At 39.8% G+C, this 138,607-nt stretch overlaps 17 protein-coding genes and 3 long non-coding RNA genes across 24 annotated transcripts; 8 read left to right on the top strand and 12 right to left on the bottom strand.

Annotated features, from left to right (window-relative positions):
* Nucleotides 1–15,350: 15,350 nt before the first annotated feature.
* LOC124316360 (E3 ubiquitin-protein ligase TRIP12-like) lies at nt 15,351–16,927 on the bottom strand. Its single transcript, XM_046782263.1, has 4 exons — nt 16,614–16,927; nt 16,409–16,552; nt 16,171–16,333; nt 15,351–16,090 (listed from the first exon to the last, which is right to left on the bottom strand). The coding sequence occupies exons 1-4, from the start codon at nt 16,896–16,898 to the stop codon at nt 15,897–15,899; spliced, it is 786 nt and encodes a 261-aa protein (XP_046638219.1). The 5' UTR covers nt 16,899–16,927; the 3' UTR covers nt 15,351–15,896.
* A 39-nt stretch (nt 16,928–16,966) lies between these two features.
* On the bottom strand, nt 16,967–18,024 carry LOC124315528 (E3 ubiquitin-protein ligase TRIP12-like). The gene is made up of 3 exons (XM_046781308.1): nt 18,006–18,024; nt 17,702–17,934; nt 16,967–17,638 (listed from the first exon to the last, which is right to left on the bottom strand). Exons 1-3 carry the CDS (start codon nt 18,022–18,024, stop codon nt 16,967–16,969), a joined length of 924 nt encoding a protein of 307 aa, XP_046637264.1.
* Nucleotides 18,025–30,388: 12,364 nt separating this feature from the next.
* Nucleotides 30,389–32,588, bottom strand: LOC124320171. 2 transcript variants are annotated; one of them, XR_006913805.1, is made up of 4 exons: nt 32,359–32,588; nt 32,172–32,258; nt 31,779–32,093; nt 30,389–31,715 (listed from the first exon to the last, which is right to left on the bottom strand). It is a non-coding gene; the product is annotated as an uncharacterized LOC124320171 (long non-coding RNA). The 2 variants fall into 2 exon arrangements; XR_006913804.1 differs by having other exon boundaries at nt 30,389–32,093.
* A 29,048-nt stretch (nt 32,589–61,636) lies between these two features.
* LOC124315457 lies at nt 61,637–61,939 on the top strand. Its single transcript, XM_046781180.1, has one exon. The coding sequence runs from the start codon at nt 61,637–61,639 to the stop codon at nt 61,937–61,939; it is 303 nt and encodes a 100-aa protein (XP_046637136.1).
* A 7,477-nt stretch (nt 61,940–69,416) lies between these two features.
* LOC124320051 lies at nt 69,417–70,527 on the bottom strand. The gene is made up of 4 exons (XR_006913747.1): nt 70,296–70,527; nt 70,106–70,237; nt 69,730–70,039; nt 69,417–69,670 (listed from the first exon to the last, which is right to left on the bottom strand). It is a non-coding gene; the product is annotated as an uncharacterized LOC124320051 (long non-coding RNA).
* A 1,224-nt stretch (nt 70,528–71,751) lies between these two features.
* Nucleotides 71,752–73,302, bottom strand: LOC124315374. The gene has a single exon (XM_046781058.1). It carries the CDS (start codon nt 73,300–73,302, stop codon nt 71,752–71,754), a length of 1,551 nt encoding a protein of 516 aa, XP_046637014.1.
* Nucleotides 73,303–74,225: 923 nt separating this feature from the next.
* Nucleotides 74,226–75,056, bottom strand: LOC124315229 (serine/arginine-rich splicing factor 4-like). The gene has a single exon (XM_046780799.1). The coding sequence runs from the start codon at nt 75,054–75,056 to the stop codon at nt 74,226–74,228; it is 831 nt and encodes a 276-aa protein (XP_046636755.1).
* A 1,434-nt stretch (nt 75,057–76,490) lies between these two features.
* LOC124316350 (trypsin beta-like) lies at nt 76,491–77,785 on the top strand. Its single transcript, XM_046782250.1, has 5 exons — nt 76,491–76,684; nt 76,754–76,916; nt 76,979–77,129; nt 77,194–77,301; nt 77,395–77,785. The coding sequence occupies exons 1-5, from the start codon at nt 76,624–76,626 to the stop codon at nt 77,698–77,700; spliced, it is 789 nt and encodes a 262-aa protein (XP_046638206.1). The 5' UTR covers nt 76,491–76,623; the 3' UTR covers nt 77,701–77,785.
* Nucleotides 77,568–78,877, bottom strand: LOC124319712. Its single transcript, XR_006913417.1, has 3 exons — nt 78,749–78,877; nt 78,565–78,669; nt 77,568–77,696 (listed from the first exon to the last, which is right to left on the bottom strand). It is a non-coding gene; the product is annotated as an uncharacterized LOC124319712 (long non-coding RNA).
* LOC124316382 (trypsin-like) lies at nt 77,879–79,445 on the top strand. 2 transcript variants are annotated; one of them, XM_046782308.1, is made up of 5 exons: nt 77,879–78,092; nt 78,212–78,347; nt 78,580–78,832; nt 78,901–79,018; nt 79,093–79,445. In XM_046782308.1, exons 1-5 carry the CDS (start codon nt 78,044–78,046, stop codon nt 79,299–79,301), a joined length of 765 nt encoding a protein of 254 aa, XP_046638264.1. In that variant the 5' UTR covers nt 77,879–78,043; the 3' UTR covers nt 79,302–79,445. The 2 variants fall into 2 exon arrangements, with proteins under 2 accessions (XP_046638264.1, XP_046638256.1); XM_046782300.1 differs by having other exon boundaries at nt 79,087–79,445.
* A 159-nt stretch (nt 79,446–79,604) lies between these two features.
* LOC124316342 (trypsin-1-like) lies at nt 79,605–80,987 on the top strand. The gene is made up of 6 exons (XM_046782238.1): nt 79,605–79,795; nt 79,874–80,027; nt 80,095–80,242; nt 80,326–80,433; nt 80,495–80,609; nt 80,675–80,987. Exons 1-6 carry the CDS (start codon nt 79,744–79,746, stop codon nt 80,884–80,886), a joined length of 789 nt encoding a protein of 262 aa, XP_046638194.1. The 5' UTR covers nt 79,605–79,743; the 3' UTR covers nt 80,887–80,987.
* A 505-nt stretch (nt 80,988–81,492) lies between these two features.
* On the top strand, nt 81,493–82,835 carry LOC124316365 (trypsin-1-like). Its single transcript, XM_046782276.1, has 6 exons — nt 81,493–81,646; nt 81,715–81,865; nt 81,937–82,084; nt 82,152–82,259; nt 82,323–82,437; nt 82,522–82,835. Exons 1-6 carry the CDS (start codon nt 81,595–81,597, stop codon nt 82,719–82,721), a joined length of 774 nt encoding a protein of 257 aa, XP_046638232.1. The 5' UTR covers nt 81,493–81,594; the 3' UTR covers nt 82,722–82,835.
* A 633-nt stretch (nt 82,836–83,468) lies between these two features.
* Nucleotides 83,469–84,724, top strand: LOC124316374 (trypsin-1-like). The gene is made up of 6 exons (XM_046782287.1): nt 83,469–83,590; nt 83,666–83,816; nt 83,894–84,041; nt 84,105–84,212; nt 84,277–84,397; nt 84,474–84,724. The coding sequence occupies exons 1-6, from the start codon at nt 83,539–83,541 to the stop codon at nt 84,662–84,664; spliced, it is 771 nt and encodes a 256-aa protein (XP_046638243.1). The 5' UTR covers nt 83,469–83,538; the 3' UTR covers nt 84,665–84,724.
* Nucleotides 84,725–85,543: 819 nt separating this feature from the next.
* Nucleotides 85,544–87,675, bottom strand: LOC124315470 (xylose isomerase-like). Its single transcript, XM_046781172.1, has 10 exons — nt 87,572–87,675; nt 87,355–87,504; nt 87,168–87,281; nt 86,943–87,108; nt 86,743–86,880; nt 86,606–86,673; nt 86,332–86,542; nt 86,137–86,257; nt 85,892–86,059; nt 85,544–85,787 (listed from the first exon to the last, which is right to left on the bottom strand). The coding sequence occupies exons 1-10, from the start codon at nt 87,585–87,587 to the stop codon at nt 85,629–85,631; spliced, it is 1,311 nt and encodes a 436-aa protein (XP_046637128.1). The 5' UTR covers nt 87,588–87,675; the 3' UTR covers nt 85,544–85,628.
* A 300-nt stretch (nt 87,676–87,975) lies between these two features.
* On the bottom strand, nt 87,976–89,100 carry LOC124316573. 2 transcript variants are annotated; one of them, XR_006911841.1, is made up of 4 exons: nt 88,701–89,100; nt 88,533–88,632; nt 88,326–88,417; nt 87,976–88,262 (listed from the first exon to the last, which is right to left on the bottom strand). XR_006911841.1 is itself a non-coding variant. In XM_046782593.1 (4 exons), exons 1-4 carry the CDS (start codon nt 89,007–89,009, stop codon nt 88,129–88,131), a joined length of 690 nt encoding a protein of 229 aa, XP_046638549.1. In that variant the 5' UTR covers nt 89,010–89,100; the 3' UTR covers nt 87,976–88,128. The 2 variants fall into 2 exon arrangements, 1 of the variants encoding a protein (XP_046638549.1); XM_046782593.1 differs by having other exon boundaries at nt 88,326–88,472.
* Nucleotides 89,101–89,387: 287 nt separating this feature from the next.
* LOC124316533 lies at nt 89,388–90,549 on the bottom strand. Its single transcript, XM_046782538.1, has 4 exons — nt 90,199–90,549; nt 90,022–90,121; nt 89,801–89,947; nt 89,388–89,732 (listed from the first exon to the last, which is right to left on the bottom strand). The coding sequence occupies exons 1-4, from the start codon at nt 90,484–90,486 to the stop codon at nt 89,572–89,574; spliced, it is 696 nt and encodes a 231-aa protein (XP_046638494.1). The 5' UTR covers nt 90,487–90,549; the 3' UTR covers nt 89,388–89,571.
* A 279-nt stretch (nt 90,550–90,828) lies between these two features.
* LOC124321292 lies at nt 90,829–92,027 on the top strand. The gene is made up of 3 exons (XM_046784212.1): nt 90,829–91,256; nt 91,314–91,459; nt 91,523–92,027. The coding sequence occupies exons 1-3, from the start codon at nt 91,116–91,118 to the stop codon at nt 91,791–91,793; spliced, it is 558 nt and encodes a 185-aa protein (XP_046640168.1). The 5' UTR covers nt 90,829–91,115; the 3' UTR covers nt 91,794–92,027.
* Nucleotides 92,028–92,664: 637 nt separating this feature from the next.
* On the top strand, nt 92,665–93,653 carry LOC124328941. The gene is made up of 3 exons (XM_046787788.1): nt 92,665–92,882; nt 92,964–93,088; nt 93,156–93,653. The coding sequence occupies exons 1-3, from the start codon at nt 92,730–92,732 to the stop codon at nt 93,499–93,501; spliced, it is 624 nt and encodes a 207-aa protein (XP_046643744.1). The 5' UTR covers nt 92,665–92,729; the 3' UTR covers nt 93,502–93,653.
* A 2,340-nt stretch (nt 93,654–95,993) lies between these two features.
* Nucleotides 95,994–99,593, bottom strand: LOC124315160. Its single transcript, XM_046780670.1, has 4 exons — nt 99,527–99,593; nt 98,550–98,749; nt 97,903–98,448; nt 95,994–97,814 (listed from the first exon to the last, which is right to left on the bottom strand). Exons 1-4 carry the CDS (start codon nt 99,591–99,593, stop codon nt 95,994–95,996), a joined length of 2,634 nt encoding a protein of 877 aa, XP_046636626.1.
* Nucleotides 99,594–99,666: 73 nt separating this feature from the next.
* LOC124326639 (Down syndrome cell adhesion molecule-like protein Dscam2) lies at nt 99,667–116,534 on the bottom strand. Of its 2 annotated transcripts, none has more exons than XM_046785562.1 (22): nt 116,380–116,534; nt 114,673–114,760; nt 111,282–111,663; nt 111,077–111,138; nt 110,916–110,996; nt 110,635–110,817; nt 109,952–110,276; nt 106,894–107,113; nt 105,891–106,357; nt 105,505–105,826; nt 105,279–105,435; nt 104,934–105,215; nt 104,756–104,875; nt 104,528–104,692; nt 104,157–104,456; nt 103,714–104,075; nt 103,037–103,634; nt 102,831–102,970; nt 102,612–102,765; nt 101,612–102,541; nt 101,175–101,546; nt 99,667–101,090 (listed from the first exon to the last, which is right to left on the bottom strand). In XM_046785562.1, exons 2-22 carry the CDS (start codon nt 114,695–114,697, stop codon nt 100,600–100,602), a joined length of 6,138 nt encoding a protein of 2,045 aa, XP_046641518.1. In that variant the 5' UTR covers nt 114,698–114,760; nt 116,380–116,534; the 3' UTR covers nt 99,667–100,599. The 2 variants fall into 2 exon arrangements, with proteins under 2 accessions (XP_046641518.1, XP_046641527.1); XM_046785571.1 differs by having other exon boundaries at nt 105,505–105,823.
* Nucleotides 116,535–138,607: the final 22,073 nt, after the last annotated feature.

Here is a 138,607-nt window from a genome sequence, read left to right as displayed (position 1 = left end):
CGTCTCACAGCGGCCCTCAAATCTCTCGTCTACAAAGTGTAGAGAAAAAAGAGAGCGCATCACATATGAATTTTGACAGTCGGCCAACGGTTTGTTTATACAAACTATGGAGAGCTGGGCAGCTAGCTGATGGTCATCACATGTATACCCGTCCTCCGTGTGTATAAATAACGATTGCCTGATGTTCGTTTTGTATTATATGTAGAATTGTAGATGTATATGTATAACCAAGAGCGGGGCAGCAGCGCAGCAATCACAGCAGCACAGCTGGAACTCTTCACAAACGTTTGATCTATATTTGTCTAAGTAAACGAGCTCGGGTCCGTCAGTTCAATTAGAATAGCGCCGGGCAGGCGGCGGGCAGCGGGCATCAGGCTATGGGGCGAAAACACGCTTTTGGCTGCAACTCGCGCGTATATAACAGCAGTGACGACTTTTTGACTAACAATCGAATTAACTTCCATCATTTCTCTGACCACAAAGGAGGAGGAACTCGAAGAAATCGGAGAAAGAGAGAGGAGAGAAAAAGGGGACGATCTCTCCAAACACATTTCTCCAAATGGTTATTCGTTGATTAATCTTTGTCTTCTTCTTTCATCCCCCCTCCCCCCCGACAGGTTCAATCTGCTGATGCTGTGTCTGTGTTCCGTTTTTCTTTTTTTTTCTCGGGGATCGTAACGAGCTGCAATGACAATCAACGCGGGTGCCTATTTAACATTGATGAAAAGGAACATTTCCAAACGAAACGAATCAGAGAATAAAAGATTTCAAGTCGTAAAATCAAATCGCCGTGCAGTTCCCGAAAAAAAAACTTAAAACACTGTTTTCTTTTCTTTTCTTTTAGATGATGATGATGAAGGGGAAATAAGGGAGGGAGCCACACCGAAGAGCATCGGCCATATTTTCCCTATGTGATTATGATGAAGGATGTTATATGTGTTGTTATACAGGGGAGGGGGGGATATATATAGAAATCTATCCAACTCTTCCATTCTATAAGTCGGGTATTATAATAAAAGCGCGTCTGAGGGCTTATACGTTTATACTATAGGGGGCGAACTGCTGGGTTGCAGTCCCTTTTCCCCATAATATTTCTCTTATATTTTTTTTTTGGATTTTCTTAAAAGAAATCGAACATTTTCACTATCGACTATTTTTGCCGTTAGAAACAACACGTTGGTATGTCAGTATGTGTGTCCGAGTTGTTGGAACGTCGGGCGACCCTTACGGAAAAATCTCATTAAAACTCATAAAGAAATACATGAGAATAACCTTAATTCTCATTCATTTTGTCGTGATATTTTGGTGAGATTAACAGCAAAATATCATTTATTTGATGACTTTTGATGAGAATTTGGGACATTTTCAAGTTTAAAATCAGCCGTTAATCATTAATTTCATGTGAACAAAGTGAGAATTATGTTATTTCTCATCTAAATATAAATGATTAGTCGCGTAAATATAATGATTTCTGACTGAGGGTTTACTGTAATCTCGCTTAATTTCTCTTTTTCCACAAAAATGTTAATGATTTTCTCACTAAAATTTGAATGAGAATTTGAGCGCTTTTTAATGAGATTTTAATTATATAAATTGAACAAAGAATTGCCCTGACCAGGAATCGAACCTCGACTTCCAGGGTGGCTTGCCAATCTGCTAACCACTACACCACCAATTGTTATTAAATTTGAAGTTTTTTACGTATACATTAATAAATTGGTTAGTTTAGTGATATAACAACAGGGTTATGGGACTTAGAATAATTTACACAAAAAACACATACCAGAGTCAAACAGAAATTGCACTAAAATTTACTTAGCGCGTGAAAAAACTTAGTAAAAATTTCTATGATGCGTTTTGACATACCATATAATCAATTGGTTAGTTTAGTTGGATGCAATAGCTGCCGTGTTCGGTTATGATTATTACACACAAGGATGAGGGATAGATTGGTAGACGGACGGGGGGAAGAATCAGAAACAACTCGTCACGAGTCCCCATCAGGAGAAACAAAACAAGAAACGGAGAAATCTCAAATTTCAATTTGATTTTTGAAGCTACTGAAATTGCCGCAGCCAACAGAACGAAGGAGAAGAAAAACCAGAAGGAAAAAACAACAAAACGTCCATCACTTCACACTCGTTCGGCTGGATATATTCTCCATCTCGGACGAGACGGGTCGGCCGTGTTTCAATCAAACCCTCGGTTTCTCTGATCACGTCATGAATGATTGTAAAAATATAATCACACGGCGGCGGCGGGTTTGAATATTACAACAAATTAAAGTGGCCGGGAATTCGAAAATATAAAAAAATTTATTTATTTTTTTATGAAAAAAGAATAATCAACTCGATTAACTATAAATTAGCAATTATACATCGGGGTGTTCTCCCATCAGCCTTGAGTAGAAAAATAAAAAATAATAAAAAATTTGATTGAAAACAGAATTTCGGTGTTGTTGCTCGGTTTTCTTATCTTTTCTCTTTTTTATGTTTTGCTCCTGATTGGTGTACCGGTTCTTCTCTGCTCGTCTGTGGCCCAATTAATTTACGAAAAAAAACTTATAATGTTACGTTATTAACGTTAACTGATGACGGATCTAAAGCCATCAGTCTTGTTGATATATCAAACGCCATCGTCGAATATCCCAAAACCACCCATGGTGGAAGTGTGCGGCACAGCAGCTAGCGCCACCACTAACAGATTCGAGCCCTGCGTATATGTGTAATCAATTAACTAAAGCACACGGATGGATCGCAGCGCCAGTGCGCTACAAGCTTGTAGCATTTAGACTGCGTTGTGGGCAAGGCGCACGGGACCTTGATGTAATTGGATATGCAAATGCGCGTAGCGCTATAAGTTGCAGACAGCGAGCAGTGGTATAGAGGCGGCCATCTCGGGAACCCCGGGTCCTCCGTGAAAGAAAAAGAAAAAAAAGTTCCACAAAAAGATCAGCAGCCTTTAAAAAAAAATAAAAAAAATAGAGAACGTTCACTGTGTGTGCTCACAGTGTGAAGCGCGCTCTTAATAACCGTCATCAATATAGCCGCACGCAACAAAAAAACGCAAAGCTCCGGCTCCGGTCCTTGTTTTTTGTTTTTTTCTTCCTGCTGCGTTAAATTTTTCTTTTTGTTTCCAATTTTTTTCTTTTTCAATATTTTAGATGAGAGAAGAATTTCTTTAAAAATGTTTCTAATATCGTCGCTAATCGAAACGTCGTCGAACGCGCGAGTGAATAAATATATATCTGGGCAACGCCAAAATAATCAGACTTTTAATCCGATATTAATCCAAAGTGATTTTCCATGGAATTTTTTCGTAGAGAGAATTTGATTTTTGTTTCTTTTGGTTTTGTGGCGCGTAGAGAGAAAGTGAAAGAAAGAGAGATTTGAAGAAGGGAATTCTATATAAGGTAATCTTCAATTGGTGTCGTAATTTCAGACGGTAGCCTCTCTGCTGACTGTGCTCATGCTGGACCAGCTCTAACGGGGCCGGGCAAAAATCTAAATAGTTGGCCACATCAGCCACAAAAAGAACTCCCATCCGCAACACACTACAAAGAGCAATTTGAATAAATACTGTTCTAAACTCTCGTCATCATCATCGAGTCATTTTTCTTTTCTTCTTCTTCTTCTTTCGAACCCAACAAACCGCGGCCCAGCAGTCAAACCAGTTAACCTATCGGTTGGGTGCTGCTGAAGAGAGAGAATCTGCGTATGGGTCCATATTATTATGACTATTTTCTTTTCTTGTTTTTTCTTTTTGGCCCGTCATCTATAATTGGTATATACGTGTGACATCATCCTCTCTCTCGCCAGTCTGCTTCACAGCACCAGGTGCTAAAAGCCTCGAGGGGAGGAACCGGTCCCGTCATCATTGATTCACGCCGGTGATTATTACGTGCGCATATTGGCGCGCGAGCGCGTCCGATATAATTTTTCAAAAGAAAAAAGAAAAACACGCACAAAAATTATTTCGGGAAAAGTGGAAACAAGTTTGGCCGAGAGAGAGAACGTAGTTAGAAAGGGACACATATCACATCAAACGACCTTAATAAGAGAGATATGCCATGCGATCGACTCGTTATTTATCATTCATTTTGTCTTTCTCTCTCTCTCTTTTCGATATATTTTAATGAAAATTTGAAATTGAATCGAACATTTTTTTTTCGAGGGGGGAGGGGAGCTGGAGGGGAGAATGATTTAGATTTACGTCGACCTCTGACGTAATTGCGTTGATGCGCTGTTAGTTTCTTGATCGAATTATTATTTAGACCAGGTTGAAAGAAGAAAAAAAGTAAAAAAGAAAAGTCAAATTTTCGTGAGTTTAACTGCCGGACGGCACGCAAGTTATCACGCCGAGTGTAGCCGAGTATAGAACATAATAAGTTGCTGTGTGCTTTGGACAGAAGCGAAGGAAATCTAAGACTGGTAAGTTAAACAAAAGTTGATAATGATGATGACTCAGTTCATGTTAGCAGAAGGAAAAAGAAAAAAAAAAAGGACCCAGCGCAGTAGCCGTATAGTTAAATATCGGTCAGCGTGAAACTAATCATTATTACGCGCTGTAAATTATTTCAAAAAAAGGATTCTACTTTAACAAATCTTTTTTGGGTTTTTTTTTTCTCTCTCTCCTGTGTTTGTTGAATTGCGCCATACGAAAAATGTATAACGCGTCCTGTCCGTGAGCAGCTTGGCCAAAACGGTCACGACGAACATAACAAGAACATGCGAAGATTCTTCTTCTTCAACTGTCATTTCATTTTCTTTTTTAAAGGTAAAAAAAATGGAAAACAAAAAACCAAAAGAAAATCATCATCATATAATCAGCCGATTAGGGATGGAATTGGGGGAACGAGCAAAAGAGCGATGGAGATAGAGAGAGAGAGAGAGAGAGAAAAGTTAAAAAGGCAGCAGCAGCATCAGCAGAGTCGCGGCGTGCTGTAGCAGTTAGACGCAGGCGCTGAGCAATCAAAGCCTCGCGTCCTTAATTACTGCAGAGACAAGTGTACTCTCCATTATCGACACCTGGTTCCATGGTCGAGATCCTTAACGTTCCATTAGTATAGGGCTTATGTACTTGGCGTCCGTATCTCTGATCAGCTGGCGGATTAAAATAATTCCGGTGAATTTAAATATTAAAAAAAAATATAATTAAATTAAAAACTCACCTGACCGCCTCTTAGCCACGAAATGGACTGGACAGGATAGCCGGCAAACGGGCAATCAAAATAATAATAATCCTGTCCGGCCACCGCCGTCTTGTTACCAGCCCACCGGATGGCCGGAACACCGTAAACGTTCAATCGGGCGCAGTGCTGCTCTTGAGAAGCCACTAGATTCGTGTCCAAATGATCCGTCTGTCCGGCTCCAAGGGTCGGATAAATAATGGAACAGCAATAAAGTCCGCCGTCCTCCACTCCGCCGGACGAACTAATGTTGAGATAACTCCGGATAATTCCGTTGTTGTCCAGCAGATGCGACGATATCGAAACTCTACGGAAGTCGGAAATTTGATTAAAAGACTAAACGAAAAAGTCGGAATTCCGTTTTATTTATTTTTTTAACCGTCCGGATTTGTAAGGAATCGTCAAGGAATCGACAGTCCAGGCGATAGATGGCGGTGAAGGGCAGAAATTGCTGGCCAGAGAGCACTGCAGATAAGCCGGCCGGCCCGGATAGACCATCTGTTCGTTGAAGACATCCGTCAGTCGAGACGGGGCCGTGTCTCGAACAATCAGCACGGCGCTGGCCTGTACTTGCTGGTAACTGCCGGCCAGGGCTTGGGCGTCGACGGATTGCTGCTGGACCTGCCCACTCGTGTCCACCCGCACGAAGCGCTGGTACATTTCGGAATCGGTCACAGCTGCCCGGTTCACTCGCAAGACGTTGGCCTGGGGCAGATGAAACCGCCCGCCATCTACTGCGATGTCCAATCCATTTCGCGTCCAGTAAACTGGGAATCTAATCTGGGAATCTTAACACGCAGAAAGGCGCAGAAAGGTTACATACAACGAAAGAGTCTGGTTTTTCTCCTTTTTTAACTGATCATTATTTATTCACGATGATTAATGAGTCTATAGATCTGCATGCGAACAATGTTTTTCGAGCTGTTGGCTGGGCACAAAAGATTTCTCGGTACTTTTGAAATTTCAACCCAATTCCGAGCTCTATGGGAAAAACATTAAAACGACTTCTCCCATATGTTCAAATGAGAAGACGAATATTTAAACAACGGAGGTTTTGAGTTCGATACTATCCCCCCCTACCCCAACATGAAAAAACGAAATGTGAAATGTCCTTATAAAGAAAAAGATGCGTCTGTGGTAATTTACAATGCGACATGGACACAGTTGGACACGAAATCATATTGGATTATGTAACACAAAAGAGCTAAACAAAATTTTGACAAGTTGGTATACAGGCCAATCAGCCACAGTTGGCTGATGCAAATGAGAAGAAAAACCAAAAGGCAGCAGCCAGCAAACTTTGAAGAAGAATATAACTATTAAGCTACTATTATAGGCGAGGCGATTTTCAACTGCAGAAACTTAAATAACACAACCAACTGGATATATGGGCGAAATTAAATCCTTACCCAGTGTGTTGTTGTTGTAAATTTCCCCTATACAAATGTGCATCAACGTCCAACAGTTTTACTACTACAGCTTTTACTTGACGCCTGGCGCGTTGCGCAATCTTCAATTGAACACAAAAATAAAAAAGGCCTAGATAATGTTACATCTCGTCCTTGTATAAGAATCCGAGCTGGATGAAGAATCGAACGTAACTCACGCGGGATTATCTCTATCTACACGGTCTATAATCGGTACATTTATTTAAACAAAACATCTTAAAATTTAAATTAAAAAATTTCACAAAGTAAAAAAAAAGATGAGAGAAATAAAAATAAATTCTATTCCATCATAATTTTTTATGATTATTTCCTTGTCTGAATTACACATTTCGGGTTTTCAAGTGTCTGACGGACCGGACGTCTCACTTGAAGATGAGCCGGACAAGATAGATTTATAGATATCGTGACGACTTTGATTTACTTCAGCCTGCGAGAGATGAGATGGACTCCGGCTATTATTTCGGCTGTTGCAGAAAAACGAATAGCTCTCTTATATTTAGACTTATATTGTATCCCTCAGCAGAAAAACTTTTAATCTATTCATCTCCATTTATTACGTGCGCGCTTCTACGGCAAGACAAGGGTCCAGCTTCATCCTTGTGTACGTAGGCAATCAAGTCCTATTTTTGAAACCGAGTGCTTCTTCGTGACGTCAGTCCCTTCATATACAGTAGCTACCCGAAGTCTTTGGAAGCCCGAGAGGACCTTATGAAAAAACGCTGTTTTTGCAGTCCTCTAATTAGTACAGTTTTTAACCAAATTATTTCAAATTTGGTATGTACATAGGTAAAGGTAGTTAAAACACCTCTGATTTTTTTCAGATTTTTATTTTCATTTCCTGAAGTACTTTTGACCGGATGTAAAAGTCTTTGGAAAGCCGAGAGGACCTTATGCAAATGAGGCCACTTTGGCCTTTTTTTCAGTTGAACGGCTAGGGCTAGGGAAACGCGACTTTTTTCAAAAAATCGACCTGCGTTAGCTTTATTTCAGGTATGATTTTCAATTTTTTTGATTGATATTTCTCAGTTTCATAGGAAGTAAAAAACGAAAAAGTAAAATTCCCCTTTTTTCCGCACCCACCCCTTTGTTTTTTCGTTGGCGCGAGAGAAAACTTGAAAACTTGTATAATACTGAATCAAAACTATCGTAGTTCTGACACTGAAAATTCAACAGTTGTTTTTTAATGAGTATTGTTATTTGACTTCTTATCCTAAAATGAGTAAATGACGAAAATAATTGTAAAAAATCTTCCTCCATCGGTGAGTTATTATTATATCACATTTATTTTATTCCCATTATTCGAGGGGTTGATTAGTATAGAATTTAGTCTTTTGAACTTTTTTCACTCAAATGTCAACACAAAAAATAAAAGAAACTTTCAGTCAAAAAGGACAAGTTACAGACATTCAACTGAAATATGACAAAGGGTAGAATCTATTGCAACGAAATCTTTCGTTGCACTGACTAGCCATTTTAGCTATTGCAAGGAAAGATTTTGTTTTTTAAATAGAAGAAGGAAACCATCATATTGAATCGAAAAAAATTTTTTTTAACGAAATTTGACATCTGTCATGCTGTGGGATTGTTTGACTTCGACCCATTCCTCCTTCATGCTTCGACTGTGGCGCTGATTTTTTTAAATATTTTTTTTTACATATTTTTTTATATTATGTTTTAATTTTTATGCTGTGATAGATTTATCGAGTAACCATCAAGTAACCTTCATTTCTAACTTACCCCAATGACAAACTTCCAACCAGTGCCTCCAAAACAGGACGCTGTAATTCCTCTTCGGATACAAATTGATCTACTCTTTTTCACTAGGTTCTTTGTTCCTCAAATCCAGTGATCTAATCTTTACTAAGCTCATCGTGCACTTAATGATTGCTGATTATGTGATTACTGTAATAAATGAAAAAAATCATCAATATACTGTGTACCACAGCAAAGAACTAATGGTGCACTAACTGATTGCTGGTTTTGTGATAATGGTAAACGATTAAAATCAATTCCTATTAAAGACTTAGTATACACCAAGTAATTTTAAGACATCTTTTGCCAACTCTTTGTAACTGGGATGTTCTTGAAGTTCCTGGCAGTTCCAAAAATAATAAGAATCGACTGTAACTAGTCGTGGTCATCGAAGAATAACAAGCCACTCGCATTGATACCTTTACATGATGGTTCAACATGCATATTTACCTTTAAAATAGAAAAAGATACAGTTCCCAAGTTGTGTTAAATATAATTGCAAAAAGTGAGGGGGAAAATACTCGTGCTATTTTAAAGAGTTCTGCTGAAGAAGTGGTTCCCTTTTTGGTAGAAAACATAACATTAATGGCCAATAACAATCCAATAGTTCCCTTTACTCCTGCACTATGAAACTGTAGAAGCTGCACTCTGACTATTATGTTCTGCAAGGTACAAGAGCTTTAAGTTAAGTCATCACCTCATCAAAAGTAACTGTAAAAAGACATTCGTTAATGTCAGTCATTTTCAGGAAATTTTGAAAACCTATATAGAAATGAAAAGCATCAATGGAAAAAGCAATGCCTCAAATGGAAGATAAAATTATTGTCTTAGCACGAGCAAAATTTCAGCTTCCCACATCAGCTGAGAATCAGATGTTGCTGCTGTAGGTTCTTCAAAGTTACATATTGTAGGTTCTGTTCCTGCGTCCAACTATGATTCTAAACCAGCATATACAACTGTAGAAAGGATGTCTTGAGATGTAGAGGGTTCTTCGATAGCAACCATTTCATGAACTATTTATAAAAAGAGAAATTATTTCTTACAAAAATGAATTTTTAACGGAGAAACCATCACTTCAGTTTAAATTAGAAAGTCCACTTTTAAAATTCTTCTCACAACAACTTTTTTCTCTTGTTTTGTACACTACTGAACACTGCACTGGCAGTTGTAAGGCTACGCAAACAAAAGGGAATTCACTGCAAAGGATTTGGCAACCAGCTAGGTAACAAGTACGCAAATCAAGTTTTAAAAATAGTAATAAAAACAAATGAAAACCGGGTTTTCAAAACCCCACTATACGCTGTATCAAATTTTGACAGAATTAAGTACACAATTTGGTTATGATTTACCTACTTACAAATGGCCGAAACCGAAGAAACCTGTGGAAATAAAGCGAATATTAGTTAAATCTCGTAGGAAACAAACAAAATGAAAACTTACAATTTGATGTTTTCCGGAGTTAAGTGAGATCTCCGGCTTGTAGTATTTCAGAGATCCGAATTTTCTCCAATTTACAATAATATCTTCTAAATCTCCCATTTTTATTTGGGGGGTAAGACAATTTATTTAAAACCCGATTTTGGACTTACCGCTACATAGCAGTACAAGCAACAAAATACCTGACAGATAATGTTTAGGTTGGAAAAATTGTTTAAATGAGAGAGGAAGTTGACACGTCTATGTTCAAGAAAATAGCGTTTCTGAATAACCATTCTCATCTGCTTCTGAAAATATGAGAGGTAATTCTTTGATTGCTTTAAATTAGGACTTTTATATCTCCCTAACCAACTACAAGACCTACGTCTCAATTTTGCCAAGAAACAACGGTCGATTGCAGAATGGTAGAAAATCATTGAACGCCTCAAATCGTTACGCCCAGTTTGCGCCATTACAGCTAAGTGAATGATCGTCTTTTTTTAACAAAAAGCTGTTCATTGACGATCTTATCTACGTCTCTGCGTGACAGCACAGTATCATGAATTCGTTTTTCTCGTCATGTCTTGACGATTCCAGATCTGGAATCGGTTGAAATGCTGGTAATTCTGTGAATTCAGCGAACGCGTACCAAAATAATTGAAAATTTTTTTGGAACATCATTTCCTCATATGTCATTTATTATGTTCGTTTTTGAAAAAAATGTCAAACCATAAAACGTACTTGTTCCCTCCCTTCCAGTGCGCTACAATGCATTACTGTCGAACAACCTCTTAGGCTCTTTTCCTACCTCATCTCACCACATCTTCCTACAGTATATGTTGACAATCAATAAAGTAAATTACTAAAATCATAATCAATTACCAACTTGGGACAATAAGACAGCAATAAAACTGTCCCATGAAATTAAAACCTCATCCAACGACAAAAAATTGATATTAAATTTAAAAGTTTAAAGGCAATAAATGGTGTTTTCTGCATGCGTGTAGAGAACACAAGGCAGTTTTGGCGGGAAAATTGTTCTTTTTTTTTAGATGTAATTTTCGCCCATATTTTCAAATGGTTTTTTGGTTCGTTATACGAAGAAATAGTTTGCGTTAAATTGGGAAGATTGCGCTGATGATGTTAGTTTGAGGTAATTTCTGGGCCAGGACAGAATGCAAGTCTCATTCTTATATTTTATGGCCAACAACTAAAAGGAAAGTAAAATCCACCATTGAAAGTATTGACACAGATTCTTCAAAGTATTTAATAAGCAGATTTTCTTCTGAGTCCTCATCCGCAGAATTTCTTTGTGTACTGATTCATCGTCGTCTTACGCGGGTTTTGTTTCCTTAGCGTACAAGGAAATTGCATTATTCATCATAATGTACTTCATTGAAGACCATGATATGCAAACTGAAATTCCAATGTTCAATTCTTTTAGCTATAATCGTAGAAGTGCGAATCTAATCCCGTCATCCGTCGCATTCATTTCACAACAAAACCAATTTTAAAGGATCTTTGATCAACACATCTGGACCAATATGATTTCATGTCATTTATCGTAGGAGTGAAACTTAAAATGTTCAGCTTATCCTCAGGAGCTCCTTACATATGAAACAATTAATTGAGATGCAATTATAGAGGAATCTAATGTCTTTTGACTTCATGATGTCAAACATCTTGCTTGAGTCATGATTCAGATATAAAGGACAGTCCAATGACGATAATTGAGACATTACACTGTAGTTAAGAAGCTTGCCAAAGAGATTCTCTTTAGTCTTGTCTGCTAAAGTTAGAGGAGGTGAATTGTGATTGAAGATCTGCATTTCATGACTCTATTGTTTCAAGAAAGAGACTATTTGGTTCAATTCAGTCTTTGAGCTAAGGGTGATGCTGCTGACATTTGACTATAAAGGACCCTCTTTTTGCTTAGTGTCAATCTTGATGACTGCAGCAAATTTGATCAGAATTTTTGGTATAGCTTTTTGGTATAGCTAAGTTAACCTACGAAAAAAATAAGTATTATTTTATTTTTTAAATATATTATTTAAATATAAAATATCTCAAGTACGTACACTAATCATCAGAAGGAGGACGGAAATTTTTACGGACGATCGGCCTTATTTACTGTAGCCTAAGCAGTTGATATGGAAGGAAAAAGTAAGCTTTAATAAAGAAGCAGTCCCTAAATGGCAATAGTCACCTCCTGAAGTGATCGTAAAGATTCCAGTCAGAGATTTGAAATCTATCCTCTCCCAAATTGTTGAATCTCTTACACTTTCTTAGACACTAATTACGGTGTTTAACGTAATACCAAACGTTTGATTGTATGGAAACACCACCTAGAGAAAATGGCAGGCGATTGGATTTGCGATTGGCACGAGTTGGATTTTTTTCACAAAATGGAGCAGATATACATGTTCTACTCGTGAACAGGAATTTTTCAAATTCAACTCAGAGAGCACAAAAACATCGGTGAAAAAAACGAATGGAAAACACCATTATCACTTCTTTTCGTAGTTTCTCCGATCACAGCCCTGCTGTAGAGACTCGACATCCCGTTTTTGTTCAGTTGTTGCAAATTGCCTTCTGCCTTGGCCCGTCTGTGCACACTTTTTTTCTCGTCAGTCATTTAAAATATCCTGGTAATATATTTTCAGATAACTTGTGTTATGTAGTATAGATGTACTAATTCGGTTTTCATGTCTTTCTATTCCAATCAATCCTTAGTTAATGTCGAGCTTAAATTGTGGATTGAACTGATTGAATAACGTTTGTTATCAATGCCCTTGTTCAGTTTCTTCTGGATTCCGTCTGTATGAATTCCTAGAGTCAAAATAAAATTCAAGGCAACTTATATGTGTTTATTCAACTGACTTAACCAATTGAATTTAAAAATTCCTAAAGGCAGAATTTAAGTAAAAAGATGATTTCTGGTGCCTAATGTGAAGTTCCATTTTGGATCGTTAGCCCTTTATCTGCCGTTGGGACAAATCGGATGAATCAGCCAAAAATTTCTAAAGACTGTCGGAAAAAATCCTGACAGGCTTATGTACTATAGGGAATCCTTCCTGGAACAATGTTTACGTGGCGTCTAGCGTCGGAAAATTTTTTTGGTTCCAGGCTGAAAAGGGTTCTTTATAGAGCCGTTTTTTAAATGTCCTAATTACGTCTGTAACCCTGTAATAAAGCTTCCTTCACTCATGCTGCAAAAATTTCTCTACGGGGAAATGGTTGCAATGGTCCTCAAACATCGGGATGTGAAAAGTGGTAAAGTGCCTTGTCGTGTTTGCATTTCCATAAAGTGTCATTAAATTCACTTCCAGATTCAGCTATGAATAAATATTTATAATTTTGTGTGATTTATAATTTCATTCCGTTTTATTTTTTATTTAGTTGCCATCTATTAGGTTGGAACTACTAAGACCAAGGAGGTATAAAAAACAACCATTTGCCACAGTCGGGAAGATTTTCCAGAATTTTCAGTCTACAAAGGCTGCTAGGTTCCAAAATCGCTGCCTTTAGTTGTTAAACATGTCATTCAGGCTGTAAATTGGGAGAAATAATATCTCTTTCCCAAGATTGACATGAAAAAACCAAACTACAAAATCAACTTTAGTGCAGTTAAAGGTAAGTATCATAAACCTATATTTCATTTAATTGAAGTACATAACTGCAAATATATATTTATTCATTTTTCTTTGTGAATTTAGACGGAGATTTTTTTACCCACGTCCTTGTACTTGCTGGGCCTCCAAAAACGTGTCCGCCACGACCTCTTTTTGACGAATAAACAACGGTAAATTCTAGACAGTTGTCGTCAGTGTTTCATGGATGGCACATTCAGAGTGGTACCAATTGAATTCGCTCAAGTGTGAAAGTGTTTTCGATCAAAGGCTTTCCTGAAAGACAAAAGCGGGGAGATTATTCAAGTCTCTCTTGCCTTTTTTAAGTAAAGAGACGAATAAAAGAGCCTTACTTTATATGTAAAGGTTTTGAGGCGAAAAAAAAATTGTTCCTCAGTATTTGTCTTGAAGACATTTTTTCTGATTTTGAGAAAGTGGTATTTAAGGAGGTAAAGAAGTGTATTCCTGAAGTACATCATTTTGGACGTTCCTTTAATTGGAAACAGGCTTGATTACGTAAGGCAAGATCAATTTTGGTTTCGGCTCAGAGTATCTGAATATATATGTATATAATATAACTTACTAAGTTATATTACACCACATTTTACCATTTCTTCGCAAACGGGCTCAACTCTCAACAGTAGAGCGTAAAGAAGAAATTCCATAGATTAACCAAAATCCGCAATTTACGCTTATGAACAAACCCGATACTTATTACTTGTCTATTCCCCATTAAATTTTCACATTTTTATAGAGCTCAATGTAAAACATGTCATCATTTATTTAAATTTTCATCGAAAAGTTAAATGAATAGCAGGCATCTGTTGTCCAGGTAAAAGGTAAGTTATATTTAATAGTTTTATGCGACTTTTGATCCCCAATTCAAAATGACAATTCTTGAAAATCTATTTTTTAAATCAAATTGAAATGTTGAGAAAAGGAAACTAATCCTTTGGCTGATCCCTGTCTTTTGACAATTGTAAAGGAAAAGGAAATGCCACTACGAAAGTTGAGTTAAGCTACCCATTATTTATTATTCTTTCTTTTGGGTTATAGTAGTATAAACAAAGAAATTTTATACAGAAAAGCATGTTGAAGTAATCAGAGTTATACAATATAAATAACTGAAATAAAAACAAACGAAATATTCACAGGTGTCCTTAGAAATAAATTTTTTATTGAAAAATTGGGGCTTCAGCCTATTCCGCTAGTGTATAAACAAACGTAAACAACCAGAAAAAATGGCAGCCCCCAAAACAATTGAACGACACGCAAAACCGCGAAGTGAATTGCCCCTACAGCGACGAACACAAGGGAAGAGAACGACGGAGAAAACGACGGAAGTTGTACTTTTGTATAAAAGGCAACGTCGTATAAACAAAGCTCAAGGCAAATTTAAACGCACTTCAATTTGATTTAAGCATTGTTATAACTTGGCAACTTCGCCGCTTTCCTCTTAGAGAATGAGTAGTGTAGTGTAGTTGGTCTTGAATCTTTGGTCCAGCAAGTACGCATTTTATGTCGTTCCTAATAGAGTCCAATCTAACTTCATTCCAAGCAGTTTCCAAGCGATGAAATTTGTACAGAATTGACCAGTATTTTATGGGGTTCAGAACAACTTGATGGAAAGGTTAAAAAAATAATTAGATTGAGTTTGGGTTTATCCCAAATGAAAATGTCATGAATTAGGGAATTCTTCAATCTGTGAATTTCTATAAAGTAATTGCTCGCAATTATCCGGTATTCATAAGTTCTCTTCCTGCGATAAACAAATATTTTAGTTTATTAAATCTTTGCTTGAAAAAGTTTACTTTTTCTATAATAAGATAAAAATAGACAAATCCAGGGCTTTTATTTGGAACATCATAGATTAATAATCTAGATTAATAGGATACGAATGAGTACGCAGTAGTCAGGATTTGACTCAATGCTGTCCGTAGGTAATGAGCGATATCACTACTACTGGCACAGCACTACCAGTAGATTTATTAAACGAAAAACTTGAGAAAAACTACTCAGAACAAATTGAAACCACTTAGAGCATCCCTGGTTCAGGGACAAGTAATGTACTAATGTATGTAATGTACCCCCACCAGCACCAATCGATCCGCTCCAAACACCAGTTGCCCCGTTAAAGCACTTAACAACTTTTGACTTTCGTTGGCTTCTTGAATCCGAATATATAAATCCAAAATAATTTAACATGACACTGCAAAATTCTCACTCACGAAAAAAAACAAACAATGACGCAATGACGGACAGTTGACAGAACACTTAGAGAGCACACAGAACACACTAGAGAGCAGGATAAAGCAATATTTCAAACAACTACCGAATCAAACACTTATCCTCCCGAAACTTTCATTCATTGAGTGCGACTCAATGTTGACAAACAACGACAAACCGAAAAGGGGCAATCAAAATCTCTAAGGCGCCACGAAAGGCTCTATCCAAAGAAATAATTTATGCATTGTAAAAACGCAATTCTTGGTTAATGGAGTATGCCATTTTCTCTCTCAAAATAAGTGGGCTGGTGTAGCGAGGTACCATCAACAGATTAGTACATGTCTGTGCAGATGGATAAATCTCGTCAGCACGATCATATGGCAGAAGTTGGTGTTCCTGGACCATAAGCCTTGGTTTAAGGGCCTTGAGGCCTAATTTGCACATTGTTTGAATGGCAACATTATATATAAACACCATAAAAACAATTTAGATAAGTTATATAACAACTTACCGCCCACTGGAAGGCGAGAGAATCCAGTCGAGAATTGCAGAAATCTCTTTCTCTCGTTCCTGTCATAAGTTGACACCAACTCTGCCATGACTTGAGCTGGTCGTGGAGAGGGACTCGAGTCCCAGCTATCGACTAGGTTTTTCACGCTCCATTCCTCGTCAATCTTTGGAAAGAAATTAAATCCATAAAGTAACTCAAAAATTGCTTAGTTATTGAGATCTCTTCTACAAATATTTACCTCTGCCGTCCCACAGAAAAGGAGCTCAAGCTCGTCAGAGAAAAACAAATTTAAGTTTCGCAATGAGAAGACGCTTTCAAAACCTGCTTTCAAAGCTTGCATTGCGCCATTCACTCCTCCGACCAATGTCCAGTAGGCAAACAACTAGGTTAAGTAAAGAAATGTGGAATTTAAATTATATTAGTGAACACAAAAGACATGTTACCTCTAAGTAATTATCTAAATTACGGAGAGACACGGGTTCTGCGGTTCCGTTGTTTTTTAGTTCAATGACTAGCGGGCCAGGCAGCTTAAAATCCAGGCATAGCTCCTCAACTTCTGCACTTAAGTCACGTAGCATTTCCTCTCGGGATACTGATGTCAGAGTAGAATCCTTGGTAATGCGGTCTCTTTCGTTCAAGATGTGCATCAAGTAATTGAAGGATTTTGCCATGACAGGGTCCAACAGCTTTATGTCTCTATAAGACAGATATTTTTCTTCTCCGAGCATCCAACGGAAAAACAACGGGTTGAAACATACATCCAACTAAATAAAAAAAGAAAAAGTTAGCGTTGACTTTACTTGGAATCGTACCAACTATTATTACATACCTGTCTTGAATCCATGGCCGATTTGGCAAGCACTTTGCCTAAAAGATGGAAGTATTCGAACTGTGACGGAATGATCTTGTCGACCTGAACTTTGTATGGAATTGCCAACGGAAAAAGGCCATTGGCACTGTGAACGTAGGCAACTTCGGTATCTTCCAAACCGAGTTCTTTTCTCCTCGCCATAGTTGCAGATCGAACCTTTGAATTTCTTTCGATAAAATCGAAAAAAACTCTCTTGTAGGACCAACCCCATGTCCTTCCTGAAAAATAAAATACATCAATTAAATAATAATGGCAATCCAGTAAAAAATAACTACTCACTTCGTCTGTAAATTTGACTTCTGAAATTGCAGAATTGTCATATTTCAACATCCTGTCAAATGCAACTTTAGTTTCGTCCAAAATAAAATCGCGATTTACGGTAATCTGCTTAGTTGGAAGCAGGCCAGTAATATCAGCGATCCTAGCTCCCACCGAATCAGGACTGAAGACCTTGAGTTGCTGCAAAGCACGCTCACGGTCAAATGTTGCCATGTGGAAAATAAGTGCTCGTGTCTCCAACGGGAACAGAAACTTGCACGAATCAGCCAATTGAAAGATCCACGACGGTAATTTCCCGGTGGTAACCATTCGAAAATCCTGAATTAACAAGAAAAAAATTTACTTAAAATTTCAAATAGTGATAAAATATGAAGAATATACCTTGAGGTGTTGATTAACCTTGTGGGTTAGATGGTGGTGAAGAAACTTATCTTTAGTTGAGATAGGGTCGTAACTATCGAGATCGTACAACGATCCCCAATAACGACTGAGTCCATTTAATACTCGTAGAAGATTTAGAACCTCCACAGAATAATCTTGGATTGTCACGGACTCATGAAGTCGCATTGAGAGAAAGGGTTCCCAGTTTGAACACACTTTGGGAGCGGTTCCCGCTGTGAGGAGTAGAGTTAAGATAAGATGTTAATCACCGTTGGTGGTAACCTAAAAACTCAGTAAAACTTACAAGTCCACGTTTCAGCCATTTGGTTTTTCAACTTTTCGTTGTTCTCGTTTGCGCTTGTCCCTGGGCGTGGTCTTACGCTTTCCTCACCATTGATAACTGGACTGTATGGATGTTATTCCAAACGTCATCCGCCTGTGATCCACCAACACCTGAAGAAGAAATAATCATATTACCATATGAAATCAAGTAAGTCTTTTAAATGTTAACACTTTCTTACTGGTTTTTGTTACTGCTTCGAAAATGGTCTCGTTGTAGTCAGCAACTTTATTGTTGACAACAATTTTCAGTAGATGATTGACTGCTCCTTGTCCTCGCTCAAGATTCATTTCAACCTGAGAATGAAGTATGGAATGAAAGTTTAGTAACTTGACCAATTGAGAATGATTGGTTATAACTTTACCATGTTTTGAGCTTCAAGTAAGTTTCCTTCTAAATCGTCAAAGTCGTCTCTTCTTAAACGTCCATAGTCACGAACAATAAGATATTTTTCAACTGACAGAACCAGCGCATGAGGTTCAATTTCGATTTGTCCACCAAAATATTGTTTAAGATTGCTGGTAGAGGGATCTCTCTTTAGTTGTACTTTAATGACCGCTGGCGATCCAGATGCACTTTGTGCTCCACACGTAGGGAATTTTTCCATTATTTCAATGGCCGTTCCCAACTTAGAGATCAAACTCTCCATGTTTTGAGCAGCCAACAACAGTGTTTCTTCATTCCCCGGTGTATAACCAAGATATTCCTGCAAGGCAAAATATTTAAAATACATTATTATGAATTATTGCACTTTTTATAAAATATGTTTACCGTAAGAAAAATACGAAGTCGATCATTGCGATACTCTCCCTCTTCCGTGAGGTACCTCAAAAACCCTTGTACTATTCCTCTGCTCAAGATCTCGAGAGCAGAGACATTACTGGCATTGACGATATCACGAATTCGTGCCAACGCACCATCAGGTTTCAAAGGATTCGTGATGAGCCTTTGCAGATGAATTGCGTAATCCAATCGAGGATCGCTTTTGGAATTCAAATCGATGTTAATATCTCGCATTGTTGTCACATTGTGACTCAGTTTGCAAAAGTCTGCTGTTTCACTTCGAAACTCCAAATGCTGTTTTTTTGCGTTTTTTGATGATTGACTCTTCCTTTTCTTGGAAGGCGATGGGGTATGCGACGATTTATCCATTGTAAATAAACTGCAAAATTTAAAAATTGCAAGTTAATTAGAATTTAAGAATTCACAAAAAAAGTTGTTTAAGGCACACAAAAAAGAAAAATGGGCATTTCTGGAATTCACCCAGTCAATGGAACGATGAGAGGGTGACATGTTCTTTCCATTGGGAAAAAAGAAAAAGTTTCCATATTGTTGCAGGCTGACACCGAGTCCAGCTGAGGACACCCAAAATAGAAGCCCTCGCCTCTTTGGGTTTGGATGGGTGAGGGGATATAGAAATAAGATATCTGGCAATGACTTTTATGGCAATCTTCCCTGTGACTTATCCAGGGGCACGCGTATATATATACATATACACTCCCCCCTTCAAACTGGTGTAGTAGTGCAGCCACGGCCCATTTCCAACTCGAAAAAAAGAAAAAAAGCAACTTCCACTGGAGCGCATCCGGCTCTTTTCTATGTCTAGTTCCTGCTCGCCACCATTTCCCAGTGTATGTGTCTATAACAATAATGTACAGCAGCAGCAGCCCAGGCACACAGGCCGGGCTAGAGAAAAAGAAATAAAACACGACGACTGTGCCAAACCAACGGGGCTGGTTAAAAAGAAAAACAATCATGAAACATCACATCATCCATCCATCCATAAATTATTATATCCCAAAGGTTGTTGGGTTGTTTCTTTCTTTCTTTTGTTGTTGTGTTTTCCAGGGTGGGCTCTCCCCCAGTGTTTTTTTTTTCTTCTTTCGTGATTACTTGATTTGCTTCATGATTCGCATTTGATTGGACCATGGGGGCCTCCCAGCTATAAACTAGGCAATACATGTAAGAGCATTGTTATTACAAGTCTCAAAACTTGAGCCCCTCCAGGCCAACAAACTCAAACATCTACTTCAACCCCCCCGTCAAAAAAAAAAACAAAAAAAAAAGCTCTTCCTCAAACCTAAATGGCATTATACATCTTCCAAAGTTGGGAAACGCCATTATTATTACGTAAGTACAAACCCCTCCAACCTGAATCGACGAATGAATGGTGTTTTTTTTATCGGTCGGCGTTATATAACATGTTATATAATACATAGACTGTCATCTGAAAATTATTGATCCGTTACTGGCGTTTCTAATGACTCTCTCTTTAGTACACTAGTAATAAGCTGTGAACACAGTCAAAACCTCAAGGACTTGACTGTTTTTTTACTTCTGGCTTGTGCTGCTGCTGCTGGTAGTAGTTATACAACAGTTGAGCCAAAGTAGAGGCTGTGTGTGTGTCTGTCAAGAGATAAGTGGAGCGGGAGATGATGAGAGCTCTGCTCCGACTCCTTTCCCCCCCGCACCGAAGTACGAACAAGAGCTGGGAGCTTTTAAAGGAATGGTATCCATTAGATCAAAGGCAAACGACGACGGCCAAAAACGAATGGAATGTTTGTTAAAACATGGCAGGCACACACAGATTGGCTTTTCTTATATAGGAACAGGCAGACGAAGTAAAAACGTTCCATCTCCCAAATTCCAACCCCCTGAAAGTCTTTTGATGACAGTTGATACACATCGGCAGAAAAACGAAAAAGAAGAAGGCCCCCCTCTCTTTTATATTTTTCCACCTTTTCGCCATCGCAGAGAGAAATAGAAAAGATAAGACATTTCAACAGATTTCCCTCCGTGATGGAAAAGGCGAGTCAGTTTTTGATTTTCTCATTTGACAGGAGCTCTGATTTAAATCCCCCCCCCCACACACTCGGGTCGATAATCAGCCAACCACCGACCCAAAAATATGATGATGTGCCTGCCCACCATCACCTACTACTACTGTCTGTGTAATGGCTATTAGCCGGCCTCCCCAAAGAAAAAGCTCATTAGCCAGCCCTAAAACATCTAACTCAAAAACCAAAAAATAAAAAGGTTTCTTGTGCTAAATTTTTTTGATATTTTTCGCTTAACTGTCCAACAACAGGCGAATCTTCCATAGGGAAACAATCAAGAAGACCCGCAGACATGGGGCCAAGTCAGTTGGGAGCTTACAAGTGGCCAGAGAGAGTCGAGTCAAGTCACCGTTAAATCGCGTCCGTCTCCAACCACCGACGGTTATCGCAGACATCAAGCCCAGGAGAGAAAAAGAAAGAAGAGAGATAAGCCTGTCCGTCTATAGACTGCTGTGGTGAGAGTTGTGTGTCAAGCCCCCCCAAAAGAAGAAGAAGAAGAAGAAGTTTTGTTTGCCAATTCAAAGCCCCAAAAGGTACAACAACATGTACATGTATCTCTTAACCAAAGAGACAAAAAAGCTAGACGACGACAAACATTTGGGTGGAGTTGAAAAGTCTCGCCCAAAAAATCAAACTCAAAAGGGTCTCCTTATCTCTGTGGCTCCTTGACTGGGGGGATAAAATATCCACGTACAAAACACACAAAAATCTGTGCGAGCCTAAATCCAGTCGGAATTGTGCAGATCGATTGTGTGTGCATATTCCCAGTCAGCTGTTGGAGGCCACGACCCAGATGGATTCCGTCCACCTGTCAGACAGTTGCCAGTCCCGGAAGGAGGGCGAGAAATTAATGGAAAAAAAGACAATAGAGACGAGAGAAATAGTCGAATTATCAGCGTGAGGAATCAGTGAGAAGCAAAAGAAAAACGAAATATAAAATGCTGCTGCTACTGCGGTCGGGGTGGTATTTGATGGCGACCCAACACGCACAGCTCACTGACCGTTTTTTTTCTACTTTTTCTTCCACCTCGGTCGTAATTAACGAACGTTCGGGCTGACTGGGGGATAGAGAGTAGTATGTGTGTGTGTTGTGCATCGTCACGCTGGAATTTTCTCTTCCATCGAAATAAAAAACGTAATTTCAATGCTTCTTTTCTTTTTTTTTTTTTTTATATTTTTATTATTAACAAGCAATCCACCACTCAAGCGCACCAAATCCATGGACCCCCCTTTTTTTCCAAATCCGCTATGGGACCTAGAAATCTGAAATAATTCAGGCATATCCAGTTTTTTACTCCGGATTCACCTGTTTTTGCAGAACTCAAATATTCCCTGTCGTTCGGGAGATATTTAATGTTAAAGGTTGAGTTTTTTCAAATTTTAACAATTTGGGTGGGTCTTTGGCATCGCTTTTTGGGTAAATGCTGACCGTTAGAAAAAAACTAATTCTTCTAAAAGTTTCCTCGTCCATCCCTCAATACGAATCGAAAAGGAATTTACATTCTGGATTAGATTGGCCGAGTTATACCCAATCTAGTAAAGTGTAATTTTGACAAGTTTCCCACCCAGCCTAGTCGCCATTTTTTATCACTCTCCCTCGCGTTCCTAGCGGATGACAGACGAAGCTACGCTTTCCTGGCCTTCGCTTTAGACCGGGAGACATACTGTAGGCCCTTTCATATAGTCTAGTGGCCGGCAACATGAAGCCCGAGGTGCAGAGAACTCGTATGCTTCGGCTGTCATCCGCCAGGAACGCGAGGGAGATAGATAAAAAATGGCGACTAGGCTGGGTGGGAAACTTGTCAAAATTACACTTTACTAGATTGGGTATAACTCGGCCAATCTAATCCAGAATGTAAATTCCTTTTGGATTCGTATTGAGGGATGGACAAGGAAACTTTTAGAAGAATTAGTTTTTTTCTAACGGTCAGTATTTACCCAAAAAGCGATGCCAAAGACCCACCCAAATTGTTAAAATTTGAAAAAACTCAACCTTTAACATTAAATATCTCCCGAACGGCAGGGAATATTTAAGTTCTGCAAAAACAGGTGAATCCGGAGTAAAAAACTGGATATGCCTGAATTATTTCAGATTTCTAGGTCCCATAGCGGATTTGGAAAAAAAGGGGGTCCATGGATTTGGTGCGCTTGAGTGGTGGATTGCTTGTTAAACAGAAAACAAAAGAGGAGAGAGATAAGATTAAAAAAAAAAGAAAATGCGAGGTCCTTGTTGCCCAAGCGCGGGAATATATAAAAATAAAAATCAACTGTCGGATTAGATAATATATAACCAAGGCCAGCCCAGCGCTGCCACCCTATTGCATGTGTGTTTTTCTACACTCAAAAATAAACAAATAAAAAAAGGACATTTTCTACCCCCAAAAAAAAGTTGTTATCTCGACTGTTACTACTACTACCCCGGTGTGTGTTTACTAAACAATAATTTCACACTCCATCCCAGAGAAAAAAAAGGAGAGATATGAAGTGGCTGGACATGTCCAGTGACATGATGAAAACCGCGAAAAATAAGTTCAAACTAGCGGCTGGAATGGATTAGGCACGGGAAAACCCCTCCACTTTGGTAGAGTGAATAAAAAATCATCAAAAAATCAAATCGATGAAATGATAGAATTGGCCGTGTCATTATCCGCATCGAGTCGAATTTCACGGGGCACGAGTGCGTGTCCGCCTTGTACAAGAAAAATACAAAAACGCGCAGACTTTAAAAAATTCTAAAATGGAATAAATACACACACAAACACATGACAAAGAATTGGTAGAGAAGAAGAAAAAGATCAACGGAATTTCTTTCCCCCAATCGACATTCTGCTCGTTTTTCTCTCTTTGTGTGTGCCTTATTCTTCTACACACAGCCCAACGACTGGCTCAACTGTGAATGGCTATTCAATGGTTCTCTCTCGCCTGTCGCTTTGCATCCATCTCACTTCTCTTTCTCTCCCTGTGTGTGTGTGTGAAAAAGGTGTCCAGGTGTTAGTTTCCCCCCTCTTATATGTACCATAGGCAACCTTTTTGTTAGCACTTTGGAGTTAAGGAGCAGACGGTGCAAAGACAGTAGAGAAATGAAGGGCCCCGGCCCATGTTATACACGGGAATATTTCTCTATTCCCTTTTTTTCTTTTCTATACTTCGAGGTATTATTATAACGCCGGTGCGGCTTTTTATATTCCATTTCACACCGTGATGTCTTCTTCTTCTTTTTGCAATACGTCCAACACAGAGGAGGGAAATGGCCGCTGCTGTGCGACTCAATTTTCCGTTCATGTTCTTCTCTCTTCTCTTCTCTCTGCACAGCCGCCGCCGCTTTTATTAGCCCCCATGTCTCTCCCTTCTTCTTTCTCCTGTGAACATGAAAAATAAAAAAAATAAAAAGATAGAAAAATCTACAGACATTATAACCTATTCCCCCCCTTTGGAAATGGTGTGTGTGTGTATCTTTTATCGGAGTTGTAAAAAAGAAAATCTTAACTGTCTCTCTCTCACACCGTCGACAACTTCACTCCTGTACCAACACACACTCGATCGCGCCAAAGAACCCTGGGCAGATGGGGTCGGTCCAGGTACATCTCCCATTTTATTTATTTTGACGCTGCCGAGTTTAGTATAGACGTAACAATGTCTCACGACGGACCCCCAGACCCCACCCCGGGTCCTTTCGTCTTTTTTAAAAAGGACTGATAATTAATAATTAATAAAAGATTATGTTATTTTCGGGTGTCAAGCTCAACTAGTGGAGAAAAAGGCATAAATGTCACTATGCTAGCATTTGTTAACTCAGCTGGTGATGCTTTTCCAGGAGTTTTCATATACCCAAGAAAGAAAGTAAACCTTGACAAAATGGTTGACCTCCCCCAAGGATTCCTGCCATTGGCACACCAAAGTGGCTGGATGAATGATGATCTTTTTTTAATTTATCTGCAACATTTCAAGAAACAAGTCAACTGTTCACCGGATGATCCAATTCTATTAATATTGGATAATCGCATAAGCCATATATCGTATCCTGTTGTAGATTACTGCAGGAGGAAAGGAATAATTATCTTCACTTTGCCGCCACACACATCACACGTATTGCAACCACTCGACAAGGGATAATTTGGTCCGATGGAATAAGACCTTAAATAGGAACATCTTGAGTGGATGAGACTGCATCCTGAACAGAGAATTGGAAATTATGATGTCCCAAAATTAACAAAAAGACCGTATACTAGGAGATTCAATCAACAAAACATGAAATCATCATTTTCTGCTTGTGGTATATATTCTTTTAAATAGACACGCAATTCCAGAAAATATGTTCGTCCCTTCATCAGTTAAAGATCTACCTGCAGCAGGTTACTAAAATAAACTACTTTGTTCCTCAAATGTCAATAATTAACGACCTTTAACTTTTAGGAGTGCCAACCGTAGCCGAAACAGCACCATTAACAGAAAGTCAGCCAACAGATGTTAATCCCGAGTCATTTTACGATCATAATCTTCATCATTTGAGTAAAACTTGTTCTTTAATAACATTTTATGCTAAACCTTAACTTTAAATCATACATTTTTTTTCTAGGTAATTTACCCATTGAATTTAACGCATTTCATGTGGCAGTGTGACAAGCACCATTGAATATTGTGTCCAAATATGTTTTGGACGTTAATTGTTCTACTGGCAAAGTTACATTGACTTCATCTCAAACACCTCCTATGACTCTTTCGCCATAAATTGAAGGCCTTGTCCAATCTCTGCATCAAGATGACGTAAGATGCCCAACAGAACGAAATCCTTCGACTTCAAATGATGTTCAGCGTCCATGTTTTACCAAAGAGCAAAGTTCATGTCAGCAATTAGCTTCTCCGTTGACTTCCAATGGAGTACCTGGTACACCAGAGGAAGTTGTACCTCATCCAAGAGTGGCTCAAACTGGACCGAGAATTTCAAAAAATATGAATAGAGGGACTTCCCATGTCTTGAATAATTCCCCAGAGATTGCAAAACTTAAAGACACCTATGATTTGAAAGTGTTGAAATAAACAAACCGGCTATTGAAGGAATCAATTTTGCGTCCAAAGAAAATGCAGAAAAAAGTAAGACATTATTTATGTAATTTTTCATTTTTATGTTTAACTTAAGCGTTTTTAGTATTTACTTTATTAGCAGGATTCAGGTGGAAAGACAGCAGCGAAATTAAGACTTTCTGAAACTAAATCACAATTAGCTGCCAAGAAAACTAGGAAAACAGTAAAGAAAACAAATGTGACATCTTCGAAAACTAATGAAGAAAATATTTCTCCCGTGAACGATGACTACATCTCTCATAATCGAGTTCCCACTAATTCTACAAACCAAACAACAATGAAACTTCGTTAAGTCAACCGCCAGCTCTTTTAAAATTTTGCTTTTTAATTAACTTTTTTAGTCTTAATGGCTCTGCAAAGTTTTAAATCACTGTTACCAATAGTTTTTGCTTGTATGGTACTCATTTTTTCCCTAGTGATCAAGACAAAAAAACCCAGTTCATTGTAAACATTAAACTTCATTACAATAAAAATGTATCCAGAACATCTTTGTTTGTATTTACTGTTTTTATTACAACCAGAAACGAAAAAGAATGACCAAAACAAAGGCTATTTGACATACGAACCAGATGTCTGAATAACTTTATCAAGTTCAGGAGGAATTGTTTTAATGAGTTCATTGACGAATTCATCAGTGCACACATTATTCCAAGTTAATTAAATCTGTTCTTAAAGATTGTCTTGATTGAAATCCTTCACGTTTCCCATACTACAATTGTTTATCATCTTAGACCAAACATCCTCAACGGGCATGACATCCCCAAAGTATATGGCCAAACAAGAAAAGCCATTCTTTCTTTATTGTCTTTGCAAACTCCATAACTGCTTTACTGTGATGAACTGGAAATCAAGTTACAAGATAATTGAAATAAATTTAACATCACATAAATATATTGCACTATTGCTGTTACCAATCATGAATAAGTACAATTGGTTGTGATTGATCTTTATCGCTCAAAGGTAAAATATTTTTTGTAGGATCTCCTTATATGATGCTGAATTGAACTTTTCACTGACTTGCAACAAAAAAGCCTTTGGATGTAATGATGAAACACAGCCCCAAACTAATACAGTGTTATGCACTTCATCTCTTTCTGAGCCAAAATACAATGATATCTTGCCTTGATCATTGTAGATTCAAGTAGGTAACATATTAATGAAATGACAGCAAAAAAAAAGATATTTGGCACTTCAAACAAAATATATCACCTAAAACGTTGGGTATCTCCGTAGGCAACATCACTAACGTAATTGTTTATATTTCTTTTAAACAATATGGATAACCCCATTTTCCCTAGTATTTTTCATTTCTTCGGTAATTTGTGGCCGAAACATTTTGTGTTTTACGGATTCACAATTTAGATTTTCAAACAGAATTAGATTTTTACCGTAGTTTTTACTTTATTGCATAGAAATCGATACATCTATACTGTCACTTTAAATTGATTTAAAAATTAACTCCTCTCCTATATGCGGAGAATGGAAATTGACTTCGTCCAAAACGACCCCAGTATTGATGTCGCATATTGCCGCACAAAAACCACTCGACTCATTTTACTTACTACACCTAAACGGTAACAACTACACCAAAAAAATCTTAACACAAAAAAAGGAGAATAAATTTCCTTCTCAATGTTTTTTTTTTTTCTAACGGATTTAGAAAGTACCCTTTTTTGTGTTTTTTTTTTTTAAATGGGAGGGATACCACTCAAAATGGGAAAAACCAGAATTTTTCCTCCATCTCCTAAACAAATTGTAAGATTTTAATAATTTTTTTTGTCAATGTGTGTTAAAACATTTCACATTTTTGTCTAAAAAATAAATTTTCTTAAACAATGGGAACGCCAAAAACGGCGATGTCCCACCTAACCCCTGTCCCAAATAGCCTGGTCTCCCCTACCTTCAGTGATGACACCGTTTATGCTTTGTCTTGTATCAGCTAATTTTTGTCTTAATCTTACCTCCAACACTTCACATTTATAAACCTTAAAAAAATTTAAAGTTTCCATAGTTAACTTTAAAAACTGCTGTTTTGATTGTTATGTAAACAAACGCACACACAGTTAATTGGTGATATCCCACTTGAAATGTTATTATTTAGATATATTACTATATCGAATATGAAAAATTGAAAAATTTACCTGGAGGGACAGACAAATACTCTTTAGACGCTTGTTGAGCCGGGGAAGGACCAATGATTTTATCGTAACTTTTTCGTTTTCTTTCAAAGTAACTAACACCAGCCACGATTACTATTAATTCAAATCCAAAAGAATAAATGTAGCAAAAAAGAAGGATAAGACGCACGCTAAGACACGTTACAAGGCTACTTGAGATGGAAAGACTAAAATATCTATATTCGTGTCTCAGTCGTATGAAGAAGAAGAGTGAGGCCTACCCTGTTTCTGTGATGACTTTAAAAAGAAAAAAATCAGAGGAAGAGTTCACGACGTAAGGTCGTAGAGTTCCGCTTTCACCATTCCAAATTCATCGATGAACATTACTCCAATTTCTTACCAAGCCACTACCATAGCTGGAGTTAGTCTACCCAACTTTAAAGCTAAATATCCCCTAAACTTGCGGAAATTTCGTCTTTCTGCAAACGCAGGCAAATCCGGAGTCCAGAGACGAACAAGAATATATTTGTTTCATAATGTTAAGGCCTTTTCCGGATTGATATTTGGAAAGCCGTGCCGTGATTTCCGTCTACTTGAGCCATGGATTGCTCGTTAAAAAAAGCAATCCACCAGTTTTTATAATCTTCTTATTAATCAGCAATCTTACGAAAAGGGTAAAAAATAATTAATACGCCTGTTGTCCATAGAGTTCCTGTTTTCCTTCCGATCTTCATCAGACAACTCGCTTCCATCTCTTAAATCAACTACATCCCGAGTATTTTGGCAAATGTGTCCGGGCTGAGGAGTTTCGCATTTCATATTCGTCAATTTAATAAATTTCGCAGTAATGAGAACATTGGATGGCTCTTGCGACATTACAATTGTTTTTTTTGCTGAAAAAGGAGCTTACGGTGCCCCAACAGTTTCCCCGTTTGTTGCGGCTCTTGCACAAGAAAGTAATTATCCGAGACCAATGGAATAATCTGAACGTAATGGGGATGATTGAAGTTTTTCCATTGATTCGGGCTCGATTATGTTTTGCTAAGCAGCTCGGGCATGTGATTGTTTGGCGTCTATTTAGCTTCATACGCTTCATTAGTTCATTTGAGCGCTCTCATTAGTTCTGCCAGTGGTTTTTCATTTTCGTCTGTGTGTTTTGATGTAAAACATCTATATTATATAAACTGAGGAGCTGGTTGAGCACGTGTGTGATATTTTAGCCTTTTTCTCTCTCCATCCCCCTTCGAGAAGGGAAAAAAGGTTACCCATTCCCCCTATTTTAGAAATATCGAGACGAGCGAGCCGCACGATTCCCCACATAAATGGCCGCTTAAAGGTGGATGGAGAGAGAAAAAGGCAAAAATATAACACTTCTTCTTTTAATTACCACCGGGTAATGAAGAAGAATACAATTTTGAAATTAAGAAAGGTTTTAGATTAGCATGTCCTCTTCAATATCGCACTAATCCCGTTCGAAAAATTGAAAGAGATTTGTGCTACACAGTTTTGAATTAGAGGACTACAAAAACAGCGTTTTTGCATAAGGTCCTCTCGGGCTTCCAAAGACTTTCAGTAGGTACTTTATACCTCAGGGATTAATTATTTTTTTAAATATAGGTATGTGTGGAATTTCAATCCCCATTTTGAAACGTAATTTTACTTTTGTACGTTTTATATTTTTTAAAAGTAATCTTCAATAATTAAAAATGTGGCTTTCTTTCGAAGATTTTTTTTACATTATTTTGGTATTCTTCAAAGAAAAAGTCGAGAATTAAACAAATTAATATTTAATTATAGAACGTCCATTTTTTTATTCATTCCAATCATTATTTCATGATATATGTTCAGAATTTTAAAATATTTCAATTTAGCATGAAGACTGTCGTCGGGGGTTATTTTAGACAGGCAACCTGGAGTAAAATTGCACTGCAAGGTGAATACGAGGAAAACGCCAACCTTTTTTACGGTGTCGCCCCAAATTGTTCAGTTCAACCCCCTTTATTTTGATTTCAAAATTTAAGCAACTAATTTCTTGAATTAAAAAAATTTATTAGATAAAAGAACAAAACAAACATTACAAATAAATGTATGTTATTTGTTTTCACTAAAACTGATGAATAATAGATTGTTTTGGTTTTTTTTTCCAATACTGAGATAAGGAGATGGGACACTGCCGTTTTAAAACGGCCATGACATTTTCCGCGCGCCATCTAGCGGCTAAGCCCTCCCTTCATCATTCGCAGGCGAATTCCCAGCAATTCTGCATTTCAGCATCCACTACAGTTGATGTCGAGGGCTCAAAACAATCAGATAGTCGAACAGCACAGCCGACGATAAAGACAACCGCAAGAGTATCCAGCTGTTGTCGTCTAGTCACATCTTGCAATGTTGATATAGACTCATCTAACAGGAAACATTTTAGCTTACATTTAAAATCTTAAATGTTTAACGTTCACTAACACGACAACTGATAACCTACCGTTCGGCTGGAGTAAAAGCAGTCTAATCAACTGTCTATCCAAGGTACCGTAATCATTATCGGTCTTACTTTCCCGGCTTAAACGCTCGATGGCTTCCGTGCACAGTCACACAAAGGATAACCTAACAGTTGATTCACATTGAGACCCATGAAAAGCAATACACCGGGAAAATAAATGTGACATTTGTGTCCACTTACAGTCAACAGCTTGACAGCGAAGTAGATGGTAAATGCCCCGCAGTCCTGCGATCCCTGGAATTGCATAGGTACCGTTACCTTTAATGGTACTCACATCCTCGTACAGTTTCCCAATTTCCTTGTTAAAATAGTTACGTATCTCCCAAACTATGAAGCTATGCATTTAACGTGTCAGGGCGTTTGTTTTTCTACTTGTTTACTCATCGGAATCATAAATGTACAGCAGCACTCTGACATAAACAATATACAAAAAGTTGAAACACATACAGTTAAAAAATTTGATAGCCCTACCAAAACACTCACTCACCTATTATACTTTCTGTCGTATAAAACGTGAAAAAATAGCCAGTGGTCATTTTCTCATGTGGGAATGAGAATGTTGTCGTATTCCAGCAGTCTCTTTCCCTTGTCCGCATTTTTGCCACCATCAATGTTAACGCAGGTATTTTTCCATTTATTCCGAAAGGATGGGTAATTGGGTATATGTTCTTAGGGGATGGGGGAGTAGAACAAACAAAGGGATTTTTCATAATAATCAGAAATACACGCATCACGTAAGCCAAACAGCCGTCAACGATGAAACAGTAGAACACACACAAAACAAAATAAAAAAGGACGAGGAAATTAAAGTAAATGTTATAAATGGAGAAAATAACTATAGGAGTTGGCGGAAATTGTACCTGTCGTTCAACTTCTGCCCCGCGTCCAACAGGTGAATGTCCGCCGGAAAAAGGATAATCATTCCAAGCCCGTCTTCAATAGTGGTGTATACCACAGGTAACCTCTCTGCTTCTAGTTCGCCCTCTTCTAGGTCGACAGCAAAGTCGACCCCCAAAGAAGCTCGAGTACTGGCCGTAAAGAAGATGTCAAAGCAGCTCTTCCGTGTGATATATCAGTTAAAACATCCTGCTGCGACCGTGTACATCAATAACGTCGTTTGCAGAACCGTCACTGTCGAAATCTAAAAAAAAAAAAATATATGATTTTTGAATTTTAAAAATGCAACGTAAAACGACATACGTACCAATGTGGTCCACTGGTGCGACGCCAGGTTCAACTTGTGTGAACGGGAGGTGTAATAGCTGCTGCCGGCAAATTGAATTGCTCTCCAACAGCTCTCATTCCTTTCTGACATGTGCACTCGGAGTTGTTTTCGTAACTCTCCTACTCAGCCATACAGAAATTTATAGCTTCTGCGAAATTGGTCACATTAACAGCCGTGGTATGCACCAGGGAAGGTCACAACGTATTGCCCCACTTCCTGCTTGATGCAATGAAAATAAATGGGTGGATCGACCGTCTTTATAGAACCTGTGGCATCACCAAACAGCTCTTGTGACTAGCCAGAAAAAGTTGTAAAAAAAATCAACTGAAATCACTAAGAAAGAGTAGTAATATACAAACTCAGGTTACTTACCATCCGAAGTGTGAGCAATCTGCAAGATCATCCAGGTATAGCTTTTCAAGCAGTCGTAAAAGCGTTTCGCCGTACTGTGCACGAACACTTGAAATACAAACATAGAAAAGAATAACAAAAATACATATTTTACTTTGGTACAACTGAAAATAGAAAAAAATTGTTTTGAAAACCAAAAACGACGTACATAATCCAATACGCATGACCACTGTCCCAAAAGTTTACGCTCGCCAAGTTCATATTTTCAACGTGAATCCCGGTGAAGCTCTGCGCCGGCCCTACCAAAAATTGAGAGAAATTGGCTCCCGACATCTTTGATGTAGGGTTTTTGAGGTACGGTGGAAAACACACGCCCAAATTTGGAAGATACCGAGTAAAGTGATTGGGGAGGGAGTCAGTCATAAAACCCAAAAACAAATTAAAACAATCAGTAATGATATTCATTAAAAATGTAAGTAAATAAAATTTTAAACATGGATGTTATGTACGTCACACCAAAAAAAAATAATGTTATTTGAAACGCACCAAGAATTCTTGCCATTGGGAAACAGCGTCGTGTTCTTATCAACGACATATTTGGGAAATGGTTTAGTCGGATCCGTGCCTTTCCTTTGCGCAACCTCGTCGAAAAATCAAAATAATCCTTTCCAACCGGAATCCTTGAGACCCAGAAAGCCGAATCTTGTTTTATGCAGTGATGGCTTCACTCCTCTCGCGATAAATTGTCCCATCGCCACACCAAAAAAGATGCAAAAAGGAGGCAAGCAGAGGCTTATCAGATGATGCTCGTATTCCCTTTGTCGTCTGAATACTCATGTACATATCAAGTGTGTTCTCTTTCTCTCTCGCTTCCATTGTTAAAATAAAGGTAACTACGCAGAACTCAATTTTCCTGCTATACCAAAGTATCCCGCCAACAATGGCAAACAGATAAACAAGGAGGAAACACAAAAAAAATGGAGAAAGGAAGGCGATAAGTCAAAGTAGTGGACTACCAAGGTAAACCCTCCAATAATGGCATAAAAAAAACAAGGAAGACACACACAAAAATTTCAAAATGAGAGGATGTCTCGGAAGGAAAATGGAAGAAAAATGTGGCGTTTTAGTATTCCGCGTGAACGTGTTTTTGCCTAAACTAGCTATTTATACGAAGAGTATAGATACATGGCGTCACCCCCCCCCCTCCCCAACGCAGATAAAAGTCTTATCGTAAAAAAATATTTGGGAACTTACCGGGATTGAAGGTGGGCTTTTTAGCAGTTTCATCGTTGGTGCCGGATAATTGCTGCAAATCCATCGATCTCCTGAGAACGTGACTAATGAGGAGCAGCTTGTTACTTTGTTACTGGGCCGTCCACATGGCCACGCTGGGCGTCACTGGAGCCGTCCATCCGCTGCAAGAGCCACTGGACGTTGACTGCACCACCAACTGCTGGTGCTGCAGCTCCTGGTGCTGGTGTCCGGTTCGAAATTCCTTTGCCTTCGTTCTCTCTCCGTGGATAAGCAAAAAAATTTTGCGCAAATCAAGCGCAAACGAATCGAGTCACAGGACGAGGTAAATTTATTTTTATTTTGTTTTTGTTTTCCTTGATTTACTTAGTGGAAGGCGAAGTGAAAGTCGGTTCGGGCGAAGAGATGAGGGAGCAGAGGGACATGGTATCGGCTCCGTTGACGGAAAGTACTACTCACCAACGGCCGCCAATCAGATTATGAAATCAAAAAGAAAACATGGATGAAATGACATTAGCGGCAAACCAACGTTGGTGGTTGTAATGATGCAATCCGAATGGATTTTTGAGTAGGTAAAAGAAAGTTCATCTTTTGCCAGCAAGTCTCTTCTACAGATTGCCCTAGAAGTTTCTGTGAACAGAGAGAGAGAATAATAATAATAATAATAATAAAATAATAATAAATAATAAATAAAAAAAAGGTTTTTTCCTCTCTGCATCCTTAATGGCCGTCGTGTATACAGCACCACACACTAAGATAATTTCAGCAAAAACATTAATCAGTCATTGATCCGACTACAGGCGCGCGTGGGTGGCCGCCATGATGAGACTAACCTTTTGAACAAAAAGTTTTCACTTTCTACTCTCGTCTTCCTTCCATAAATATAGTATAGACATAAATTTTAAAATAGGGAGAAAGAGAAGAAAACGGTCGTCCATTTGACTTTGAGATTTGACCCCGTCTATACAAATTGATCAATTGACAAAGGAGGCACCGATTTCGACAGCAGAAGGAGGAAGACACACAACTTATCCTACAGCCTCATCAACATATCTTTCCATCGGACGACCAAGGAAGGCACAACACGGTGGTGCTTTGCGTAAAATTTTGGTCGAAAAGCTCAGTGATCCGCTCATGGGTCCAGTTCAATGCTTGGGCAACTACGTCTATACAACAGATGTAAAAAGGAACGAGTTAAACAGCCATTTTCTCCTTTTGGGGGTCATTGCTCTCTTCAAAGACATCTCTTCCTGCTCCAAAAGTCGCTGGATCGAGCCATTATCAAAAAAGGAAACAAAAAATAAAACTTCTGAAGCCGGAATAGATTTTTCATTTACAGCCCACTCAACTAGGAGTGCGGCCGCGTCTCAAGCAGTTGCGCAAGGCGTTACAATTGGCCCGATTTTAGCGGCAGGTGACTGGGCGGCCGAATCCACCCTCTAATTCACACCCGCATACAAATATACTAATTTATCGATCTCGCGGGCTGTTTTGAGCAAAAATTTCCAATCCTCGGATCTTTGAAATCACTAAAAATGAATGGATTTTTTAAAAATAATTTGTAAATTGCTCGAGAGATCGTTTTAACGATCCTGCGTTCGTGAACGTAACTCACAAGATAATATTTCGCTCCGGGCGCGAACGAACCGGATGCCAATAATCACTACGACTATCGATATATCGGGCTTAGGGCTCGCTCACGCATAAATTCTTAAGAAAACTGCGGCAAACTGAAAGAAGAAAATGGCTGCCAGTTTTTGAACTTGTGAAATTGTCCAGGCTTCGATGTCGAGATGAGAGTAAATAAAGACCAAACGCAATTGAAGTTTCATCAAGTGAATCTACATTCTCTTAATAATAGTGCACTTAAAACAAATCAGTGCAAATCCTGAATGAATTTGATAAAAATTAAAAAAACAGGGAAAAATCCATAATCAATACAGTGAAAATGTTATCTTCTATCAAAGCAGGCTAAAGTTTGGAAAATGAGATGGGGAAAGATTGAGAAACAAATCAGCTATTTGTCACTTAGAGCATTCAAAGTTTAAAGTAAGTTTTACTGAAATATGCAAACTAGAAAAGTAAACAACAGGCGATGTTCGTTTTGTCTGGATATCACGCGAAATACAACTCTGATGGGCAATTAAGTGGATAACCATTTGTTGTGACTCCTCTATTCAGGCCAACAAAAATAGTTCATTTTTTGTAGTATTGAAACTTTTTATTGTGATTGTCAATTGTTGCAAGTATATTGTGCTCATAATTCATAATTCAAATAGTTTAGCTAATTAAATAAGATATTAAGTATCATTACATCGCCCTAGATTGCTCGAATATCTGCCGCAATGTAGGCTACTATGCCCTAGGCTACTATACTATTCCTGAAAATTCATTTTGTTGGTGAGTTGAAAACGTATTTTAAATCAAAGGGGTGCATCATTTTTATTTGAGAGTCATTCAAATCAGCAGCAAGCAGCTACGGAATGAAATTTCAGGGAAAAAAAAACTAAAACTTGTATTTTACATCACAGCATTTGACCATGTGAGTGTGCTTTGCAGTAACTTACGGTCTTCCGTGCTGATTCCGTTGAAAAAAGAATCGCTTTTATTATTGGTGGTCTCCCAACAAAATAGATGAATGTAGCCTAAATCACGAGTTGTTTTTGGAAGTAGTAAAAGTTACCATTCTTTGTAAAGTTCTATGGAGATTTTTTTAAAGTTTGATATCTCCTTCAATCGTCTGTTTTTACATTGGATGCTTGGATAAGAACGATCTTTATTAAATCGGGAGAGTTCCCACTTGGTTCTCAAGTGTATATTATTAAAAAAAAAATTAAATTCCTGATGAAATTGTTGTTGGCTTGATACGTGTGTTATTAAAGACTGTTGTATTCAGGAGGAAAATTTCAAGTTCTATGTGTTTAAAAGAAGTTTACTAGTGTCTGAGTAAAAAAACATCTTTATTTCTTCTCATGGAAATTGAAATTTAGCATCGTAATCCCCAGTCTACGACTAAGCTGACTCGCTTACTCTATCCTTGAATGCATAACTAAAACTCGAATCAGATGGCAAATTAATGCACAGTACCCACCAGAAATAATCTACACCTGCCCTTTTTTAGCCGTGTTAACATGGCCTCTTATTTGACTACGCCCCCCTTTTAAGTTTACGGATCAAGCGTAACACTTATCGAAATAAAAAAAATCGGTAAACTCATCGATTATTTTGCTTTTGAACCACGTGTTATGACTCGCGGAATAAACCTTCATAAAATTAACTAGATTTGTGTTGTTTAAAAAAGAATCTTGACAAGGTGGGTGATTATTTACTTTAAATTGACGACCAATTATTAACTTCACATGCGGGGGATTATAAAATTTGGAATATTGGGATCATCTTTGCATCAAACTCAAACAGTTCGGAATAACGGAACAATGGCTATTCTGATTTAAGATAGGCTAATACATTTTTCAATAATGGCAAAACAATTCCCTAATCTTACGATATGATAATGTCGTTTGAAGTCCGCACAGTACAAAGTAGTTAAAAACCATTTTCCATTTACAAGTATTCTAATGTACGAATACGCAAAGAGGCAGTTTAAGCTGTCGGCGTTAAACCGATTTTAAATAGGAATTATCTCGCCACAGACAACTTTTCAAATTTAAATTTCCCGATTGGTTTCAAATTTTTCATTCGAGGTTCAAAGGAAAATTTTGTCTTCAATCGAGAAACGAAGAAATTAGAAATTATTTCCTCTGTCATACAATTGATTTTTATAGCAGAAAATTATCGAAGTACTTGCCTTGCTTTAAAATGTTCAAACATTTGACTGGCCACACACTTGGAGCCATTAAATTGAGTATCCATACTGCCACCCGCATCTTCATACAAAAACGCAGAGTATGCTCAAGGTGCACCCAAATTTTCCGTGTCCTCTACGATATGGCTAAGTAGGTGAACATTATAGGAAACATCTTCAACGCCGTATAAAACTGGGATTTTCCGATAAAAGACAAAGAAAGTATATTAGCAAGCTGTAGGTCTTCTTGCGTTATTGTCTTCTTTTGCAAAAATCTACAGCAGTTCACAAGGTAAAGCCAATGCCGGTAGTATTCATTAGGAAGTAAGGATTTGAGAACTACTGTGGAGAAAAAAAGAAGAACATTTCTTAATTCACTTGCTTTCCAGGATTTTCCGTATTTTTCATATGATTGATACATCTTAAGGATTTCGTCTGGTAGTTTTAAGTAAACGAAAGGCATTGTCAAAATGTTTTGCAATAAAGGTGTACGATTTTCCCGTTGATGCTGCTGGAGTTTCTGAAGATGCTATAACGAGGAACAAAATCCTCAATTGGCCTGCCCATCAGCTGCTACTAGGAAATCAAATCGTGCGGTTTCCCTTACCGAAAAACTGAAATTGTAACATCAAGAAAAAAAGGAAAAGGTAGCGAGTGATGTTGCAGACAAAGAAATGTTGGCGTTAAAGGCTGAAAAGAAGAAGAAGAAGAAAGCTAACTGGCCCATTGACAAAAACATTTGGATTCCTTTCAGCTGACATCGATTTCGCCGTCTGTACCACCAGTTTCAGTTTTTTCAGTGTCAGATGATGACGATAAGGATTCTCAAGATTACGATAACATCCTGTTAAAACTAAAAGAAAATATCGTGAACTAAGCATCTGCTTCGTCGACATCAGTTGCTACACCGCTGGGGGATGTGCGGAAGCTGGAAGATGGTATGTATCAATAACTAATAAAATTTAATATTTATTGGTTTATTTAATTGTTTATTTTTTATCGATTTTTCAAAATTTTAGGAGTGGCAATTCTGGAGAGGGAAATAAAAGAGATTGGTCGACATCAACTGACTCCATTGACCATACCATCTCCAACATCTTCTGCTGAATATTCAAGTCATTTTGGTTCTGGCGAATTATTTCCTGCAACCAACAATTCTGGGTTGTTTTCAAACAACGCTAGTTCTCAACATCAGGTATAACTTGTTTATTTTTTGTTATGAACACAAAATTTAATTTCCACATTTTTTACTTAATCAGAGTTCTCAAATAACGCCATACAAGATTTTTGTTCGTCAGCATCACGTTCCGGTAACGTCATGATAGACTTGTCCAACACTTGTCAACAAAATAATTCGGTAACTATATTAAATAATGCTGTAGTAAAAAAATTGAGGACACCCCGTAATTGATTCATGCAATATTTATCTCTTTAGTATTCTGGGGGAGAGCTGAATGTTCCAGCCAAACCTTACGTCAAGTACTACAATCACCGAAGTGGTGAGATGATTCCACTCTTTATTCCTTCGGGGTCTACACAGAAAGGAACACCTCCAACTCCTGTTACATTTCAAAAACCCAACTCAATTGAAGTAGCAGGATAAAGAAAACTTCCCATCAAAATTCCCCATTTGCAGAGAATTTGCAAAAACAGTCTACAATCGAGTTGAGCGAAAGATGTCTTTGTCTCTTTTTTTGCAAGATGATGGAATTTTGTTTCCTGTTTCCTATTTGACTAGTAACCGAATGACTGATAATGGAAATAGTCAGGCAGCCGACAAACAACATATCTCGGAATTAATATATTAAGTTGTTTTGTGTTATTCAATTCTACTACAATTAACTATTTAATTTTCTTTTGTCAATTATTAGATTGCGTTTATTAGGTTTCTTCTCGGGGGAAAAAGAAAGTGCCATACGCACTGTAATTCGTCAAAAATTCAACAACGCCACTAAAACAAGCCAAGTCATCCAAAAAATCTAATTAGTCATGATCTAATCACCGTTAAAGTTCTTTTCGTGTTTTTCGTATATACAGTGAGATCTGACTTGTTTATTACCTCATTATGTTTCAATTATTTTTCTATGTTGAAAAAATAAACACAGATTGAAATAACTATACGTAAAGTTTAATTAATTTCCTTGGTTGAGTAAATTGAATGTAGTAAAAATATTGGGTACAGTAATTTTAAACGTAGTAAATTTACTGTTAAAACCTGAAGTAACAAAACTGCAATATGGAACTGAAATAAAATTTTGTTTATTTCAATTATATTTTCTATAGTTTTCCGGACAAATAACATCAGTTACTCAACCTTTCCTCGTACTACAGTTTAACTGCAATTCTCTTTTAGCTGGGCACTCAGAACCAAAAAAAGCAATATAGAAAGTCACAATTTGACAACAATGAGGATCATAAATATCAAATTGAGTGCCAAAAAGGATCCTCGACTGAAATGTGCCATCCATCTGCAGAAACTTGTGGCCAGTCCTCTGAAACTCGATGGTGCATTTGCACGGATCCGTGAAGTTGTAAATGATAGTGAAGTATCTGCTCCTGAGATCTTTTTCAGAGGTGTAATTCGAGGGTTTTTGAAGTTCCTCAGGAAAGAAGGAAAGGATCGCAAAAATTGATTTCGTCTTTTTCTTAAGTTACCAATACTTTATCAATATTGCAATAATTCATAATGATGTATTTTTATTATTTTGCCTTGCAGGATTATCTTGCTTTTACCCTATGGGGTGAAACAACACTTTTTTTGGCTTCACAACACATGGAGAGTTAAATCTCCAAATTGGAAAACGCAGTTGGTTCCCAAGATGCATCTGGATCACCAGCGAATTCCGTGAAATGCAAACTAGAGAGACAAATATCCCTCTAGCAACAATCTCAAACAGTACTACGGTGACATTGTCGAATTTGAGCCTCATGCGCTGATTCGGTCCATAGAGCAATTCCTCATTGTTCGTGACTAGTGAGGTGTGAGGCGGGACGATTTCGACGATGTAAATGCCATAATTAAAGCTCAGAACGAGGTAAGTAATTACCAATCAATCTTAAATAGTCAAATTGCTAAATTTTTATTCCATACTAAATTTTCAGGTTAAGAGACATGTGCAACAAGGAGAAGGAGTTTGCCATCTCTTGCAGATTTATGTAAACAACAAATAAATTTTCCCGTGTTATACCAAAACCATTTATGAAGCTTTAACGCTATCAACTAAGAAATTGATAACGTTTTTGTGATTTACATATCATATAATTTTTTCTTCTTTAGACGATGATGAATCGCAAGTCGATGAAGTGTGGAATAAACTTTATATAGTCTCCTACAGTCTCGTGAGAAATGGTGAAGAACGCGTTAGACCACTCCCGTCGACAAGCGCAAATCCTAGTGAGAACGACAGAATCGAAAATGAAATGGCTGAAACGTGATCTGGTAAGTTTTGTTGGGTTTTCGGGTTACAACCAAAGGTAATTAACATCTTGTTTTAACTCTACTCCTCACAGCGGGGATCGCTCCTAAAGTGTGTTAAAACTTGGAACCTTTTTTTGTCGATGTGGCTACCGGAGTCGATGACCATCCAGGATTATTCTCTGGAAGTTTTAAATCTTTTGCATGTATTGTATGAAACTAGTCGTTATTGGGGATCGTTGTACGATCTCAATAGTTACAAGCCTATCTTAATTAACGATCAATTCGTTCACAATCAACTCATTCACAAGGTGAATCAGCAGCTTAAGGTATATTCATCATATTTTATCACTATTTGAAATCTTCATAACTTGCTTTTTCTTGTGAATTAAGGATTTCAGAATTGTTACCACCAGAGAATTACCATCATGGATTTATCAATTGTCTAATTCATGCAAATTTCTCTTGCCGAATGAGACAAGAAAGCTTGTATTTCACATCAAAATGTTTGACTGTGAGCGTTCTTAGCAGCAACGCATGGTCTTCAGTCCTGATTCGGTGGGAGCTAGGATTGCTCATATTACTTGCCGTCTTCCAACCAAGCAAATAACCGTGAATTGTGAGTTGCCTTTGGACAAAGCAAAAATTGCATTTTACATGATGGTCAAAAATGACAATAACGCAGTTCTAGAAGTGAAGTTTAAAAAAGAAGTAAGCAGTTATTTTATACTTAATGGCCATATGATTATTTAATTGGTTTATTTTATTTTCAGGACGGACATGGGGTGGGCTAAACTAGAGAATTATTTTCAATTTTTCGAAAGAAATTCAAAGGTTTCATCTGAAACTATGGCGAGGAGGAATTAACTCTGGAGTGGAAGATGCCGCTGATGTCTACGTTAACTATGTAATAGGTATGTAATAATAATTGGTACGATTCGACGTAAGGTCAACGCTAATTTTTTCTTTCATTATTAAGTTGGATATCTATTTCAACCCATTGTCTTTCCGTTGGATGCTTGGGGAAGAGCGATATCTGTCTTATAAGGACATAAGACAGTTGGACCCGGTCATGGCTGAACATATAATTCCTTAATTCGCATTATAAACGAGAGAGACCGTATTGGCCAGGATTGCAGTGTAACATCTGTCAACCGGGAGAGTTGATAATGCGGGTCTTAGAGAAAGAGGTTGAGGCACTAGACCTTGACTTGATACTACCCGGTTCATTAGTCGTAGAACTAAAAATAGGCGGAATGACGGAGCATGTCTCTCTCCGTAATTTGGAGAACTATATAAAGGTGACATTCTTTCTGGTTGTGTTCACTTATACGATTGAAATTCCATAATTTCTGTTCTTCATCAAGTTGTCTGTCTACTCGATTTTGGTCGGTGGGGTTAATAAAACTGATGCGTGCTTTGAAATCAGTGGTTGAATACGAGTTCCCCACCAAAATTTTAAACCCATTTTTTCCCTTTCCTTTTCTGTGGAGCGTCCGTGTTAAATATTTTTAGAAGGGATCTAAATAATCAAGCAATTTTTTAATTACTTTATTGATTGCATTTATTTCAAAAGATGGACAAGTAATGAAGTGTCGAAAATCTAGTTGATAGCTGGGACTCGAGTTCCTGTCCATAACAAGTTCAAGTTATGGAAGAGTTGGATTCGACTCATGACAGTATCGAGAGACGTAAATTCCAACAATTCTCAACCGGATTCCCCCACCTTCCGGTGGGCTGTAAGTAGATGGTAAATGAAAAGATGGATAAGAATGATCTTTATTGAATCAGGAGAGTTTACACGTCGACCTTCTATCAGGGAGAGCGCGAAAGAGATAGAATCACAGAAAGGTAGGGGGATCGTTAGATCATAGCCTACTACATTCAAGGAAGCCGAAAGGAATGGGATCCCCACCGAGTAAATAATTAAAGCTGATTTCTCTTACCCTTCCTCTTTTTCCTCCCAAGCTGGATAAACCCACGGGAGCCATCTAGTGGTCGGAAAAAAACTTTTTAAAACATATTTGACTTTTTCAAAATATAAACCTATGTTTTCGAATTAACTTTTTGAAGGTGGGAGTTGATATATATAAATATAATGTGTTAAAAATTTACGAATAAGTCAAAGAGACTAAAACACACTGTCCCAGGTAGCAATCGTATATCATATTGATGTTCCAAAAAAGTCATTTCTGATATCCCTTTTATGACATTAAAAGTTGAATTTGGGATATCATTTTGACATTCCACGTGTCGCTCTTTTATATGTCCAAAAGACATCCAAATTATCATGTCAAGTTTAGGATACCTTTTGGATGTTTAAATAAAATACATTAAATGCATCTAGTTACGTCTAAATACATTAAATATTAGTAGGCGATAACTTATATATCACATATCCACTTTAAATAGCATAAATAGTATGAATTTCATGAATAGCAATATGAAAAAAAGAATGATCTCTCACGAGGATCGACCGCGAATCTCCCGCATTCCAGATATCTCTTCAACCATTGAGCTATATTTTTATAATAATATTAGAATACGTCCAGATATTCTATAATTATGTGTTTCAGAATTGGGACTTAGACATTTTTCGTAATTGTGGATTTCTTTGGAGTTTGGAGATAGAGAAGGTGACTGACGCGTACCCCCCCCCCCCCTTATGGATTGTGAAAACACTCCTGCGAAATCCGCCATGTTTTCCCCTAATCCCCTAACAATCTACTTGATATTGAGTTTGTAGCATATACATTATAGATTTGAATATCCAAATTACATTATGATGTGAATTTGATATATTTTTCATATCATTTCTAGAATACGAACATTAATCTTAAAATTAATATCAATTTTAAATCAAATTTATGTCAAAATACTGATGTTCCAGTTTTATATAAATACGATATACTTTATCGGTACATCAAAATAATGTAATTCATTTTCTTATTATACATCATTACTATATCCTGACTACGATGTCTAATTGTGGACATAAATTTTTATATCTATTTCATGTCATATTTAATACATAGAAAAGTATAATTTTGTATATATGTAATTGACATCTAAAATATATCAAATTTTCGATATAAAAAAAATTACATAAACATAAGGTAAAAATGATGTCGGTTTTTAGACATGGATATCTAAATGACATTAGCATATCATATTGACATGCAATTGATATGCCTGTGCTACCTGGGGTGCTATGTGAAGCAATTTCCGGCAATTGTATTACATTATAATGCACCATTGAGAAAAGCGCGACCGATTCTCAAGTGTATATTATCTCACAAAAAAATAAAATTCCAGATGAAATTGTTGTTGGCTTGATACTTGTATTATTAAAGACTGTCGTAATCAGGAGGAAAATTGCAGGTTTTACGTGTTTAAAACTAAAACTAGTGTCCGAGTAAAAAAGCATCTTTATTGCTTCTCAGGGGAATCGAATTTTGGCATCGGAATCCCCAGTCTAAGCCTTAGCTGACTCGCTTACTCTATCCTTGAATGCATAACTAAAACTCGAATCAGATGGTGAACGAATGTACAGTACCAACCAGAAAGATTCTACACCTGCCAATTTTTGGCCGTGTTAATATGGCATCTTATTGGACTACGCCCCCCTTTTTTTAAGTTTACGGAGCAGCCGTAATACTTATGGAAATAAACAAAAATTTTGCAAACTCATCGATTAGTTTGTTTTCGAAATATGTCTATCTATGTATCTATGAGCGTCTTATATCCTGAAAAGTATATATGCGTTCAGGTGAAGACAATTTCCCCTTTATTTCTGTTTCGCACCGCAATTTGCTTTGATAGTGTACCCCTTCCCCCCAAAACAGGCGCTTTTCTTTTTTGTGCATAACTTTTTAACAAAACGTCAAACTAAATTCTAGTTTTCTACCCGTAACAAGAAGAAATTGAATTTAATTTTTATCTAGTCAAATATTATTTCCCTCTCCCGTCTCCTACCAGAACTTTCTCTTTGCTATGACTTTCCCTCGAGTTAGAGAAAAAAAATAACCCCATCTACAGAGGCAAAATTTATTTGGATTTCCCCCAAAAAATTTTGGCTTGCAAAAAACACAAAAATTATGGAAGAAAATTGGGAATAAACAATATTCGACTGCAAAAAATTCTGGTTTCATAAAAAAAATTACAACCAGCCGTTGTTTTGATGATATAATCGTAGTACTGGCCAACTTCGATTATGAAGCTTGGAGTGTCTCATATAACTTGGTCAATGGATGCTGGATCAAACCGTGGTTTCCAAAAGCAGCTTGAGGTTGGGTCTTCTTGTTTTAGTGTTCCATCTGTAGGTCTTTTGAACGTTAGTTCCATTTGATGTCTGGTGCAAATTTGGCATCTCCTTGTTGCGTTGATGGGCCAGTAAACTGAACACGTGCACATTAGCAAAATTGGTCGCAGTTTGGTACACTTTTTTTAAATTGTGCAAAATGAACGTGAGATTGGATTCTGGAATCACGTTCCTGAAGTCGACGACGATCTTATCTTCAGATCAGTCGAACACCAAATGTTGCTTGACACATAAACAAGGGGCTCAGATCCAAATGCAAATTGCACTTTTCAATGGGAAAACACAAGACTGATCTGGCCATAATTGAGTTTCATCATAACCGCATCATTATGGCATTCTTTTTAAATAAGATATTTCATGGCTGTAATTGGAGGAAGCATGGACTTCATAAGGCACTATAAGATCGCTTTGTCTGGGAAAATGAGCTATCTTTCTTCAAGTTCAAATTGTTACAGCATTTCAATTTAAATAAAAACTAGCACAATTAATCACCTCTCCCTTTGTAAGATGTATTATTTTGCATGCTTTTACCTTATTTTACCTGCTTTTTTTTATGATCACACTTTCTTAACTGTTAGAAGAACTACTGAACTACTAAATTTTTATCTTTTGGCCTTGTTAATGCAAGATCGGTTTGTTGCAAACCAGATATAATCACGCACCACCTATTATCCAATAGACTCGATATTTTGGCAATCACTGAAACTTGGCTCACTGTTCAACATGGTGAGGATATACTACGTGGAATTTGTCCGGATGGATTTGTTGCTGTTCACAATCCCAGGATTATGACTTCAGGTGGAGGTGTCGCGTTACTCTTTCGAAGTACCATTCGTGTTGGTTGCTTGTTTCCTGTGAATTTTACAGCATCGTCGTTCGAGTACCTGGCCACATCTCTTACAGTGAACTCTGTCTGCTTGCGTGTTGTGGTGATCTATCGTTCGACAAGGGAAAATGCTTGTCATTTTCTACCTTAATTCTCTGACTTTCTTGATCTTCTAGTTCTATTGCCTGGTCGCCTGCTGATTGTTGGAGATTTCAACATTCATGTGGACAATCTTGCCGACTCAACAGCTATCAAATTCCTATCCATTGTCGAATCACATGGGCTTTTTCAACATGTAAGTGAATCCACTCATATTTGAGGCCACATCCTTGACCTTGTGCTTACGAGAGTGTCTGACAATCTGGTGATCGGCTGTGAGGTTAAAGGGCTCATAAGTGACCATCTGGCAGTGACATCATTGCTGCAACTGCATCGTCCTCTCCGTCCGCAAATATCCATCACGTTCAGGAAACTGAAATCGATTGATCCTGTCAGGTTCAGAGAAGATCTAATCTCCATGCCTCTCATTTCCAACCTAGCCGATAATATTGATGAGATTGTTGTGCAATACAACACCTCTATTGCTCATGTGTTTGTAAAGCATGCTCCATTAATAAAGAAGATTGTCACAATTCGCTCGGATAATCCATGGCTGACGGATGAAATCAGGTTGGCAAGGAGTCGAGCTCGGAAACTGGAAAGAAGATGGCGTCTACGTGGACTTGAGTTTGACAAGGAAGAGCTGATGATCTCGAGAGATGATCTGAGGAGGTTGATAAAGGAAGCAAAAGAATCGTTCCTTAACTCCAAGATTGCTGAGTGCTCGGGCAAGAAGTCTCTGTTTAAGATCGTGGATTCTTTTCTACTGAAGAAGACTGGGCTCAAGCTACCTCAGCATGTCTCCTTGGCGAATCTTCTGAATGACTTCGGCTGCTTTTTCTCTGATAAGATCTCTGACATTCGGGCTAGTCTGGATGCTGAAGGGCCACTGGCGATGCCTGAGGAGCCAAGACTGTGAACATGTTTTCCTGTTTTTCTCAAGTGACGGTTAGTGAAGATGCATCCCTTCTAGACAAGTGTCCATCAAAGTCCTCGCTACGTGATCCAATTCCTACTTTCATGTTGAAAGAATTTTCTGATATCCTTGTTCATCCCATCACAAATATTATCAATTTGTCGCTATCATCTGGTATTTTCCCTGATGAAATGAAGTTAGCATTTGTCACCCCGCTGTTAAAGAAATCGGATCATGACCCAAATAAGCTCTGTAACTACCGTTCAGTGTCGAATCTGTCATTTTTATCCAAACTTGTTGAGCGAGTATGTGTAAAACAAATCATGTCTCATCTCCAGTCATCCAATCTGCTGGTTCCAGTGCAATCTGCATATCGACCAGAAGATCATTCCACGGAGACAGCGCTGCTTCGAGTCATGAATGATCTGCTCATGGCCGTCGATGGCGGGAATGCTGCGATCCTCACACTGCTTGATCAAAGTGCAGCGTTCGCCACAATCGACCATTCTGTACTTCTTGATCGCCTATCAGCTCGTTTTGGTATTTGTGGTTCGGCCCTTGATTGGTTCAGTTCCTATCTTGCAAATCGCTCCCAGTCTGTTCATGTATTTGGTGTTACGTCTTCCCCGATTTTCTTAACTTGCGGGGTCAGTCGTAGGCCCAGTTATGTTTACTCTGTACAACAGCCCGATCCATGATATTGCCGTTCATCATGGTATCAGCGACCAGTACTATGCTGATGATGCTCAACAACACAAGACCTTCAAGCCGACTGTTGATGGGGTGGAACAACGCATTGCATATGCTGCTTTGTCAAACTGTATTGGTGGGACAAGGCAATGGATGTCGGCGAATCGGATGAAGTTCAACGAAAACAAGACGGATGCGCTCCTTGTACATGGATGCCATACGCCCCATGAACATCCTCTGATGGTTGGTGATGTGCCAATTATTCCGTCTAAAAATTTCCGTAACCTTGGTGTAATTTTTGACTCTCGCTTGACTATGGAGCCCCAAATTAATTCAATGTGTCGCAGGGCATATTATCATTTGCATCGTATTTCGCGAATTAGGAAATTTCTTTCTGATTCTGCGGCTGCTCAACTTGTACATGCTTTTGTTACATCTACTTTGGATTATGGGAACCCCCCTCGAAACGACTTGGTAAACTACAAGCTGTGCAAAATATGGCTGCGCGGTTGATCGCTAGACGGAGTAAGTACGATCATATCTCTGATGTTCTTATAAATTTACACTGGCTCCCGGTCTCTTCTCGAATAACTTTTAAGATTGCTACCCAAACTTATCGATGTATTAACAATTGTGCCCCCGTGTATCTGTCATTCCCCTGTATTCCCCAAAAATCATAATTTTTTTGTCAAAAATAGGGTATCGTACATTTAATTTGAACAATGAGACCAAGAATTATTTCATTTAACAAACTAACAAAAAATCTTGAGACAAAGCTATGTCTTCCTTCATAAAACATAATTGCTTGTCTACGAATAACTTAAATTCCCCTGAAACTCATTTTTTTGGTCAAAAAAAGGTTATCATAACAATAATTTGGACAAAGAAACTATGAAAAATTAAACTGTCTAATTGATTAATCTTGAGACAATGCTTTGTCTCTTGCTTTTCAATGTTAAGACAAAGCATTGTCTCAAGATCTGGAGGATACGTTGATTTGATCTTAGTCAATGTACACACAGTCTTCATCACCGTTGGGTTTGTAGTTATCGTCTTCTTAATTTTCAGAAATTTCTTCGTTTTCAGTCACTTCATTTAGGCCGAATATTCTGAAAGCTTTTAGGAAATTGGACCCACTGTCCGTGATAATGACATTAATTTTGCTACTTATCTTAAACTTCTTGTGGATTTTGTTGATTTCAGTTGCAATGACCTCAAAAGTGTGGTTTCCGTTAACACGGTGGATTCCCAAACAATCACTTCGTCTCTTCAGATCCTCCCCGTTCCAGTGAGCTATCATGCCAAGATAGCTTCGTCTATGAGATGTCCATATGTCGGCGGTGGTACAAATATCTGTAGCCTTTTCAAGAGCGATACAGAGTGCAGTTTTCGTATTGGAATAGTCTCTATTAAGTTTTTCTATGAAGAAAGCCTCTTCTTGACTTTAAATTTTCCAATAAGACCTTCCATGAGCCAGTTGAAACCGTCTTTCTCAACTGTTCGTAAAGAATTCATGTCTTGAATAAAATGCCAAGGAAAAAACTTATTAACTTTACAACTGGGAATGGCTTATTAATAAGCCATAATTACCATAATTCGGTCATCCAAGTCTATCGGAGTAACAATTGGAGTTTTATGTGGATTTTTTAAGTTTACCAGGTGTTTTTCAATGGTTCCCTTTTTTCCTTTATTAGGCAAATCATTCCCTTGCATATCGTCAGTATATCATCATATAATCAGCGGAAGCGCCAATGTTTCCAAACTTAAAATCTATTGATTTGCGGGTAAAGTGCTATTCACAAAAATTTCAAAAAAATCATGGTGAAACCCCGTTTTTTCCTCTTCAAGAAATTTTTTTTAGTTTTTCTTTGCGATAATTCAAACGTGAGTTACCGCGAAAAAAGGGGAACACTTTGGCCCGTAAGCCGCCGTGTTAAAAGCGCGAAAATAAATAAAACACATGTTTTACGTGTTACCTCGTTGCTATCCAGATGAACCTCTGCTACCCAAGATACCTCACGCGTGTCTGATCCATCTTCCGTCTCCTGTCTTGTTTTTAGATCTGCCGCAGAGTTTATGTCTACGGAAGATATGAATCTGTTTCACGAAGATTCCCAACAGCACAGTTTGACTAGTCACTTGGATGATTCGCGACTTTTTTTTAGAAGAGAATGAAAGTTCAAGCTCTTCTCGTCATTCGAAAATTCTGTGGTGATGCCAACAGAAAGTTATACCACAAAAGTTTGTTGCGCGTTTATCTAGACTTGAAAGAAGATGAAGAAATCATTCAAGACTACAAGCTGTTTATGCATATATGCCTGCTGCTTATGGAAGAATTGGCTACGACCCAGAAATGCTTACCGACGACCTACTGGACATTGTAACAACAACACTTGTCAATGTGGCATAATTTTTTTGATGTCGTTGAAACTGCCAAAAAGCCCAGAAATATTCCCATTGTCTTATCCTAATTTCTATGCGTCCACTAAAATCATCTTGAATTCTTGATTTTTTCACATTTTTATCCCAATCCGGAAATGCTGTCCGCCAACACATTCAAAGAATTTATGTCTGATTCTGACGACGATAATTTCGATTTGGTGGAAATTTATAATTTTGCGGAACTTAATTTGTTTTTTGACGCGAGATGTTGTATTTATCTTTAATTTATCTTTAAATTAAAGATTAACCTCTTATATTCTGCCGAAGATACCTGGTGATGAATATATCCAATCTGCGGCCTCTTCTCTTGTTTTTGGATCTGCTACAGAAGTGATGTCGATGGAAGAACTGAACCTATTTCAGGAAGATTAAGAGAGCCATGGTTTCACTATTCATCTTGTTGATTCACGACTTTTGTTTTAGAAAGGAATGAAAATTAAAGCTCTTCTTGTCATCCAAAGAATCTGTGATGACGCCCACAAAAAGTTTTACCTCCATTGATTGTTGTTTGTTGCTGTAGACTTGAAAGAAGAAGAAGAAATTATTCAAGATTACGAGCTTTTTATCAACATTTGCCTGCTGCTCTAAGCAGCACCCGCAACTGAGCCAACTGGCCCAGAGCCGATCGAGATAGACTTGGTAGAGTTGGAGCTCCATACTACCTCAGCCGACGGAATTATCTCCCTGGCCAACTAGTTGGATCGCAAGAAAAAACTCTGCTCAAATTCAAGAAGATTTTAGCACACTCCATGGTTACTGTTATTGTTGTATCGAGCCTTGCCCAGAAATGTTGCTTTTTGTTTTCATCAGAAGCTCCATTGTGTTTGTTTGGACCTAGTCCAGTAACTGTTGGATTTCAAAGCTATAACCACTGGCAAATTACTATTTTGGATCCCTCAATCGCTCAATCGTTCAAGTTTATGTTTCCGATGGGGACTTGGAAACTTTTATTTTACATCACAACGTTCGTGAGCGTCCTTTGCAGTAACTCATGGTTTTCATTCCTAATTCAATTGGAATAGGATCTCAAACATAACTGGTCACCTCCCAACAAAACAGATAACTAAATTAAGAGTTATTTTTGAAAGAAGCGCAAGTTACCGTTTACGTAAAGGCCTTTGTCTTTTTTGATCAATTTGGATTTCTTCTTCAACTCTTCGTTTTTTCATACTTGGAGAAGAACGATCTTTTTGAATTGAGATAGTTTAAACGTCAAACTTCCCTCAGACAGAGCGCGAAAGAGACAGAATCACAGAAAGCTAGGGAGGAAGGAACTTTGGAAAATCATAGCCTATATTTGAGGAAACCGAACGGAATGGGATCCTCACCATTTTAAAATTTAAGCAGATTTCGCTCACCCTTTCTCTATATTTTCTCCACTAGTGTTTTGGAATCTTTTTGGGGTGGGGGTGTGGAGATATAAATATAAAGTATTAAAATGTACGCTTTCTCTATATCTTTCATCTCAAATGTGACGCCTTACCCGAGTCACCCAACTAGTTCCATTATATTGCATATTACTCTAGTTGAAAAAAATCTCTGTCTTATGCTTCCTTACAAAATACCTCTCTATAACAGTTTGGCAATGCTGAAGTGTTTAAATCTTGAGGTGGTTTCACTTTTGACCTAGTTATTAGCAACACCATTGGTTTTAGAGATCACATGACAAAAACCAATCTGATCAAATACCACCTGGGCACACCCAATGCAATTGCATCTATGGCTTGGCGTTGCAAACTCTTAGCGCTTGGGGCGCCATTCTCCCAGTTAGGTTGAATGGGAGAAGATAGTTAGCAAAAAAATACAATAATGGGGTATAGCTCGGCCTTTGCCCTAGGGTTTAGTAGGTCCTTGATTATAAAGAAGGAAGTAGAAACAGCACTGTAACGTTCTTCTTCTGGTCAGGGGATTGCCTATAAAAATTCGAAGTAATGAAAGTCATTTGCCGAATAAAATAATTAAGAAAATGTATGAACAAAAATGAGAATTTAAATTCAAACTCACAACCATCTTTCAAAAATGGATTTTGCCTATCCCTCATTTTTACCAGTTAACAAACTTTTTTTCTGCATTCTAGTTTTAAGATTTTTTCCAAATCCTGTAGACTTCATTTGTTGAATGGTTTGCATTTTTTAAAAACAAACCATTTCACTGATTATTTTTTAGCAAAAACAGTAAAATAATATTTTTTTTACCTTTCAAAAGATTATGTGGTAATGAATGACATTCTTTTCATCATCACATTATTGACTAACTTGAAGAGAGTCTTTCTGAAAAGACATGAAGGAGGGTTTTCCTTCTGCATAAGTAACGCCTCAATCATTAGAAAGTCTACTGGCGGTCGTTAAATTCAAGGAGACTACACACACAGCAGGCAACTGTGTAAAACGATTGTATCAATCTTTTCAAGTTTGCTGTTACGTTATTTTGGATGCTTGTAATGCCAAAAATTAAAGTACTCTTGGGGGAATAATCTTGGGTGACGATCTATTTATTGCTTTTCTCTCCATGACAGAAAAGAAGCACTAGTCACAGCGACATATCCAGACAGGGGGATGGAAAAAGTAGATGGCCAATAAATCCAATAAATGGTTGGGTGGTTGAATGGTTGTTGGTGGATGATTGTTTGATGATTTTCGGCTATTAATATTTCATGGCAGGAAAGGATAAATTGGAAAATATAAGCAAAAGGGAAATGTAAGAAAATATAATCTTCTGCTCCTACGTCCTAACTTAGGCCGTCTAGAATTTTCCTATCACACCAATATGATTCACGCTTGGTGCAGTAGTTGTATGAAATTGCCATCTTCTCATGACTAGAGAATTTTTAGAACGGCAGGATGAGAAACGAAGAAGAATCGTGGGAAATTGAGTCTCTTCTCCAAAAAAGCCGATAAGCGACTTTTAAAGTGACTCCAACTCATCTTGCAAATGCAGAAAGCGTTGTTAATTTTCATGAACTCTGTTCGTGAATTATTTCCAAGACATCAATAGATTTTTGGAATAATTTTTTTTTTGTATATGATTGCTTAATTAGAAACAAAATTTGAAAAAAGGAGAGTTGTCGAATTGTCGACGAGTTTTTGGTAAAAAATAGCCCGTTCAACTCGAGTTTTTTACAGGAGCAAACAGAAATATTTCGGTTCAAACTCGTGAAAAAATTATTATATTTTTTACTCAGTTACTTTACTACAAGGAAAAAGTCGGGAGTCAGGGAGGGTACATTTTTCAATACCACAGCAAAAAATCACTTCCAGCTCATGATATTTCAACCGATACCCGGATTCCATCTGCTAATTCCATTCGCATCTCAACTCGACGTATGAGTCTCTGATGAATTCTCTGACAGACAAAAAAATTTTTACTCGTTTTTCTTTTTTCATCACATTGCGGGTAATTTTGGGGTTTTTAATTCATTTCAAGAAAATCTAATAAGTATTTTAATTATTTAAACTTTTAAGTTGAGCCTGACCTTATAATTTCTTTCTAATTCAGACAGTTTTGTGCTATTGCTATTCATTTGTACTCTTCATGCAGCAGTGTTTTTTTTTATCTTCCAGTAATATAGAAATTTTTTTGCATACTTTTATCACTCAGGTATAACTGATTAACAACCCATTAAAAGTTTTAAAACATCAATATCAAATGTGATCTAAGAATTTGTTGTGAATCATGTAGACTATAACTACTATTTCGTATTCCATTTGGTAAAAAGGATTGCAATTTAGAATTCCATTGGTATGGCCAGTCAACAAACTTGTTTGGAAAATTAACGAGGTGGGTGAAATTTCAAACTCTCGTGTTCAAAGTACTCGAAGTGCACCGAAGCTGCGAAAAGCGCCATCACTCGAATTCGAGTTGTAATAGCTAGAAAGGGTTTGTTAGTATGGTGAGGGAGAAAAGAGTTTCAATGAAAACATGCTGCATAGCTAAAAGGAGACATATTTAATAGCCAATTTTAAAAATCACTCGGGACAAAGTCAAGAGAGGCTATTAAAGCAGCTACATTTGGGGTAATGGGCGAAAAACCACCTCTTCAAAAACTTAAGAAAGGGACAAAGGAATTGTGAATATTTAGATTCGAAGGAGAAATATGAAGAAAACTATGCTTTAAATGCAGCTACACAATATCTTTTCAAAATAAAGGAATCTCTATATAAGCTTTGTAAGAGATTCGCGTTTTATTTTCTTTATTGTGGAGAAAAGGAGGAAGGCCATCATCAGAAAATTAAGGCATTCTAAAAAATACTTATACGATGGAAACACAAAAATAACATAAAAACATCAGATGATTAAGAATATAAACAACTTTGCCAGAGCTCAATTGTCGAAGTAAAGCAAACAGGGGGATTTCTCCACGATAAGAGTAATTTGTCAATTTGATCATAGCCTGACGGAAATCAAACGTGTTCGACATATACCGTGTTATCCTTCCTCTATTTTGCAGGATTGCGGGATGAGTTTGGAGCCAGCGAATCTAAAAAAAAACCAAATTGTTTAGTGGAAATATATTAATAAAATAAAATAAAAACTTGTAAAGCGTATCTTCTTCCATGAGTAAATTCCGCTGGTTGCCGTTCACGACTCTCGGTATTGTTCTCACATTTGTTGTTTGATTTCCGTTTTCTTTTTTACGGCATTATTCTCTTTCTAATTGTTCTTCATCTGTTATAAAAGAAACCTACTGTTTTATTATAATAAAATTGTCAGTGTGAAGACACTCCAGGCCGGATCAGTGCAACACAGCGAAAAATCTCTAGAGCCTTAGCTGTTGCGTCTTTTACATCAGATGAGGGATTCATGTTTCCAGTTTTTTTTGTCAAGTCGGCCATAAGTATACTAAAAAAAATTGTTGACCTATGTCAAAGAGACCCAAATTGGACACAATTATTACGAATATCTGGTTCTTTTAAACGTAAGCCTAATATTGCTATTCAAACAACTGCCTCATTTTAAAAACAAAAGTTTAAGTTTAAGTTAAAGATCAATGACCAATCCAGATTCAGTTTCAGATCCAGTTTTTAATTTTCTTCGATAGCTATGCAACATATCACATATAAATAGGTATCTTTTTTATTGTAAAATTGGTTTTTTCACAGTGATTCAAAATGATTATTTTCTTTTCATGTAAGTGGAAAGGTATACCCAGCACTATGTGTGAAAATATTTAAGGGTTCACTTTTGGCCAGTATTTTGATATTTTCTTCGATAACCATACAGTTCTCGTCAAAACAAATCAAAAATTCTAAATTTGCATAAAATTTCGAGTCGATTGGAAATGTTTTAACAAAATCCAAAATTTGGTCAAAATCGAGAATTAAGGGAAAAATTCGATTTTTTCTACATACATATTAAATAGACCCCAAATTGGACAAGGATCACGTATATCTAAAATTTGGGCAAAGCCTAATATTATTAACTAAACAACTGCCTAATTTTGATCCAGATTATTAGATCCAGAGCCTACTTCAGATTGTAAGAGGATATAAGAAAAGAGAAGAGATTATATGAGATGAGATTAAACTGGGATCTGAGAAATATTTAAGAAACATATTTGGGAAGTATCTTGTTTTTTTTTCTTCTACACAACTGAACCTATCACATATCAGGAATTATCTTATGTTTTTATTGTAAAATAGATAATTCCACTTTCATTCACAACAATAATTACCTTTATAAGTAAGAGATAATGTCTACAACGCAAGTTATGAGAATTGTTCAATAATTTTGTAGTATTTTAGGTTTTCTTCAACACTTATGCAACCTATCACATATAAAGAGAAATCTTGTGTTTTTATTGAGGAATAAGTTTTTCCACACTGTTTCCTATAATAATATTGCTCTTGGTGACAGGAAAGGTCTCCAACACGATAAGAAAGTATTAAGGCTACTTTTTTGAGAAGTATGATTTTATCTTCGATAAGAATACATTTTTAATCAAAACAAACCTAAATTATAAATCTGCATGAAGATTTTTCGACGATTTAGTAGTTTACAACAAAATCCAAAATTTGGTCAAAATCGGGGTTTTTTCTGGACTATAGTTTAAGAAAATACTTCCCAGCTAGCATGTCTTTATTGGTAAAATATTTTTTTCCGACAATATTCTTCGATCGAACACCCACATATTGGTATAATATTATATTATTACTTTGTTGCGACAAGGTGGCTGTTAAATTTTTTTTTTATTTTCCCAATAAATGACTTTTATCAAAGATGAATAAATTAATATTATTTTGTTTTATTTTCCCAATAACGGATCATAAAATAAGGAATTCATCGTTTTCTATAAAAAAGCTATAGTTTTTTACATTCACCACACGTTCAAAATCCTAAATGATTGTTGTATTAGGTGCTGAATTTATTGCCGAGCCATTATCATTTGTGTCACCAATCCAATGCTATAACCACTTCACCAGCCACAGTTATGATTTTAAAGTCCCGATGTGACCAGTGCATACTTACACATTGTCATGGTTATAGCCCAGCGTGAGAAAAATCGATTTAATTACATCAGTGTAGGAATTTATGATTATTGAGACTATTTGTTTCATAAGTCATTTGTTTGCTGAAAGTGGGTTTGAACCAACCTCCATAGAATTACCTATATGGATATATAATAATAGCAGTTTTAACATTTCATCTCCTTAACGTTTAAGATAAATTATATCACGTTAGCGTGGAGGTAAGGTTTTAAATTCGAAGTACGTAATTTAGTTGTCCGAGACTTGTACAAGATCTGTATTTTAAGACAATTGGATTGTTCATTTAGGCAATTGTATGCAGAACTAACGAATTGAATACGATATAAAACATTTAGGATTTTGAACGCATGTTAAATGTAAAAGACTATAGCTTTTTCATAAAAAAAGGATTTATTACTTTTTTAATGATCCGTTATTGGGAAAATAACAAAACGTAATATTGATTTATTCTTCTTTGATTATAGTCATTCATTGGGAAAACAACAAAACAACAAAACAATTTAACAGCCACCTTGACGCAGCAAAGTAATAATCTAATATTATACCAATATGTGGGTTATCGACCGAAGAATATTCTCGGAAAACAATATTTTACCATTACGGGACTTGACTTATCCTTTTTTTGGCCGTAGGGACAACCGTGGCTCTCTATTGCCTGTCGGGACAAATCCCTTTAGGGAATCCCCTCTTAACCCTTGTTTACGTGGCTTCTAGAAGTTAAAAACTTTTATTGCCTCAAGTCGAAAAGCAAATGAAATATCGCTGATGGTGTAGTGGTTATAGAATTGGATTGGTGACTCAAGGTGTGATGGTTCAAACCCAGTCTAGACCAAAAACAAAATAGAAGTTCAAATGGAATCCTTTGTAATAACAAGTTGAAGATGAAAAAAGATGCAATGCTGCACTATATAATTAAAGACACAACAACCAGATTTGAAATTTTAAAAGTAGTAAAACTGTTATTTCACCAATAAAAGTAAAATAAGTAAAATAAGTTGAAAAAATATTGTGAGCCAACAAATTTGGGTGCAAAAATATATTGGAAAAATATTTTAAAAAAATATTTTACCAACATCTCAATTGTAGGAATATAATATTTTAGCAATATTTGGGAAATATACTCTGCTAGCTGGGTTTATTTCAGATGATTTTCTGATATTTCCTGCCGAAATATGAAATATACCCAAAATTGACAATGAACACAATTATCTGTTTTTAAGCATAAATCTTTTTTATTTTTAAAAATTCAATTTCAGACCGTTTTCTGATGTTTCTACTCTCTCCCCCCCCCCGTCGCGTGACAATTTTGAAGGCATGCAAGATACAGAGAGCCTCAAAAATCAATTGAATCAATAATGTAATTCAAAGGCATCCTCTCCTGATAGCCGTCCGCTGGAGATTCTTTGCGAAAAAGTTTACAAAGAAGTTTTGCGCCTTGGAGTTTCCTCTGGTAAGAAATCCACTCCTTTCATCACTGTCTACAAGAAAGGATCTACTGAAAACTATTAAATATGAACTGAACTTCTTTTCTGCAACTTCTGATCCATATCTCTTCTTTCCAAACCTTATAAACTGTTTTCTAGCACTGCCACCTCTCGTATGACTATGGTTACCAGCCGCAGGAAACGGCTGTTTCCGGAACAAAAGGGTTTCCTTCCACGGGTCCAAGGTAGCTAAGAGGTAACCAAGGTAACTATGCTACCAGAGTTTTCCATCGAGAAAGCGGAGCTAAAGAAGAAGGACTTACTCCCCAAGCCTCTCGTTTCTCATCCATCTTTGATTTTCATTCTTCATCTTTCTCAATATTCCCAATCACCATCGATGTTGAACAGGAGGTGAAGAAAGTAAATGATAAACCAATTCCTGATCTTCGAAGGGCTGTATCTGTGTGTTTCCGTTCGTGAGTGCACGGCCGAGGCGCGCTGCCTGGCCGAAATCTCGTGAACTGGAAGTTATTGTAATATTGTGTTGTGGTATTAAAACGTGTACACTACCCCGAAATTTCCCTTGCAGTAAAGTAACTCAGTAAAGTATTTTATTATTTTTTCATAAGTTTTAACCGACATATTTTATCTGTTAGACCCTCTTTAAAAACTCGTGTTGTCCGTTATTTATGTTGGCCAAAAACTCGTTGACGTCTCGACTCCTCTCTGTTTAAAAAAAAAATCACTGTTTTAACTGACATTGGCTCATGTTTAAAAATTCGAGTTTTCCAGGATTTCTATGTTTGAAGACTGATCATATGAAAGCCTTAATAAATTTCAAGGTCATGCTGATCTGGCAACTACGGTGAAACCACTGATGGAATTCAACACAGTGGAGATACTTTCTTGGTTCTACGAGACACACCTGGAATAAATGGACCACATCACATTATATACAGTAGCTACACAAAGTTTCCGGACAGCTGAGAGAAGCTTATGGGAAAACGGGTATTTTGAAAATTCGCCAAAAATCGAGTTTTCGTCGGACGAAAACGATTTTTGGACAGGGGGTTCTTAGACTTAAGGTTTATAGCATATATTTTTTGGGTATTTTTTCTTTCACGGGAACGTCCCTTTTAAATTGGAAGTAAAAGTTTCCGCACAGTCGAGAGGGCCAATAGTAAATCGTACTACTTTGGCTCTCTTGTACTGGACGGAAAATAGGGCTAGGAGAGTTCTTTAGGGTTAAAAAAAAAGAGCATCGTTAGCTCTATAACCTCATTTATAATTTCGACCCCCATGCTATTTGAGAAATCACTTTAATTTCGATGTGAAAATGAAAAATTTCATTTCTCAGTTATTTTCCCTTTGTTCCCCCCTCCCGTAGTTGCCGGTTTTCCAAATACCAAGTCTAAAAAAAAGGTCCTAGAGATGACCTGTCTTTTTTCTCCCCCTGCCCCTAACATTTAAAATCTCGGTATTTGGAAAAACCGGCAACTACGGGAGGGGGAACAAAGAGAAAATAACTGAGAAATGAAAACTTTTCATTTTCACATCGAAATTAAAGTGATTTCTCAAATGGCATGGGGGTCAACATTTCAGATGAGGTTATAGAGCTAACGATGCTCTTTTTTTTAAGCCCTAAAGAACTCTCCTAGCCCTCTTTTCCGTCCAGTACAATAGAGCCAAAGTAGTACGATTTACTATTGGCCCTCTCGACTGTGCGGAAACTTTTACTTCCAATTTAAAAGGGACGTTCCCGTGAAAGAAAAAATACCCAAAAAATATATGCTATAAACCTTAAGTCTAAGAACCCCCTGTCCAAAAATCGTTTTCGTCCGACGAAAACTCGATTTTTGGCGAATTTTCAAAATACCCGTTTTCCCATAAGCTTCTCTCAGCTGTGCGGAAACTTTGTGTAGCTACTGTACATATTTTGATATATTTGTTTTACACATTTTTTTGTTTTCTTTATTTGCGTTGACATGATGTAATGGCGTGATGTGATGGGCGTAATCTGCCGTTATTTTTCACCTTTTCACATTTTTTGGGCGGAATTTATTTTCAAATTCATGGTGCGTGCTTTTGCAACATTATTGGTGTAGACAATCATAGTTTTTTCAAAACTAGTCTTGCAACAAATTTAATGAAAGACGACCGCTTTCGTGATCAGCATCTATACTGACTTTGGTCTTGTTTTCTCGGTTGCAAAGTCTAGTTTGAAAGTTTGATACTGAGCTATGCCAGCACGAAACACTTCCCAGATACAAATGGAATCTGAAAGCAAATAAATCGCATCGACACAGAGGGTTGCTCATTTTAGTAAGGAATTTTCCAGTTTGCTTTCACTTTTATCAAATGTATAACGCTATTGAATAAGGTTTTGTGGGATTATTATTGTGAAAATACTGTGGGAAGTAGGCCTACCATTTTTTTTCAACAACATAAAAAAATTTGAAAACTTAACTTTCAATTGTCATGGGGTTTATTGTTCGAAATGTGGAGGAACTCGTCGGTGAATTCGAAGTTTGATAGTCCCCTTTATCTTGAAGGTGCACGAATCATCAGTATTGTTTACGACAGTTTACAGCACTACAGATCTTAAGCAGAGAATGTTCGAAAAGAAGTTGATTTGTCCTAAAGCATCTTTCCTTCTTATGGGAATCGAACTTAAGCATCAGGATCTTAAGTCGACGCCTTATAGCTGACTCTATGCGACGCTTGCTCTATTCTTGAATGCATAACTAAAACTTGAATCAGATGATGAAAAAAATGTATATTGATGGGATCTTTGAAGAAAGCAAGAAACCAAGTTTTCAACTATCGCCACTAGAAGATAAACTAGCTGCCGTGGGTTTACCTGGGTGGGGCCTAAATAGAGGAAGGATAGCCAAAATGGCTTCAAGAATAAGCCCGATCCTTTCGTCGGCTTCCTTAAATATAGCAAGCTATATGGTAAGCTTAAGCTTTCTTGGTTAGGTCGACAAGGGGTAAACCTTTGTCGGATGGCGTCAACTCACGCCTTTTTCAACGAGCGGAAAACAAAATTGACCAAGTGTTTTCCTTTGGACAATCAATGAATCAATATGAACATGACATGAGAGTAGAGAAAAGAAACATTAACGACTTACATACACGGGTGAATGACAATATTAGGGGGGATAAAATTATTGCGTCCAGTTCACTGGAAAATGAACACGCGTGTGTTGACGAATCCGCGGCGAGCGCACGATAATCCGCGGTGGCTCGGCAGATTCTCATGAATACTTTGTTGAATTTGCCGATGAAGCAGAAGGAAATGCCGGAAAGTTCGGCAGACGTCGGCGAAAAATGTCGTTTTCGTAAAAAAAAATACCAGCTGTTTTTTTTTATGAGATAGTCGCAATGTTGACCATTCTCGAAGACGATGCTTGGAATGCCCCGTAACTTGTCAATGGATTTTGGATCAAAAAGTGGTTTCTAACAACCAAAGCAGATTATAGGTTTTTCAACGTCGTTGCTAACACATCGGTAGTTTTCTGCCATTTCTGAGGCAAATGAACGGCTATGAGTGGCTAGACAGTCTCGGTCCAGGTGGCCAAAAACTAGCTGGATGAGTGATGCCCCTCCAAATCGCGGTGCATTCCAAAACAATAAGAGGCTTTTTGCAAAGTGGCCTTGGAATTCCCTCTGGTAGGAAATCCGTTCTCACCACACTTGTCTACAAGAAAGGATCCACTGACAACTATGGCAACTAGGTCACCAGTTGCAGGGAACGGCTGTTTCCAGAACATAAGGGTTTCCTTATTGGGGTCCACAGTATCCTAGAGCATACCATGCTTCTAGAGTTTGCTATCGAGGAAGCAAAGCTGAAGAAGAAGGACCTGGCCATCTGCTGGCTGGACCTGGCCAACGCTTTTGACTCGCCCTTCCTGATGACTTGCTCCACCCACCAGAGCCTACCAATCCCACCTGTCCTCCACGACATCCTATCGAACATCTACCAGGAAAACACGTCCCAATTCGTCGTCAGCAAGGCGCTATTTCTGGTCAAGCCCATATCAGGCGTCCACCAAGTAGATAACCTAAACTCAATCATCTTTAATCTCGCCGCCAAGCCACTCATCCGAAGCCCTTAAGGATTGTCAAACTCTGGCTTCTTGCTCTTCAACACGCTTTACAAAGCCATCACCTATGCCTATGTTTCACTAGTTGGATCCAGCCCACGTAAAATTCAGCCCACTCTGGATGCATTGCTGATAGTGGCCTCAAAACTTGGCATCCGTTTCATCGGAACCAAGTAGGCCTATTCTTTTCTATCTCTTATCAGCGCTGAACCTCTCTTCACACAGTGGCGCTATCCTACTTATGTGTAACTGCTACTCGGGGACAGCTTACTAACCAATTGAATGAAACTACTTCGATATTCTTCTACCTTTTTTTTACTCGCCTTTCTAATTATATTAGACACCCCTATCCAGTGAATAGCTTACTTAAAATAAACTGAACCACTAACAATTCTTTTCTGCTTTAATTACCCCCACCCCACCCCCTACTTAAAAATTTTGACCCCTTAAAATACGGCATTCATTTCAGGAGTTTCTCTATACTAACCGTAAGGGAGTGGATCCTACTGAAATGGTTCGGCACCTTCGTAGCAGTGGCTACTAACTGATTACCAACCTACTAAAACATTTTCAACCCACTAAATATCATAAACTTGCTGCTTTTAATTATTTATTCAGGTTGTCACGTATACAAGATAACATTTCAAAGTGCAAGTTTAAAACCAATAGTAAACTGAATATGTGGATAATATCGAAGTATCCAAAAGTTACTTTGCGTATTAGACGACATTGCCATGGTAAAGGGCCATAACTTGGGATGGTTAGTGGAGGATTGTCTGAAAAAAAAATCAATATAAATTGCATTTCTAGATTAGTAATTTATGTATCAATTATGATTGAAAATTAAAGAAATACTTAGGCGTTCACCATCACCTTTCGAGTTTTGGCCTGAAGCTTCATCATGTTCGGTTGATGTTGTGATCCCTGATTTATCAACATCCTTTTCTTGGTCAGAGCTTTCTTCTCCTGAAGAATCACAGATTCTTTTTTGGCTGCCTGAGCCTGATGGTGATGCCTCACAAGTGCTGGGCTTGCTTTATTGTTCAAATGGTACACCAGTTGTAAACAATTTCGCTGTGAAGTGAAAAGTGTGAAAAGGTTGAGAGACACTCGGGTCGGTCTGAGTACTCGTAGCAAACCCTCCTCGTAATGGAATGCTTTCAGTGTCATCCAGAACACTAGAATTGGGTGACATCTGACTGTCATCGTAAAGTGGTTGTGAATGCACTTGCTGCGAATCCATACTGGGATAATACATATCCTGACCTATATTATAGATAATGAAAATTTAGTATGAAATTACTGACAATAGCAATTAAAACTACTGACTTACTAAATATTAGGTGAGCTGGTTTGGAATTGGTCTTCTTGTCGTGGCACATGTCGGTGTAAGAGTGACTCTTTCACAGTCATATTCTGATGTTCTGTTTGGGGTCTAATACCAAACTTTGTTCTGTACCTACAAGTGATTCAGTATATTGAGATTGGCCTGAAATGTAAAAAAGCTTTATTAGCTACAATGGAAAGTGATTAGTTTTTAACAACTTACTGTCATACATTTACTGCGTCCCATCATCAGCTTCAACTAACTTCAACACCACTTTTGCAATTAAATTTTTGGCCCTGTCTGGAATTACATAGGTTTCTGTCATAAGAAACTCGTCACCGAATCTTCATCGAATATATATATTTCTACTTGATCAACTCGCACAACCTCCAGTCCCAGTAAATGAATTTTACTCTCTGACTCAACTTTTTGAAGAAACATATGTTTAACCACCCACAAATCAGGCTCTGTAAATGAGTCTCTACTTGGAATATCTACGATTGCTTTCATTCTCGCACCATTTTCAACATTGTATGAAACATCCATCATGCAAAATTTTACGTATTAGAAACGACAGAGCTGTAGACTTTACATTGCATGACAAAATGAAAAAATTAAACAAATTTCAGGCACGGAATTGCGAAGTCACAGCAAATTTTTCGGTCATTCCCTAAACACATTGCAATACATTCAATATAATTATTGGTTATTTTTCATAAAAATTCACTTAATTCATTCAAAACAGAAATTTATGCATATATTTATTTTATTTAAAATGTAATATCAAATTAAACTTCTAATTTATATTTTAAAATAATTGTGTTAAAAGGACCTCGCCTACTTACTGGTAACTCATCCCAGAGATTCTCAGCGTAGACGCCAATGTTTTGTTAAGGACTATGAAAACACTCATCTCCTTCATTTATTGGATTTGTCAAATCGATTAACTGGGGACACATTTGACACTTAACTTCGGTATAAATTTAGCAGCCATTTTCGTCTAAACAATAAATCACTAATTGATAGTAGATGAGGTTGCACTATAGCTCACTAATAAAACAAATCAGCGGGTAGCTCGGAGCAAAGTCATGCCATTATGCTAACGAATGCTACTTATTCCTTGTACCCTACTTAAACTGCAATGATGTGAAAACATACTTACAATTTTGTATATGACTAACCTACAACTGATGACTTTTTTCCGTCAAACTGCTAATTCTTCCTACTGAACTTTCTGAACTAGTGATCAAAGGTACTGAATTTTTCACAGTACTTATAACAAAAGTACTAAATTTTGGTAAACTACTAGCTATAACCTACAGTGATTTTATTATTGATTAGTTTTTAAAATCAAACTACTAACCCTACCTGAACATACTGAATTTTTCAGACTACTAACTAAATCTTTATAAACTGCTGGACCGACCTACTGAACAGAACTATGCCTACTAACAGTTTCACTATGAATAACGTAAAAAGTAGGCAAATGAATGGTTAGTTGAGAAATTGTACTTAAGCAAGTACAGTAAAATACTGAATTGCGTTTCAGTACCATAATCGACCATATTAAAGGGTACTGAAACTGTTAGGGGTGTGTAGGTACTGGAAATCGGTAAAATAAGCAGTTTAACGCGGCTGTGCAGTCACAGTGTCTCTTTACGATGCATCGAAGCAGGATAGAGCGAGTGCTACCTTAGTGTCCCGATGGGCACCCGACTAATTTTCTGCCCTGATACGATGGTCGCGGACTCAGACATTTCCCAATGGCAGAAGCTTGAAGTTTTCCGCGCGCATTTTCTGCCTTAACTTTCGCACCACTTGGCAACTGGACGTGTGCTTCGTGGTTTCGTTAAGGAACTTGAAACCCGATGTGCTTAATTCCTTCTACAAACCTCCCACATAAGGCTCAGAACGCCTTCCTTTTTCATGAGCACACATCGGGAAAATTTGGAGCGTCTCAGTTAAAGGATGCCGACATTTGGATCGTTTTCAGAGTTATCCAACTTCTTGATAGCCCCTATCTGGTTTTCTAACTTGGCTTGTTCCCGTTGCCGGCAAGCCACTTCAACCACTTACTAGCTCCCGACTACCTTTCTGGGTCCACTCAGAAAAGAAGCCAACCTCCAGAGTGGGCACCACGACGCGCTTCTACAAGGTTGGCATCAACACTTTATCGCGAGAAAGAAAAGTAACACGCCAACTGGAAGCCAGGATCGATGTATCCAGCGATGAATCTCAACCTAAAATGACAGACGACGTATCCTGTGTTTCTGCAAAAGCTGTCAGGGGTCTCCGAACTGTCATCAGGAAGCGCTAGACCATTTTTCTCACCAATGCCCAGAATTAGGGCCGATTGGCAAGAGGACTTATGCTGGACAACTCGAACGACATTGCTAGGCTTACTTCTTGTCACAACAGCCTCTCCTTTGACGATTGGATCCTTATCCACAAAAGCCGTCTCGGCATTCTACCTCTCTTTGGCACTCCTGGCCTGGCCAATCAAATGCCACAGATACAAAGAGGATGTGGAGACTTCCTCTTACGTCACCAGCCATTATTGCAACAACCTTCCGGCCATCGGCTGCCGGCATGAGTTGGTGCTGGGTGAAATAGTCAAAACCATCACAATATCCGGTCATGAGGCTCGAGTAAACAGAGTTTACGATAATTCCATCCTCAGGCCGGACATAAGTACCTCTTCTACACCGAATATCATCAATCTCAGCATTAACTTCGATGATCATGAATCACTCCACGCTGGATATGCCAGGAAGATAGAAAAATAAAACTGCCTAGGTGTCTCGCTTATTTTTGTCATCAGAGCACTTGGATTCTGGTTGTCGTCTAACGACGAAGTATGCGTCGCATATGCAGAAGCATACGAGTTTTCTGCACCTCGTGCTTCATATTGCTGGCCACTAGACTATATGAAAAGGCCAGTATGTCCCCCGTTCTAAAGTGAAGGCCAGGAAAGCGTAGCTTCGGCTGTCATCCACCAGGAACGCGAGGGAGAGTAATAAAAAATGGCAACTAGGCAGGGTGGGAAACTGGTCAAAATTACACTTTACTAGATTGGGAATAACTCGGCCAATCTAATCCAGAATGTAAATTCCTTTTGGATTGGTATTAAGGGATGGCCGAGAAAACTTTTGGGAGAATTTTTTTTGTTTTTTTTTAGGGTTAGCATTTATCCAAAAAGCGATACCAAAGACCCCCCAAAATTGTTAAAATTTGAAAAAACCAAAATTTTAACATTAAATATCTCCCGAAAGGAAAGAATATTAAAATTCCGCAAAAACAGGTGAATCTGGAGTAGAAATCTGCATATGCCTGAATTATTTCAGATTTTTGGGTCCTATAGCGGAATGGGAAAAAAGTGGGGTCCATGGATTTGGTGCGCTTGAGTGGTGGATTGCTTGTTAAATTTATTGGCAAAAGGATTTTTTTTGCGCAACTAGGGAAAAAGTTATAGCGAAATAAAAATCAAATTTTTCATTTTGCCATATTTTAGGATTTTTTCGCGTTTTCATTTTTTTTTTAAACTAGTGCTTATTTCTCTATTTATTTTTGAAAAAGGACGTCTTATTCAGTTTTAAACGCTCTTTTTAATTTTTTTTGTTTTTTGTTTTACAAAATTTTACAAAATTATTTCGTTATTTAACTTTTTAATGTTCAGAGTGTGTCTTACAAAAGTAGACCTGAACATATTCGCTTCTGGATTTTTTTTATTTTTGCACTAAAAAAGAGGACATTCCATTGTTTTTTTTGTTTTTTTGCGAGAGTTAAATTCTCCACAATGCCGATTTAATTTTTTGAAATCTCCCAATTTTGATGTAAAATATTGGCTTCAGCGGCAATTTTCTCTCACCCCTTTACCATGTTTCCCCTTTTTGACCAATGAATCAAGAACGCCTGGGGTAGTCAAGGCCAAAAAGGGGAGACTGGGTAATTGATTTATTATTTACTTACCAAACTTGAACGAAATCCGAGTTTTGGTCGCGCATCGGATTTGTAAAATCCTCGCGGATTTACCCTTTGGGGGAAATAAACTCAAATACGTACCTAAAAAGGTACTTTTTTAAGCCAGCACTTTCGCCAACTTAGAGGGAAGACTTTGCTTAAATTTTAAGGATTTTCGGGTTGGAATTGGACTTTGATGAAAGTTTAAGAAATTTCCTAAGTTTAGTCCAAAAATAGCCTAAGTTTAGTCTAAGTCTGAAACGAAGGAATTCGAACCCCGCTTTGCATTTTGCCGAAATGTCATCTCTTGTTACCTGTAAGTGACTGATGTACGTCTCATTCAAACAAAAACACTTCAAGGTAATAGGTGGAAGTAGTTATGTTGATAGATTTTTTTTCAATGAGCCCATGGAATTAGTTATAGTTGATACGTGATAGTGGATAATTAGAGAGTAGACATCACCTTGCTTTGCCATTGAGCTTATAATTCCATTGACAGTATTTCCAATGCCATTGATAGTATAATTTCATTGGTTTGAATTCTATATTTCTATTCTTTAAATAGTAGTAGGTGGTAGGCTAGTGTAGGTAAATAAACAAAGAAAATGGTGTCATAATTCCAACGTAGACGTAAAAACCAAAATAAAAAGGGGAATAAGCCGTGGCTAGACGCAAGCCTTGTAAATTTTTGCAGCTATAATTGCCTTAATAAACAATCTGAATTAAAACAAATTTAATTTTTAACTTACAGGTGTTTATGTCTGAAATAAGCGTTTGAAATGCAGCCTTTCTAAAGAGTCTGTACGCTGATTGGCCCTTTTGGACACAAAATTGATTTTCAGACCTGGCAACGCAGGATGTTGAACTGCTCCATATGTTGCAATACTGTTCCCCCTCATTTTGCTCTTCCTTCTCTGCCCCCCCCCTTTTCTAATGCCACCTCTTTGTTCTAGAAATCTCTAGAATCGACCTTGGCTCCGCCGAGGTAGGTCAAAGATTTTTGCTCTCTCGCCCTCTCTTGTCAGAAGTCGCCTCGCCCGCATCACGGCAGGTTGCACTGCTCTTTCTCTCAGTTTCTCTCTCCCTCTTAATTATTTACTCCTGTTACTAATTATTCAAACTGTATTCTCTCTTCATGACAAGATAGAAACGGAGTCGTTATTTCTCGACATTTTCGTTAACAAATATTTTGATTAACAAATATTATAATCATACAAATTATACAAATGTTAAAAATTACGGGAACATGGAAACATGGGCAAATACCTTGGGTTTGCAGCGTGGCTGGCACCAAAATTGAAGCCAGTGGAAAGAATGTTGAGATGGGTTTGAATCGTATTCCCCCAGCAATGGGACGATTTCTCGTCCTCAAATTTTTCAGGAAACAAGTACTCCGTAGCAATAGCCAATTTGCTTTGTAATTTGTTTTGTTTCCAATTTATTTTGTAAACCATTAGACTGGCGAGCGACTGATCTTTATGATCATGCAAACGTACAATATTTTGTGTAACATAACCCTCGCTGTAATAACGCAATTCCAGACACAGTTTTTCACACTCGAGCGTCTATAAAAAAACATCGCCTTGTCACTCCATTGGCGCCTATGGTTGCTACGGTCGTACGTGGCAATTACCCCAGAAAGAAGAAATTTGACACAACCAGATTGTAGTTGCATCGGCTGCTCCTGCACCTCCCCATAAAAAATTATACGCGGAGATTGCCGTTCGCGAACGAAATCGTCAATCTGGATTACTTTCACTAACATCTTTGAGAAATTGCTGGTATTAAAATCTGTTTGGGGAAAAAAACATACAATTTAATACATAAAAAACAGAGAAATGCTCATTATTAACAATAATTGAAGTAAAAAATTAAAGATTACAGCGGAAAACAATTCTTTCTGCAATCGAATACAAATTTAACAGAACGTCTTAAAATTGCAGCACTTCAGCTATCGATTAACTCCTTGTGGACAAGTGCCAGGTGTACGTAAGAGAAAATTAATAATATGAAATGACAGACAGATCTTGTTTAGATTACCACAATTTGTCAGTTGAGCGTTACCAGGTCGTAAATGGTATTGTGATATATTGATAAGGAATTCAATAGATCATGCCATAATCCGTAAATTATTAACCTTTTCCTATTAAATTCTGCCAATTGCTCGCATTGTATTAGTTCTTTTACTAAACTAAATTGCTCTCATATATGAGAGCTTGTTCTACTAGGTTTGTGGGTGACAGACATTCGCTGCAAAGTTAGATGACTAATGTTGTATGCATTTACTGCTTCATCTACCATTATCAATAGTAGTGTGTGGACGTCACGATTATCTTTTTGCCATTATTATTTGTTTTTAAATTTCAGAATCAATTTTCTTTATTTCATCCATGTTAAGATTTTCTGTATATGAAAACGATGTATAGGATCCATCTTCATTCATCTTCATTCGGCATCTAAATAAACAAAAGAATATATAATTCATCATTCAATCGAAAAAGTATTTTCTACTGACCCGCAACAAATCTTGTTAGGATGGATGATCCACATCCATCTGATCCACATACCTATCCATCATATGAACATCCACATGCTCAGATCTCAATTCTTCATTCATTGAAGTATTGCATGTTGTTGGCTTTGTGGATTTACTGACACTTCGAAAATTGTACCGTGTTTGCTTCGGTAGTGTCTGTGGAGTGTTGTGGTTGGTTTGTGAATCGTGTGAGCTGCCAGCTCTGGTGGAGCGTCCCATATGGTCATATTGGTGAGCCACCATTTCCGCCGTGACAGTCTTGTGGGGGTCCCCACCATTCTCTAAGAATCTGAAATCAAGGACATAAAAAAGTTGAGTAATATAACAAGGAATAGTTATAAATGCTTTAATTTACTGTTTTTGGAATTTTGCCAAAATTCCCTGTTGATTCTTAAAAAAAGACTCTGGCTCCCAAGAGTTGTAATTATCATCGAAATTTTCCCATTTGATAAGGTAAACTGGTTGATTCCGGTCAGCTAACAGTAATCTAAAAAAATATAAACAGAAAGATTAAATTAATTTTGCAAAGCAATTTAAAAATTTACCCTTGGTCCAGTATGGATTCAAATTTGTAAGGCTTTGTGGCGGGATAATCCTCGGAAATATTTTTCCGATTTTTTTTTTAATTGGTTGTATCTCGGCATTTTTCAAGAAAAAAAACAAAAATTGTTTGATTAGTTAAATATTAAAACAATTAAAAATCGCCAACAATGGCGACTTGTGCCGCTAGATGAGCAACACGCAAATGCCAGCAAGCCACAATTTGGCGACAGAATTATTTTTCTCATTTCACTCGGCTATGGACAGCAATAAGGAGATCAAAAGCGCAGCATTGCCTGCCTGCCTCTGTGCGTGACCAGCTGCTGGATTAGACATATTTCCCATTTACCTCATGTGATCCGGACCGCAGGATCATTGTTTGGAACAATACAGACAGACCGACTGTTGAATATCGTTAGATGCGGAGCAAACTGAAGACATTCCCCTGACTTATCTGGCAACTCTGCCTCTGTCTGACAGATGTCTACTTTGTCCCTCCCCTCTCTTAAATGGCCACTCTCTTAGAGACTGCCCGACTACTTGTGTGTGTGTTTTTCCGAATAAGGACTCAACTGGTGGTATGAAATACAGTTTCTTTACAAGCAGAATATATATATCGTGTGCACTCATTTGCTTATCTAGAGTTAGGTGATTAACACTCGAAGACCGAATACAATCCGAGAGCGAAAAAAAGGTGAAACAAAACAAATCCGTGGTTTTTAAAATGGAGTCCAGGAAAAAAAGAATAAAAGAAAGAAGTTTGCCTTGGATTCTCTCCACATCCGCTAATTAATTTTATCATCATTTAAATTAATAATTAAAAGTCTACAACAAGTCTACAGCGGTAATAATAAAAATTTAAAAAAAAACCGTCCACCTTTTTTCCCCTATGGGACAATACACCTTAATGTTCGGTTAAGAGCACAGCACTAACATCATCATCGCCCCGGTAGTTGTTATTCTTTTTTTCCATAATAGGCTCGAATGTGTTCCCGTTAATGAACGAGAGTCAGCTGAAACAACAGTTGCCTTTCTTGTTCTTTTAGAAGCTGAGCTAATCAAACCACCTCCGAACGCATAAAAACTCGGGCATTAATTTTTTTGGGGGGGTTGTTCAATGAAATTTGTTGTTGTCGGCCTCTGTGTAATTCTAAACGCGACTTCGTAGGCTTCTCTGGTCAACATGGCTAACTTCAGCGAGAGGTTCTTGAAAGTAAGATCACTATTTGGACCTAGGGAAATCAAGAATTCTATTACTGAATCCACCTCCCAGAAACGTGAATATATAGGGGCGGGGGGTTTCCTGTTGTACACCCCTCGCATCAATTTCACTACCAGTGGGTGCTTGCCCAAATCGAAGCCGTCCAACTTGCCCAAACGGCAGCATAGAGCGATGGACGTTTATCGTTCTGTACGCTTTTCCGGCACTAACCAGCGACGAAAGAAAATCTAGTACCTTCGCTATAGGAGGCGACATGGGATTGGTCTCCTCTCGAACACACCAATCACCCCAATTACTCCACGCGGACTGGTAGGCAGTTGATGTGGTGTTGCGCGACCCTCCCATGAGGAGTTCGACCACTCGGCTCGAAAGGCCGCTGCTTTCGAATTGTCTCCGGAAAATCTCCAGGCGACCAACAGGAGCGATTCCGACAGCGGGTGTGGTTGGCCTGCTGGGCCCAGTAACAACTGTTCTCTCGGGTGAACTAGGGCCGGCTCGCACGCTAGATCTAGTAGCAGCGGGAACCAGGTCTGCGCTGGCCAAAAGGGGGTCACCAACGTGAGCTCCGCTCGGTCTCTCAACAATTTCATCAGACATCTCTGAATCAGGCAAAATGGGGGAAATGCGTAGTCATTTACGCCCGCCCAGCCCAGGCTGAAGGCGTCTACCGCCATTGCGTCCGGTTGCCGGCCCCAACTGACGAACTGGTCCAGCTGTCTGTTCCAGGCCGATGCGAACAAGTCTACCCTTAGGCTCCAACGAGCTCTCAGGTGACTGAAGACGAACGGGTTGAGTTTCCAGTCGCTCGAGTCCTGGCCTGCTCTTGATAGGCGATCTGCAACAACATTTTGCGTCCCCGGCAGATATTCAGCGTTAATTGTGATTGAGCGTCGCACACACCACGCCACTATCTCCTGGCTAATCCTACACAGTCTCTGTGACCTGGAGCCTCCCGAATTATTAACATAATGGACTGCCGTTGCGTTATCCATCATGAGCCTCACCGATACCTGAGACGCCATGCTTGTAAATGATTTTAATGCGAATAAGGCCACCATCAGCTCCAGCTCGTTTATGTGGTGCAAACGATCTTGATCCGCCCATGGCCCTTTGGCACTGGCGTCATTCAAGGAGGCGCCCCACCCCGAAAGGGAGGTGTCAGAAAAAATGATTAAATCGGGATCACGCACAGAAAATGTCCTGCCATTGGACTCACGCACGTTGTTTGACCACCAATGCAACTCAGCCCTCGACTCTTCATCCAGCTGAATTTTTGTGGATAAATTTCCTCCTGCCCTTGCTGATTGCGTGATGTAAAGCCACTGGATGTTTCGATAGTGCCCCTGGGCAAACGGAATAGCTTGGATCGCCCAAGCTAAATTACCTAGAATTTTCGTCACCTCCCTTAATGAGATGTCGATGGTTGAGCGGGCTTTGCGACAAATCTCAATGATTTGCTCTATTTTCTTGGGGAGGAGAGAGACGGATAACTCCTTGGAGTTAACCAAAAGTCCCAGAAATTCTCTTTCCTGTGCGGCCACGCCCACAGATTTCTCCCAGTTAATCAAAAACCCACATTTCTCTAATATTTCTACTACAAGTATGAAATCCCGCTCTGCCCCCTCCTTGGTTTGGTTGAGGATGAGAAAATCATCCAAATAGATTACAATTCGGATCCCCCTCCTTCTTAGCGAGGCCACTACGGGTTTAAGGATCTTTGTGAAGGTCCAGGGGGCGGATGATAAACCGAAACAAAGGCACGAAAATTGGAAAAGTGACCCTTCCCACATAAATTGGAAAATTTTCTATCGTCCGAATGGATGGGAATGGTAAGGTAGGCGTCCGAAGGTCTATTTTCGTAAAATAATCCCCTTTCCTTACCATTCCCTTCATTCCGCTGACAACCTCCATTTTGAAATGTAATTTTTCTACAAACTGATTTAACCCTTTTAAATTAACTATTGGTCTAAAACCACCAGAACTTTTTGGGATTACAAAAATGCCGCTGACGAAACATCTTTCTTCGAGCGGGATTCTCTCCACCGCCCCTTTTTCTAGCAACGAATCGACTTCCACCTGACAAATCGCTGCTAGTTCTGGGCTAAAGGACATATTCCTCCCCGGGCGATCTTGAAACGGAATCCCGGTAAAAGGAATTCTAACCCCAACTGAAATGGCGTTTAAAATCCAATCATCAGCCGTCAGCGACGGCCAAAAGGACGAAAAATGGCGTACTCTTCCCCCAACCTTAATGTCTACCACAGGTTGGCGCACATACAATGGCGAAGCAAGTAATTTTGGAGAGACTAACCTTTAATTCCTGTTGAACGAGCCTTGCTTGGCACCTCGTTTGTTGAAGCTGCCGTGCAGATTGAAGCCGGAACCGGATCCCGATCTCCCGCCCTTCACGGCACGCGATGCGCCGCCACTCTTGCTGTGTCTACCAGATGTGGAAGCGGACGGTTGTCCTGCTGGGCGTCCCAAGGCCTTCAGTTTCTGGTCATCAGAGGCGTCCTTAACCATGCCTCTGAGAAAGGTACGGCCGAAGAGAAGGGCACACTCCTTCGGCTTGAACCGGGTGGATTCCGCCAACAGCGACTCATAACGCGGGTCCGTCTGTCGCAAGATGTTTTCTCGCCTCTGGATGGTAATATTATGGAACGCGTCGCCCCAAAGCTGCAAGGCTGATTCGGCCGCGCTAACCATAAGCGGGTCAACCACACCACACGTACAGAAGCGGTTTGGCGATGTCCAAGATCTTGTATTGGGCCGCGGACAGGGACTTCTCTTTCGCCTCCGCTTTGCTGGCATCTCCTCCTCTTACTTCTTTTCGTCTTCGAGCCATGGATGGGTCCAGTTTCGGAACTTGCAGGTCAAAGGAGCTCTTCCCAAAGGTGGTAACAAAATTCTCTCTTAGCTGTTTCGACTCCGTTGGCTTCTGAAGAGTAGTCATCCAGGTCCTGAGCTGTTTCGAGCGAAATTTGTCCAGCTGGAAACTCTTCGGGAGAATTGGCTCCTGTTCAGTAGGCAGAGGGATATTAACTGCATCATCTGCCTCGTGATCCGACTCGGCATCTCCAGGGGGCTCCGGATCCTCTCGCTGGCCACGACCGCGGATTGTTGAACGGCTTCGAGTACTGTCCGCTGAACGGCTGTGACGGCTGCGACGGCTAGGGTTGCGACTCGCCGAACGGCTGCGGCTGCGACTCACCGAACGGCTGCGGTTCCGGAAGCGACTGCGGATACTCTCGATGCCTGCTGAATCTCCTCGGCCACGTGTCGGCGAAACGCTGCGCGAGCCGCTACGGCTCCTGCTTCGACTTTGGCGTCTTCCTCGGCGGTCCAAATCACGCTCTTCAGCTCTTCCTCTCTCTTGGGGGTAGCTACGCAGGCTGCGACGAAGAAGGGTGGCTGCCTTCGAATCAAAATCCGAATCTGAACTCGAAGAGCTAGAGGAAGACGAACTTGACGAACTTGAAGAACTAGACGAAGACGTGTTGTCACTATGAAAGCTGAAAAAGGTTTGAAGGGGCGTTGGTCCCATATGGCCTGAGGTGGTCTTCCCTTTTTTGTTCTTTTGTTTCTTTGAAAAATCAGCTGATGAATACAAGGTCAACACCGTATAGATCCAGGTCGAGCCACTTGTACAACAATTCAAGGCGGTAGGCACTGGGTCAATAACCACCGGCTGATTACCGCATTATTATTAACCAATCATCCGAAACTTTGAATGTGAATGTTGGATGGGGGGTAGTAGAGTGGGGAGGATGAGGATCGGTGTACACGCCGTTGTATCAATAGCGCACATAACACACACACTTGGGTCTACTTTTCTGCTTGCGGATTGTGATCCCTCGGAAACCCAAATCCAAAACCGATCCGAGGGTAGGACTCCATCCTAGTCTTTGTTCGAAATCCTCTGCGGTGGTTTTTCTCGAAAGGGGAAAGCGGTTTTTGAAGGGGTCGGTTTTGGATTTGAAGGAGTGGGGAAACGACTTGAAATGGCCGCTGAAATGTAGGAATTGATTCAAAAGCGGGTTGACTTTGAATCAATTTATACAACGAATGAAAAATATAACCCTGGCGAAATTAATACAACTTATAGCTAAGAATGTTATCAATCGTGTTGTGAAGAAAAAAAAATTTTATTCCAGAAGGGGCGTTGAAAAAAACATTTTTTCCAACACACCCACCAGATCATTCAAATGAGTTTATTCTAATTTAAATTAATGTTTTTTTAATTAAAAAAAAATAGCTTATGTGCATTGCTCTATCAAATAACAATATGTAAAAATTTAAAAAAAAATTGCTATAATGTTGCCTTCATTTGTAAAAAGAAAAACGCGCAAAATTAAAAAAGTTAATGGAAACTGAAAAAACGTGTTTTCAAAATTTCATAACTTTTTCCCTAATTAATTTTTTAAAAAAACCTTTGAGCGACCATATCGGATGGTGCTCTTTTACACACACACCAAATTTGAAAAAAATCCGAGAGATCGCGGCGGTGACGATTAGGTGAATACGCTTGGAATGACCTAATGCTGTCTCAGTAAAAAAGAAGAACATTGGAATAAAAACGGATTTACTAACCATAGATGAATTAACCCACGAAAGTTCATCTTACTACCACAAAGGATCGCCTTTGAGGCAAAACGGATTTGTTTTTGAAGTCATGTCGAAGAAATAAGGGCTGCGACGCACAGTTGGAATGATTGAACCGACCATTTTCACACGGTTTACACCTTATTATAGTTGGATGTCCACTAAGGCTGAATTGTAACCAGTTTCATCCAAGCTCTCCTTGTAAAAAAGTGATCCTATACAAACAAATTAAAAAATAGGAATAAAACCAAGACTAATCCAACATTTTCTCATTTGACTTTTAAAAATCCCGCTTGCTTACTCGTGATACATGAGTCCCCCGCTAGATGAAGTCAGCCTGATCGTTATCATCGCTACTATCTCATGAAACAGCCGTAGAGACTAGAGACTGACACCAAATTGCTTGTGGCATAATTTTAAAGTTCAACTAGGAAAAATTCAACAGCTTTAATAGATGATAGCTGCTCTGATTCAAACTTGGAGAGTTTGGTTTTAAATCGGCCGCCGTCATGAAACTGGGGACTGCCATTTCCATTTTTCTCTGCTGTCTTCTCCATAACGCTTTAGCAGGTACGCAAACATCTCAATTTAAATGTTTTTTTTTGTATTTATTTTAATGTTTATTTCGTAATTTTACAGGAGAAAATGTGATAAATGACCAAGAGCGAATTTTAGGAGGAACTAAAGCTAGAGAAGGAGAATTCCCATTTGTCGTTTCCATCACGACAAACGGTGAGCACCTCTGCGCCGGATTCATTTACAATCAGCGATTTATCGTCACGACAGTCACATGCGTCCAAAAGTAAAAAGAAAATCTAAATATTACAATTAATTCCCGGATAAATATTTGTCAATATCCAACAGTTTGTCACCGTCGCAAGTTTCAGTTGTTGTAGGACAATTGTCTCTCATCTCCAGCACCGAGCCGTACGAGCGTCGATATCAAGTCGTCAGCATTATTCCACACGAGAACTATGACGCGAATCTCGGCTTGAATAATCTGGCAGTCATCGAGGTCGGTACATAGAGATCAATCATTATCGCACAGCTGTCAAAATTTCGACTGTTGGTATACACAGACATCTTCGTCAATGGCATTCACTGCGGGCCATGTCGACTTCATCTGCTACAACGAAGATAACACGACTTTTCCAGAAGCTACTGTCATGGGCTGGGGCGCTACTCAGGTATATAATCATGCAAAGAAAACAAACGGCAGAGTATGTGTGGAATCCTACATAAGGATGGGATTGCTTTCTCTATTCTTTTCTATATTATAGGAAGGAGGATTGCCTTCGATTGATTTACTGAAAGCCAGCGTTACTATATCGACCGAGTGCGTTGTCTACGGTAGCGAAGAGTATCAACCCAACTACATGATCTGCGCAGGTAGTGATACTGCCAGTCCTTGTCACTACGACGAAGGGTCGCCGCTAGTTCAAGACAATATCGTCGTCGGAGTTGCATCGAGAAATACAGGATGCAAAGAGCTATTCTTGCCGACACTTTATACTCGACTGTCCTCTTATTATGCGTGGTTGAACCGGAATGCTGGCCAACAACCGCCGGCTTGCAGTGCAGCCTAAATTTTAAAAAATAACAATAAATAAATAAATAAGACTGTGTTTTGTAACTATTCCAATGTAAATAAAGCAATATGAATTTAAGTCTACCAGATAAACTGGTTTTCACCAAACCCTTAACAGGCTTTTATTGACTTAGATAATATCATATAAATTCTTTGACGTCTACAGTACGTATACGAGCAATGGAGGTGAAAATATCAAAAAATAAAAAACAAGTTAAGCAACGGGTACGATAATGGGTTGGACAACGCGATAATCTTGTCGACGGGAACGAATGCTGACTTTTTAAGAAATAAAAAAAAACCCGAACGAATTTTTAAGGTCGCTTTGTAACAGCAGTAGAATGAAGTTTGTTATTGTGATAGCCTTCATCTTCATAGGATCAGCCTTGGGTAATAGTTTACGTAGACATGCTTTAATCAATCGTTAATCTGATTTGACTTTTTGATTTGACTGGGCTACTATTATTATTACTTATATTATTACTATTATATTACTGCAATAATTGCAGCCATTTACCAAGGTGATGACGCTCTACTTGGGGAATTCCCATACACGGTTTCTCTGACTCACTTTGACGAACACATCTGCGGCGGATTCGTCTACAGTAACTATTTCGTCCTCACAGCGGCCTCCTGCTTGATAGGGTAACAACTAAATTGTTTTTTTAATTTTCCTAAGACGGTAGGTTTGCTGGACTATTTTTACTTTTTCGCTCTATCGCTTGAAAAAAAAAATTCCCTTTTCCCTTAATAATCATAATATAGAGCAAGCAAGATTAGGATTTTATCAGTTGACTTTGAATCATGTTAAACAAAGCAACGGACAACATTATTGGGGAAAATAATTTTATTTCATTTGTACCTGTTAAAAAAAAAGGAGATCGGAATGGGATGTAGCGGTGGTCATCGCCCAATATTCACTAATCCTGCAGGATCCGGAGGAGAACCGCATTCAGGCGCGTACCTTCTACATCAATCCAGAGTACAATGAAACGTACCGCACCAACGATCTAGCGCTCATCAAGTTGAATCAACCAATAACTTACGGGCTCTACGTCAACTTCAGTTATTACGACGAAGTGAATGACACCTATACTTCCGCCGAGGTCATGGGCTGGGGTGCAATTATGGTAAACCTGTCAAATCAAGTTTGCATAACAAAACAAAAAATACACAATCGAATTATTATTATGAGCAGGATGGCGGACCCCCATCTACGAAATTACGAAAAGCCATTGTGAGTCTTCCGGCCGATTGTCAGTCTTACGGAATTGAAGAGTTCGTATTCAACACAATGATCTGCGCTGGCATCCATGGTACACCAACTTTTGCAGTGCACAGAGTCTATCAATTTAGATATTAGAGAGTTGTTTTCTTTTCCGAGGTTTAGGGCAGGACAGATCGAGTCCGTGCGAATTTGACCAAGGATCACCTCTGGTTCAGGGCGACTACGTCGTTGGAATTGCATCTAAAAATCGCGGATGTGGCGGCAATTTCGCTCCGACCATCTATACTCGACTGGCCGCCTTTTACCCATGGATATCAAACGTTGCCGGAAAACAACCGATTCCACCATCGATGGATATGGGAGACTATTAAAAAACGATAAGCGTTCCTGTACATTGTAAACATAAAAGCCCCTATATCATACGTATTTGAGTCCCATAACACGCATGAATTTCAATGTTATATTGCAACCGAATGTCTTTTTTGGGGGAGGATTCTAATACACAAAAATGCAAGTCTTTAGCGTATTTTTTTTATATCGATGAAACACCCACCCAAAAAAAAAACGTTCCAGGTCATTCCAAACACGAAACCTTATCTGGTGTCAATCAATATCAATTACCCCCCGCCGCTATCAATTTATCCCCGCCAGTGTAGACGACTCTCTTGCACGACGTTATCAAATTTCAAACTGCCCTTTGTGAATGTCTTGACAACATTTGACGAGACTGTTTACACGCTGCCGAGATCTAACGTGGCAACAGTGTTTTCGTTCCATTTTAGTCTAAACGAGAATATCCAACTAATTGACAGGATGAAGTGTCGAACGTTCTTGATTGTCACGGTCATCGCCTTCGCTGCGACAGGTACGTCTATCTGGTATTTAATTTTAAGAAACTCGAATTCGATGTCGCATGTAAGCTAATAGTGTTTATACCCCCCAGGAGTATCGGGTAATGGGCGAATGACTAACGGCGCTCAGGCATCAGCCGGTGATTTCCCCTACATGGTCTCGGTTACAACTGGCGGAGAACACATTTGCGGAGGATTCATCTACAATCGAGATTGGGTCGTAACATCTGCTTCTTGCGTTTACCTGTAAAATTGGATTCGAGCCGGTGAAATGATTAAATAAATATCCTACAGCGTAAATTATTAATGACAGGTACTTGCCGAGTCAGATACGAATCACTGTGGCACAACTGTCACTAATCAACGAGGATCCTGAAGAGAAAGTCTATCCCATCTACTTAATATCCGTGTTCGAAGGTTACGATTACTCGTCCGGATTACATGATATCGCTATGCTGCAGGTCTCATATTGTGAAATCATTAACAGATTACATAACGTGAAAAGAATTTTAAAATGTTCTTACTTGATTGGCGTTTCCCTTAGACGTCTTCACCTATCGAATTTAGCACCAACGTCAACTTTATCCCGTACAGCGAGGCGAAAGAAGCTCCTTCAGACATTGGCACCTTCATCGGATGGGGAGCCACTTATGTAACTTAAAAACAATTAAAATTCATTTTCATTTTTAAAATTAAAATGTCCATAATTACAGGACGGTGGTTTAGCCACCGCCAGGCTGCGCTCCATTCAAGTTTCATTCGGATCAGACTGCAGAGATTACGGCGCGGATCAGTTTTATCCAGCTTACATGATCTGCGCTGGAGGCTGTAAGTTAAAAAAGAAATAAACTTTAATTGTAGCATTAAGTAATGTGATTTTTTGAATAATACAGCCGCAGTAGATACTGGAAGCCCCTGCCAATACGACGAAGGTTCGCCTTTGGTGCAAAACATCAGTGGAACAGTGGGCGTGGTTGGAATCATGTCCAAGAATGCCGGTTGTGGAACCAATTTCCAACCAACCATTTACACCCGAATGTCTCCTTATTATCCTTGGTTCAATAAGCTTGCCGGAGAACAGCCTACATTGAAGAAACTTTATTAACATTTTTTTTATTCTACGAAGAGTATTGGACCCCCACGACATTTATCAAATAAATACATGCGCTATGACTTATGAATCATCTAATATATAGTACGAAAATGCGTCGTTGAGTTCGTTAATGGTAAAAGCGATATCCTTAAACAATAAACACATAATATTGGATGGCACCTCTTAATTTCTTAACAATTTAATTTGAACTGATATGATATCAGTTCAAATTAAATTGTTAAGATTTATTATATATCAGTGATATCTAATAAATTTATAAGAATGCATACGGACATGAATTCTGACATTTAAGAACGAATCACCGAAGCTTTGTGGTTTACCGTGTCCACTCGATAAAGCAATCACAATTTATCTACACTTTTGACATGTTAAAACGCATTCCACAACAGTTGCAATGCTTCGCCTTGCAGAGGATTAAACACATTTTTCTTGATCCAAGGGAAATTTCCAAATGATTTCGTCATCCGACATCAGAGTAAAACCGACATCAAATCCTGATCGTAGAGTTGCATAAATCCAGGTCACGTCATCAACGTTCACGTGCTATCAGTTATTTACTTTCGTATAGCAACGCTATCGCCTATTGGGTTTTTGAATTTCACATCCTAACGGGTCTAAGACAAATCTCTGTGATATGTCAGGAACTCAACAAAAGCCCGTCTGCAATTGTTGGCTAGTCAAAGAGAAGCAAGTATCGCAATGAAGCTCACAGCACTATTGACCGCTCTCGCCTTCGTCGCCCTAACATCAGGTATTTAATAGAAAATCTTTTAGGAAATTTTAACACCTATTGACTGAAACTATGCCATTACTCATTAGGGGCACCAAGCGAAGATCGAATTTACGGTGGAGAAATAGCAACAGCCGCCATACCTTATTTAGTTTCGATAGTGGTGAATGAACAACACGTCTGCGGCGGATGGATTTATAATAATGACTGGATTGTCACAACTGCCGCTTGCGTTGCCGAGTAACTATAACTTTCAAACAAAATAATGTTTGGTATTAACAAAGCCTTTAATGTCATTATATTTGAAAAAGTTACGAACCCAGTCAGTTGAGTGTCATCGCTGCTCAGGTATCCTTGCTTCAGCCGGACACAGACGAAGTTTCGGTTAATGTTTTCAAGATTTTCCGCTACAGCACCTACGACCCTTTAACTAAGTCGGACGATATCGCTATGCTGCAGGTAAAAAACTTTAATTTTAAATATCAAGTTTAAATTAAAGTTTTCACAATTTTTACCAACGCAATAGCTCGCTACACCTCTGACTTTTGGTGCTAACGTCAATTTTGTTCGTTACGAAGAAGCAGTTGAAGATGGCACCACTGACGCCGTTTTTGCAGGATGGGGTGGCACCTTAGTAGGGCTAATTCATCTAGAAAACAAAACGATTTTAAATGATAATAATTGAACTAATTCTTAGGAAGGCAATCTACCATCTACAAAACTGCGCACCATGACCGTGACTTTTCCTGGTGACTGCTCAACTTATGCGGCTGATGAATACAAGCAAAATTACATGCTGTGCGCTGGCACCGGTAACTGCTGTCTTACTTTGCTTGTTGTTGTTGTTGTTTTTTTTTTCAATTAATTGCATTTTTCTTTTTCTTTGTTGACACTAGCCACTGACACTTCCTCTCCTTGTGAATACGACGAAGGATCACCATTGGTTCAAACTATCGATGGTGTAGAATATGCTGTGGGTATCATGTCAAAGAATAAGGGTTGCGGACCTACTCCCGCACCATCAACGATCTACACCCGCCTTTCCGCTTACTACGCCTGGTTCAACACGATCGCTGGACTCCAACCCCCACTGTAAACAAAAAACAGATTTTCAATTAGCGTTTTTTTTTAACAATTGGAAAAATCAATAAGATGCCCATTGTGCTGTCCATCCCAAAACAAGAAAAATACATACGTAACAAAATCTAAACCAATGTTTTATCGTCTGATCAAGTCAAGGGGTTTGTCTTTTAATCCAATCAAAGGGATTCGTGTGAGCTGTTTAGGTTGATATATGGGAAGCTTAGGAAGAGTTCATAATGGCACCTCAAGAAAATAGTACCAAGACAAGGTTTAACTTACTTATTGGCTCGGAAACAGTCTTGATGAAAGAACGTTGATAAACTCCTAGCATTAGTTTCACAACTGGTGTTATCAATGCACATAACATCTTGGTCGATCTTGGCTTAATTCTTCATTGTGTAAAAATCGATTCTACCCAAAATTTCATCACCTGTAGAAATAAAATGAAAACATTAGGGATAAGAATCGGATTTTAGTTTTGAACATAACACTACGGATGTGCAAGTTTACAATATTAAATCTAAAAAGAACTTAAGAAAACGGGCAGAATAACAGAAAACGTTTCCACACACTTTCTTTTGAATCATACCCGGAACATAATTAAAGCTACGACGTCGATTGGTAGTTCGAAAGTCGGAAAAATCCAGGTCACGTCATCGTTGAATTATCAGTTGTTTACGTTCAGGCATAGACTACAAGGTGGTAGGTTCAGGTGATAGCATCAAGATTTAAATCCCATATCTCTTGGCGTCATGAAATCTTGCGTACGCCAAACTCAACAAAAACCCATCGGCAATCGTTGGTCAGTCAAGTGAAAGAAAAATACGACAATGAAGCTTACAGCACTATTAACCGCTCTCGCACTCGTCGCCCTAACTTCAGGTACTATTAAAATTACTATTAAATTATAAAATGTTCAAAAAAATGTAAAGGAAAATTTGTGAATTCGAATATTAGGAGCGCCAAGTGAGGACCGCATTTACAATGGGGTTGCATCTACGACAGCTATACCTTATTTAGTATCGATCGTGGCGAATGAACAGCACATTTGTGGCGGGTGGATTTACAACACCAACTGGGTAGTCACGGTTGCGTCTTGCCTGGTCGAGTAAATAATTATACACTGAAAAACAAAATTGTCATCAACATTTACCTAATACTTTCCATTTTGATTCTTTTGAACAGTTACGAACCTAGTCAGTTGACAGTCATCGTTGCTCAGGCGAGCTTGATTCAGCTGGACGCAGATGAAGAATCGATTAATGTTTTCAAGATCATTTCCCACGAGGCATACAACTCAGTAACCAAGTTGAACGATATCGCCATGCTACAGGTAACTGCGTTTTAAAGAATCCCGTTTTTTTTCTCTTAGCTTCTTTATCTCACAATCCTACAGTTGGCCAAGCCCATCACTTATGGGGCCAACGTCGGTTACCTTCCCTACGAAGAGGCAGAAGAAGTTACTGGCATACCGACTACGTTTGCTGGATGGGGTGGTACTTCCGTAAGTAGCCTAAAATTAATAATAACAAATCATTTTACAATTCTGAATATAACTCGCCTGATAGGAAGGAAACTTACCATCGACAAAACTTCGCACAATCGAAAGTGTGACCGTTCCTGCTGACTGCACAATTTCGTATCCCGCAGACGAATTTTCTTCGAATTACATGCTGTGCGCTGGCTCCAGTAAGTTTTCCTATTGTTGAATGTTTTGCATTAGAAATTGTAAGTAGTAGTTGCTGATTATTTTTCTTCGTGACAGCCACCGACACTGCATCTCCGTGCCATTTCGACGAGGGATCGCCACTGGTTCAAACAATCGGTGGTGCACAATATGCTGTAGGAATCATGTCGAAGAATAAGGGTTGTAAAGCTGGTGCCGAGCCTACAGTCTACACCCGCCTCACCGCATACTATGCTTGGCTCAAGTCATACGGTGGTAACCAGCAATAATGTGTTTTCAAATGTCTTGCATCAAAATCAATAATAAATACACATAGACATTGTTCAAGATTTCAAAAATTACAGCGCGAAACTAGTTAAAAAAGGTTGTAGGTATCAGAAAGAAAAGAGGAGATATATAAAAGGGGATTCCTTTAAAATGTACTCGAGAGTCGAAATGACTGATGCCCTTTGAGCGGGTTTAAATAATAAGCTACAGCCTATTCGCAAACGCATGGTAACCAAACGACTTATTATTGATAATTGGCTGCCCTATTTCATAACAAAAAGGAATGCTTTAACAAAGGGTGTAGGGAACGGTGCTGATTAAATAAATGGTTGATAACAAACAACGATACAATACTGTTGCATACCATATGTTCCATTACGTCTTTTGATAGATCGCTTGTCAAATTTTAACTCTTTTGCGTTCGAAAATGAAAACATTTCTACCAAGGCTTCATCACGAACTCGTTAACGGAACTAACCTCTAGCGCCCATTGAAACTAGAAAAAAAGTACACGCCCACACGAACCGCGCCAAAAGCAATGGGATCCTGTTTCTAACACATGTTACGTCATAAATTTAGAATGCCGTAATACACACCGCAATCTAGAATATTTGTAAACAGAGATGAAAAGTTGCATCATTTTAGTTACTCACTGATCAACAACCTGTCGTTTTGGTATTTAACGATTAAGGACGACATGGGCAAAAGTAAATATGAAAGAAATAAAAATTATTTAAGGGCGTACTAACTGAGTCATCGCAACACGCAACTGATACCTTTTGATTAGTATAAATGTAATTTAAAATCTAAAGAATCACACAATTAGACTATTTCCCTGGTAGACCTTATGAACGACCAAATTCTACCATTTACAATTTCCGTACTAACTAAACGTTGTCGTTTATTCGACATTTAATAGTTGGACAGGAAAGTGACAGCCGGTCTATCTAAAAATCTAGAAACCTTTTACAAATAACGATTAAAGATTGCCTCACAATGTTCCTGTTGTCCCGAAATCATTTCCGGTTCTCCGTGCTGATGGATAAACTCCTCGCACTCTTCCAAATCAGTCAGTCCATTGGATATTTTAAGGCCAAATCCCGATTCGAAAGAAATGTACCGCGCCTAAAATAACAAAGCGTGTTTTTTTAATAGCTACCTTATCCCCTTCTCGCAAATAGTTTATCAATAGCACGGTATTGAAATTTTCTTGTCCATACAAAGAATACCTTCAAGTGTCTAGCCATAATTCCATCTTCCACGATTTTTGATGCATTACGTAGTCCACGGGCGAACGAATCCATGGCTGCGATGTGAGCTATGAATAAATCTTTAGTATTAGTCGACTCTCGGCGCACTTTGGCATCGAAATTCAATCCTCCAGGCTGAACGCCGCCCTATACATAGTCACAGAGCGAATATCTTAAGCTATTTCTTTGGTGCATTCAATTATCCTGGAGCACAAAAAACAAACCTGTCGAATCACTTGGAGCATCACAGCTGTGCAGGCTCGAATATCCATGGGGAACTGATCCGTATCCCAACCGAGATCCGGTGATCCTGTGTTGGCATCGATGGATCCCAAAATCCCGAACCTTCATTCAAAATTTGAATCACACAAAAAAAGTTGTTATTTAACACACATTTGTTTGTTATTAATATTACTTACGTGGAAGCCATAACGACGTCATGCTCGTATCCATGCCCAGCCAGAGTGGTGTGATTGGGTTCAATGTTCAGTTTGAAATCATTTTGGAGATTGAACTGACGCAAAAATGACATCACAGTTTGAGCGTCGTAGTCGTACTGATGTCGAGTAGGTTCTTTGGGTTTCGGCTCGATAAGTAGCTGTCCTTCAAAACCAATCTTCTTCTTGTAAACTATCACGGTACAATTTTTTAATTATATGATGCGGAATTGGACGATCAATAAAAAGAACTTACCAAGGGCCATACGTAGGAAATTTGCCATGTTGGACATTTCCAAGTTTAGATCCGTGTTTAGAAGTGAACTGTTTGACAAATTTCACTTACACTAAGTAAAATGTTTTATTGTTAGAGGCTGATAATTGATAAATTACCTGTAACCTTCACGGCCACCCCAAAAGACGAAATTCTTGGCGCCCAATTTTTGGCCTATTTCCAAACCTTTCTTGACTTGAGCTGCTGCATATGCGAAAACATGCGCATTAGGGTTGGTAGCCGCTCCGTTGGAATAGCTATTGAAAACAAAGCACGATTAGCTTTTTGATTGACTGATGGTTAAAATAAAATAACATACCGTGGATGAGCAAAGAGATTGCAAGTATTCCACAATAATTGAACGCCAGTTTGACGCTGTAAATTCAAAGCCAAGTCAGACATCTCATCAAGGTTTCTATTCGTCTCTTCCAGTGTCTGACCCTCAGGTGAAATATCTCGATCGTGGAATGTCCAATATTTGACGCCTATATAGCCATTAAGGAATAGTATTTAAAATGTGAAAATGTATCAAAGCCATTATTACCTAGTTTTGTGAAAAATTCGAATGCTGCTTCTAGACGGCGTTTGTAGTTTTCTATCGTTTCTGTGCCGTCGTCCCAATTTCGCTTAATAGTTGCTTGACCGAACGGATCAGCTCCTACAACAAAGAATGAGATTAAATGGGCACCATTATTGTTCAGAACAAAAATATCTATTTGAAATTGCTTTACCTGTTCCTCTGAAAGAATGCCAAAAACAGACTGAGAATCGAAGCCATTCTTCCATCGAGCGGCCCAAAATGATTTCAGTTGCATTGTAGAATTTGAAGCACAGCGTTTCATCGACGTTCGCATCCGGGTTAAAAACTATTTGAGGGACATCTGTTATTCAATTTCAATTGATAATTACTGTATAATTGAAGAAAATGTAAGAAGCCAACGATATTACCATTAAAGAAGCTCATTTTGTAAAAAAACGGAGCCTCTTGTTACAGACCTAATTAATATGGGTGCGTTCGCCGTCTATCTAGCAACTATTCGAAACTTCTGAATTCCAAACGCTTGTATTTACTACTTGGCACCGCCCCAGTCCGATGTTTGAATCTTGGTCCTTGGAGTTATATGGGCACGAGCTATCATGATATTAGAAGGTAACTGGAAGCACTACATACATATATACCTATAAAAAGAGAATGTCGAACTGTGCATTTACCTATTTGATAATTCCTAAACCTGTGAAAAATACTGATGCTGTATATACCTATTTGGGGTTTTTTTCATGTCATTTACACTACTCATTTATTGCCTGCCCCGTAACGTAATTAACTGTATATACAGATTATTACTAATGGATTTAAATTTTAGATAGACAATAACTTTATTTAAAACCGAAACAATGTAAGCCACGGGAACTACGGTTTCACAAACTGAAATTTGAAATTAATGTTAATGGAGGGAACAATCATAAGCCTGACCATGGCCTGACAAAGATCTCTGCGAATGGGATTAAGCTTGTCTTTTAGAAATTTCAGGAAGGCAACACAGTAAGTACATCATACCACTTTTTCTGTTTTCTCCAGCAAAAAAAGAAAAAAACTTCTCATCTTCAACCAGGATATAAAGGATTTCAAATAGCAATGCTGTAGAAACAACAGATTAATTGATGAGATATACTGAAACAAAACATATTTATCTCAATTAACCTTTGGTATTTTTTTGATGGGATGAACTGAGAAAATCCTGGATGAAAAAGATCAGAATCTGGCTGGCAGCTACATCAACTTCAGTGAAGTATCTATGCAATAAAGGTGCCCATCGACAAAAGATGACATAATTCAGCAATAATTTTTCTGAAACATAAAAAACTATAGTCAAAACTACTGGTGTTGAAAGCCACAAAAAAGCTGTACCTTTGCTCATCCTGAAGACCTCCGTGCTTATTTCAAAAGAGCTGAGCATCACTGCAGAAACCAAGGCAGGAAGAGAAACCTTGGATTTGGAAACTTCAATCTAAAATTCATTAAATATTTGAGAGAATAAATTTAATAGGGAACAGACTTGAAGAGCATTTCAGATACCTCAATCCATGTGCAGACTGCATCAATCGTTGTTGATTCAGTGGTTTCTTCTCTCAAGTAGTAAATCAACTTCTTTTCAAAATGTAGTTGTTCTTCCAGACATTCACTATTAGGTTTCTGGATGGAATCAAATGCTTTGCGCAACTCAGACAACATTGCTCGTATCTTCCAAAAACGTTTGTCTACTTTTATTATAGCTGCTACTTCTTCAATCAAGGTCTCCAAGTAATCTTGTCCCTCATCAAATTCGGCTAGCATTCCACTCACATTAGCAGCTTCGGCAGCTTGATCAATTTCAGAACAATTCATTATTTTTGTTTTTGTAATCTTATCACGAGGGCACGAGGCAACTGACTGTAGTTAAGAGTTGGGGAAAGTCATGGGGAAAGTAAAACCCGTGAAGTGAAAAAAAGTGTCTGCTTGAGCGAGATACCCTTGGGCAAAAAACTTGGGGTAAGGGGTAACTTGATTTGATTGGTTTAACCGTTTAAGCGGCAATTCCCCAAAATAGAGTTTCATTCTGGTTTAACGTGGAAATACAAATACTTGTTTTGTTGGTATTTACCTCGGTATTTACTAATGGAAAATGGAGCACCAAATCCCATAATAATATTGAATTTTAGTTTAACTTGAAATTTTAAGCGTGAACAACTTAGCTACGAAATGTTAAAAAGTTGAGTTCGAAAATATACGTCTAGTAATTTATTAGCGTAGGAAATTAGGTATTCAACTTACATATGAAAGAAATTATTTTTTATGGGGGAGTAGCAGGCATTTTTAGTTAAATTATTTCAAAACTGACTTTTAGGAAAACACTTTTACAATTCAAGTTCGAACAAATTTCGACAAGGAAAGAAATGTACAATGCCTTTTAAACCTCCGGAAATCGCTGTGCGTTGAGAAGTAGACAGAAAACGACGGTATCGGGCATATTGTCAAGCGACTTTGATTTGATCCAATCGTTTCTATCTTCCACATACGATAAAAAGTTTGTGTTCTCATAGAGTACACCTAAGATGTGAAATAGCATCCCTAGAAAATCAAGAACACACAAAATAGTTAGATTAAAAACCACCATTAAACAAGGTAAGTAATTAAACCACTATGGTATTTCAGAGTAGCAGCGTAATCCTGTGCAACAAAGAGGAGAATCTGACTGGCTTCGACGCTATGGTCAGTGGTGTAGCGATGGAGTATCTGAGCCCAACGACGGAAAACGCTTTCGTTTAGATGGACAAGATTTGATCCTTAAGAGAAATGAAAACAAGTTCATTCAACTGGAAGCTATAAGCCAATAACAAACTATGTAAAAATGAATTACCTTTGCAATTAATGGAGCAGTGGATGACAGCAGAAAATAAGGCTCGTATGAATGGAAACTTGTAGAGCTCACCTTTGGGCACCAACTTAGCATACTCAATCTATTTGCATATTTTTTTTTAAGGAGAAATAATTATGCATGCACTAGTATCTAAGTATTATAAGACGGGCTTATTACCTCGATCCAGTTGCAAATGTCATCGGTCGTTGCTTCCAAATAACTGACTGCTTCCAAATAGTTGACCAAGCTCACTTGAAAATTTAAATGTTCTTCCCAGTCTCCTACTGGCCGCTTTTTCATCAAATTGAATGCTTTGCGTAGTTCACACAACTGGAACAGTTGGACCATGAAAGGAAAGAACATGATCCTGCGAAATATTTCTTGTAAGATTTTTGCTTTTTCTTCATTTTTTTCCAACCGATAAGCCACCTCAGACAATCCATCTTTTTTTGTTGGCGATGCCATTACAGAAATTTTTAGACGTGGCAGTTGTTAGGTTACAAGAAAAACGCTCTTGACCGGCACGAGTTCGAAGGACGACTGAAGGTCGTATTAGTTCAAGGTTTCAATTTTTCAAAGTTTCGAAGTCACCGACGCCTCCGCTTGGTGGCGTTTCGATTCCTTGCGGCAATTGTAATTTACTCATGATTAATGATTAATTTTGATAACAAAAAAGCTATTCTGATTTTTATTTTTCAATAAAAGTCAAACTTTAATTCAATCAAATTTAATTTTGTGTGCTATTGCTGAGACGTGTTTCCGTGTGGCGCCAACTGCTGATCTGATCTGCCGCCATTTTCGTTCTTCCAGTTTTCGCATTCATTGACGCCGTCGAGTCGTTTCGTTCCTCCTAGTCTTTGTGATCGACTGTGCGTAATTTAACACCAGGCAAATTCATTTTCCAATCTAAAAACTAAAGTCATTATACTCGTGCGTTGAAATCGGAAGGTGATCTGTTATTTCGCCATCGGTTCTTTCACTCCTACAAATATTTCGTGAAGTTTTCAGTGAACTGCAACAGACTCTTTAATCACTCGGTCGTTCGTCGTGCCTTTTTTGTTGGTTCCGATTGAAGCTTGAAATATAGAAGCAAAATGGTTGCCCTTGTGATTGAAGAACATCCAGTACCGGCAGTAGAGAAGAACATCCCGGTGTCAGAGCGGGGATTTAAAGTTCTCTTCTTTTTGCTGTCGTTTTGCAATTCAATCATGGCGTTATTCATTTTCTTTGCACGGGTAAATCAATGTGTACATTATCATAATTACTTAAATTTTTACTACCCACGTATTTAGCCCCTATCCAGGGATATGGAATATGTGGTGGATTTGCCGTTTGAGAAGTTCGAGGTCCTAAACGCAATTGAATTGAGTTGCGGATTCCAGCTGATTCTATTGGCGGTTGTTTTTTATGTTTTGTATGCAGTAAACAGAGAAATCAAGTAAGTAATCATTCATTCATGTGCAAACTGTTGATAGACTTGATATCATGTGTTTCATTTTAGAAGGAAAATGGCTCCAGTAATTGCTTTAGTACAGATATCCGTAGCTTTGCATGCACTGTTTCTCATCGCGTTCTGCAAGTATTCGATTTCTGCACTTCAGAGCAAGCTGGATGTTCATTGTCGCGATTCGACAAATTCAGATGAGCTTCTTGGATTAGGAATGTGCTCTAAAGATTACATCAGCAATCAGTTCACATTTTATGCCGTAATGATTGTTTTTGGAAGGGTAGTCGTTATTTTTCAAGGGGTTAGTGCTATTTTTTTGTACTAGTATTGAGTAACAACTATTTTTTGAATTTTCTGTTCTCCAACTTAATTTTTTGACTCTGCCCCACCCGCTCTGCTCTTAAAACGTTGGTTTCGCTTCTCCTTATATCGCCTTATATTCCCTATTGTCATATTATCCTAGCATACTACTCTCCCTAGTATATCAGTTCAAAATTGTTCTGCGATTACTTTCACTGTCGTTCATTTGAAATTAAATCCTTCGTAATACAAACCAGAATTTGATTAAACTAAAGTCTACATTCTTTTCCCTTCTGATTCAAAATTAGCTCTTTTTAGAATAACTGCATCATGACTTCAGAAAATTAGTAAACGTTACGAATCGAAACGTGCAGCAAGTAAAAATTTGAAGGGCGAGTGAAGGTTGTACTCAATGTCTTGAGCCTTGACTTAGTGCTCCTTGTGGTAATTGCCATTTTTACATGATATTTTCCTTGTTAAACTCGTGATACGTTTGCATTCTCGTTAGCGGTAATAAGATAGACGTCAATCGAAATAGCGGACTGTGTTTTGAGTGTAACGTGTTGCCGTGTGGCCGCCATCAGCTGGTGCAATCAGCCGACATTTTCCATTGAGGATCGTTTTCATTGACTTATTTCGCTATCCTGTCGATTCGTTCCTCCACGTTTTCATATCAGCCGATTGGGTTTTTCGACACAAAGCTTTTAATTCAATGACGTAATCATCGTTGTCCTTGTATTTTAAAATTCTGCGAAACAGTTAACCTCGTTAACCTTGTATACGTTGAAAATCGGAGAAAGATTTATGGGTTTTTTTCGGCCAACAAGACGTTTTGCGACGTTTTCAGCAAGGTCCAAGATCCATTCGTACCACAATTTTCAGTGTGGTCACAGACTCTTTCATAGTCAGACGTCCAGCTGTTAAAGAGTTGCCCCTTAATTCAAATTCAATTCAAAGTAGAATGCGAGGTAGAATGTTGGTATCTGATATGGAAGCACAACCAGTACTACGGGTTGAACGGAAGAAGGAGACGCCACGATCTGACCATACCAAGCTATTAACTCTTTTTTCGCTGCTCAATGTATTCGTAGGGTTATACTTTCTTTTTTTCAAGGTATATTATTCTTATAATCATGTCAACATCGCGCTTGAATTCTTATATTAATCACTGTCACGCCTTGGCTCACTGTTACAGAATGGGTTTAACTTGTTGGTTTTACCTGGTAAAGAGATCACGATCATGGATGTCGTAGATTCGAGCGACCATTTGTGTGGAGTTTTGCTCATTGCCATCGGATTCCTTTGTTGGACGCAAAGAAAGTAAGTCATCATGTCTATATTTGCATTATTATTTCATTTTTCTAATTGCCATTACATGTACTTGAAGCCATATAATAGAACCTGTCCAGCAAGGAGTTTTTATTGCTCTGGCAAATGTGGCAGTTGGATTTGCAATAGTAATCGTCTTCATCCATTCGGCGTCCATTGTCACTCATCAGACCTACAAGAATGCCTTTATTTGTCGCGGCGTCTATCAAACTAATGCAACAATCATCTTTGAGGTTGAAGGTTCTAAATATAGTAAGGATGTTTTTTGTGGATATCTCAACCAATTGTATTTGTTTGATTCTGTAATGATCGCTTGTGGGCTGGCTGCTGTTGTTTTAGAAGGCATGGCTGCAATGCATCTGTACTATAGCATTGCGCTATTCTCCAACCCCTCACGCTTATAATGTTCGTTTCCCTTGTCATCTCTTAATTACGACACGGAAATCTAGATCTACTTTCAAAGTCCCTTTTTTTAAGTAAAATACTTTGGGTGATGAAACACAGTCAACTTGATCTACATTTCAATGGTTTTCTTTTCATCATTTTCTGAATTACACTGGCCTTTTAATAATAAAAATTGATTAAAACCACCACACCAAAAGTCTTACCGGACATCCTTCCGCGTTACTAGTACTTCCGTTTCTTTCATGACTCTTTGTCGGAGCCAACTTTCCTTATCCAGTATGACGTGTCATTGGCTAATAATCCCTGTTGTAAAATTATAATTCCAACAGGATTTTTTTAAAAAGATAATGCCATCCTTTCCCTTTAAATGCCCGTCACGTTCCTTCCATTTTCTGACTTTCATTATTCCAGCAGCCAGTTGGAAAAGAAAAAATGATTAGGTAATTTTATTTCGACAGACTTTTCAAATTATTTCGCGAAAAGACAGGCTCTTAATCCCGTCATTCAAATCTAACCAAATTTCTATCTTAATTAACTCCGGGAGAAATTTAAAATGTATTCCACCTTTTTTGTTAGTTACAAAAGTTCCCTTTCAGGCGTATACACCGGCAGGCGCGTATACATTACGCAGTTCAAAAACCTCCATTGAAACGCAAATCGATTCAAACATTGAAAACCTCCGGGTAAAACTTTTGAGCCGACTCTGCTGCGATGTGAATAATAGAGAAAAGTAAAAAATACAAATGATCAAAGTGCTCCTATACGTACCCTACATATTCTACGGTCACATTTAAGTTTTGTAAAAAAAGGGCTTTTTACGTGCGGTGAAAGAAACAGCCCCCGCATAATAGAACCGCCATTGAAAATGAATAACAAATTTAAAAAGTATGCCAATGAGGCCATTGAATTTCTCATAATGGTCAGTTAAATTTCAAAATGTTTTACCAGAGTTAAACGAGTTAAATGGTGGTGGCTACTTATTACCACGGAAACGAAGCCAATCATCTTGTTTTCTTTAAATTGGGTCATTCGTCTACACATTCGTTAGTCTAAACTTTATAGTCAAGTAGAGTTGAATGAGCTTGTTGGTAGAGGGCTAGCTCTCAATTGAAGAGTGTATACATTGTTGATAATAATATCATGTCGTCACGATAATTTGGTCAATTTTCCTGGTTCCAATTCCGCATATGTTTTATACACACACGTCCGACTATAACGGGCGCGAGGGTCTTGAATTAATAACAAGTTATACCGAAGTTATATCGCCCCATCAATCTTAACTCGTATCGTGAATAAATGACAGACAGCGCTCATTAGTGAAAGTTGCGTCAATATCTTCCCGGCAATGTGCTGTCATCTAATATTCATCCAGAAAAAAAGAAAGTTCCACTCTTTCATATACACAAACAGCCATAACTATTGCTGGAGGGGGGCTGGAACTGCTACACTGTCACACATCTCCAGCAGTCGCCCACTCACAGTGTGTGTGTAGGCCGGCATATAACAATAAAGGCGTATAGACAACTAAACTTTATCCATCCGGCATTCACTTTTAATGATGAACACTTTTCTCTCTTATATACATGGTCTAAGAAATATATTGGACAGCACAAAAACCGGGCGGCCGCTATTCCATCCGGCGGATCGATATAGTAGATCTTACCCTCGTCTCTCCCAACAATCGATGGGCGGAGTGTCGTAAATAATTTTCGAACCACCCGCCATAAAAAGTAGATAGTATGTACATCCACACACAAGTTGTCAAATGAAAATCAAGAAAATTTGTCTGTATACAAGAGAAATTTCACGTTTATTTTCGTCACGACTTTATGTCGACCGTCACAAACGTTGTGGCGGTCGGGAAACTTTTTTTGTACAACCCCGTCATACACACACACACATATGGAAGAAGAAACAACATTTTGTTCAAATTATTTTTTAAGAAAAAAAAAGAAGGAGGGGGGAAAACGTGAACATGAAACTTTGTTGTCCAATTTTCATCAATGTCTTGCTCTGGCCGGCCCCTGGGCAGCAGCAGAAGAAGTTACACGGAATTTATTTTGTTCAAAACAACAAAAACAACAAAAACAAAAAAAAAAGGAACTTTTTGACGGTTTGTGTGTGTGTGTCCGGAGGGTGTTTTACGTAATATTGATTTCATCGCGGGAAAAAATAAAAATGGTAATTGGCCTCAACGACGAATGTGTCACAACACGAAAGAAGAAAAACGGAACCGGAATAAGATGAAAAATCAATTTCTCACAAGAAAGAAGAAATATTAAATTGACGATTTTTCACGATCACGCAAGGTGCTTCACAGGGGTGCTATAAGAAATTCACACGTCCATCTTTCCTTTCACCCCCTCGCCCAGCCCAGCCAAAAGATGACGTCATGTAAAATTCAGTCACAACCATTAAGGGCCATCAATAATAATTCCCCTCGCATCACAAAGGTGGAACGATCAATAAAATAATTCAAACGATGAAATAATCATTCAACAGCTGAGGAGGAGGAGGTGATGGACGTCTTGACTTCCCTCCACTTGCGGACGTGAGAGGAGACGCTGGCCAGTGAAATCATGACGCTGAACCCGAAACTCACCACCAACACCATGACCCACGGGTAGTAATAATCCTGGTAGTAGCTGCTGTTCCTGCTAGTGCACGACTCCTCGTCCAGCAAGGAGCCAAAGAGGCTCTGCTGGGGGCAGTTGATCCGGCCGTCGCAGACCAGGCTCTCAGGGATCGACCAGTTACTATCCGGACACGGGAATAATGACAAGATGCTGCTGCTGCTGCTGCCGTTGGCACCTGCTCCGGCTGCTGCTCCTATTTGTCCCTCATCGACGGCTGAAGATGATTCAGGAGCACTACTGCTGAAGAGGACGTTCCACTTGAGCAGGAAACGAGCCCTGGGATTATTGGCCGTTTCCAGTTGGACGTGCAGGTAGCGCAGGCCGAATGGACTAATGAACTCGGCGTTCATGGAACAAAATTGGCCCGTCCTGTTGTCCATGGCCACCACCTGGCGGAGACGTCGTCGCTGCTGCTGGCCATGTTGGTGTCGGCTGTCGTTTTGACGGCCGTGGTAGCCCAGCGACACGTGACAATTATCCGCCGAATCTCCCAGTTGGTCGGTATTGATTTTCAGGAGGATCCGATCGTTGTCCGGCACCTCAATCAGCCAGGTGCAAGATTGATTACTCCGCCAGGGAAGGAGATGAGTGCTGCTGGCGCTGCTGGGATCGGCCGTCCAGCGGATCATTCCGCCCTGATCGTCCTCGATCGGGTTACCGCATCCGCTGTCCTCGATCCAGCTGTAATCGATCTGGAAGCGGTAAATGTTGGGATCCTTGTACGACTGGTCGTAGATGTGTTTCAAATCCAGCTGGACGTCCAGCCGATTCGAAGCACTCTCCACCACGATCGGCTCCTGGTGGCTGCTGGACTGGCAGAAACAGTGGAGCAGGTCGCGATCGGACACCAGGAGCCAGTCAAAGTCCTGGCGATCGGAATCCATCCTGGAACACTCGTCGTCGTCTCTTCCGGGCTCACACTGGCGGATCGGGTCGAACACCATCTGCCGGATGACGATGCGGATGCGGTAATCGTCACCGCCGTCAGGAGCCTGGAACCGGTAGCGACACTTGAGCTGCTTGTGGCGCATCAGAAGGAGCCGATCGCCGATCAAGTCGATCGTCCCGTTGGAATCCTCCAGGATCCTGTCGCACAAAGTCTCGGCCACCGCCGCAACTTCTTCCGGCAGGAGCATGTAGAACAGACTGAAATCCATCTCCGATCCAGTCATGGATCCTCGCAGACTGGTGAACCTCAACTGGACGCGATCGCGGACCAGGAGCGTCGGAGTGGCCGTCTGCAGCTGCTGCTGGCCAGCCGACGACGAGTTGGACTCGCAGATGGTCATCTGCTCCGCCGGATCGGACGACGTCCGGTGCAGTTGCAAGCGATGGAAGCAAGTAGCGTTGTTGTGACTGGTCGTCGTCCAGCTGCTGGACAACTTGTTATTGCTTTTCGAATGGATTTCCAGCCAAATGCGGGTGGACGTGAGCGTCCAGGTGCAGTCGACGTTGCGAGGGAACCAGTGACGCGGTGACACGACGGATCCCTGCTGATAAAACTGTCCGCCGCCTCCGCCCACGGCCGTGATGGAATGGTAACACGGAGAGATGATGCTGTGATGATCCGACCGCTTCCGCCGCTGGTGGCTCACACTCAACCGGAATCCCTGATGGAAGAACCCCGACGGCGAAGTGATCAGTTCCACCATGACTTGACCACTCTGAGCAATGATCTGTAATTTGATTTAATAACATTTAATTCAATTAAGTTTTAATTCAATTAAATTTAATTTTCAAAAATCGATTTATTGATTTTTTTACCTTTGGAAAATTTCCGCGCCCGCAAAATTTGGCCACCTGTTGGTACTGCTGTTGTCCGGCTAATTTCTCGTGAATGATCAATCGATCGGCGTGTTGGCTGCAGTGCTGCTGCTGGTGCGGATGATGGAGTCCCAGGTCGTAGCGATCGCCCGGCTGACCGCCCAGGACGACCTGCCAGTCGTCACGGTCGAAGAGGACCCGGTAGCGGCAGGTGACGTTGCGCGGATAGGCGCTGACCGGATAGAGCGGCGACGACAATCGGCAAACGTTCGGGCAGTTGCGGATTAGAACGTCGCACTGGTGGCCGCCTCCGCCTCCGTCGGAATCCGGCGTCAGGCTGTTGGCTCTCAGCATCTCCGGGTATCGCTTCCGCAGCGCTTCCGCCGACAGGACGTCGAAATAGGCGTTAAAGTGGTCCGGCTCCGAAACAGGATGGGCGTAAAGGGTCAAACTCTTGGCCCGGGTCAGATAAGTTTGCGAATCTCCGCTCAGCCGCCCGCAAAAAGTTCCGGAAGAACTTTCCTGATCGTCCATTTCTTCGACAAACTGTTACACAACAACAACAACAACATCCGGTCGTCATGTAATCAAAAAGTGATGAGGTAATCATTTCGATTGTGCTGCTGGGCAGGATATGGGATCCTTACTTTCAAGTGGCCGGTGGGGCAACTTTGATTGAGAACAGAGCGGCCCATTTGGAAGGAGCTGAAGGCGATTTCGATCCACCAGTGCTGCTGCTGGTCGCCACCGCCGCCAGCAGGAGGCCGGTTGGGCAAGCGGAAGAAGCAAGGGCCGGCCTCGAAGCGATGCTGGAAACGCACCCGCGGCCACAGGGTCACGTTGCAACCTGACGTAATCATCATGGCGATGGATAGAGTTATTTTCGTGAGTATGTCTTACACCTTTCTCACGATAATGGCGTGACAAAAAAATAAGGATCGCCCGGCGTCCCGTCCACCGAAAATTCGACGTGACGGGTCGTGGGGGGTTGTACGGGACGGACAATATTGGACGACGTGTTAAGTGCTTCCAAATGTCGACTGCTCCGGGGGAACATCTTCAAGTTTCTATAAAAAGGATCCTGACAATTGAGAGAAAGTGCGGGACGCCCAGTCAAGCCCAGCCCAGCACAAACAACTATATAGCTGTAAGAGAGCTCCTAATCAGTGACAGGCCCTCCAGGGGGGAATGGATCGGTTGAAAAGGAGCGAAACAAAATCCGATTGGGAATATAACAAATTCCAAATGCAATTGGCGGAGCTAAAATAACAACAAACAAGAGGAAACTTGCTACTTTTCGAGAAAACATTTAAAGATCTATTAGGATTTGATCAAAGTTATAGACGCTGGGAAGGAAGGAGGGAGAAAATAGCGCCTGAAGCAATTGTCGCCCAAACGACTTGGCTGGATAACTATCTTTTTGTTGTTGTTGTGTTGTCGTGATCCGGCAAAAGCCATAAACAATGGCCATTGGGTGTGATGCCGGAGCCGATATCATCTCACAGCGACGGGAAATTTTCTTCTGACTGTTTTATTTTATTTCTCTCTCCGCCCAGCATGTACATGTTACATATAAATATAATCTTAAATGCATTAGGATGTTGACAGTAGAAGTAGTAGGTACCTTTGACGTCGTGTAATTGCAGAATGACGTTGATGAGACAGTAGAAATAAAAGAAGACGTGCTCCATTTTTCTTATTTTCCGACCGCGTCCGGCTATCCGTCGGCGGAAGAAACAAAAAAAACACAACACAATTCCGGCGACTGACGAAAAAACCGGGGGGAGAAACTGTGCACGGATGAACTGACGATGTACAACTGAGAATGAACCCCCCAAAAGCGGAATTTTCTTCCCATCTACTTCTCCGCTGCTGCTGGGCGGCGCATGCGCCTTCCGGATTTTTTTCCATTTGCCGTTCCGTCATCTCTCAACCATTAAAAAAGTCGGAGGGACGACCTTCGTCTTGTGGTCTATCCAAAAGTCTCTCCTTCGATCCATTATGTTTATATTTACGTCCGGCTCCTCGTTTTATGTTAAGAAAGCAGGTCACGTTCTTTTCCAGCGTCAAATCGGTCCCCTATTCAGGAGCTCCGGAATAGAAAGAACAAATTCGACCCGTGTGCTCCTATTGTGTGTGTGTGTGTGCTGTGTTTTGTTTTATATCTACGTGATGCCATAGCCAGATGGATTGGTCTAAAATTTATAGACTTTTATGTCTGTGTCTTGTGTGTGTACATTGAAAAGGAGTGGATGGAGTACGAGTCACGCGCCGGAAGAATTTCTCTTTTACGGGGGTTGTTATTTTATAGAGAGAACTGTGCAGGTTCTCCTTTTAAAATATATGTACAGAGAAAGAAAAAACAAAAAAACAATGTACATACACACAAATAACGGGAATAACAGTGTGTGCCGGGATGGGGTGAAATTCCGTGTGTGCGGATGCGACATTCAAAAAAGCGATCCAATAAATCGCCATAAAAAGAAAAAGAAGAACAAGAAATTCGACATGAAAGGAGATCAGTTTCACTCCTCCCGGAATTGAGAAGGGGAGAGAAAAATTGGTTTTACAATGAACAACACGAGCGCCGGATCAAAAATCCCGGCGGCGGATGGAGAAGAGAAAAACAAACACACACGAAATTTGTTTTCTTTTGATGTGTGAGCGCGGATGAAATCAAAAGTTCTGGTTGACGGATCAAGGATTGTAACTCCAAGATCCATCCGGACGTCTGGCGTTGACGTTGGAGGTGGAACTGCGGCTGTGCTTCCTGACGGCCCGTCCGACGCTGTTCCTTCCGGACGACACAGGTGGATGCTGGTGGACGTGATGGATGGGCGTGTTCTTGGGGTAGATGGTCTCCGCTTCGCCGTAGAGGCAGTCGCCGGCCGGCTCGCACGACGGCCGGTACGGCGGCACCGGCGATCGATTCAGGTGGCGGTAGACGTGGGCCGGATGCGGAGGCGGAGGAGCTTGCGACATGCAAGGCAACGTCGGATGGTGCCCGTACAAAACGCCGTTGACGTCCGCCTCGATGCTGTTGGGCGAGTGGCTGTCGTCCGGACGGCCTCTGGACACCACCGACGGGGCCGACATGAGCGACCGGCACGTATCCATCCCGCTGATGGGCTTCAACGTGAACGTGGCGTACGGAGTGATGTCGCCGTCGTCGTCATCATCGTCGTCGTCTATTCCGGGCAAATAAATTTTTAGGCGCCAAAATTCAAAAAAATTTAAATAAAGGCGGGAAAATTCAAATTGACAAAATGTACCGAAATCGATTTGCTTCCGCAAGGAGTAAATGCTTCCGTTGACTCCGTTGGCTCTTGGCAACGACCGGCCGTGCTGCTGCGGCTGGTACTGATGGTTGTTGTCGTCGACCGGCTGGTTGTCCAGCTGCTCGGCCACCGTCCGCAACGAGTACTCGCTCTTGGCCGACATTCCGGCAGCTGCGACGGCCGAGGCCGCGTTGGCCTGATACTCTTTCCGCTTGTGGACGACGTAGGTGATGGCGGCCAGCGAGAAGAGCAGCATCGTCCCCGAAATCGACATGGATGCGATGACAATCAACGATTCGTAACTGATGGACTGGCCGGCAGATGCCAACATCGGCAAGACCTCGAAGGCCGTCCCGTTGTACTCGACTGCGTGTGAAATTGAAACTTAAAAAATCGAATCGATATTTTTTTTAATCTTTTCTTTGTTTAACCTTTTTTGCCGGACATCCGCCGGACGGTGTAAGAGGCGTGGTGGACTCCGGAGTCGCTAGAGGCCGTCAATTTCAGATGGTACGTTTCGTCCTCGATAAAATCGCTGACTTTCAACATGGGCTGCTCGTCCGGATTGAGATTAGACGCCAGAGTGTTCCAGCTCCCGTGCGAGTGATCCGCCGAAGGACTGGACAACACCGGCCCTTCTTTCTCCACTTGGAAGGAATTGATCCGGCAGCCACCGGTCGGCCAGTGATCCAAATGGAGGAATAGGGTGGCCGGCATGGCGGCAGAGAAACCGAATAGACTCGACAATTCCGGCCAGTTGGCTGGACCCGATCCGCGGGTCATGGCTCTCAGTAGAGGACTTTTCTGGCCCAGGCCGATTTGGTTTCTAGCCTGGACTTGGAGCTCGTACTGGGTGCCGCAAAGAAGTCCGTCCAGCACGGTGCCATCCTCGCTTCCGTCGACGGATTTCTCTTGGACGGCCGAGCCGGAGAAAGCCGGCCGATACAGAACAATGTACTCCAAGACGGCCAGAAGGGTTCCCAACCGGCTGTTGCTGCTGGACGGTTTGTTCCACCACAACCGGATGGAAGAAGTCGACGTCGGAGTCACCGACAATTGAGGGACTTCCGGTGGGCGCAGTAGATGCACAGTGAAGACCACAGCGTCCCGTCCGTGTTGGTTGCGGACCGTGCAGGCGTAGTCGCCTTCCGTGTTTCTGTCCACGTCCAGCAGCTGGATGGCGCCATCTTTATCCCAGCGGTAATTCAAATGCGGATTGCTGCTGAGCGGCTGGCCGGCAAAGGTCCAACTTTTCTCCACCGGATTTGTTCCAGCCGTGGGACACGGTAAAATAATTTTGTCCGTCCGATGTTCTTCTTCGATCCAAATTGTCCTGGAGAATTCCAATATCTTGGCGCCATCTGATTGGATGGGATTGAATTAGTTTTTAGATTTGCCGGGAAATTTGAATTTTTTAAATTGAATGGTTACTTTTAGCCGCCGGAGAAATAGTTAAAGTTCTAGACGGGCGACTTTCTCCAGCTCGACCTTTGGCAGTGACGCTGATCTCGTACGGACGATTCTCTACGAGCTGGCCAATCTGGTGTTCCAAAGCGTTGTCCGATTCGTGATGCATGAACCTTTTCTGTTTCATCAAAAGTTTTAGACACATTTTCCCAATTTGAAATTGAATCTCAAATATCATCTCACCACATCCTGAGTGACGGTGTCTTTGATTTGGATCACGTAGTGCGCAATCCGGCCGCTAGGGGGTGTCGATCGACGCCAAGTCACCAGGATCGAAGAGCTGGACAGGCTAACAGCTTTCACTTCATGGACGGCCACAGGAACTTTTCAAAATCAAATAATTTGAAATTAAAACGAACCAATTTCGTTTTCAAATAAATTTTTCTTACCCGTTTCATCCGTTTGGCAGACAACCGGAACACTCAGAGGGCCACTTCCGGCTCGATTGAGTGCCGCTATTTGGATGCTGTAATTCTGGTAGGCCTGTAATCCGTAGAGGACGGAATCGAGGACGTTCGGGCCGACCCTCTTCGATTCCGGGCGGAGGAAAGATGAAACCTCGTCGGCTAAAACGATCCGGTGCCGGTTGTTGCTGGAAAACACTTTGTAGAAAATCCGGAAGCCCTGCAGGTGGCCGTGGTGGTTAGCCACGGTCGGATTGGCCCAGGTCAGCTGGATGGCGTCGGCCGACAGAGTGACGCAATGCAAATTAATCGGAGAGGATGAAGGAGGAGCTTCCGGTGTGGTCAGAGAGACCGGCGGATCGGATTCCGGGCCAGCACCCATTCGATTCAAGGCTCGGACGGTCACAGCGTAAACTGTGGCCGGCCGGAGCTCTTCCACCGTCACCTGGACACGACGGACAGGTCTGAAATCCGTCGTCGTGTAGGCCACACTCCGCTGGACGATTTGGCCGTTCCCATTCGTCTCCAGGCAACTGACGGTGAACGTAACCAAACGGCCGTTCCAAGTTTCTTCACTGGGCGGCTGTCAAAAACGACAAATTAAAAAAATTGATTTAATAATAAAAATCAATTAAAGTTAATTGATTTAGAAAAATAATGACCAGCCAAGAGACGAGCGCTGAGCGGGAAGATTTCGATTCCGCTTGCACGTGCCGCACTGGACCCGACGGAATTTCTTCGTGAGTTTGGAACTGAAGCGGAGCGGAAGGCGGGCCGATTCCGGCCGAGTTGATGGCATTGACCTGGACCTCGTAGACGGTGAACGGATGGAGATGAGGGAGAGTGACGAGACTCCGCCCCCTGGCCTCGATCGTTTGATTGAACGTCCAGCCGATCGTTCCCGGCCGGGTGAGTTGGACCCGATATTCCAGCAATGGATCGATATCCTCGTCCAGCCACTGCAATTCGGCCGACCGGCTCTGGACGGACGTCAGCTGAAGTTGGCCAGGAGCCCTGGGAAGTTCTTCAATAAAGACAAAACACACAAAGTTGAATTCACTGGATGACTGGGCAGTTTGCACGACGGCATTGACATTAGATTTACCCTGGACAATCAAGCGGATGTCGGTGGCGTCACTACCGTAAAGATTGGCCGCTTGACAGACGTACATTCCGCCGTCATCCGCCTCGACCCGACTGATGTTCAGATCGAGGAAATCCCGGCCGTCCGACGCCACACTAGAGAGCTGGAAACGATCCATTTGCTGATGGGATTCGATGAGCTGATCGAACCGCTTCCAGTGGACGGTCATGGGCGGATCGCCGGAAGCTTCACACCGGAGAACAGCTTCCGATCCGGTTGGGAAAATGGCGCCACTTGTGTGAATCCGCACTTTGGCAGCCGCTGGATTGCGAATCAAAATTGATGGTAAATGGCGGAAATAGAAATGTGAAAATACACATCCGGCGGATTACCGTTGACGCTGATGCGGATTGTTTTAGACACGGCGTTGCCGATATTGTTGCCGGCCCTGCACTGGAAAAGTCCCTCGTCATTTTTGGCCATCTTGGAGAAACGGATGGATCCGTCGGCTAATAATCCGATCTTGCTGGATGAATGGACGGGAATGTTGTTTTCACCTTAAACCAAAAAATTCAGATCAAATCAAAATCATTTTGGCGGGAATTGATTTTTCAATTCACCTTCAATCCGGAACCAGCGGACGATGGGCGTCGGCATTCCGTGCACTTGACAGGGGATGGAAGCCGGATAGTTTTCCAGCAGGGCGATATCTTGCGGCTCAACGATCCATTTGGGCGGAACTAAAAAATGAATTGAATGAAATTTTCATTTGGGAACAAATTTTTGAGGTAGACGGACCTTGAACGAGAAGAGTGGCGCTGTGACTGGCCGCTTTGGCCAGATTCCGGGCCGTGCAGGTGTAGATGCCACTGTGTTCTCCGCGGAGTTTCTTGAAAATGAGCAAACTGTGGAATTCGCCCGTCTGCATCTCGACGTTGAGATTATTGGCGATGGGCCGCCCATCTTTGGTCCAGCTGACTTTAATGGGCAGATCGCCGGAAGAGATGGAACAAGTCACTTGCGTACGCCCACTGTCCTGAACTTGGATGGGGAAACCAAACGGCTCAATCACCGGAGGACCTGGAACCATAAAAAGATAATCATGAATTTGGTTTCAAAATGAATAATTAATTATGTTATTACGGATGATTTCGACGTAAAGGGCTTTCTTGGCCATGGATGAGCCGGAACCTTTGACCAGACAAGTGTACTCTCCATTATCGACACCTGGTTCCATAGTCGAGATCCTTAACGTTCCATTAGTAAACGGCTTGTACTTGGCGTCCGTATCTCTGATCAGCTGCTCGGATTAAAACAATTCCGGTGAATTGAAACATTCCAAAAAATAGTAATTAAATTAAAAACTCACCTGACCGCCTCTTAGCCACGAAATGGATTGGACAGGATAGCCGGCAAACGGGCAATCAAGGTAATAATCCTGCCCGGCCACCGCCGTCTTGTTACCAGCCCACCGGATGGCCGGAACTCCGTAAACGTTCAATCTGGCGCAGTGCTGCTCTTGAGAAGCCGCTAAAATCGTGTCCAAATGATCCATCTGTCCGGCTCCAAGGGCCGGATAAATAATGGAACAGCAATAAAGTCCGCCGTCCTCCACCTCGGACGAACTAATGTTGAGATAACTCCGGATAATTCCGCTGTTGTCCAGCAGATGCGACGATATCGAAACTCTGCTGAAGTCGAAAATTTATTAAAGATGAAACTCACAAAAGTCGGAATTTCGTTTCTATTTTTTACCGTCCGGATGTGTAGGGAACCGTCAAGGAATCGACAGTCCAGGCGATAGATGGCGGTGAAGGGCTGAAATTGCTGGCCAGAGAGCACTGCAGATAAGCCGGCCGGCCCGGATAGACCATCTGTTCGTTGAAAACATCCGTCAGTCGAGACGGGGCCGTGTCGCGAACAATCAGCTCGGCGCTGGCCTGTACTTGCTGGTAACTGCCGGCCAGGGCTTGGGCGGTGACGGATTGCTGCTGGACCTGCCCACTCGTGTCCACCCGTACGAAGCACTGGTACATTCCGGAATCGGTCACAGCTGCCCGATTCACTCGCAAGACGTTGGCCTGGGGCAGATAAAACCGCCCGCCATCAACTGCGATGTCCAATCCGTTTCGCGTCCAGCGGATGGACGGCGTCGTTAATCCAGGAGATAACAATCCGGACACGTTGCATGTCAGCTCGGCCGGCTGATTGACCCCGACAACCTTTTAGAGCGCGGGGAACAACCCGGATGAGAAGAAAAGAAAGAAAAGAAATTTCATTATTCACATAGTGAAATGTTGATGAGCCGGCCCGGAGGGTCCGCTTCCCATCCACTTAAGAATAGAATAGTAAAAAAGGAAGGGAGGAGATGGCCGGCCCTCCAGGAAATAACTGAAGAGATCAAAACACTTGGACAACGTCCCTCGACTTAATTGGAAGAAGCTCCTTTATACAGTGCGGATGGGAAAAAAGAGATTTGATTTTTTTTTTACTCCGAGCTGGATCGATTCCAGGGCTTTCTCTTCGGTCGTCGGGGTGTCTTTGCAATTAGACAATGACTATCTCCTTTTGCCTTCTCTTTATTTGGAGGGTGCCATGAAATGTGAGAATGGAATAAGTCAGCGCTGGATCGTCGTGTGTAGTCTCGACGTGACCAATCGGAAATTCCGGCCAGGAGCGAGATATCAAAGCGCTTTGGATGAGGGGAAAAGAAGAAGAAGAAAAAGGGGAAATTTGTCCGTCCGTTCTCTCAAGTTACTTGACGTTGGGGTTCCAGTCGAGCGCGCAGGGGTCCGTGGACGTTCAACTGGAATTCCGATTCCATCTGGCCCTGACTGTTGGCCGCCTGGCATCGATAGCGGCCGGCATCGTCGCCGGCGGGCTGGCCGATGCGGAACCAGTCGCCCCCCGTCGTTATCCGCCTTCCATCCGTCACCAGAGCCACGGCCGCTCCATTTGAAGGATTCACTTTAAACCACCTATAAAGAAAATCAAATTGAAATAGAAAAAAATGAAATTAAAATATGTCGAGGATCACATCAGACGACCGAGAGCCAAGGAATAGAAAAAAGGAAATGGATACCCCCCTCTTTTTGGGGCGGAAGGGAAATGGATCTCTAGCCGGAAAATTCATTATTTCGGAGAGATGATGGCGCAGCAGATGTCAAATTGGAGTGGATCTAACTGGGAATTCACACACACACACCCAGCCCTCCTCCCAGCCCGCCCGCCTATTATTACTAGACATACAATAAAGAATGAAATGGGGACACGCAAAATACATACAAGGAGCCGAGAGAGTGAGACGGAACGACAGCGGCAGCCGCCGCCCGCTTAAATTATCGATCGATCCTGTCAGCAGGAGGAGCTTCTTCCCTTTTTTGCTTGGCTGCTGTCGGCGAGAGTCTAAAGTTTTCGCTCGTCTCTTCTCATCATCATCGCAGAGGAAGAAATAAAAGCAGCCCGCGTCTCTCAGTGTGTGTGTGTTTGGTGGTATTATGTACACCGGCGATGAAGGGGCCCCAGAAGATAAATAAAAATGTCTCCTAAATAATGCCGGGGAATTACGTCAGAAATCCTGACGATGATGAAGAATTGAAGGATTTTCAGACAAAAGTTCCGAGACTCCGGCTCTTTTTATAATTTCCAGGCAAAACAATTGACAGTTGAAAAATTTCCCTGGATTATTATTTAAAAAATAAAATAGGGGCTCCTGAGGTCGCGGGGCGACGATCCAATCACACATACACACACACACGGCTCCTATATTTGTTGAAGAAGTTGTAACCGGGAAAGCGCCAGCACACGTTGGCAATCTTGGCCAATCAAACTCCTTTTTTTTTCCTTCTTCTTTTATTCTTTTGTATTTGGCTCCTTATCTGCTCCTTACTCTTCCAAGAACCCAAAAGTCGCTCCTTTTGTCCCCAGGATCAGGATCCAGTCACACACACACACACACACAACAAGAATAACACGGTGGCAGACAAAATCTGGCCATCATTTTCTTTCTTTTAACCGGAGAGAGGAGGAGTCTCAGGAGCAGCAGCTCCCGGTAAAATATTACATCCGGCACGGATTTGTATCGAATATCTGTTTTCAATAAAAATTTCTTTCTTTCTTATATTCCTTTCCATCCATCGAGGAGAGATCAAAGGCGCACGGATGGAAATAGGAGCTAGAGAAAGCTCGTCATCACCATGACGACCGCTCCTGTGTATACATTTCAGCCCAGGATGCATGGAGGAGGAGGTTCTTCCATCCCTTTTTTTCTCTCTTTGTGTTGTGTGTGCGAGTGTGGCCGTGCCGGAGTTCAATCGATGGATCATTTCCATTTGCTCACACACACACACGCGGACGGACGTGTCTGTGTAACTTGCACACACACACACACACCCGTCCGAGCTGCAATTGACATCATCTATTGACATTGCTCACACGGAAGGAAGAAAAATAAATAATAAAAAGTTCAGCGTGTCTGTGTGTGTGTGTGAAATGGATATTTATACACGCAGTATAGATATGGATATATATAGACCATTCCGGACGGAAAAAATGATTTAGATTTGCCCATCTTTTTGAGAGTTATATACGTAGCCCGCTGTCGCCATGGCAACACCAGCAAATCTTTCTGTTATAAAATGGAATCAATTATAAAGAGGAGTTGAGAGAGAGAGAAGAATAAATTCCCGAATACAAGTTGCCCGTCTATTGTTGAAAAGGAAGAATGACAACAACAACAACAACAACAAAAAGACGGTGCGGAGGGGTTTTCGCCTACGGGCAAATGTTGTTGCGCGTGTCGAAGACTTTTTGGAGGTCCTCTCTCTCAAGAGAGAATGGGGAAACAATGGGGGCGGAGAAAGTTGAACAAAAGGTTCCGCCCGGAATAGAATGCGGGGAATATATAGAAAACCTTTCAATACATGTTGGAATCCAGCAGCAGCCGAAGCAGCAGCAGGCCCCCAAATACTAATTTGGTCCCTGGGCAGGGTCGTCTGTTGCTGCTCACTTTTTTCCTCCTTCAAGGAAGGAAAAAGTTTTGAGGGCCAGCAGCAGACAATAAAATAACAAAAAAAGGCCTCCGGAGTTATCCGGGCCGGAATAAAAAATAAAAAAAAGTTTCTCTCCCCCAGGCTAGTTTTTAATCTCCCACGGGCTTGTTTGTGTTATACGTATACGTGAAAAGAAAAAGTTAGTCGAGAGAGATGAGTGACATTTAATGTGTGCGGTTGCCTGCACACATTAACTTTGATACTCTAATACAAAAGTTATATAATATGTATATGATTCTCAACTTTATTATTATTATCATTATTTGTGATCCAAAAATTCGAAATGGATAGTTATTGTAGCCCCCGGACTGGCAATCGTTTCCGGTCCGTCACCTCCGGCCGGACGCGCAATGGATACATCTCTCCCTGGATGCGCCCGTAAAGGCTAAAATAGGAGTCGCCCAGGCAGCATATCAAAATCAATCGATGGAATAGAATAGACTATAGAAAAAAGAAGAAGAGCGTCAACTGTGTGCGGATGGACTCGTTTGTTTGCTGGCTGATGCTGGGCGGGTCGATACTTTTTCGGAGGGGAGGGCTCCTGATTCTATTTGGCTCCTGTCTGCTCTTTTCTCCAGCTCGACTGACTAATCAAAAAGGACAGCACATACAACACACATCCAGCACCTCCTCTCCTCTACCAACGCTCTTATCTCATTGATCCAGCAAAAATGGAAGAGCTCCGGAATTTTCTTTTTTGGCGCGATATTCAAAAAAGAAGAAGAAGAATTGATAAGAATAAAGTCCGTGACCGGATGGAACTACCTGATTTTGGCTGGCGGATAGGCCAGGACGGTGCAGGTCATGTAGACGTCGTCCTGGGCCAGACGGACGTGTCGAATCCTCAGCGAAGTTGTCGACGGCCGGTGGACAAAAGCCACGAGCTGCGGAGCCATTGGCAGTTGCTGCTGCTGCTGCTGCTGTTGGTGAGTGAAAACGATGCGGGCCGGAGGGCTGGAATAATTATTGACCGCCTTCTGGGCGAGGTTGAGTCGGTGACGGGCGAAGCAGCGGTACGACATCAGAGTGTCTTCCAGTGTGACGTCAGACACGTGTAAATGTCCGCCAATGACCGCGTACTTGGAACCGGCTGCGCCAAAAAAAGAACAAAAAAGGACAAAAAAGCAAATCAATTCCGGATGAAAACATCATCCCTTTAGAAACAAAAAGGATGAGAAGGGGTCGGAAGATTATCCGGGTCTAGTAAAAAGAGGATCATTTCAAAAGAAAATGGCGGACCTTTACCCAGGTATAAAAAAAGAAATAAAAACAAGGAAAAAGGAAACGAAAATGAAATTGAGTGCCGGAAGAATTGAGGAGGATCAAACGGGAGCAATGGACAATGATGGGGCCGGCGGGGGAAATTCGTTTTGGGGTTCCCGTAAGTCCAGTTCCGCATCCGGAATGAATAATAATAAGGAGCGAACGACGAATAGATGTGAACTTACGCTGGGGGATGCTGTGGGAATCGACCAGGTGTTGGTTGTTGGGACCCGAACTTGCCGTCCAGTGCGTCACTTCGACGGCCCACGCTTGCTCCACGGGCAACATGACCAGGCAGGGGAGGACGGCCGGGTTGCCCGGCAAGGTGTAAGCGTCGCTGGCGTACACCTGCAGGGCTCCAATTACAGCTGCGCGGACAGCAGAGCAGAAACGGACAAATTGAAATTCGACACTTATCACTTACACACACAGGTGAATGGATATAAAAGACGGACGTCATTTATACCTGAGCGGATGATGATTGGAGGACTCAGGAGCGCCCCGGTGGCCGTGCTGGCCAGACACCTGTACTCGGCCGAATGGACATCTTGACAAATTCAAATTCAATTAAAAATTAATTATTGAACATCATTCCTGTTTTATCTTAAGATGTTTAAATCCGCCTACCTGGCCGGTAGGCATCGCTGCGATAAGCCGGAAAATGTAAAGTCCCATTGCTCAGAACGTGCCTATTTTTCAGTTTTAATCCGCCGGAAGAAAAAGAAAAATTCAAAATCTTTAGAGCCGGAAAAAGAGAAAATCGATGGTGGTCTTTTTCTCTTCTTTGATGGTCAATGGACACTTGCCTGAGGCGGTGGATATATTCAATTACCTGATGCCCGGAATGGAGACGACGGGCTGTCGATTGGCGTCCAGCCAAGTCAAAGCGATTCCGTCCGTCGCCGGTTGACTGCCGCCGCCGCCGCCGCTGCTGCTGTCACTATTATCAGCAACTAGTCCGCCGCCGTCTATCCCCGGCTGCTGATGGATGGCCGGCCTATTATTGGCCGGGCTGAGTGATGACGGACGTCTGATACGGCCGGTTATGTCACCCGTCGACTGCTGCTGCTGCACCGTCCAGTCGCAATCGATGCTCACGGCCGACGAGTTGGTAAACTCGACTATCCGAATTCCGGCGGAGCCACCAGTCACGCTGTCCGCTCTCTCCCATCCAGCGCCCCAGGAGCCGCCGGCGGCGAATGCCAGCAGCAACGCTGTCATATATTACACCCCAAAAAAAAGGAAGAATAGGAGAAGATAAATATCACCAAATACCAACCGCTAAAAAATCAATAACTCCGACAACAGCAGCAGCAGCAGCATCAACAACTACAACAACAAACAACCACCAAAGAATTCTTTTTTTTTTCTAATTCTATTAAAGAAAATTTCGATGCGCCTCACGTCGTCCGGGTGTCTACAAAGTGTCAGGAGTCATGCAAGAAAAGAAAAAAGTTTATCGGTCCCTATCAAAGTAATGAGACTAATAAATAATGCACAAATTGCACACTGCGTCATATCTCATATGTAATATAAATAATGATTTGACTGCGTATAATAAAAATAGTGACACTGATAAAACCTGAAGAAATATAAGTCCCTGGTCCTCAATGCATTGAATAAACCTGTGCGTATAGTTCTGAGTGTTTAAGTTTCCTCCATCACCAACGAGAACCACTCTCATAGATTCACCAATTAAAGGCGTTTCACTTCCATGTGTCGTTCGCTAAATTGTAGTCTGCAATCTGGGATTTGCATAATTTGCCAGATTGTGAAAATGACTCGAAAGTTTTTTTTTTATTGAATTTGTTTTAAAAAAACAGAATATTCAATCAATATGATTGGGTAAAAGAAAAAATTAATCAAATTAAATCAAACTAAATAAATCGAATATAACCAAATTGTAAGATAAAACTGGAGAAACTGGATATCGGCAAAAGTAGATTTGCAGCGGTAATAAATATCACTATTTCACCAAATACCAACCGCTAAAAAAAAATCAATAACTCCGACAACAACAACAACAACCAACCACCACCAGAAGAAATGTTATGTTCTAATTTCATTAAAGAAAATTTCGATGCGCCTAACACCGTCAGGATGTTACACACAAAGTGGCGGGAGTCACGCAAGGAAAAAATGGCAAAAGGTCTCCGCAAAATATCGATCGGCCATCCGCTGCGCTCGTTTGATTGTTTCGAATGTTGACTGTTGTTGCCGTTGCTGTTGTTGTTGTGATGTTTGTCAATGTTCATTTTGTCTAAGTGCCAAACATCAAGGGCGGGACGAGGAGGAGGCCGCCTCTCTCCTCTCTGTATATATAGACATCCGCAGGATATAGGATTCCGCGCGGCGGTAGCTCATTAAGGAGTCGAGCGCAACACACCGTCGTATATTACGCCGGGACGACTGATTTCGCTTGAAAAGTCGACAACTTTCTTCTTGTATTCAAAACTCAAACTATTACTATAGCCTACTAGTCCATTAAGAGAATCATCATCCCTTTGCAAGTCCCTTTGCTGGTGCGGATTGTATGTGTCTCAAATTCATTCCGGCGAGCAAGGTTTGACTCCCGACCGATTGACTGTGCCAGAGGCCCCGACCGAATCAAAAAAGAAAAAGAATCGATCGATTTTTATTTTTTTCTTTCTCTTCTACTCCCGGCCCCCCCCCCCCCCCTTGAAATGATTGGATGCTGTCAATATTGCCTTTTTCGCACGAAACCTCCCCCCCCCTTTTTTCCCCTCCTTCAAACCGACCCCTCCACACATAAAAGGAGAAACCTCCTCCCTTTATATTCTCCCTCTCTATCGCCTCTCTATAAAGTCTCTGACCGCTCAACTGTATGTGCCTCGTCGCTTATATTCGCGATCGTTTTTCCCGCGTCGCTTTTGATTCAAACGTCGTCACCTTTTTTAAACCAAAAGGCTTTCCCTTTTATTTTATATAAATAATACCTTTAACTTTGAATCGATCGACAATTGAATCTAGGACCTTATTTGTTATATCATTCGGTTGAAGTTGATTTCGGCGAGTGAACAGCAGCACGTTCAATATAGATAATGGGCGAGGTACGGAGGTGAGCAGTACGTGCCGACTCGCATTACAGACGACACCCACACTACTAACACACCGGAAGTGAGCTAGATGGAATCAAATATTTAAAAATACAAAAAAAGCGACAACATTGAAATTTTACACCGCCGATCCATTCAACTTTTGGGTGATGTGCTGTGCGTGTCTGAGCACTCGAGAATGCCCTTTTGTCACTGCTGCCACCATAGACAGACAGCATCAGTGTGTGCACTTAACCTTTTGTCTGTTGAGCGGAGTAGACTATACGCAAGAGATTGAATTGAAACGAACAAACTAAACCGGAAGCCCCTTTTTGAAAATTTACAAGAGAAACCCAGCACGTCACATCACACAAACTCCATTTTCTTTCTTTCTATTTAACTCGTCGACTCAGCGCGCAGCCAGAAAATCAAGTTGGCTTGATTAAAAAACACTATGGACACACTCTCTCTATATATATAGACACACAGCACTCTTTCTTGATGAATACCAGCAGCACACCACCCCTGAACTGCAATTATACGGATTCAAATGATTGTTGGACTATCTCTCCCTCCCGGGGTTCCTTGATAATAATACGTTCTATATTTGTACAGGGCGGCAATTTCGAATTCCCACATGTCTATACACACAAATATCGATCGATTTGCAGAAGAATCTGCAAAGCCGACAGAAATAAAACAAAAGATGATGAAGAAGAAGTTTTCAAATATTATAATCTGTGGCTTTTTCAGACATTTTTTATTTTTGCCGTGGCTATATGTATAAGCTATACGACCGATAGATCTGATTGAATAATAATGGGCCCGCGAGGGGGCGGCCGGAATGCGCTTCGCCGGATATGCAATCTGCGACGCCCACCAGATAAAAAGTAGAAGAAGAAGAGATCAAAAGGCCAAGACAGAAGAAGAAGAAGAAGAAAAAACGAAGCAATATGTTAGAAACGACGATAGAAGAAGAAAAAAGCTGAGACAGACCGGAGATGAGTTGCAAACAAGAAAAAAAAGTAGAAGAAGAAGAAATCATTATTTATACGTAATCTACTTCTGATCTCAATCAACTCGCCGTCTCCCAAGCGCTCGCACAGTTATTTTCTATACATCATATCTACGTATATAACATTGATTATAATTGATTTGTTAACGAACCAGCGATGACGGCCACCAGTGACATCGAGGCTCCTTGTATTCTCTTCTTCTTTTGCCTTTGAATGGCTATTCGTGTATAGTCCTGTAGCTATATGTTATTCAATGAAACAATAGACAACGTTAGTGTTAATTGCATCAACAAATCAATATTAAAGAAATACGAAAAAGAGTAGCTCATTTTCTCATTGTTTCTTCGCGGGGGATGGGGATGGGTCTGGTGTTGATTGGATAGTTGATTGATTGATTAAACGGACCGGAGGGGGGGCCAAGAAGACGGACGAGGTCCCCGCCTGCTGGATTATTAGCGCCGCCTATAGTCCTATACCCTATCTCCACATTTTTATACATCACTATACGTAGCTTAGAAAAGCGGAAGTAATATCAGAGCTGTGAGAAAGATTCTCGCTCCAACGCCTCCCGACGACCGGAACAGACTCTCTCCCGCGTTCGCCCAGCATCATCCCCCTCCAAAAAGGAGCAACGTCCAGGATCAAATAGTTTTTCCTTCCTCCAGGAGTGGACGGCAAACAAAAACAAATCGATGCTGTGTGCTGCTGTTGTCTGTAGTGCTGTACACACACAACGGACATTTTCACGCGTCTGGCCATTTGGTCGTCACGCGCAAATTCACGTAGAAGAAGAAGAAGAAGGAGCCGAACTCCTGTGAGAACTGGGCCAAATGGGAAACACATTCGATAGAGACTTGGCTTATATCCTCTCTGCTGGCGGAGAAAGAGCTATGGACAAGAAAATAAGAGGAAGGAGAGGCTTTTTGGGTCGACTTCCTTAGATAATCGGACCCGAAATGACGTCCGAGTGTGCACACACTATTTACCCGGGCAGAGAGAGCTAGAGAAAAGTAAAGAATAAAGTAAAGAAGTGCTGGCTATATAGTTTCTTCTTTTTCTTCTCTGTCCAGATGTATAAGCTTGTAAGCTGTCAATCAATCAATCAATCAACGGGAGTTACACATTCGGGCAAGGAGCCAGCAGCGCAGGAGCTGCCTGCAAAGAAAAAAAGGAGCATTTCACGTTCTAAACGGCCGAGTCCATTTGATCCAATCAAGTCCCATCTATGTTGTGTTGTATAGTAGGCTATAGGGTGGGGGGTCTTCCCTTTCAAGCTGCTGGCCTTTATTACGCACTTGGAGTCTAAATGGACGGGCGCATGTGGATAGGACGTGCTGCTCCTTTTCTATCCTCAACTCAAAAGAGTCCCTCAATCTGCACAAAATATAATTCCGTGTTGCAATTATTTTTAAAACCCCCAAAAAATCCTCCCGGGAGAAAACTTTGCCTTTCTGTGAGTTGTCATTCCGGAATTTATTTGAACAAAATACAACAAATAAAAATAAAATGGTGGTGAGAGATATGCATATCCGCAGGATTTATAATGAGATAGAGAATGGGATCCTATATAGCTGTATCATATAGCCAGTTGGCTCTATAATGTAATCAATTGTGAAACTGTCACACAGCACACAGCGCAGCAGCAGCAGCACTGGCCATTATATTAGAGCTCGTTGGTTATTCCATCATGAATCAAAGTGGAGTTCCCTGTCCGGGAATACATCCATCCCACCCTCTCTAATAACCCTGCCCTCCGGGGACACAATCAATCAATTACAAATTGAAATCCTTATTCTCTCTTTCTTTTATTCTATTTCTTTTATTTCTTATTTTATGTCTTATATTGTTTGTTTCTTACCTGCGGTTATTAATTCCCGGAGAGATGAATGACCAAATGATTTGCACGCACAACTTCACTCTCTTGTTGTTGTTGTATACCCCCCACTCACGAATCTATAGCAGACACACACACATATACAACGGCGGGCTGTGCACACGTCGTTGTGCGACGCGATCCCGTCGACGACTGAATCAGGATCTGACCGGCGGCGTCCCTTTTCTATTTTCTCCCGCGCGCTCCCTACTACTTCAAAAAAACGACTGCGATGGGACTTGAAGAAGGTGATATACACAGCAGCAGTTGGACCCGGGCGATTGATGCGCATCGTTATATTCCGCCATCCTATATCCTCCTTTCTTTCTATAGGCTACATCCTAGACTGCTGCAGGAGCCCATGCAGCAGCTATATAGCTCCTTATTCCAATTGTTGGTGTGTTGTTGATTTCTCCCCCGGAGCGACTGTGCTACTGCTATACACACTGTAAGGACTTTGCCCGTTTTCCTTTTATCTTCTCACGGAGGCAACGTGAGGAAAAAACATGTCTGCACATATAAATAAAGAATAATGCGCCGAAACAGCATGCAGCAAGGAACAGCTAAATATAAGGAAAAGGAACAAGAAAAAATCCACCAAACGAAACAGCCACCAGGGTCTAATTAAACCTATTGATCCAGGTAGTACATGTAGACTATATAACTATCTATTCCGTCTATTCGTATAATAATAAAAGGAGAGAATAGGATCTATCCGCAACTGATGGGGCAAGGTAATAGAATACTGTTTGGAAATATAGTCAAGGAATCTCTTTTAAAAGCGATCGATAGGCCTATGATTTCGCTATTATAGATCTGTGCGCCACACACCCACTTTATACATGTGCAATATATAGATCTCTAGACGTGTGTGTGTGTATAAAAGGCCAACAAATATATAAGAGATTATTAATGCTGAATATCACCAGTAATCGGAAATGTCCTGGGCAGCACATCAAATGTGTGGGAAGGCCAGCGGGAACGTCCAGGCGGATGAGAGGAGATTCCGGCTATATATATACGTAGACGACTACCCTGTATGAATAATTCAAAAGTCAGTTGTTGTTGTCTAAATGCAGATGGAAATTTTCACAATGTCCCAGGGCCCATTGTATAGTACATATATATGAGATCCGCGCTTTCATATATAAAAGATAAAGGGCTGCCCGGTTGGATGATGCTGGCCTGTGTGATGGACGGACATTCTAATATGCAAGGGCAGTCAGGTTTTTTTTTTCTCTCGTCTCCTATTGACACGAAAGTAAAAGCGAATAAATTGGACGGACAAGGGTGTAAAAAAAGAATAAAAAATAAACCTTTTAAAAAAAAGAGAATCTCTTTTAGATTAATGAAGCCTGAACATGTATATGCAGCCGGCCGTTGTGTGTATGTAACCCCAAAATATTCCCGCTCACTTCGTTTTATTCACGCAGCCATCGGAAATCCATAAGTCTCTCTCACTCGTTCGTGACTTGGGGAAAACCGCTTACGTAACTACTCGCGCCCCAACAGCTGCAGCATCTATCCGTCAATAACAAATAAGCCTAAACCATCTGTGGGGCATCATATAACAACAAGAGTGAAACGATTATTATTATAAACACCGAAATAACACTTGGACAAATATATAAAAGGCCTATAAAAAAAAAACAACAACAAATTGATTCAATTCACGGAAAACTGTTTTTATTATTCTTTTTTTCCCTCCGCCCATCCGTCGTTGGGCGGCCATTACCGGTGAGAGAGTATATCCACTCGAGTCAAACGCGCATAAAGAGATGCAAATGAGGAGGGAGGGAGGACGCCTAACAATTTGAGAGAGCAGGGTAAATCAACTTTCTTTAAAAAAAAGGGCGCGCGGTAGCGAAATATGGTAACCAGGTAAACACTACTATGTAGGCCAGCCTATAGTAGTAGTACCACTACAGGAAAATTGAATTTCGCGGGCTGTGGAATATTATTCGATCGCAACTATTATAATAAAAAAAAAGAAGAGGAGGGAGATGATTATATACGATGTGCTGCTACTGCAGAGAGAGAGAGAATATGTATTTTGTAGAGTATACTACGGATAATGATGTGGTGTAGTAGTATAGCACTGCTGCGCTATCCCTATTTGTATAGATGGAACAATGGCGTCTACACAGCCCTACGGGACTTTGATAGACATGTGCCGCCCTTTTGTACATATACTCGCGTCTAAATCGCATATATAACACAGCACAAACATTTTTATGATCAGCTTTTTTATTTTTTTATTTTTAAGGGTTTTTTTTTATATAAAGAAATTGGCATGTTTTGAGATACACAAACGTCATGGTGATTGATTTTTTTCTCCCCCCGACGGCGGTAATAATATAGTCATCTATAGTTCACGGAGATTGGAATCTAAGCGGAACTTCACGGGTTCAACGGGTCGTTTCTGCATCTTTTATAGTCATAGCGGATCCTGTGATCCTGCTCTTTTTTTTATTGCGGGATTGTGGTTGGATTCGCAGAGAAAAATAGGCTGGGAATATACTATATAGTACGACAATTGAAAAGGACTTCTTATCCCCTCCCCGACCCTCTATATTGTGAGGGGGTGGAGGGGGTTTAGTCCTCTCCCGAAAGCTCGGCTGTTGTGTGATGGTTATACACAAGAAAATGAGAGAAACAGATGAGATCTTGTATAATATATATCTCTCAAAAAAAGAAAAGAAATATAGGCAAAAGAAATAAGGAACCAGCTAAAAAGGCCGGATCTCTTTCATCGCTGTCCCGGGATTCCCGCTGACGGGGTTCGTTCAACATACTATCGGTAAAGAGCGCAGGAAAACATACTGAGCTCTATAGCTCTTTCCGCAAACAAAAAGATGTTTGGTCTAAATCTGATATGATCATGTCTGTCTAATTCTTTTCGACTATTCGATCGCATCTGGATTGGATTTTGTGTGTGTACAATATAACGTCATCCCTCATCACGGGAATTTTCCTTTTTTTATTCTTTTTCTTTTTTTTTCACGAAAAGCGGCCCCACCCTATCGTGCAATAATAACAAGGAGACCGTGACGTTGTAATCAATCATCTCTCCTCTCTCTCTGCTCAAAAGAAATCTGCGCTAAGATATTTATTTTCCTTTTAAAAAGAAAAAATGACATCCATTCCCGGTCTATTGAATTAATAACAACGTAATGGATTAGAGTCGTTTCTGATTGGATTAAACGAAATTTTTTTTTCTATCAAAAAAATTAATCCGAGCGAATCCGAGCAAAAATGGTGGCGGTGGTACATAAATGGTAGACGACATGTGTATACCAGCACCGGGGTATCTACACAAAAATAAGAAAATAAACAACAAAAGAATAAGAAGAATAGAAAAAAAACTTTTATGACACGATAGAGGAACGGCCAGAGCGCGCTTCGTTCAATCACGTGACCGCAATATCTCCTGGCACGCTCCGTGCAGAGATGGTTGGGGGGGGGGGGGGGGAGTGGAAGACGGTCAAGCGGAAGGGACGACACTATTTTTTTTTTTCTTTGAACAATTTTTGTTTTGGTGAAAAGAGGCCGGAACCCAAAAAGAAAAAAGAAAAAGAAATAGGCCAAGCCGAAATAAAAAAAAAAAAGGGAAACTTGGCTCTGTCTTTGATAGAGATTGGATTTATCGTCGAGTAATTGCTGTGTGCAGCTCAACAACTTTGTGTCTCTCTTTTCTTTTTTTTTCTGGACAACACAAAAACACATCAGCTGTGCTCTTTTTTTGTGTTGGTTCAAGAAAAGGCAACTGACGTATTTATAAGTCACGAGATGATTGGATGATAATATACTAGACTGCAGCAGGAGAAGCCGATCGTTTTAGGCTATATATTTTTGAAATCGCCCCCCTTTTCTTTCCTGTCTGCAGTGACGCTTTGATTGAACATATTATATAAAAACGGACTGACTAAATCAAAATCGATAGACTATATAAACCGAAAAAAATCATTTCTTTTTATGACGGCCGTTTTTTTAAGATATTCCTGGCCAAACTGGAACGACGACGTATGCTATTCAGATGGGGGAAGGGAATATTTCCGGAACTCGGACTGATTGACATATCAAAGTTATACAACCCGGGAGAGAGAGAAATTTGCATATATACACGCTCAACCTACAGCATGACATATGGCGCCCAAGTTTAGATTTATGGGACGCTATTATATTACAGCACAGGAGCCACATATATACACACGGGCTCCTTTGCTGGTGTGTGTACAACTTGGACACATTCAGCGACGTGAAAAATGTGTCTTCCGTGTTTGTTGGCTGAGGCGGGCCCGGTGTACAGCAGAAGTGGATTTGCATACTAAACGAGGCAAGGTCGTCCAATGTTAACACAAGCGCCCAGGAGAGAAGAAGAATAAAAGAGATTCCCGCCGTGAATCCTATTCCATCGGCCAACGGAAGATGGCATCCGTTATATATAGACTTTTTTTTTTTTTTATGACCGACCCAGATTTATCGTCGTGATTTATAATTCCGCCTAATGATTGCGTGACCTTTTCACGCCGACAAGTGGAACAAAAAGTGCAAAAGCAATTAACGGAGTTTGACTCAAACTTCCGTCAAGTTCCGTATAATTGCAGAAATTGTCGCCAAGTTTGGGCGGCGCGGCGGCAGCGGCCTTCGCCAAGTTCAAATTGCAATTTTATTGTCCAATTACTTATTGGGAATTCATTAAGCAGTAAATTTACTTCAGCAGAATCTCGACTTGAACGAAAAGCAATTTGATTTTTACGGCTTCATCTTATTTCCCAAGTTAAAAATTGAACGATTTTTTTAAAACATATGGCATTTAAAAAAAAAACTATTGAATGGAAAAATAGGAAACCATTTCAAAATGTTTCGGCTATTGCTCAAATTTCTCTGGTCGAAATTTCAAACCCGATAAGCCCCTCAACTGTCCAATGCAACGTTCTTTGTAGGGCCTATTTTATTTTAATTCAATTTGCTTGTAGTAGGTCTAGCTGTAGAATTTAACTGGCTAATTCATTTGTCCCTTGACAAAAATATAAGTTTTGAGATCGTGGTTATTGGCATAAATTACCATTTATTTTAGCAAGAGAATCCAATACATTATTGTGAATTAGAATTAGAATTAACAGTCGAAAATTCGGCACTTGACGAATCCGCAAACGGCGCCGTCGAGTCGAGTGCGGAAGTCAATGTCTTTGGTGTTCTTCATGTAACAAACGTCGTCGGTCCATGTGAAATGGATGCAATCCGGGTTGGCCAGACAGACGCTTCCGCATTGCCTCAAGGTGCTAGGCTTCTCCTCGACGTCGTTGCCGTGGAACTCGCAGTTGAGCCAATATTTCACCTGGCCGTCGGAGCTGGAATACATTATGACGTCATCACGATGACTCGGTGGGGCACCCGCTATAACCGCAACCAATAAGCAGCCGGCCAGAAATATCTTCATGGCGAACCTATATAATATAACACACCCCACAAACAAAAACAAACAAACAAACACGGAATTAAATTAATGAGGATGAACATCAATTATTCACCTGTATAATTGTATGAATGAATATACCCGTGAATGACTCACAAACGAAGCAAACGATTATATACGTAGATGGTTCGATCGAGACTACTGAAAAATATACAATTTATATAGCCTCCTTTTTTTCCAGACTCGTTTCAAATGGGCCATCGCGTCAATAGAGAAATTGGAACATTCGGTCAGTTGGATGCCCTGGAAGCTTTTCTGAGAAAAAAACCAATCACGTTTGACGCTAGTCTGCTAGTAGAAGAATCACTTGCACTTTGTTATCTCAAATTGCTTCGTTTTTATAAGGACTTATTCGTCGTGCTGTTTGATGAGAACGAGTTGTGAAGCAATTCATTATTATAGCTATGCACAGACGACGTTCTAACAATCTTATTCGCCGTTGATGTCCAGCAGAACAAGAAGTCGCCAGACACGTTATTATCAGAACCGGTTTTCTTATTTCGGGAGTGTACATTCAACAACTCTTTCATCACTTGACCCATTGCATTAGACACGCATCAATTATAAGGGCCACGTGCCGTTCATGTCTGCTCACCTCGAAATGTTTTTTGCAGCTCCCCACTTCAAGTTGATGATGTAGAAAAGGTGACGAATAATCGGCAAATCGTGTAACATTTAATTGTCGACATAACCGTCAACCAGAGAGTTATATTTGCTGGGCGCATGTCCGTCTATGAAAACTGAATAACAATTTCAGCAAGTTCATCGATTGAAATAATTATAGGCTGACCGATTCCAATGGGAAATATGGATGGTCGAGCAGGAAAAAATGGAGTCGGTAATAGATTGACGTCTGAAAGGACCGTGTTTGACTTTTTCGGGTTTGTTACCAACCTCTTGGAAAAAGTTGGACATTTGGGTCGAAACTTTTGTTGGTAAAAAAAATAAAAAAAAATAGAAATGCATCGTTATCAGAAGTTTATAATAAGGTAGACACGTTTACTGGAGATATTTCAGTCGCATAACTATGTAAGGACTAGTCGAGGAATAGAACTTGATGGATGAGCTACTTTCCAGGTGCTTATTTGGGACACATATTTACAGCTATTTCCGCATCGTATAGTTTGATGATATAAGAAGCTTCCTTTATTTAACTAACTGGAGTCGATTCTATGGTAATTTGATGAGATATTGATTTAGAATAATTCTAGTTTGCATGGCATTCGTTTGGATAGGAAAGCGCAAAACTTTAATCGGGTCCATATATTCGAATTGGTTTTTGGTATTCTTGGCATTACATAACGTGAATTCCTCTTCAGAAAATAATGATGATAACGGCAATCGTTTTGCGTACAGATTAAACAAATATGATGAAAATATAAATAGACAACAAGCATACTATTGCGCAATGGAAAATATAAATAATTAACGAAAGTTTTGCCTGCGAATTCAAAAAGAAAAATTGACGAAAAACTCGCCAGGTCTATCCGACCGGCAGTTCCCTCTAGTAGTAAATTTTTAAAACTTTTTCAATTTGTCAGCTATCTCCGTTAGCAAGGTACCCGTTACCCGAAGCAATGTTTGCGATTTTCAGCACATGACCTAATAAAGACTTAAAAACAATTGCATTACATTAAATCTACAAATAGCCTTTTCAATAAGTTTATTTAGTTCAAAATTGAATAGGGAAGAGTGGGGCTAAAAGGCAGGTCCCTCTTCTCAAGTTATTTTAGCTCTGTATTTAATTAAAAAATTCGAGCTTTTAACCATGTGTGCATTATTATCATGCGCACTTATATTGGAAATTTCAAGAATATATGACTAGCCGTTCTGAAGATAAGAAAAATAAAAACACTTTTTGACTTTTCTGATATAAGATTTTTCGAAAAGCTTTCTCAGATAATTTCTTTTGGAGTCATGATACAAATATTTAAAAATACTAGTGAAATAGAAAATGGTATCCTCTATCGACTATATGTAAGGGCGTAAACAGAAAAATAAGTTATAGTGGCTTAAAATATATTTTTGTGTAGACGACCTTGTTGGGGCTATTTTTGCCTTTCACTGTAGGGCTAGTTGGCTTATGGAAAATTGCCATTGCTGAGAATAACTGCATTTTTGAATTAGCTCAAATTACTTATGGATATTAAAAACTAATCAAGGGAATTATATAAAAACCACACTGAAAAAATAAATTGTTGTTATTATGATTTAATTTATCAAAATCGAGGTTTCAAATCAACCCCCGTATCGGCTGTTCTCCCATTAGAATTACAGAGAAAGGCAACTAGCCCCGTTGTAGGGGCATGTTGTGTCATTTTTTATTTCGGTTTCTAACTTTAATTACGCTGGAATTGTAACTCATAAAATTTTCAAAAAATATTTTCAAGATCAAAGAATTTTTGCTCTTTTTTTAAGACCAAAAGATATCAAAAAGTTATTGATGGAGGGATATGGGAGAGAAAATAAAAAAAATGGTGGCAACCCTTACTACTCTCCCCTACATAGTTCGTGCTTAAACAGCATCAAACTTGGTTTCTGAATTTCGAATTTAAACAAAGTCAACACTCAGAATAATACTGCGACACTGCTTGTATAAAAATAGCAACCGGAATGAAGTTTAGTTATTTGAACCAGAGGTCTTCTTCACAGTCTTGTGGATGCCGTGGTTGACCTGGGCTTCGTCTAGGTTTTGTCGAAGAATTCACCTATTATCCCTCGCTGGTCGACTATTGAGTAGAAATTGTGAGTTTAGTTGACGTCGATAGTCAGAATTTTCTTCGACTATTACTTGGACATGGCATTTAGGATTAGTGCGCCTTGCTCGACACGGATGTTTTTTCTCTTCTGACAACTTTCTCACCGATTCGGCTGCTCGTTTTTGATGGGACGAAACCTTTAATTGGCTGTCATCAAGTCCAGCATCCAGAGAGAGAATCAACTCTGCTTCTGGTGTCTTGTCTTCCACCAGTTTGGGAGTACCGATTTTTCTGGATCCTAAACTGAGGACACTAAAAATAAATGTAAGAATATCTATAGGCAATTCATATTTATTGCTTGCTAACCCGGGCAGCATGCTATATTGGCCAATATCCATCCAATGTCCAAAAAATTTCGTTTTGCATTGGTCGATGCATTTGTCGATATTAAGATTATGAGTATGGAACAGGGATGGTCAATGGTAGGCATTTTAATGTTAAGAACATCAGGCTCAATTCCGGCTTGGGACACGTTAGACAAATAAGCGATAATCCATTAACTGATTGCCAATATTAAGCAAATCTCTACAATTTCAAGTTGCTGCTTTTGAATGTCATCAGAATTGGGTCAGCTTCCAGATTTCTTTTACAATCAAGTAGTAGAAAGCCGAAGGAAAATTGGCATTGAGCCACACTGAAATTTTATATCTGTTTCTGAACTGTTCTGCCGCACCAAATATGACAATGAACCAAACTTGAGAAGAAATGAATTTGGTAAACACATGATGATACCCAATTCACCTCCGATATTGAACTGGCTATCCAAAATCAATAAATTTACCATCCAAGTCAAACGTTGGACAAGGCTGATAAAGATAATGGGTTGTAATAAATCAAATCCTAAATCGGGTTGGCATTGATTACCCAATCTACAAAAAATCTTCAAATATTTTATGGTAACCAACAGTAGAATTCCGAGATTAATTAAGCATTGGATACAGCTAGACAATCACATTAAGATTATCATAAGGTATCGCATCGACATTGGCACACAAATCCAGTGTCTTCCCATCAATCTCCTGCGCCACCTTAAACCATCATAGTTGAATGCCGACCACAGATTTGCTTGGGCCAAAATACAGGGAATTTATTGGAAAACAAATATTCTTACCTCCAACTCGGTATTGGATTTTCAATTTAAAACCAGCAGTGCATTTGCATATGAAATTCGATAGAAAAATTCAGATGTTAACTATACGTATACTGAGCTAGGAAATAAAAATATCAAAAAGTGTTGTATCAGCATTTTATTGCATTTCCAATGTACTGCCAACAATCATTTTCACAATTTTAACTAATAGTTATGTCAAATGTATGACAAATCAAGGTATCACACCGAAATGAGTCGAAGTCTAACGTTAATTGGAATTGCATGTACTTATAATGGCAACACTATACATTTTATAGAATGATAAATGAATGAATTGAGCATATGTCGACCTTTCGATTGTTCGCATAATTTCTTCTTTCGATTGTTATCAACATTGGGTCAGCATCAACATTCTCTTAACAATCCCATGGTAGAAAGCCAAAGGTAAATAGATATTGAGCCGCGTTAAGATATTTATATGTGTGTCTAAATTGTTTTGACGCAGCTAATATGACAATGAAACAAGGTTTGGAATATATGAATTAGGTGAACACTGGATATCCAATTCGCCTCCGATATTGAACTGGCCAACCAACATCAATTGGTGATAACCAAGTAAAACGTAGCACCGATCAAGATAATCAGATTGTAAAAACACGAGTTGGAAATTGGATTCGCTTTAATTACCTAATCTACAACCAGTTCAAACTTCATACAGCGGAAACCAAATACGGAATTCTGAGGTCAACTTTGCATAGCTTCAAGCTAGGAAAACCGTTAAAAAGCATGAAGAACAGTTTCGGCATTGGATAACATATCCAATACACTTTCAACCTTTGTTTCCCACTTATTCACACTGCAGTATAATACCAATTACAAATCTACTTTGGCAAAATTTAGGTAATCAAACTGGGAAATATGTGACACTATAAATTGGGTATCAGCTGTTGTATTTAATAATGCAATTTGACAGCACAATGGCGAGGTCAAATACGTACATTTTATAACCAAGTAGGAAATTAAATTGAAAGAAACAGAAAGTGTAGCATTGGAAATGCATTATTGCCTGTTCACCATACTATCAACAATAGCATTCGCAGTCTAAACCAAAAGCCAATTAGAAGCGAACAAGGCACCACCGTAATGAATCAAGTTGTACACTGCAACATAATTGTAGAATAAAAATTCTTGAATCACGAAATAGTGCTTTTATTTCCGAAAGAGTTGTTTCATAGGCTTAAGTAGGAGTCGTGATGATTCATTTTGGTATCCAAAAAAGTATTAAATTTTTGTTGTTATTCCATATCGTAAAACCAATATTCAACCAACACTTTACAACCAGTAGTCTAATTTTAACATTACGTATAGTCACAGGGCCAAATTTAGCAATTGGTCCGCAAGATTAAAAGTCTTGCATTGGCAAACTTTTGAGCTGAAAAAGTTATTCAATTACGAGATTGGAGAAATGTTAGGTCAAGCTTACGAACCCTATATTGAAAATTTAAGAGTTTCATCGACTAAACAATATTCTACCAACACAGCTTTCTTGTGAACAATGATCCAAATAACTAGATTACTACTTAACATAGGACCCAGTTTGGGAAATCATACCAAGCATTTACCAGTCTTCTATCGGTAAACCAATATTTGGCCAATAAAAAACTTGTCTTACTTATTTCAATAATAAAATAAAAAGTCTTAAACAGCATATAACCAAGATAAGGAACTCATTCAAAAAAGGTTAGACTCCACATCTGATTTTACCTACATTACATTTACTTCATGACTGAATACAGAGCTGAATAACGTATGTTACCAAGCTGGGAAATGTTATGAAACTAAATGTTCCACATGGGCCTTAACCAAATGTATTTCAAACAATGAGAATTGGCTTTACTCTGAAACAGGGCTGAATCATTACATAAACCGATTGTATAATTTTTGATGTAATACAAGTTCTCCATCGCCCTCCATTTCCGGATTTGGCTTGGAAAAACACAACTCTCCCAAACGACGCACTTCCTCCTCGGCAACGCATTTCAGAATCTTCTTATCATCTTTCAAAATGTATGTAAAAATAAATACATGTCAAAACTGCCTAATTTGTAAATGTGCATAGGGGAGACTGGACCCATCTTGGACACGGTACCACGTTAGACAGGGTCAGTAGAAATAGTAAATATGATTTTAAAAATCCAATTTTTCTACAGTTTATTTTTTGTAGTGTAAGCATTAACTGTTATGAGTTTGATGAAAATCTCATGGTTATTTCCTGAGATATTCCAGAAATAAAAAAACACGGGAAAAATGCGCAAATGTTTTTCTCACTTACGATGCAATTGTGCCTAAGTTTCACGGGTTAAGTAAAATCTGCTAACATAAAAACATATGCTAGTCATTTTCCTACAGTATTCACCCAAATTTTTATTTTTTTAAAGTATGATTGTTTAGACGATATAGAGATTTTAGTGGAGGACGGTCTCTCGGGGTAATTTGGGACAGGGAAATTGTCCTATCTTAACGAGAGACTTCAGCACCACCTACATTTTTTCTCTATCTCGCCCCATATAAAAGTTGTAATTCTTTCCTTATAAGAAAACTTTTTCAGTTTTAAAGATATCATTTCCAAAATTTCTACTAACTATCTACATTTCCTGATTTTTTCATAATTTTTTATTCATCCTCTCCCTCTTTTAATACCCTGTCTAACATGGTACAGGCTTCTGTCCAATATTACCCCGGCCTGGTAAAAAAACACGAAAAAAGGAAAAAAAACGAAAAAGGTAGGTAACTGAAAAAAATCATGGGTGTGCGGAAACTATTTCCGTGTGTTTTTGCCAAAAAAAAATTTCTGGTTCGCGTAAGGGGATGGGAGAAATGGTGAAAAAACCGGAACTGTCCAATATGGGTCCGGTCTCGCCTACTTCCCATCTGTAACACACGTCCGTAAAGTTTACGAATCCTTTCCGTGTCGCTGTATCCCTTCACCTCGTAAACGAGTACTGGGATGAAACCATACATCTTAGGATTGGTTAGCATGGGATATGGAATTTTGTCAACACCAATACAGCTGTAAGGTGTAGGAACGGGGCTATGTAAGAACACAAGTGCTTAACTATCACGATAATAAGTGTCGTCAAGTTTATCGTTGCATTGGTAAACTCGTGTAGAATAGGGTTATTCCATTCTACAAAGCGCCATTTCTATTTCAATTCAGATTTCTAAACGTTTCCTCTGCGAGTAAACGTTTCGTCTGCGAGTACCTTACTGCTTATTTACTGCTTTGTTTAATTTCTGTCCTGGTCCAATCTATAGTTAAGAGATTGTCAACTCTAAGTGATGAGTGTAGTTTTACATCGAATAACCAATACACTTTCAATACATCATTTTCCGTAGTTGAATTCCAACACTAAGTTGACATACAACCATTATTCTTAAAAAATTAATCACAAGATTACAATTTTCCAGATCACGTAAACTGTCACCACTACACTGATATTTTGACTACTCCGAATACAAGATCTACTATATAGCCTCCTGGTATTTTCCTTGGCGTGTGTTTGAACATGAAGAAAGTGTCAATATTCGCAAGGAAACGTGCTGTTGACCGAGGATTGTCAAAATTGTTGAAAACTACAAAAGAAGCCAGTTGTCAAACTGTTGTTGAGCAGCCGATAAGTTTTCCAGTTACAAGATAATATGCACTAATTTGGACAATACAGGTCGGGACTTTCAAAAAATTAAATTGTGTGTTCATTACATCAAAACGTTACATTGTAAACTTTTTAAATTGCGTGCAAAGAAATGAAGAGGTATTGAAAACCCTACTATCGCAGATGATGATGCAGGCCAACTACTGCAGATTAATGTTCGAAACCAGGATGACATAACAAAGTCTCAGTTCTGGTAATATTCTTGAAATTACTGAGCCTTCAGAAACTACCGATAGTGGTGTGAATAGTGCCAATCACGTTCATTATATTTCTAGCAAAGAGGAAATTTTGAAAGAACTTGCCTTATTATATTTAAAGAAAAGACTTTCTCTTAGCACCCTTGGAGCTATTTCTAAGTTAATAGTAGCACTGGGTCACAAAGATACTGATTGACCCAAGCAAGGACTATACTCCAAACAACAAATACTCCAATAAATAGCAAGTCACTCCATCATTTCTCTTTAAAAACAGGTCTCGTGGCAATGTTGAAGAAAGGTTTGGTTGACCATAACATTCTTACTATCAAAATCCAAATAAACATTGATGGTACTAGTGACTTCAAAAGGAATTCCGTTGACCTATGGCCAATACTATGTCGCCTAACCAATGCACTTGATTCTTTGCCTTTTACGGTAAGCCTTTTTGCTGGTAAAGGAAAACCTTCAAATTTAGAAGAATTTCTATGACCATTTCCTACTGAGCTGATCCAACTGCAAAGTGAAGTTTTAGAATTTGAAAGCAAAGTTATTTATGCAGTCGAAATAACTTCTTTCGTCTGTGACGCTCCTGCTAGACAATTTCTAAAGAATATTACTAGGCATGGGGGCTATGGTGGCTACGAACGTTGCAGCCAAACTGGTGTATTTGATCTAGTCTATCACTGCCTTACATTCCCGGAGTTAGTCGATGTTTTTCTTTGAACAGACGCCAAGGTACTTTCTACGCAATCAGGTACACAAGAACCACCACAAAAGAAGTAGTCAACTGCTTCTTTTAAAGATCAACATAATATCGAGTTTCCCTTTGGACTACATGCATCTTGTTCTTTTTGGTGTTTCAAAACGGTTATTGACGATTTGGACAGGATGCTGGAACAAGAAGCATTTTAAACATCGACTTAGTACATGGGAAAAGTTTCAACTGGAGCAATAAAGACTACTTAGGAGTCGTCTGTAGTATCCAGAAGAATTTCACATAATTACTACTACACTGAAATATCCCAAACAGCTAAAAGCCAACGAACTGCATAAAATTCTTCTTAATGTTGGAATAGTAATCTTCAAGGGAATATTATCAAGAGAAAAGTACACCCTTTTTTTGTATTTACATTTGGCAATTCGTATTCTCTGCTCTACTATACGTTGTCTAAAAACTAAAACCTACTATCCATTGGCTCAAGATGGTTTGCAATATTTTACTTTTCAATTTAGAGAAATTTATGACAAGAACCACCTCATTTATAATGTTCATTCACTCATTCATTTAGTTGATGACTGTGAGATCGATGGCTCACTTGATTCTTGCTCTGCTTTTCCATTTGAAACTTTCTTGGGTCAGGTGAAGATGCTCGTGAGATCCCCGAACAAAGTGCTCGCACAAATCCTTAAGAGAATATCTGAACTTTAAAAGTATCTGAGATGGAAACAACGATCAAGAATTCTATTCTTATCCATGAGAGTCCAGTTGCTTCGCTGAGAACACTCAAGCATCATGTAAAACCTGATACAAAGAAAGAATCTTTTTTCCTTTGCGACACTGGAATGGTTGTCAAAATTATGAGTTTCTTCAATACTAGAGTATCAAGTCCGAAAACCTAGACATCATCAAATCGAGGGGCATGAAAGAGCAACAGAAACGTGTTCATATCGATGATTTGCTGTTGGTGTCTAAATGCTGGGTGGTACCTTCTGCACCACATATGACGACAAAGTATGTAACAGATTATTTTGCAATTGCTCCAAGATTTGAATATTAACACCCTTCTTAAAGTTTTTTTTTCTAGATGGGACGAAGTGCCGTTTGTAAACCAATCTAGATTTTCTTTCGTAACCCAATATTGACGAAACATCGGTAGGTCATCATCACCCCAATAAAGACGTTTACACTGTTTCAATACATGTGTGTTCTGCTTGATAACCGTTGTAAAACAATACACTCAGATTGCAGCGAAAAATTCGCTCATTGCCATAGCCAAGAATTGGATTCCGTCATTTGCAATCATAACAACTAATAATAAATAAAAAAATAAGTTTGTATTTCCCCATATGGATTTCAGAGTTTGGCGTAATGTTGTACTCGTCATTTCATATTGATCGATGTCATACAGAAATGCAGTATTTTCAGAAAGTTTGTTTACCGATGTAACTTTTATTTTGCGGTGTAATTTTCAAGCTTGGGTCCTATGGTAAACCAATGAAGGAATTCAACTACTGTGAATAATTCTCACTTTAATATGTGATGTTGGCTGAATTTTGGCTACGATTAGAATTGTTGCATTGGACTGGCAAGTTTGACCAAATGCGGTACCAAACTCTTCATCATTATGTCTGCTTTGGTCTAAGCTGAGAAAATCGGTGTCAGCGAAATGTTGGTTAACCTATATGACTACTACGAATAATTCTCACTTTAAAATGTAATGTTGGTAGAATTTTGGCTACGATTAGAATTGCTGCATTGGACTGGCAAGTTTGACCAAATAAGGTACCAAACTAATCATCATTATGTCTGCTTTGGTCTAAGCTGAGAAAATCGGTGTCAGCGGAATGTTCGTAATCGAAACATTTTTCAAGTCGTGGCCCCTTTTGCATTTATCTAGATAGATTAACCAATGTGAACCAAACCGAAATGAACATAGACTTGACACATTGGGCAATATTGTGAGTAATATTTTTTCTTTCCCGTGAATCAGGCACGTCAGTTTATGTTTGATTCCACCATGGCCCACCAAGCTATCCGATTTCGCAACAATATTGTGTTTTTGATCCAAACCAGTGAAATGGCTAATAGTGCCCCTTCCCCAGAACCAAATTTAGTAAAAAACAGAACCAAAAGGAAACTGCCAAATACTAATTATGCCGAGCCTTCATCATCATCATCGTCAGGCAACAAAGAAGTCTAAGCAAGTAGTGCAAGTTACACCTGAAGCTGCACCACGTATTCCCAAAGGTATATTCATTATGAAATTTTGTTATAGTTTTCTCTCAATACAGTTATCATGTTGCCTTGTGTATTTCAGGAAAGTTAACTCGGAATGTAAAAGTGAAAGAGAGTAACCACAAGGAAAAGAATGGTGGCTCTGCAACACAAGCAGGTGATTCTATATGGTATTTGAAGGTAATATGGTGAAATAACATACTGGTTTTTCTTTATTTTAGAAGCTTCAAAAAAACCTAACAACGGCAACATCAAATAAGACTTTAACCAAAGCCCAGAAGTGAAAAGGTACGATATGTAATAATTTGAATTATGAAATTGTAAGTCCAGATTATAACTTTTTATATTTGTGGTATAGTAACTCCAACAGAAAAGCCAGAGTCTGATTCGTCTGAAGCAGAAGACAGTGACAGTTCTGTAACAAGCCCGCCCTTCAGTCCGTTTAGAAAGAATGCTGAAAATCTAGATCACAATAGCTCTAAAGAATCTACGCCAGAGGACGAGGCGGAAGAAAAGAATTCAAATGGCTGCAATACGCATACAGATGAAACCGGAACTCATCCAGCGCCAGAAGGGGGGGGGGGGTTTCACGCCCAAGATGCTGGAGAGACCAGAGAAGATGGAACGGTAACTCCACCGATAGAAGGGAATGTGGCTCACACCCAAGTTGGAGAAACCAGAGAATTTGTGGTGTACAACGGCGACGTAATACAGGTGTTATTTCTGTAAGCGATGAAGACATATTGGGTAAGGACAATGTCTTTATTGCTACACCTAAGTGACAACTACTAAAGATTTCTTTTGTTTACTATTTTGTTGTTGTAGCAATCCAGCAAGCAGAAAAAACAATGTAGGTACAGGTTGGCGTTGCAAAAATGCTTATTGATATAAAAATGGGAATGCAGCAGCTGACTGAATTGTTCGTGGCGATGAGACCGGAAATCGCTAACAGCCTGCCTACACCAATAAATGGCCCACCATGCCCAACTGACCGTGCTGATGAGTTTCCTGTGACAACTCAGAAGTTGTTCGAGGAACTTGAAGTTAAGATGAGGCATGATGCAACGCTAAAGACACAAATCAGAAAAGCCCTGACCCTGGTGGGGACCAACGAGATCCTAAAGGCTATTGTAAGAAGTGTATTAAAGAACCTTATGTCTAAAGAGCTCAGAATGACGTACTTCGCCCTTAAGGCAACCAAAGGTAAACACGTCTTTACTGATATGAAGATGATTTGCCTCTTTGTTATTGGTAATTTTTTAAAGCAATTCCTTTTTTTTCTACCTGTTTTAATATTTTTTGTTTATTCTTTAATTTGACATAATTTGGCGTCGGGCCAGCAACACCAGCAAAGAATTGACAAACGACAATATTCTAAAGGAAATGGGACCAGCTGGTTTTGCTATGCAGTGGATGAGGATGGCGGGGTCGCTGATAGGAAGAAACTCACTGCCATTAAGAAAGCTGCCGTAGATAAGTTTTAAAGCAAAAAGAATGGCGTGGAACGGAAGACGAAGAAGTCAACAACGATTAAACTTAAAAAACTCGTAGTTTGGAGTTGTGAGCTCTTTGCTATCACGTTTAATAAACTGTATTGGCAGCTATATCTGTTTTCGTTTCATTAATTTGACCAATCCCCATTTTGATCTGTTCCAATGCACCGTCTGTTTCAGAAACCTTGCATTGGCTGTAATTCGTAACCGCAGTTATATATGTGGTGATTTGGTACAACATTAGTGGTTACATATGATTCTTTATTATGGTTAAATATTGGCTTCCAATAACGGTCTTCCAAGATGGAGATGAGTCAGGGACAAGATAGAGCCGATATTCCACCGATATTCAACCAAGGTCGTATCGGCCCAATGCTAAAATTGGGCGACTGCTGGGCCTGCCTCATATTGATCTTGGAACAGCATAAAATTTGCTTCCAGCACTTTGGTCCAATGCAGCAACCGTTTCAAATACCCCATGTTGGTTGCAGTTCGTAACCGCACATATCTGGTGCATATGTGGTGCATATGTTAATGTTTCGGCGGGAGGTGGGATGAATTTGCTGGTTTTGCCACTGCAAAGATAGTGAGCAATTTAGGTCAGAATTGGCTCTTATCCCGGGAACCAGTTCGAAGGACCATGAAAAAAAAAACAGAAAATTTGTGTTACGTAATTAATGGAACTTTTTCCTACTTTTTCGCCTCTACCATAGAGGGAGTATGAAAAAAGTAGGAGACATAAACGAGTGTACGCGTAAGTGACTTTGATTAGTGATGACAATGGACTAGGGACATCACGTGACGTGGTGAGTAACGCGCACTCCAAGATTCAGAAGTGATTGCTATCATACAAAAACTGAAGATGGTGAAAAACCATGAAAAACACTGTTGGAAGTTCGTCCAGATTCGTCCCGAATATTTCACGACATTTTTTATGGAAAATTTGAAAGTTCACAGCAACAGAAAATTACTTATTTTGGCCTTTTTAAGTAGTTTAAAGCTCAGTAGTGTAAAAATCAGTAGTTTTAGCCAGAATCATTTTTCAAACTGCCTACTTATTATTTTTTCATACATATTTTTGTGAAAAATAATTGGTTTACATAAATAAAGTGGGCTGTTAATAAATTACTTAGAACGTTTGTTGGGCAGGAATCTGACGAAATACTACGCTTTGCTTCGGGGGGTGGGATAGAGGTGTTTCCAAATTAATACATAGTGCACGGAAAAAAAGAAAAAAAATGTAAACTCTGCTGCAGTAGCCATAGTAATGGGGGAGGAGCTTCAAAAGAGGGTTAGACATGAAGGGGAAATCCCAATTTTATTTGGTAAATTTTATGTTTCGTTTCATTCGATTTACTCATCTAACTAAAAAAAGGGGTGGGGAGAGAAGGTACAAAAGCTCTGCGTAATTTATGAAAAACCTCTTAGTAGTTTGCAAATAAGTAGTTTAAAGATGCATACTTTTATACGTTTGCATACCTATTATTCGAAAATTTTATTTAGTTACAGTAATTAAGTTGTTTTTAACTACTTAAAAACTCAAATTTTACATTTTGTTTTCTTACTTAAATTAGGAATAAATTTCAAACTATCAATTAGTAACTACTTATTCACTGTTAAAAATTATAATTATTCAAAAAATTGCACAATGGAAATCAAGAGCTTATTGAGCGTTGTCTCTCACTCTTCTCATTTTCCGTGGCAAAGCCTAACGTGAAAATTTGATAACGACGAGCTAATCCAGTACAAATACTTGCCACATAGAACTGGAGTCTAAAAGCATATAAATTGCATCGTCACAGATGATCACCCATATTGGTCAGGAATTTTTGGATTTTCTCTTACTTTTATTAATTTTTCAACGCAATTCAATTAGGTTTTGTTTGAATAATGTTCTGAAAGTACTCTGGGAAGTACTATTTTTTTATTTGACAATAGCATCATCATTGTGTTATAGGTGGGTACTCACGACCTCGTAGGAACGATCGTCGGTGTTTCTCGTTTGACTTAAATTTGTCAAATAAATCCTAATAAGCTCTTTATCACCAAAGTCAAGGGATTCCTGTGGTGGGCTACCATAAAACGATTCCCTCTCTTCGCTTCCGGATCGGACGTTTGCCCTGCCATTGTATCACATGGAATGGTCTATAAGTAGGACATATTGACTATTCAAGTGTTTTATGTCAAACTTTCACACACGCAATTGTCTTTTAAAAATTTAAATAGTTTTATAGCAGACCTTACAATTGTTCCGTTGAAGAAACAGCATGGACATGCAAAATTTAATTGTTTCTACCGTCGTTTTCTTTTAGCAAAACGACGTGATGTTTTCTGTATAATGCCTAACTGATGATATGTGAAATAAATACCATTTATTGAGCCTATTCGTTTGAGATTTCTTTATTTGATATTTAGTCCAATTGCCTTCGTTTTCAATAAAATTAAATAATAATAATAAAATAAAATATTGACAAGTTTCCCACCCAGCTTAGTCGCCATTTTTTATCACTCTCCATCGCGTTCCTGGCGGATGACAGCTGAAGCATACGAATTGTCTGCACCTCGGGCTTCATATTGCTGGCCACTAGACTATATGAAAGGGCCTACAGTATATCCCGCGGTCTAAAGTGAAGGCCAGGAAAGCGTAGCTTCGGCTGTCATCCACCAGGAACGCGAGGGAGAGTGATAAAAAATGGCGACTAAGCTGGGTGGGAAACTTGTCAAAATTACACTTTACTAGATTGGGAATAACTCGGCCAATCTAATCCGGAATGTAAATTCCTTTTGGATTTGTATTGAGGGATTGCCAAGCAAACTTTTGTAAGAATTTTTTTTAAAGGTTAGCATAAACCCAAAAAGCGATGCCAAAGACCCCCCAAAATTGTTAAAATTTGAAAAAACCCAAACTTTAACAATAAATATCTCCCGAACGGCAGGGAATATTTACATTTTGAAAAAACAGGTGAATTCGGAGTAAAACACTGGATATGCTTGAATTTTTTCAGATTTTTAAGTCTCATAGCGGAATGGGAAAAAACGGGGGGTGGGGGTCCATGGATTCGGTGCGCTTGAGTGGTGGATTGCTTGTTAATAGTTAGATATTTTAGTATAATGTTAATCGTCAACCATACCCAAATGTTTTTTCATCTAAAAAAAATATGTTCCCAAATTTCTTCCTGTCTTTGGGCAAACGTATGTGCAAATTCCAACCGTAAATTTGCATGTGCTAAGAATAGAAAAAATTTACGCGCAGCTCTCCAGGAATGAATGCCTCGTTTTTTTTTATAAATAGATCGTGAATTTTCAAAAATTACCGGCTATCTCTTGGGCTGATGTTATTGGTTTTGCAGTTACGGCAAGCACTATATTATTTTCATTTGCAATGGTTAATTCTTTCGGTCTACCGTAGCCCCTTTGCCTCATTATAAAGAGGTATACCGGTATACCTCGCGGTTTCGCGGAACCAATTTTGCCATGAAGGCACGTTAGCAGCCCCAACATCTAAGCATTCACTAATTAAAGCCATAGTTTGACCGGCTTCAGTAAACGCAACAATGTTTACACGTTCTTGGTCATTTAAATGTTTCCTCCCACGGTCAGCTCGAAACATGTTGAATATTTGAACAACTTACTTATATTTTTTTTTTTATTTTTGCGCTCCCTTACCATTATGTAAACATCCCCCAACCATTATCATTCCCTTACCTATATGTATGGTGAAAATTCCTTGAAATCTGACGAGATCTAGTCAACTGTCCTGGCCATGGATTCAATGCAGGGGAACTGTTTTATCGTGTGGCGCCGATTCTGCGGATTGGCCTAGAAGTTAACATCAATAGAAAATGAACATCTCAATAGCCGTAGACGAGATTTGAAGCTGATCTTTACGTCGGCTACGATGGACTAGCCCAAATGTGCCAATTTCTTTGGCAATGTACTCGATTTCATCATTCCCCGTCCTACTTTTCTCGTGGGGTCTCATTTTCAGTAAGAACTGTGCGAGGAATACGTGAATTCTGCGGTTCAACAGGCAATTCGAGTCCACCTGCAACCAACTTAAGGTTAGCGTTTCTAAAAAATGATGAAATCTAGTCCATAGAATCCATTTAATACTAATTTCATTGGCTACAGGAGACATTTTGATCTTCATGACCGGAAAGGAAGACATTGAAGTCACTTGTGAGGTAATACAAGAGCAATTGGAATAAATTGCGACAAATTGACGACGAACCGCCGTTACTGCTGCCCATCCACTCTCAACTTCCGTCCGAATTGCAAGCCCACATTTTCCAAAAGTCCGCTGGTGGGATCGTCGTGGCCACCAACATCGCCAAGATGTCGCTGAAAGTCTACGGCATCATGTTCGTCATTGACGCCGGATTTTGGAGTTCAAAGTGTATAATCCGCGCATTGGTATTGACGACCTTCAAATTTACTCATTAGTCAAGCTTAGGCAAACCAGTGGGAAGGTCGAGCCGGACGTACCAGCCCTTGCCAATGTTTCAGTCTCTTCACGGAACGGCAGT

This window comes from Daphnia pulicaria, chromosome 1, assembly GCF_021234035.1.
Source record: "Daphnia pulicaria isolate SC F1-1A chromosome 1, SC_F0-13Bv2, whole genome shotgun sequence".
Classification (NCBI taxonomy): domain Eukaryota; kingdom Metazoa; phylum Arthropoda; class Branchiopoda; order Diplostraca; family Daphniidae; genus Daphnia; species Daphnia pulicaria.
Note: the sequence above shows the minus strand (reverse complement) of the source record. Positions and strands in the feature narration are given on the sequence as shown.

What these genes read in the sequence shown, in the direction of transcription:
- LOC124316360 (XM_046782263.1), bottom strand. Translation starts at nt 16,898, where the DNA reads ATGCTCGGAGAAGAAAAATATCTGTCTTATAGAGACATAAAGCTGTTG. An exon ending in TTTTCTGTGGGACGGCAGAG is followed by an intron (nt 16,334 to 16,408) that starts GTAAATATTTGT and finishes TTCTTTCCAAAG; the next exon opens with ATTGACGAGGAATGGAGCGT. An exon ending in CTCTCGCCTTCCAGTGGGCG is followed by an intron (nt 16,091 to 16,170) that starts GTAAGTTGTTAT and finishes TGTGCAAATTAG; the next exon opens with GCCTCAAGGCCCTTAAACCA.
- LOC124315528 (XM_046781308.1), bottom strand. An exon ending in AGGTTAATCAACACCTCAAG is followed by an intron (nt 17,639 to 17,701) that starts GTATATTCTTCA and finishes TTGTTAATTCAG; the next exon opens with GATTTTCGAATGGTTACCAC.
- LOC124315457 (XM_046781180.1), top strand. Translation starts at nt 61,637, where the DNA reads ATGCTTCTAGAGTTTGCTATCGAGGAAGCAAAGCTGAAGAAGAAGGAC.
- LOC124315374 (XM_046781058.1), bottom strand. Translation starts at nt 73,302, where the DNA reads ATGTGGGAAGGGTCACTTTTCCAATTTTCGTGCCTTTGTTTCGGTTTA.
- LOC124315229 (XM_046780799.1), bottom strand. Translation starts at nt 75,056, where the DNA reads ATGGGACCAACGCCCCTTCAAACCTTTTTCAGCTTTCATAGTGACAAC.
- LOC124316350 (XM_046782250.1), top strand. Translation starts at nt 76,624, where the DNA reads ATGAAACTGGGGACTGCCATTTCCATTTTTCTCTGCTGTCTTCTCCAT. An exon ending in TCTCCATAACGCTTTAGCAG is followed by an intron (nt 76,685 to 76,753) that starts GTACGCAAACAT and finishes GTAATTTTACAG; the next exon opens with GAGAAAATGTGATAAATGAC. An exon ending in ATAATCTGGCAGTCATCGAG is followed by an intron (nt 77,130 to 77,193) that starts GTCGGTACATAG and finishes TGGTATACACAG; the next exon opens with ACATCTTCGTCAATGGCATT.
- LOC124316382 (XM_046782300.1), top strand. Translation starts at nt 78,044, where the DNA reads ATGAAGTTTGTTATTGTGATAGCCTTCATCTTCATAGGATCAGCCTTG. An exon ending in CTTCATAGGATCAGCCTTGG is followed by an intron (nt 78,093 to 78,211) that starts GTAATAGTTTAC and finishes CAATAATTGCAG; the next exon opens with CCATTTACCAAGGTGATGAC. An exon ending in TGGGCTGGGGTGCAATTATG is followed by an intron (nt 78,833 to 78,900) that starts GTAAACCTGTCA and finishes TATTATGAGCAG; the next exon opens with GATGGCGGACCCCCATCTAC.
- LOC124316342 (XM_046782238.1), top strand. Translation starts at nt 79,744, where the DNA reads ATGAAGTGTCGAACGTTCTTGATTGTCACGGTCATCGCCTTCGCTGCG. An exon ending in ATGATATCGCTATGCTGCAG is followed by an intron (nt 80,243 to 80,325) that starts GTCTCATATTGT and finishes CGTTTCCCTTAG; the next exon opens with ACGTCTTCACCTATCGAATT. An exon ending in TCGGATGGGGAGCCACTTAT is followed by an intron (nt 80,434 to 80,494) that starts GTAACTTAAAAA and finishes CCATAATTACAG; the next exon opens with GACGGTGGTTTAGCCACCGC.
- LOC124316365 (XM_046782276.1), top strand. Translation starts at nt 81,595, where the DNA reads ATGAAGCTCACAGCACTATTGACCGCTCTCGCCTTCGTCGCCCTAACA. An exon ending in CTTCGTCGCCCTAACATCAG is followed by an intron (nt 81,647 to 81,714) that starts GTATTTAATAGA and finishes ATTACTCATTAG; the next exon opens with GGGCACCAAGCGAAGATCGA. An exon ending in CATGCTGTGCGCTGGCACCG is followed by an intron (nt 82,438 to 82,521) that starts GTAACTGCTGTC and finishes TGTTGACACTAG; the next exon opens with CCACTGACACTTCCTCTCCT.
- LOC124316374 (XM_046782287.1), top strand. Translation starts at nt 83,539, where the DNA reads ATGAAGCTTACAGCACTATTAACCGCTCTCGCACTCGTCGCCCTAACT. An exon ending in CTGGATGGGGTGGTACTTCC is followed by an intron (nt 84,213 to 84,276) that starts GTAAGTAGCCTA and finishes CTCGCCTGATAG; the next exon opens with GAAGGAAACTTACCATCGAC. An exon ending in CATGCTGTGCGCTGGCTCCA is followed by an intron (nt 84,398 to 84,473) that starts GTAAGTTTTCCT and finishes TCTTCGTGACAG; the next exon opens with CCACCGACACTGCATCTCCG.
- LOC124315470 (XM_046781172.1), bottom strand. An exon ending in CGAATTTTTCACAAAACTAG is followed by an intron (nt 87,109 to 87,167) that starts GTAATAATGGCT and finishes ATGGCTATATAG; the next exon opens with GCGTCAAATATTGGACATTC. An exon ending in TTTCCTACGTATGGCCCTTG is followed by an intron (nt 86,543 to 86,605) that starts GTAAGTTCTTTT and finishes GTACCGTGATAG; the next exon opens with TTTACAAGAAGAAGATTGGT.
- LOC124316573 (XM_046782593.1), bottom strand. Translation starts at nt 89,009, where the DNA reads ATGAATTGTTCTGAAATTGATCAAGCTGCCGAAGCTGCTAATGTGAGT. An exon ending in GGTCTTCAGGATGAGCAAAG is followed by an intron (nt 88,473 to 88,532) that starts GTACAGCTTTTT and finishes TTTATGTTTCAG; the next exon opens with AAAAATTATTGCTGAATTAT. An exon ending in CCATCAAAAAAATACCAAAG is followed by an intron (nt 88,263 to 88,325) that starts GTTAATTGAGAT and finishes TTGTTTCTACAG; the next exon opens with CATTGCTATTTGAAATCCTT.
- LOC124316533 (XM_046782538.1), bottom strand. Translation starts at nt 90,486, where the DNA reads ATGGCATCGCCAACAAAAAAAGATGGATTGTCTGAGGTGGCTTATCGG. An exon ending in ACATTTGCAACTGGATCGAG is followed by an intron (nt 90,122 to 90,198) that starts GTAATAAGCCCG and finishes ATATGCAAATAG; the next exon opens with ATTGAGTATGCTAAGTTGGT. An exon ending in TACTCTGAAATACCATAGTG is followed by an intron (nt 89,733 to 89,800) that starts GTTTAATTACTT and finishes TTGATTTTCTAG; the next exon opens with GGATGCTATTTCACATCTTA.
- LOC124321292 (XM_046784212.1), top strand. Translation starts at nt 91,116, where the DNA reads ATGGTTGCCCTTGTGATTGAAGAACATCCAGTACCGGCAGTAGAGAAG. An exon ending in TATTCATTTTCTTTGCACGG is followed by an intron (nt 91,257 to 91,313) that starts GTAAATCAATGT and finishes CCACGTATTTAG; the next exon opens with CCCCTATCCAGGGATATGGA. An exon ending in GCAGTAAACAGAGAAATCAA is followed by an intron (nt 91,460 to 91,522) that starts GTAAGTAATCAT and finishes GTTTCATTTTAG; the next exon opens with AAGGAAAATGGCTCCAGTAA.
- LOC124328941 (XM_046787788.1), top strand. Translation starts at nt 92,730, where the DNA reads ATGCGAGGTAGAATGTTGGTATCTGATATGGAAGCACAACCAGTACTA. An exon ending in TATACTTTCTTTTTTTCAAG is followed by an intron (nt 92,883 to 92,963) that starts GTATATTATTCT and finishes TCACTGTTACAG; the next exon opens with AATGGGTTTAACTTGTTGGT. An exon ending in CTTTGTTGGACGCAAAGAAA is followed by an intron (nt 93,089 to 93,155) that starts GTAAGTCATCAT and finishes ATGTACTTGAAG; the next exon opens with CCATATAATAGAACCTGTCC.
- LOC124315160 (XM_046780670.1), bottom strand. Translation starts at nt 99,593, where the DNA reads ATGGAGCACGTCTTCTTTTATTTCTACTGTCTCATCAACGTCATTCTG. An exon ending in GCCCCACCGGCCACTTGAAA is followed by an intron (nt 98,449 to 98,549) that starts GTAAGGATCCCA and finishes GTTGTGTAACAG; the next exon opens with TTTGTCGAAGAAATGGACGA. An exon ending in GGCGCGGAAATTTTCCAAAG is followed by an intron (nt 97,815 to 97,902) that starts GTAAAAAAATCA and finishes ATCAAATTACAG; the next exon opens with ATCATTGCTCAGAGTGGTCA.
- LOC124326639 (XM_046785562.1), bottom strand. Translation starts at nt 114,697, where the DNA reads ATGTCACTGGTGGCCGTCATCGCTG. An exon ending in CGCCACTCTTCTCGTTCAAG is followed by an intron (nt 104,876 to 104,933) that starts GTCCGTCTACCT and finishes TTCATTTTTTAG; the next exon opens with TTCCGCCCAAATGGATCGTT. An exon ending in ACACCGTCACTCAGGATGTG is followed by an intron (nt 102,766 to 102,830) that starts GTGAGATGATAT and finishes TTGATGAAACAG; the next exon opens with AAAAGGTTCATGCATCACGA.